The 144,179-nt window shown below is 37.1% G+C and overlaps 1 protein-coding gene across 1 annotated transcript; it reads left to right on the top strand.

Annotated features, from left to right (window-relative positions):
* Window positions 1–40,769: 40,769 nt before the first annotated feature.
* On the top strand, window positions 40,770–102,888 carry IKZF2 (IKAROS family zinc finger 2; the record flags this gene model as incomplete). The annotated part of the gene is made up of 6 exons (XM_081095995.1): window positions 40,770–40,884; window positions 56,009–56,275; window positions 62,387–62,554; window positions 86,978–87,115; window positions 95,487–95,630; window positions 98,319–102,888. 6 exons carry the CDS (start codon window positions 40,770–40,772, stop codon window positions 99,041–99,043), a joined length of 1,557 nt encoding a protein of 518 aa, XP_080952121.1. The 3' UTR covers window positions 99,044–102,888.
* Window positions 102,889–144,179: the final 41,291 nt, after the last annotated feature.

The following is a 144,179-nucleotide window of genomic DNA, read 5'->3' as shown; positions in this document are numbered from 1 at the left end:
TAATAATAATAGTCCAAATAAACAGCAATTTCTAAAAATAACTTAACAATCTGGATTCCATTAAAATAATGATACATTATTAACAAGTGGTGTTTATTTCAGCAGTGCAAAGATGGTTCAATAGTAGGCACCTTCCTAATAGTTATCATACTAACCTAAGTATAAAAATCATAGCATTATTTCTAAGGACATTGAAAAGACATATGATAAAAATTAACAGCCATTCTACACACTCAATAAAATAGTATTTAAAGGAGACTTCTTCAATGGGATAAATATATACTTACATCATCCCAAAGCTATTATGATTGATGGGAAAACACATGAGGCATACTCATTAACATCAGAAATAAGAACAAATTTGGCTTATTTCCTTCACTGTTATTTACTGTTGTGCTGGAGGAAATTGCCAATGTCATTAGATAAAAGGAAGAGAATAGGACAGTGATGGCAAACCTTTTGAGCTCGGTGTTTCAGCATTTTGAAAAACCCTAACTTAACTCTGGTGCCGTGTCACATATAGAAATTTTTTGATACTTGCAACCATAGTAAAACAAAGATTTATATTTTTGATATCTATTTTATATATTTAAATGCCATTTAACAAAGAAAAATCAACCAAAAAAATGAGTTTGCGTGTCACCTCTGACATGTGTGTCATAGGTTCGCCATCACTGGAATAGGGTATAAAAATTAGAAAGGAAGTGGTAAAATAATTGTTATTATTTTATAAGATTTTATATCCACAACCCTCATAGGATCAGTTGAAAAAGGATCACACACAACATATTAGTTCAGTAATAGGGAAGCTCAAAATTAATGTATGTTTTATTTAATTGCATAATATTTGATTAAAGAATATACAGAAGAATACTTAAAATGGGAAGAGATACCATATTCTTTGGCAGGTAGACTCATCATTCCAAAAGTCCATTTAAAATGATTAATGTATTTAAATTTATAAAACTTTAAAACTTTTACATGACAACAAATATGAGCAAAAACAAAATATAAATAGGTTGGCGGTATAAATTACAACTCATTATGAATAAGCTGTATCTCCCTAATACATAGGAACTCCAAGTAATTTATAAAGAAGACCTAATGTAAATCTGGTTATATTAACACATAGGTCACAGAAAATTACCACTGAGTTTTACACATATAAAGAGTTCCTCAACTTCTTTCCAAATAGAAGAAATCCAAGAGTACACAGACAGTATTTTTAAAAAGTGTAGTGCATTAGCCCTGGCTGGTGTGGCTTGGTTGCTTGAATTGTCACTCAGTGCACCGAAAGGTGGTGGGTATTGATTCCTGGACAGGGCACATACCCAGGTTGTGGTTCTGTCCTTTGTTGGGGTGCATGTGAGAGGCAGCCAGTTGATGTTTTCTCTCTCTCTCCCCCCCTTCCTCTCTCTAAAATCAGTTAATTTTTTTTTAATGCAGTACATTAGCAAAAATCAAAATGTGTAATGGCATACTCTGTTGGCAAGGCTACAAGGAAACTAGGATTTTCATACATTGTTGAGGGGAGTAGGAGTTGTTATAAATGTAAATTGGAACAAATGCATATGAGCTTTGATTTAGTAGTCCTATTGCTACAAATTTATTTTACAGTATATTTGTAAAATGTTAAGCATACAAAATTATTCATGACCACATTATTGTTTTTTTAAATTTATCTTTACTGTTTAAAGTATTGCAGATGCCCCCTTTTACTCCCATTGACTCCCTCTACCCTACTCCTGCCCCCTCCCCAGGTCTTCACTGCACTATTTTCTGTCCATGGGTTATACATGTATGTATATAAGTTCTTTGGTTAATCTCTCCCCCCCTGCCCTTCCATCTGAAATTGTCTTCAATAGAAGAACATGGGAAACATTTTAGAAATCTGATGAAATAAATTAGGTACATCGATAATGGAATGTATACAGACATATAAAAAATTGAGGAACCTTATGAATAGGAAAAGATTTCCGAAATATATTGCTAAGTTTAAAAAGGCAAAGGCAGAATAAAATAAGATACATTTGTGCAAAAAAAGGATAAATTATTGGTACTTGTGTTAAAAATATTGGGAAACATACAAGAAAGCAGTAAACTGGTTATTTATTTTGGGGGTATGTAGGTTGAGGGTTCATAGCTGAGCATATAGGGGGTTGGGATACAGGCAAGACTTTTCATTATATACTTTATTAAAGCAAGAATTTTCATTATATACCTTAATTTTTTAAAAACATGTAAATATATATCTATTCAACAGCCCAGAAAGGAAAAAAAAAAGATAGACACTAAAAGTAACAAATGAACCACACCACTCAATGTTAATAAACAGTTGGACAAAAATTAGGATTGGAATTCATTTTAAAAATTACTGGACATTTTTATATAACATGCACCTCTGAAAATTATAATATTAAAAATCTCTGTATTATATTTTATTTTGTTTATGCTAATCTCCTTGTAGTATATAACATTGTCAAATTGCCATGCTATAACACGATGGCAATAGTGGTAGTGTTAGGTGTTTGTTTTCATTAGTGTTAAAATTAGTTAATAAATAGAAATGTATAGTATATGAACACAAATGAGAACATGGGACATCTGTTCATTGTGAGATTCAAGAGTGACATCGTATATTTGGTGGGATTTATTTTTTAGTTGATCTCTTAATTTGTAAAAAAGATACCAATAATTACCTTATAGAGTTGTGGTCAAGATTAGAGTGAAAGTCTTTATAAAACACTTAGCATAGTGAATACTGAATACAAGCATGTATTATGCCAGTGATTATGTTAATTATGATGTGCAACCTTAAAGTTCTAAGGTGAGTGTTGACAAGCCAAAAAGCACAGCTTCCACCTACTTACAATATTTGACATCCTATATAATAAAAGTCTAATATGCAAATAGACCGAATGGTGGAACAACCGAACAGCCAGTCGCTATGACGTGCGCTGACCACCAGGGTGCATGTGCAGAACATGGCGGGCATTGGCCATGGTGGGATGGTGGAGCAGGTGAGCAGAGGCACCAGACCAAGGTGGGGCCCCAGTCGCTGCCATTGGGGTGAGCCTCTGGTGGTTACTGAAAATTCTTTGCTCCCGCTCACACCTGCAGCTGGCGCCAGAGCTGGTGCTGTCAGTGGGTATGAGTGGTGGCTGCTGGCCCCAATCGCCCCTCAGGGCTTCTCCACCTCCTCCTGCTTCTGAGGGGCGATTGGGGCAGCAGCCGCTACTCGCACCCGCTGCTGGCACCGGCCCCAATCGCTCCGCGCCGTCAGCAGGTGCTAGAGGGGCTGGCACCATCAGTGCATGGGAGCAGCGGTGGCAGACAGGGTTCCGGGGGGGCCACGGCGGGAGGGGCCTGGCAGGGGTGCAGAAGGATGGGCTGAGACCCGCCTCTGTACCCACCGCAGCCTCGCAGCCCACAGTTCCTTTCAAGGTGCACAAATTTGTGCACTGGGCCCCTAGTATTTGAATAAAATAAAGGGGGAGTTGATCACAAAATTTTCAGTGGTGTAAGTTTGGGTCTGCTTGTATTTTTTGTTTACTAAGAGCCTGATAAATCAACTGTTAAAATCACTTTTTGCCAGACCTGCATGGCTCAACGGTTGAGCATTGACCTATGAACCAGGAGGTCAAGGCCACATGTCCAGGTTGCAGGCTCCTTCCCCGTGGGGGTGTTCAGGAGGCAGCCAATCAATGATTCTCTCTCATCATTGATTTTTCTATCTCTCTCTCCCTCTTCCTTCCTCTCTGAAATCAATAAAAATATATTTTTAAAAATCACCTTTAAAATAATCTCGGCTTGAATATTTGATACAGAAAATTAATTTTCACATTTAAGTTTTTAAAAATGCTTTAGAGTATGGCTGATTGTTTTTTGTTGTTTTTTTTAAATGGCATGCCCACTGGAAGAAATAAGATGCAGTTATTAAAAATTAGGTGCACAAACGTTATGATGGCATAGGAATTTTACAAAATAAATTTAAAAGGCTGCACAATTTCATTTGGTAGAATCTCAAATTGGTAAATAAAAACTCACTACTGTATGAGTATTTCATAGAGAAAAGATAGGAAGAATATACATCAAATGCAGTGGTCATCTTTGAGTGTTGGAATTATAATATGGGTCCTATGTTATTTTCTAGATTTCCAAATTTTCTACAATGAGCATGTAATGCAGTGCGTTTATACTTTGAAAATGGATTTTAGGATGAGTAGAATCTAAATATATGTACCTACTACAGAAAAACAGTTCAAAGTCCTACTAACTTTGCTAGTAGAATCTTCTTCCAGAAGAGTAGAAGTTGGCACCTGGGAGTGCTCTTGGCACTCTTGCGCGTTGAGGAGGGGTTTATTTTGGTAAAGTAACACTACCACTGGAGCCTGATGGCTACTGCAGTGGGATCAGATCTCAGGTCACATCAGTTCATTAGCTCAGCCCGGAGCTCAGCTCTCTGAGGTTGTGGGCCACACTAAGGTGTGTGTTTTTTTAAATTTTTATTTTATTGACTTCATTGGGGTGACATTGGCTAATAAAATTATATAGGTTTTGGGTGTACAGTTCTATAATACATCATGTGTATATTGTATTGTATGTTAACCCCCTCCCCAAGTCAACACACTTGGGGTTTTTAGAAGAGGGTCCCTCTTTCTTTCATGCATGACATTGTGCTTATTGAGATCAAATACAGATCACAGGGTATTGGTGAAAGTAGCCCATTAGGCTACTGTAAGGAAGTTTCTTTGTGCTATGTAAATGGAAGAAAAATGTAAAAGAAATGTGTAAAGTTCTTCTATACGTCTGTTTACTTTAAGAAAAATCCCCTATGAAATAATTGTACATCTTATAGTCTTCATTTTTTCGTTTCTTAGCAGCTGGTGATATGTTCTAGTTGACATCAAGCATAACACCCATTTTAAATACTTCGGAGAATAGTCAGTGACCTAAATACTGAAAATGATGTCTTGTTGGTTTCTACTTAGTAATTTCAATAATTTTTCCTTGATTTATAGTCAGTCCATCCTCCTGAAAATTCAATTTAGTGTCTCTGTTGTTTTTATGCTACCTTTTGTCAAATTTAGGCGTGTGCCCCTGATTCCTTTCATTTCATTTAATCAGAGCTTTTAAGAGATATTTCAGCCCCTTTTATCTTAGAGGTGTGAAACAAACAAAGAAAAGTTAAGGAATTGTCCAAGGCCACACAGGTAATAGATAGATTAACTTCGAGTCTTTTCACTTCCAATTTAGGATGTCGCAGTTATTTTTAAAAAATTCTCTAATATATTGTCAAGAAAGGTGTAGGACATATCCATTCTTTACCATATGATGAGCTGATAGGTGCAATGATAGGTACTTGGAATAGGAATTACATTAAAAATTTTAAAATCTTTTACTTCGAAAGCATTTAAATTGGAGAGACACTTTTTAGTACTGTTGTCTAAGTATTACATAAGAATTACATCTTAAATACATGAATTATTTAATATGTTCATCATAGTACTAAATATGAACAAGATATATGAAAGTGAGACTTGATGTACTTCACTTTTAGATTTTTCTTAGTGTCAAAGGGCTGTTAGATACTTTGCATCAAATGGAAAATCTACAAAGAACAGATTTTTTTTTTTCTTAAAAGTTGTTAGACCCTCTTTTCATTTAGAAAAACAAGGGTGTCCTAAGTTAAACAGGAAAAGAGTTTGATTCTCTCTTTTTGTATCTTACTTGTTTAGAAACCACAGAGGAAATAGGGTCAGTGTCAAAAATACTTAAATACTAATTACTTGGTTCATTATTTTCAGTCATTATAATAATGCCTTTGCCGCCCCCCCACCCCAACAGAAATAGCTAATTGTGAAGTTTATCAATTTAAATAAAGTACATTTAGGGATTTTATATCTTAAAAAGAAAAAAAATAATTCTTATAATTGTATTTCTGGTTGTAAAAATATATAGAATGAAGAAAGTGTTATTGAAAATATTATTTGTCGTAACCGGTTTGGCTCAGTGGATAGAGCGTCGGCCTGCAGACTGAAAGGTCCCAAGTTTGATTCCGGTCAAGGGCATGTACCTTGGTTGCGGGCACATCCCTAGCGTGGGGTGTGCAGGAGGCAGCTGATCGATGTTTCTCTCTCATCGATGTTTCTAGCTCTCTGTCCCTCTCCTTTCCTCTCTGTAAAAAATCAATAAAATATATTTTTTAAAAAAGAAAATATTATACATATGTATCTTTTGCGCCAGAGATGTTTTATTATCTGAAGAAGGCGAAAATTAAACAGTGTGAAAGTTGTTTCAAGACTCTTAAATCTTAATACAAACTTTTCAGCAAAATAGTTTCCTGAAATAGAATTTAGTTAAATTGTGAGCAACAGAGTTTTTGAGCATGGTGCCAATCTGTCCACGGTTTGGTTAAAGCTTCCTCCTCCTCCCACTCCCCACCCCAGAATTCTGATTTCCAATGTTTGATTGGAGGTAAAAAAAAGATCTTTGCACTTTATTCTTTGGACTTTGGTTACAGTTTTATAAGTTGGTAAAGCTTTCTGTAAGTTGCGTTGTTGTTTTTGTAGATACAATTATTTCATCAAGGCATTTGGGAAAATTTGAGTCTATTAGAGGTGATAGGATGTAATGTGTATAAACAAAACTTACAGATAACAGACAGTTCAGGAATTAAGTATCATTCCTTCAGTGTGTGTGCGTGTGTGTGTGTGTTGCTACAGCGGTATTCTCTCCTCTCCTTCCCAGACCTCTTCTGTAGTTTCACTCATAGTGATGTCAGGTTCTTTAGGGAACAGCTGGAAAGGAAAATAGCAGGAGAGGAGAGGATTGGATCTTTGGGGAATGTTGGGAGGGAAGGCAGTGGGGGAATTGGTTTCTATGGGTAGCTCAGGGGAGAGATCTCTGCCGTAGGAGAGAAGTCAAATCTTGTGGGAGGTTCAGGAGAATAGAGTGAGGAATTAGACATTTCAGGGAGTCACTGGAATTGAAAGAAAAAGAGCAATGAAGAATGCATTTGGACACCCCTCCAAGGCGACTGGTGACAGGAAGCAATGGGCTCTTCTGAGAAAATTTGAAGCAGGGGTGGGGGAGGGATGGACTCTCTCCACTATTTTTGTTGTTGGATCCTCGTAGGCCCTAGTGTGAGGAAGGATCTCGATAGCCGTAGTTACAAATGGGTTGGCTGTGTGTGTCTACTTGTGTCTGTAAGTCTTGTCCCGATTTCCTCTCCTTTTTACCGTCTTATCTGTGTCTGGGAATGGCTGAAGGCTTCATTGCTGTCTGTATGCTGCATGCTGTGTGGATATTTTAAGGCGTGACTTTATCAGAGTTGGCATCTAAATGCCGAGGAAAATGCAGGGCAAGCTTGCTCTCGTTGGGGTTCCTGTCACCAGACCATGGCAATGTGGGACAATGGAGACATTACCTGAATTCACTGGGTGTGAGCAGAGTCCCTGCTTCCAAGCTTGTCCTCATCGGTGTTTAAAATAGCGCGCCCAGGACTAGGAGTGCTCTCTGTACAGAGAACATCTCCTTCCCATTCTCCTCTTTTCCCTGTCACTTATGAATATTTCAGGGGGGAAGGCTTTTGTTTGAGCAGTTAGAAATGTGGAAAAACAAGATTACAAGGTCGGGGTGAAAGTAGTACAAGATTGGAAGAATGAAAGTCTTTTTCTTTACTCGCCGTAAAATGACACTCTTGGCTTGAGGCCAGAGAAACATAGGCGTTAGGATGGTGCAGACAGGCCTGGCAACAAGTTTGTTAAGGAATGGGCTGCGAGGGCCTGGTCTCTGCCCGGTGGTTTACTGTTGCATTTGAGTTTTAACTCTTTGTTTTTTCGCCCGTGGGAAGCGGCGGTAGAGAGATTGCACTGAGCTTTAAAACCACAGCAAAACAAAACTTTTAAAACACGTGTGGTAGCCGAAGAGACCAACAGGTTCTGTTTTAACAGTAAAATAATATTTTTCTGAGAGTTTGCAGTATCTGTGGAATAGTTCACTCTCTCTTTTTCTCCCCATTTTATCTATATTATAAATGGGATCTGAAGTGTGTGAGCATGAAAATAAAGAAAATAGCATAATTTTTATGCAGAAAATAATATATGCACCTTCTGAATGTGCCGTACATAATTATCATTCATTTTAGTCAGTACATTTCAGAATACTGTAGTCTCAGAAAATTCAAAGTAATTTTAATTTTTTTCCTTATAAATATATTTGTGATGAATAAATAATTATGTAGTATTTTTAAATTTTAAAGTATTTCTGTAATATTTATTGTAATTTATAATAATTAACATTTTTAGAGAATCCATATACATTGTAAAACAGCTTATTATTAAGCTCTCTTCAAAAAGTAATAATAATACAAAAATGTAATATTGTATTACATTTTAATTTTTACTAATTGTCCAGAGTTTACAAAACAAACATTTATTGAAGATCAAGATGTAATTTTATTATAAGAAGAAATTTCCTTTCATGGGATGGATGCAGCAATAAAAAAGGTTAAAGAGATTTCCCATTCTTTCCTTAAAAAAAAAAAAAGCCTATTTATTCTTTGTCATCTTGTACTCATAGTCATTCATTCTTTAAGTCAATGGAGTACATAATATTAAGTGTCCATTAAACTTATATTGTTTCCTTTTTAGTCTGTTGATTTGATAAATCATAAGATTATCTTTTGTAATCATTAATAAAATATTTTTATTAGTAAAGCTGGTACAATATAATTTTTTAAATTATTAGTCAGGCTTTGGAGGCAGTCTTAGGTTAAAACCCCATGAGTTTGGTTAGCTGTGACAAACATGCCTATATGTCTAGCCATCATCATTTAATATGATCTGTTGTTATTTACCCAAAAGAATAACTGCATGCTGAGTGACCTTGTGTGAATAGTCAGTATGTCTGAGCCTCATACCTATATAAACAGAAGTGATAACACTGAGAGTTGTGAAGATTGTTATAATTACATGTATGTTTAAGCCCCCTATGTATTTGGAATATAGAGGGGCTCAGTTTCTTTAAACATTATGATCGCTCAGTTACTTATTGTTATTATTTATATTATCATTATTGTGATCACTATATGGGCTCAAGCCTTCCATGATTCCTTGCCTCCGTGCTGTTTTCTCTGTCTCTGTTTTCACTACTGGCCACCTTACAATATTCTAGAATAAAACATTTTCACACTTGATTCCATCGGGATGCCTTCATGCTCTTGCACAGCAGCGGAGCAATGCTAGGGAGGCGCTGCTGTTCCCCTCCCTTCCTCCTGATGGCTGGGCGTGGGACAGAAAGAGTGAAGGACTCCAATATTTTGTTAGGTTCCGAGACTCAGTTATTGAAATCTTGAGAGATTGACATCTTGTTTATTTTTGCAATCCCTTATTGTTTGTATGTCGGGAACAAAGAAAAGGCGCAAAAAAACAGCTTCCAAACTTGTCCTGGTGAGTTGTGAGCTGCTGTGATTTAGTTATTTTTGTACTGCATTGAATGGTCAAGTGCTGTGCTACCCTGTACATTTTAATTCACTATTGAAAGTTCAGTTCTAAATTTTTGTCCTTTTCCACTTTCCCTTTATGCCTCAAGAGCTGAATACCTTTGCTCCCGCTGGATAAAAGTTGGGTAAACAGACACCTTGACAACTGCTAACAGTACCACACCTTGGCTTTCCGAGGCACAGAAAGTAGTCACTTATTTCTGGGGTGAAACACCTGTCCCATCTGAAAGATGCCACTCACAAATTCCAATAAAATATGTTGTAATTGAAACAATGAAGTTGTCACAACCTTCAAAGTATGTATGTATGTATGCACTGTATATGCTTCTTTCCCAGTTGTGTGCTAAAAAAAGAAAAGAAAAAATCTAGGTAGCAGGTTCAGGTCTAAGCCTGGGAATCACTTCCTGTTGGCTTGCAGGGTGACACTGTTCTTCTAAGTGCCAGTTTGAATACTAGCAACTGGTCATGGATCAGTTATCTGAAATGGCAGGTTTATTTGTTGAAGGAGGAATGACATTATTTCCTGTCCTTTACACAGAGCTGAAGTGAGAATAAAGTGGTACGAATGTTCCTCTGCACCTTAGGTGTGAATGTACTACCATTTGTGCTACTGATTTGATTGCAACAGCTACTATCATTAGCATCTTGGACCAAACATGGAACACACTGTGCTGAATTTCATGTATGTTGGAATACAGAGACTGTTTAAAATACTGTGAAAGGCACCAGATTATTCATTTGATAGCTGACTACAGCCTTACTAAATATGGGGGTCTTATAGTTATTTTCATTTGTGGCCATTAAAAATTTTTAGTCCTTGCCTTTGAAATGAAATATAAATTTAATTTGGGCCTGGGAAAGACTTTTCTCCATTTGAAACTAATTTGTTTTTGTAATCTCAGAATAATTTCTATAGTAGGTTGTGCCTATCACCAGAAAAACCTCAATGTGAAGAGAGCTTATTTATATATTGTAAGTCCTTTTCCTAGTGCATTTTTAAGGCAGATTGGAGTGAAGGAATCCACTCATTTCATTTCTAGTGCCTTTCCTAGACTACCTTGGGTAAAGACACTTTTAATTTGACATCTGGAAGAAAAAAACACACAAAACTCTTTTAGATTGGAGGAATCCTATATAATAAAAGCCTAATATGCAAATTGTCCCCTCAGTTGGTGGCTTGATTGCTTGCTATGATATGCGATGCTATGATGTATGCTGACCACCAGGGGATGGTGCAGAACATGGTGGGCGTTGGTGATGTACTGTGACCTCTCGCCAGGCTACTTGGGAGCAGGGGCCGGGGGGTGATGGGGATGGAGGTGCAGTGAGAATGTGGGGTGTCCACCAAGCTTGCTCTAACTTTCCCTGCTACCCTCCCCCGGGACGCCAGGGCTCACCTGTGGGGGGAAGCCACCCTCCCCCCACCCATGCTCAGGTGCCAGGTGTCCGCGAGGAGCCCACCCCACACCCGTGCGCAGTGGCTTCTTGTTGAGCTGGGCCGCAGCCGCTGGAACCTCTGGGGCTAGTCTGACTACCCCTGGGTTCGCGCAGGAGCCAGTCTGCAAGGCCAGTCAGGAGAGAGCGCACTGCCCGTCCTGCTCGTGTGCAGTGCCTCTGGGTGGCCCAGAGACCCACGCTGTGCCCCAGCCCACGGCATCTGGCTGCACTCACCACATCTCTGCTGGGGACCCAGGCACCGTGACTCAGGCGAAGGGGAGCATGTGGGGGCCCAGGTGCTGCCCAGGGCCCAGAGGTCAGCTGGGACCTGCCCTTCCATGCCAGATGCTCACACTTCAATTGCCAGCCAGGCCTAGGGACCATACCCATGCACAAATTTCATGCACCAGGCCTCTAGTAATGAATAATGCTACTTTAGAGACTGCCTCTTACCTTTCTCTCCATTTCAGTCACTATATGGTGTTATAAATAACCAATGAAAACATTTCATGGTTTCTGAGATTTCTTTAAGGGAGTCTTGAAAGGTATGAAATGATTTACTGATATTCCAAACTTTATCACTATAGACACAGGAATGTTTTTGTTCCATCTCACTTTTTTTTTTTATTGTAGTACTCTCTTCTTATTCTTCTTTACACTAGTAAATGCATTATTAGGGAGATATATATATCCCCAATAAAGTTCAACTGTGTAGGTAGGGTCTGTATTGTTGAATTATTGCATTAATGCCAAAACTGATAAGAAGTTGTGTTGAAACCATAAAAGAAAATGCATAATAAGCATTTTTATTCTTTGTTGGCTTTATGCTATTGAGGTTTCTCTTTAATAACTCTATACAGGAACATAGAAGTGTTTTTAATACTACCTGAAGTAGCAAAAAGGTTCTGTTAAAGTAGCCAAGTGTTCCAAAATAGTTTGTTAGTGTAACAAACTTCATTAATAATTTAAATGTAAACCTGGGAGGTTACTTTTATTGTTTGGTTTTTATAGTTTATTTAGTGACTGCTCTACAGTATAGAAGTTATTCTGTACTAAATCAGTATTAAGTTAAAATCCAGTCACTTCATTCAATAACCTTTTAACATAGTGTATCAAATATGTGGCTTTTATGAGGGGTTAATATGGTATACTGGCTATTTTCCTGTCTATATTTTTATCCTCACCAAAAGGGGAGAGAGAGAGAGAGAGAGAGAGAGAGAGAGAGAGAGAGAGAGAGAGAGAGAGATTGTCTCCCATATATATCCTCACTGGAGATTGAACCTGCAACCTAGTTAGGTGCCCTGACCAAGAATCAAACCTGCAACCTTTTGGTGTAAGGGATAATGCTCCCACCAACTGAGCCACCTGGCAGGACTCCTGGTATTTTTAAATTAATATCTAATTTGAGTTGAGATCAATGTAAGTGGAACATCATTAGTAAGAGAATGATTTTTAGTTTTTAATTTCAGTTTTTTATTACAAAACAGCCACTCTCCATTCATTTCTAAAATCAAGCATTCTTTGTAACAGTGTTAAAAATGTCTGTGGACTGCGTAGTGTTTTATTACCTGTCTGCCTTGAGATAAAGATAGAAATTTAGGAAGTATTTAAAACTTTAAAAAATGTGTTGTTGTTTTTTTAATTTCAGAGAGGGGAAGGGAGAGTGAGAGAGAGAGAAAGAAACATCAATGATGAGAGAGAATAGTTGATCTGCTGACTCCTGCACACCCCCTACTGGGGATCAAGCCTGCAACCTGGGCTTGTGCCCTGAGCAGGACTCGAACGAGTGACCTCTTGGTTCCTGGATTGATGGTCAACCACTGAACCACACCGGCCAGGCACATATTTAAAACTTTTATAAAAATTTAACAGTAATGAAAATTGGGAGCTTGTGTTTTATGTTTTTCAAAGTTCACTTTTATTGTATTGTACAAAGGTTATTTTTTTTAACAAATTGGAAATTAGACTAAAATGTGATTTTTTTTCACAGATTGTTTTTCACAGTTGACAAGCACTGCTTTAGAAGACCTAAAAAGAGTCAGCTATGTGCTCAGTGTCTTAACTGCTACACCTTATAATATAAACATATCCCGAGCCAACTTACATTACTACCCAACTTATATTTACATAAATAACCATATGATTTTTATAAAGGAAACTAAAGTGAAAATGAAAGCCAACTCTTCATATTCTCTAAAGCAGCAGAGCTTTTACTCCTATGCGTAAATGTCATTTACTAAGTGCCAGGTACAACGGGTTGGCTTTATCTCACTTATTGCTATAAAAGTGCAAGGGGGTTGGATTGGTTCTGTCTTAGCCTTTTTTAAAGATGAGATGGGGAGGGGTTGTTATACTTGTACATTTTTTTTAATTTTTATTTTCGAAAGTATTACATAGGTCCTCTTTTTACCCCCATTGACCTCTCCTAGCCTGTCCTTTTATGTTAGGATAGGAGATGGTGTTTTCTAATTTTCATTCTAGATTTTTTAGGAGTTTATTTTGTTTTAGTAATAGAAGGAGGGAAAATATTATATTTGAGTAGATTTTAGTAGTTTTATATGTACTAAAATCAGGAGCTAGTTGGAGGTAGAAGAGGAAGATTGAAGTATTTGCAAATCTTCAGTGGGAAGTTGGTAGAGAGATTAAGGTGACACTTCATCACACATGTTGATTTTGACCTCAGAGTCTGTTACACATCGCTTCTCGGCCTTTTGGCTAAGATCAAGTGTAGAGTCTGTTACAGAGTCTGTTGCATTTATGGATAAATGCAAACTTTTAGGAATAATACGCTCAAGTTATAGTTGATACTGTTTGTAAGGTGGAATCCTTCTTTCCAAAAAGGAGAAGATATTTGATTTTTGAATGCATTCCTTCTCTGTATTCCTACTCAACTCTTAGGAATCATGTATATAATATTTGCAGCTAATAAAGTAATACTTATGATATTTTTCTCCTCAAGCTTCTTTGATAATCTGTTTTCTTTTTATATTGGCAAATGAGAAAAAGGAAGAAAGGAAGGAAGGGAAGGTGGGAGGAATGGTGGTAAAGAGAGGAAGGGTGACTTCCCTTACTTATGTAGAGTCCACAACCAAGTAAGCCTTCAGATCTTCATTAGTTGTTGAGTACACTCAGTTGTTTTACTTGATTTTTTTTCCTTCCCTAAAATACTATAATTCAACCAGCTGATATTCATTCGGGTTTATATCTTGTTTGTCTTCGTTTAGTCAGGTCTCCCACTGATCATTGATGTGTCCATCGGCCTGATAGCCTTTAGACAGTGTTGAAAGATTAAGGATAAAACTATCAAGGGCAAGACTAGATGAGGTGACTGACTCTGATTCTCTGCTGCCCTCGAAGGCACTGGATAAAGGAGAAACAAGTGCCTGCATGTGTCGGATTTTGTTCATTGGATCCAGCTCCAGCAAAGAGACAACTGAGGTCATGTCAACACCTTGGAAGGCTGGGAAGCTGGAACTGGAGCAGCTGAGCCAATCCCCAGACAAACAGGTTTTAACCAGGACACAGAGAGCGCTTTGCTTTAGGGACTTTGCACATCACCTGAGGCCGTGATTCTGTTCACCTCTTTTTCTGCTTCTGTTCATTTATACATCAAATAGATTAGTTACGAAGACTTATTTCTCTTTATGTAGCAAAAGTAATTGCTCATTTTCACGTTAGACTTTGAGGTCTTTTTATTTTCTTCAGAGGAAGAAGCAAGGGAAATACTAGTTTTGTCATTAGGAATGATGATGGAAAGGCCATTTGTGGCAGTAGGAAGGGCGACCTTTTGTTGACTATCAGCATTTGGTGGAAGGTTGAATGCAGATTAAATGTGCTCAATATTGTGTTTAAATATTTCCAGGTTATCTAATATCATACACTGAAACCTCTGTTGACTCTAGAGTCTTATCTTTTCTAAAAGTGGAGATTTGGATTCTAGTCTCAGCTTCGTCACTGGCTTCCACCTCAGACCAAATTAATCAAAATCTTCAGGAGTGGGGCTCAGGCATCTGTAATGATTCTTTAATTCCCCTAAGTAAATTTGCTGCACAGTGAAGGTATAGAACCACAGATATAGAATGATATAGCTGACCTATCTTTTAGGATTTTCTGAAGTTAATGAATACATATTAACTGTGCCTTTGCAAAAAGAACTCTGTAAAATATAGTGTCTTTTGTTTTTCAATATTGAATTGGAAAAGAGTCTTTTGATATGGTCCTATATTTGGGCAGATTACATTTAACCAAAAGAAGGTGTAAACATGTTTTGTGATGGGTATCATAAATATGTAATTATATATATTTTTTTCCTTTTAAAAAAATCCTCACTGGAGGACATTTTTATTGATTTGTTTAGAGAGGGAAAAGGAGAGAGACAGAGACAGAGAAATGAACATCAGTGCGAAAGAGAAACATTGATCAGCTGCCTCCTGCACACACCCTGATTGGGTTGGGGATATACGGTAACCACAACCTAGGTATGTGCCCTGACCAGGAAACCAACCCACGACCTCTCGGTGTATGGAATAATACTCCTACCAACCAAGCCACACTAGCCAGGGCTCTTTTTTCCTTTTTCATTTTTATTGAATTTATTGGGCTGACACTGGTTAACAAAATTATACAGGTTTCAGGGGCATAATTTCACCCACATCACTGACCACCCCAAATCAAGCCTCTTTCTATCACCATGTATCCCTCCTATATTCTCCTCCAACCCCATCACCTAGGCACTCAACGCCCTTCCACATCTGTCAGCCTGCTCTCTACCTATGAGTCTGTCTCTGTTTTGCTTGTTAGTGCACTTTGTTAAAAATTTTTATCATATTGTATCACGTTTAATTACAAATAAATAATTGATTTTCCAGCAGCTATATACTGATAGAGGGAAGGATGGGAAAGCAAGTGAAGGGAGAGGGAATAATGTTAACTGAGCATATCTGTGTGCTCTGTGCCATGTTCTATAATATAATAACCCACTTATACGTGAAGAAATCAGGACTTAAAGCGTTTGCTAGTTAGATTTAATTATGGTTCATTAACTCATAGAATATCATTGATATGATTGATACAAATGTAATCTAAGTAAGTCATTTATTGTATGTAAAGGCTAAATATGGAAGTTTCATAAAAATATGAAATCAGGGATGAACCTTGCGATTTAAAACATTTTCTGTAGGCAAAAGTAAACATAGTAAAAGAAAAAAAAATGTCTTGAGAAAGGATTGGTACCATTCAGCTTATTTGGTGTAACTATTTGCTTAATTGTAGAGTTTGTTTGTTTTAGTTGTGGTCTTTTTTAGAGTTTATTTGGTAATTATAGCAGAGATGGAATTTTACTTTAACTCTTTAGATATGATTATTCACCACTATTAAGATGTTTTAAAACATTGTGTATCAATTTTATAAATCTGATTATTTTGAACTATTGCATAGTTTTAGAACTACCATAGTTAACTTGAATATCTAAAATGATTCCACAGTTGCCCTGGTCAGGGTGGCTCAGTTGCTTAGTCCTGTGTCCCAAAGGGTCTCAGGTTTGATTCCTGGTCAGGGTGCCTATCAACCGATCAGTGTTTCTCACAACGATCTCTCTCTCTCTCTCTCTCTCTCTCTCTCTCTCTCTCTCTCTCTCTCCCAGGGCAAAGACTTAAAAAAAAAAAAGGTTCCACAGATATATAATAGTTTTATTTAATAAGGAATTATTGCTTTGATAATCATGAGAAAAATGTTAAAGTTTACATATAATTTTCAGCTGTTTTATTTAGGGGGGGGGGCGCAAGCTTGATTTGCTCTTGTTTGTGAAATTTTGTCAAGTATAGAGTATGATTACCCACCCTCAGAGAACGGATTCTGTTTTTTGGAGATTTCAGCTATACATTCCTCTCCAATACATCTTCTAGACTATTTTCGGCCTGTTTTTCAGATTATCTTCTCATAAACTGTCTAATATTTCATTGTAACCCAGAGATGGGTTCCTTACAAATATCAGCTAATTATTAAGAAAACTGCAAATGGTATTCTTTTAATCTAATTTGCATTTTACTTTAAAATCTATAATTTTCTCTTTAGTAAATAGAAACAATATCTTTAGATGAGCTAGACATACTAAATTAGGATTTTTTCCTGAGTTTTGCTTCTCCTGAAATACATGCAATAACTTATTTTTCTTTAGATTTGGTGAAATAACAAAATATACTTTGTTCTTCCCCTTTCATAAACATATTTTTATCATAAGACAATTCAGTAAAACTAGATAAAAAGCAGTTTCTATGTTGTATTAATTTTTATTAAAAGATGTTTAAAGATTTAATGTTTGAAGGGTTTATTGTACACCATTTAACAGCTAAAGAGTTCATTGTATAATGGAAATAAGTAATATAAGCATGGTTTAGCATTTTTGACTCTTCATTGTTTAAAGTATATTTATTATCTAGATAAATCTTTATTGAAGAATACTTAAGTTTTTATATTTTCTCAGCTTGTTCTGTTGACTTTATATGTTCTCTGACAAAATTTCATTCAGTCAGATATGCATGCATTTTTCATTCACATGTTTGTTCATGCAACAACATTTATAGGGTGTTTACTATATAAAGGACTTAGGACACAAATCTTTCTGGTAGAATATTTCAGTGAAATTAGTTGGGTGACTAAATTGGATATAGTTATTTTTGCAAAAATAGATTATGTTTAGTCCATTGCTAATCATTTAATTGATGAAGCATCAATGTATTAGTCTGCTCGGGCTGCCATAACAAAACACCATAAGCTGGTTGACTTGAATAACAGTAAATTATTTTCTCAAAATTCTGGAGGTTGGAAGTTTGTGGTCATGCTGCCAGCATGGTTGGGTCTGCTGAGGACTCTTTAAGCTGCACACAGCCACCTTCTCACCATGCCCTCACAATGGAGGAAAGGAGCAGGTAGGGGTGGGGAGGTGAATTGTGAGGCCGGACACACAAGCTAGCTAGCTGTGCATGTGAACTCCTTGGTGTCCCTTCTTTTTTTTTTTTTTAAATATATTTTATTGATTTTTTACAGAGAGGAAGGGAGAGAGATAGAGAGTTAGAAACATCGATGAGAGAGAAACATCGATCAGCTGCCTCCTGCACATCTCCTACTGGGGATATGCCTGCAACCCAGGTACATGCCCTTGACCGGAATCGAACCCGGGACCCTTCAGTCCGCAGGCCGATGCTCTATCCACTGAGCCAAACCGGTTTCGGCATGGTGTCCCTTCTTAAGAGGACACTTAACCTCAATATGAGGGCCCTACCCTCATGACCTCATCTAATCCTAATGCTCTTCAGTAGGCCCCATCTTCAAATACCATTACATTGGGGGTTAAGACTTTGACCAAAAAAATTGGGGGCAGATGCAAGTCAGTCCATAGCAATCACTGTACGTTTTTAAATTACCCAAATGATTCTACTGTGCATCCTGGATTGAGGATCACTGTTCTAAGCAAATCTTGGGTTTATTGAATGTTTTGTGTATTGCAGTATTATATAACATTCTACTTTTTAAGCTAATGGTATAATTTGGTCAATTTTAATTTATCCTAAAAACAAACTCTATCAGTCATTTATTATAATGTTCACTTACTTAAAGAGCTTATTTACAGTAATCACATTTATATGATTTTCCCCAAAGTCTGCAACTTAGAGTTCAGTTCTAAATTTAAAATGTATATTTGTAGCTGCCTTTAGAATGTTCAGAAATGATTATAACTACACATTTTAGGCTCAGCAGATTAAAAATTCAGAATTCTCACATGCCACTTCGCTCAAACTTATTCTGGTTCCAAAATATCTTATCTTTGTTATTAATATAACTCTACTCCTATGGCTCTTCAAGCTTGAAATCTTGACATCATTGCTTACTTACTATTCTTTGTTTCTCATATGTAGTCACTTCTCTGGTTTCTTGTATTTTTTTTCCCGTAAGATTTCTTTCAATTAGATCTGTTCTCTTCCATCTGACTGCTCCTTGTCTCATCTCGGCTTCCTTTACCTTGGGCTGATATCCACCCAGCACTCACAGGTATAGTTGTACTGGTTACTAAAATACTTAAAATGCCTTTTTTTTATTTTTTTTTAAAAAAGGGTCAAGAAATAGCCTTTCCCCAAGACCCTTGAGTAACCCTTCTTCACCAGCAAACACGGAGTACCCATCTGGGCTCCTGAAACAATGGGCTTCCTTTGCCAGCCCTCCCCTGTTGTTGCCCATGGGAGCTGTAGCCTCTCTGTAGTGCAACAATTTATGTAATAATTAAATATGTAGAATATCTCTCCTGTCTTGACTTCAAGCTTCATAATTATTATGGTAGATTAGTAAAGTAACCTCCTACTGACCTTTTAAGCTCCCTTTTCCTCTAACATATTCATCATATCTAGATGACCCTTCCTAATGCCATTATGCCTCTGACTAAGAGATGGATCTCAATTCAGATCCTTTATCACTCACCTTACCATTGCTGCTTCATCTGTTGTTCCATGCCTCTCTCAAGGAAAGTCAGATTGATCTTCTCATACAAGATGTTCTCCTTTCCATTTTTAAGTTTACCTTTGCTCATTTTCACGCCTTTGGATTCTCTGTCTTGTGCCATTCCAAGTCAAACATTTCTTTTAAGGTCTGTCAGTTCTATCTTGAGATAATTCCTCATGAACGTCTGCCAACATCCCACATTATAATGACCTTTTCTTCTTAGAATCCAAATAGCAACCTATCTCTTATGAAGTATTCCAGAAAGAGAAAGTTAAGGTAATTGATGTTTCTTTCTAACTCAGGAATGTGTAGTAATGACTTATGGTAAGTGCTCTGAAGAAAAAGAACAGAGGACAAAGCAAAAGAACATTAGGGCCTTAGTATATAGTGACTATTTAGAAGAGGTAATGTTTAATCTGAAGAGTAAGGAAGGAGGTGAAACTCACAGAGCCCTGGTGTATGAGAGACTAATATATGTATCTGCTCAAGGGCCCTAAGTTAGGACAATGTTTTCTTTCTTAAAGTGAAAGAAGGCAGGTGGGCCTTGTATATGAGAAAAAGATGAAGGTTTGGACATGTGACTGAAAATGTCGGAAGGAGCCATATGATATATATTTTCTTGTAGATCATAGAAGGAAGTTTGACTTTTTATCTCAATGCATTGAGCAGCTATTGGAAAATTTTGAACACTGACTTGGCTGAATTTATTTTTTCCTGGTGGGGGGCAGGTCATTAAATACAGAAAGGCTGATTTTCTGTACTTCTTGAATGACTTTCTTAGCTGTGGAAATGTAGAGCAAGTACACAGCCTTTTTTTTTCAGTAGAAAGTTTTCTGACTTCATTAATAAAAGGCTGCCACTCCCTGAGAATGCAGGTGTGTTCCACTCAGGGAAGCTGGTTCCTGGGGAGGAGGAGGCCACACCTTACATAAGATGCCCAGGGTTTTTGGGGAGAGAAGAAACTAATACCCGTTGTGTTTTTCTTTTTGTTTGTTATTGTGCTTGTTTTTGTTTTGTTTTGATGGAGCCGTGTGGCCCTGACCAAAAAATCCCCACAAAAACAGTCTTGGAAAAAAGCAATGAGAGTGCTGAAAAAAAAATAACTTAGGAAAAATGTCCTTGAGGACGAAAGGGGGGACCTCAGGGCAGGACCAACATTCAGAAAAGTTTTTGAGCGCTTGGGGCTGATGCTGGAAAGTTGTATAGATATCATCAGGGTAGTTTGTGTGCTGGGGAAGAGCGTCTGGAAATAGTGCAAACTGTAGAGTTAGAGAACCCATGCCTGAGCGAGGCACCAAGTGAAACCAGATCATCAAGCTTGTGTGGCTTGAACAGGGAGCCAAATAGGACAACATTGATGGGTGGTAAGGGACCAGTAGCCTTGGGAGTAGCATACTAATTAGTGCTTCCTACTCCTTCTTGAAGTATGGCACGTAGAATGTACTTCTAGGGCAAATGAGGGCTGCAACCAGTTATATTTAAAGTAAACATTTAAATATGACCACAATTGCACCTTGAAATGATGGATCATGTCATGAAGGTTATAGTTTATAGAAGATGGCTCGACCTGCTGTTTTAGAAAATAGATTAGAAATGCAAGGGAAAAAATGGGGAAACTAGTGGACATGAGGAAGACAGTATTAGTTAAGTAAAACAGATTGATTCGAACTAGAGTGATAGTGATAGATATAAATGAAGTATTGTTTCTTTTGTTAAGATCTCAGGTCTTTTCAGCAAGACCTTCATTGATTTGACATCTTCCACAGATCTAGCCTTGAGCTTCCATGTCTACTTTCCTGTTCTTTCTCTCCAAGTTAAACATCTGTAATTTCTCCATTGATTCCTCAGATGATTTCTAGAATCCAGACTCAGCTATTTAAAGGATCAGGTTTCCTTATCAGCTATGTGTCATCCACAGGTTTGATAAATGTGCCTTGCATGCTTTTTTCCCCAATCTTGTTAAAGTAGTCCTATGGTTTACAACTTGAGACCTCTCTTATAAGTTAATATCTTCTCATGAATCAACACTCTTTGGGTGTGGTTGTTCAACTTGTTATGAATGTACCTAATTCATATTATTTCCTGCATATTTCACCATTTTGACCTCAGGAATATCATGAGAGGTGTCTTCAAATGTGTAATTAAGTTCAGGATGAACAATGTTCACATTTTCTTTATCTCCCAATCTAATAGTTGAATCAACAATAATAATATTCTTAGTGAACCCCTATTGGAACCTTTATTAAAGTTGTTGCACAAACATTTGCATACTAATTTTAAGGGGTTCATATTAGCTTACTTATCTGAGATTTGCAGAGTTCACACCCTTTGCCTTTAAAAATTATAACATTAATCCACCTCTGGCACCTTTCTTCATCTCTGAAGTATTTCAACGGGTTCTTAAAGTAGTTTCTTGATCATTTCTACATATCCTTTTAAGCCAATGGGATATATGTCATCTGAGCTGGAGTACCACATACTGGGATGATTAAACCCTGAGAGTTTATTGTTTCACAGTCTGGAGGCTAGAACTCTCGGGTCAAGGTGTAAGCAGTGTTGCTTCCTTCTGAGGCCTGTCAGGAGACTGTCCCATGCCTCCTCACTAGCTGCTGGTGGTTTGCTGGTCATCTTTGCCATCCTTTGGCTTGTAGGTGCATCACCCTGATCTTTGCCTTCATGTTCACATCTTTCTTCCTATGTGCATATCTGCATTCAAGTCTCCCCTCTATCCCCTCTTTAGACGGATACCATTCGTACCTTATATAAACTGATTGCATCTGCAATTTTAAAGAATATTTAATTTTTAAATTAGTTTGTTTCTTGGTATAAATGAAGTATGATATAAAACTATTTCATTGTAAAATTCTCTCTGTGTGTGGCCAGAGCATCAAATAAAAGTATGAATGTCAAAGCAAATTAGCCTAGGGCTGGTGACACAGTAGGTCATGCTTGTTTAGAAAGCTTCGAATAAATGAGAAAGATGGACTTCACCTCTAGGCAGACCCTAAATGACTATAAGTGAACTCATGTACTTTTACCTCACAAGCCTGTGACTTCCATATACAGACATGTGTATTCTAGTGAGCAGATGAAGGTAGTTCATGATCCCTAATAGCAGCCCTACAAGGAAATTAGCTCTCTTAGTTTTCACGGTTTCTAGTTGTCCCTGGAAGTCTGTATCACCTCACATACGTCTGGAAGTCATTCTCTCAGGTGACACTGTGACAAACTGCCTGCCATTCCTCCTCTTACTCCCAGATTCTCACATCTACAGATCAAGAAGGTCCTTGACAAAGACCCTCTGTTATCATTACCTGTAAGGAGAAAGCCAGTGCTCATGTCAAGGATGCCATATGTGGCTTCTGAGACTTTTCTGTGCCATGCCATATCATCTGGGTCTTTTTTAAAAATCCTCACCTGAGGATATTTCCACTGATTTTAGAGAAAGTGGAAGGGCCCAGGCTGGGGAGGAACCTGCAACTGAACTACTTGCCCTTGACCGGAATCAAACCTGGGACCCTTTGGTCCACAGGCTGACGCTCTACCCACTGAGTCAACTGGCTAGGGCTCATCTGGGTCTTAACGAAACTCTGATAGCGCCAGAATGCCATTTCAGACCATAATCGCTTTTCCAGAATTTCATTTCTTGTGAAACACAGTTCCATCTTGTGAAACACAATTCCACCCATACGTTGTGTACCAAGACCTTTTATTTGCTCAGGTTTTCCGTTGATTTCACTTCCCTTACCCTTTGTTTTAAAACCTAAGATTACTACTTTAAGTGTACTAGTATTATGAAGTTGTTTTTGAAAAAAAAATAAGTGCATACTGGAAAATATTACGTTTAGACTCTTCCTATTGCATTAACAGAGACATCTTTAAGGAGCAAAGGCTAGATCACTTAATAAACTAGTCTCTTCTCATATTTCGACCCTGTATTATAAGCATTTAATCTCAGGTAAGTTGTCCCATGACAAACAGATACCAGATTGTCCTTTCACCTCTATAATTATGTTACTTTAGTTCATTTTCCTACCTCGTCTGCCCTTTACAGAATAAAGGTTCTCATGAATGTGTACAGTTACAAACAGATTTGGAGCTGAAGAGTGGAGATTACTTTTGGGCCCCATATCTGTTAGCCAAAAATGTTCTGTTACATAAAGCACTAGATTTACTAAATTAAGATGAGTTAGCATCATTCTTGAGAATTGTAAAACTTTGCAAATTTGGTGTATTTGAGAAACAGCAAGTGTGATTATAGTGGTGTGAATGAGAATAGTAGGAGTGAGATATATTGAAACAGGCCACTCTGAATACTCTGGCGTGTAGACAAAGGGAGCCGTAGTAGAAGCAAAGTGATGTTAAGGAAGCCTTTGTAGACGTGATCTATGTGAAGGATGGTGGTGGATCCAACCAGAGCAGGAGCCGTGGAGGTGGTGGGAAGGCTCAGATGTGTTGTGTAAGTAGAACCTGTTGGATTTGCTGATGGATTAGAAGTGGCATGTGAGGGGAAAAAGAGGTGTCAAGAATGCTTACTGGTTTTTGGCATAAGCAACACAGTGAATAAGCGTGTCATTTACTGACATAGGAAGGCTTGGGGGAAGAGTGGATTTGGGGATTGAAGTGAAGAGCTCTCTTTTGAACAGCTGAAGTTTGAGATTCTTTTCTATGACATGCAGATAGAGATCTTGACTCTTAACCAAAAGGACTGGAGAGCCAGAAGGCTCGGGTAGTGCAATTATGAACCTCGTTACAGTGTAATCGAGGTCCAAGCTGCCAGACATTTGAACAGCATGTATGAACTTTCCTGCTGACATATATGGCAGATCTTTTATGTGTGATACTCTCCCCCCTTCCCCCATCTTTATGTTTTTCTTCTTTCCAAATCTTTACTCTCCAAGAGTTGGCTACTTACTAATTATAAAAATTGCCTAAGTTACTTAATTTTTTAAGACTTAAGTGTCTTTATCTGTAAATGGAGATAATGTTACATATTACAGTGGGTTGTTTGCTGATTACATTATATAATGTTTGTGAACTCTTACAACAGTGCCTGGCATGTAATTAGATACTATTAAATATCTTCAGTTATTGTTTTGTTTCTGTTTTTTTGCAAAATGAATATTATTATTAAAGCCAATTTTAACTAATTTCGAATGAGGTAGCATATCCTATATAATATAAGGCTAATATGCATACAACCGAATGGTGGAACAACCGGTCACTATGACACACACTGATCACCAGGGGGCAGACGCTCAACACAGGAGCTTCCCCCTGGTGGTCAGTGCACTCCCACAGGGAGAGTACTGCTCAGCCAGAAGCCCTGAGCTGGGCTCACAGCTGGAGAGCACAACGGCAGTGGTGGGAGCCTCTTCCCCAAAGGCTCCCGGACTGCAAGAGGGCTCAGGCTGGGCTGAGGGACACCCCCCCCACACCCCCCAAGTGCACAAATTTCTTGCACTGGGCCTCTAGTGGATCATCATTTTACACACACATAGTAATTTTTTTCTTATTTAAATGAGTTGTATTTTTAATAAAATGTTAAATTCAGTATCTTGAATTTTATAAGCACATGTAGGGGATTGTCTGAATTATAAATAATGTTTAGTGATGTAAGTTAGTATTTGGTGCCTCATAAGAACTGCCATAATTTTATGCAAATCAAAATTCACACAGAAGAATGAGTCACAGGCAGTGTTTAGATCACATTTTCTCTCTGTTCTGCTCGTATTAACGTTATCACACGTTGTGTACCAAAGCCTTCTATTTGCTCAGGTTTTCTGTTGATTTCACCTCCCCTACTCTTTGTTTTAAAACCTAAGATTACTATTTTAAGTGTCCTGGTGTTATGAAATTTTTTTTTAAAGAGTAAATGCATACTGGCGAATATTACCTTTAGACTCTTCCTATTGTGCTAACAAAGCCATCCTTAAGGAGCAAAGGCTAGACCACTTAATACAACTAGTCTCTTCTTTGGCTATCCTGTTGAACCTGGAAGAAACCCAGGCGTTGCTAGACTAAGCTTAGATTCCATTCCATCAGCATAATAGTTAATAATAGTTGACTGACAGGGATGTGAAGGGTGCCCTCTTTTCCTCCCCCTCCATCCCCATTCCAGCCTAACCTCTCTAGGGAATATGCCATTCCTTTCCCCATTCCTAAAATTCCTTGCTTGAGCACAGCCAGGGGCTGCTGGACTGGTGCCTTATTGTATAAGGGGTGGGGGTGTCTCTCTGAAAGAATCCTTAGTCTCAGTGGTTTCTGCTGAGGAAGTCCAGAAATCTCTCAACATCTATAGGGACATGGAAGAAAGGGGAGCTGCCCCCGCTGTGGCTAGTGTTTATGTGTGAAAAATAACTGCACTCCTGTCAGTCACCTGGACTAACTTAATACCACATCAAGATCATTCCTGCCCCCCGCAGTCTCAGGTGACATTCTTGTCTATGGAAATTTAGAGCTATTTTCATCCGTTTTTTGGTGAATCACACCTCGGGTCATATATTATTTTAGTTTGTTAAAACTATATATTCGAGGAGCTTAGTGCCTCGAGTAGGTTAGTAACATTTGCAGCTTTCTTCCAGCCTTTATTTTTTTTTTCTGGACGCAGGTATTTGCAGGATAGAAGCTATTCAAACAGTTACAGCATTCCAGAGATTCTTTCCCTGGATTCAACATGCTTACGTTTCAGAGTTATATTTAAGCACTGAGTATTGCCGAATACCGAAGCAGGCAAGATTCATTAGACTAGTGTTTAAGTAAAAGTTCAAAAGTTTCCCTAAGTCCAAGTAATTCCCGTGCTTAGCGGGCAATGATTCCTATACTGAGCATCTTGCGTTCTATAATTCAGTGAAGTTCATATTTGGTGTTGCCTGCAGTTTGGGTTAGCAATTATTCTTCACCTCACATCTCACCACTACAGAGCCACTTGCTAACTTTTAATCACCACCTTCTCAAGTTTAAGAACTTGGCCAGCGCGATCCCGGAAAGTCTCAACATTTTCCAGTGAGTAAAGTCCATCTCTTTTGGAGATCTTGACACCTATCATTAACAAGATGGCAACCTCCTTCAGGATATCAAGAACTGAGACCTGCTCTTCTGTATATTTCACAAAACATAAAGTTATACCTCGGGGTAATTCTTAAACAGAGTGCACAGCATTAATGGGCAGGCTGACCCAGCATCATGTCACCTCCTTCATTCTACGATTATGTTGTGGGTTTCAGGTGTTTTTCTCAGGTCGGTTTCCCTGTCATTAATGCTGCAACACCTTTGCGAGCAGATATCCACTCTCTCATTCTTTCATTACACCTCAGTGAAACCAGCACGCGGACTCCCATGGGCTGATGAATAAACTCCAGTTTTACTGGCTTTTGTAAATAAGCTTAAGAAGAGTTTCTGGAATCAGAATTTGATGAAAAAATTTCTAAACCAGATTTTTAAAACAAAGCCCCATTTCAATGAAATCACATGGAAGTGTGTGAATATTTAATGTTGATATGCTCATATGCATGCCATTTATCCTCTAAGATGTCAAACTTGTCACTACACTGACTGGCGAATTTGGCTGGTAACATGAGCATGTGTCCAAAAGCCTTTCTATTTGATAACACATAATCTGGAAAATATTTAGTTGCTCTTTAACACCTTTTAATAATATAAAAGGAGCTCACTTATTTTTAATTTTTCAGATGCTTACTAAAAATTGCTTTTAACATCACCTGCTTTTAAATGTTCTTATAACAAATCAGAAAGATAATGTTGGAAGGAATTCAGTGAACATTTTCTGAATATTATGTGCCTGCGACTGTGTTAAGTGCTTGGGCTGCAGAAATGAATGAGTTTGTTCTGAGGGCACAGTACACAGTTTAATAGAACAGACAGGGTGTAGATTCACTATGCTGATAGCAGCCAATAATTTTGTCAGAACTGCTCCAGAAAGGGGTTTCTTTCAGGAAATAATATTCGGGTTGGACCTGGAATGATGAAAACAGGAAAATGAGGACAACAAGGACATTCAAGGAAAAGCAATATGTACCCCATGAGCAAACAATGCTGTCACAGTGTGTGGTGGGGGAACTGGGAAGAGCTGCAAAGATTGCAAGAGACGACTCGCCAAAGTTTAATGTGTATACTTTGAAATTATGGAAGTCACATAATATTTTTCTCGTGCGAAATGCCTTCTAATAATGTCCATCCCAACAAGATCTTGGGAGTTTGTAGCACCTTAGAAAATACTTAAAGAGACATTTGAGGGTACTTGTTTTACTTTGAAAGATATAAATGGCAGAGGTTTTAAATGAGTAGCAAAGAGAATTTCCTGAGATTGAAGCCTCTCAATTTTTGATGGGAAAGTGTATTATAATGTCATTTGCCCATTCATTTAGTCATTTCTCTAGGCCAGTGATGGCGAACCTCTGACATGCGAACTCATTTTTTTGGTTGATTTTTATTTGTTAAATGGCATTTAAATATATAAAATAAATATCAAAAATATAAATTTTTGTTTTACTATGGTTGCAAATATCAAAAAATTTCTATATGTAACACGGCACCAGAGTTAAGTTAAGCTTTTTCAAAATGCTGACACTCCCGAGTTCAAAAGGCTCGCCATCATTGCTAGGCTTACGTCTTACTATGAGCCTAGCACAGTCCATGGTGTTAGGAAGATACCAGGTGACTGAGATAGACCTGTTACCTGCTATCCTAGAACTTTAAGGTTTGGGAAATGTCATGATTTTTCTCTGCTCAATTATATCCCTGGTTTAGTGTGACCTAAATTATTTTTTTATTCATCCATTTTATCATTTTATGATTGTTTCAGAAAACATTTTTCATATACTTTGTTACTTCTATAAGATCTCATATATATTCACTTCCTTGTCCCAAGCTATAATAAGATGAATTACAAAACATTTTCCTAACACTGACCAAAGGAACTAAACTAATATTGTGTGAGCAAACTGTAGTTTAGGAGAAACCTTTGGAGGAAGAGTGAGGAACAGAATTAACATTTATTGAGGACCACTGTGTGCTAGACCCTATATGAGAAAATGTCATATAGTTTATGCCATTTAATGCTTAAAGTACCTCTGGGAAGCAGCTGTTATGTCAATTTTTCAAACAAGGAAAACTGTCTGGAAGAGGGAAACTGAGGCCAACTAATTTGCTCTATGATACATAACTGATAAGTGGCCTTTGGATTTGAAATCAAGATGGTTGGGTTCCACAGCTGGTTCTCACTTTGTTATGGCTTAGACAGACTTGTATAATTAGTAAATGATAAGTATCCATTTGGGTATTTAAACCAAAGCCTAACTTACTCCAAAACTTAATCTTTCCACTACAGTTTATACAAGTTATTTAAACTTCAAACATTGTAAAAGCAGAACGTTTTCATTACTTAATTTTACTGTGTTTTGCCTTCTATGCCATAGTTTTTAATCATTTCTCACCTATATGACTCATTTTAACCAAAGTAGAAAATTCCTTGTCTTGTATCAAAGGTATAAAATTATTATGCTATAAGCAGATACATGAAAGAAAATGTAAAACGCTTTTCTGGGACTTTAAATGAATTGCTAAAAACCTTACAAAACAAAACAAAATCTCTCCTTTCAAATTGTATTTTGCAAACATATTTTAGAATGAAAATGGAAAACTTGAATAATCAAAGGTAGCGAAAATGTCCCCAGCTTTTATGGACATATTAACTTAATTTGCTGAAAATCTCATCCAAAACAATTGTCACTAAAATTTATGATTCCTTTTAGTATTAGTGCAGAATTTACAGCAGATATTTCTTATTCACGTATTCACCCTACTTTGAAGGACATTTTTAACTTTTGCTTCATAATAGGTAAATTCAAGTGGTCTAAATATTCCTTCACATCTCATATACTGAGGGCTTTGAGTAATTTGAATTACCTTGGGATGTTGACCAAATGTGTATAAGAGCCAACCCTATAGACTTACAGTTTTAGAACTGACTGGTCAAAGGATTTGCTTCATCGCCATCATTACCAAGATTCGAATCCTTTTTTTCAATATTGTTATTATAAATCTTATCATTTATCACATGGATATAACATTATAGGATAAGCTGTTAAAAAGTACACTGGCAAATAAAAGAAGTGTGTGTGTGTGTGTGTGTGTGTGTGTGTGTGTGTTCATATGTTTAGGCAGCTGCTTTATTTCTTTAATTTGGCTATAAAATTTTTGAGTGTAAGGATCATTCATTATCATTTCTTTTATTCTCTAAACTTAGCACAATAATTTTTATATAGTAAGCCTTTAGTCTATAGTTATTTTTCCTGGAGCTCATGGTAAATTGTTTCAATATAGTGCACAACAATGAGTAGAATAAAACTAGAAAAGTTAATTCCCATTTGACATGTTGCCCAAAATCCTACATTTCTCATAATTACTGGGTAACTTGTAATCAGCTTCATTTACCTGTTACCTTATCATGTGTTTCACTGGTTCTTTGTAGACCTTTACTATCTCTCTAATTTAGTTTTGCTTTAGTTCTTTTTAAAAATATATTTAGTGATCTGCCTAACTTGGCATCCTGGCCTCTGACCTCAACAGCTGAATATCCTTAATGGACTTAGATTCCTGACTCTAAGCCAGCGGTTCTCAACCTGTTGGTTGCGACCCCTTTGGCGGTCAAAAGACCCTTTCACAGGGGTCGCCTAAGACCATCCTGCATATCAGATATTTACATTACGATTCATAACAGCAGCAACATTTACAGTTATGAAGTAGCAACGAAAATAATTTTATGGTTGGGTCACAACATGAGGAACTGTATCTAAAGGGCCAGAAGGTTGAGAACCACTGCAGCAGAGAGAATTTAGAAGCTGTGTAGTCAGGGCCTTAGTTTGTGGTTTGCTGCTAGGGTTTGAGTTTGTTGCCCTTAAACCCCACTTTCCCTATGACTAGTTCCTGACCACCACTGTTTGCACTCCTTTTTTTCATAGTCACTGCTCTTAGAGATGTTATTCCCTGTGCCTGGGTGTCTTCCACCCAGTTTACTGGCCAACTTAAGTTGAAGTTTGGGCTCTGGCTGGGTGGAAGTATAAACTGGTAGAAGCTTTTTGGAGGGCATTTTAAAATAGCTGTTGAAAGGAAAAATGCTTCCTGGCTGGGTAGCTTGGTTAGTTAGAACATCATCCGGATATGCCATGGTTGTGGGTTCCATCCCCAGTCTGGACACATACAAGAACCAACACTGAGTGCACAAATAAGTGGAACAACGAATCGATGTTTCTCTCTCTCTGCCTCCCTCCTTCTCTCTCAAATCAATTTTTTTTTAAAAGTTAGAGTTTGAAGCCTTCCTTAATCCACCTAAACTTCTTTAGTCATCCCCTCCTTTATACTTCTTCCTATACCTACACCCATGCCTCTCTTAATGTCCTAATCCCTCCATAGTCTCATTATTTGTTCACTTTCTGTCTCTACTGGACTTTGTAGTTCAATAAATATGTAAAAGAATGAATGACTTCAATTACTTCATTTTGGAACCTTGCCAGTCTCCTGTCTTGCATCTGTTTTGAGGGTAGCATGGATACTAGCTGAGTTGAATCTAATAATGACATGCTCATACACCTGTCCTTTTTTCCTTCCATTCTGGAGACTATCTTGAATTCAGTGTACCTTTGGGCCATGTTGCAGTTTGTTGATTGCTAGGACAACCACTGGACAGCGAGCTCCCTGGGCTGGGTGTCTTTCTGAACTACCCCTTGTGCTCTTCCCAGGCCTGATATGTCTCTACTTGAGTTTTATGGGCAGTGGTTCTCTTTATACCTCTTTCTAGCTTATGGGATTATGAATCTGCCTTACTCAATAAATGTTGGGCAAATCAACAAAACTCTAATTGCTTTTTATCAGCTTTAATAGATTTAAACTAAAACAAATCCCATTCTAACACTAAAATCATTGTTTATAAAAAGGATTTTTAATGATTAGAACTAATTTAAGAATAAGTCAAGACTGTGCCAAACATCCCATCTCTTATTTAAATAGATTTGGAGAGAACTTAGTAAGTGGCCTTTCCACCCCCTATGTGTTGCAATTAGTAAGGCTTTTTATTAGAGTTAGGATTTTGAGTCATTGATATGTTTGCTACAATATAGTTTCAAACCATTTCTTTTCATCCCTAATGCATATATTTCATCTTGAATGTGTCACTGTTTTGAAAATTAATTCTGTTTAAAAAGTATTCATCAGATCTATGAAAATTTACTAGCTTTAAGAAATTCTTTGAAAACATTTTCTAAACATTGAGTTCTCTTAGATTTTATGTATAGCCTTAATTACTTGAATTTTACCCCATAATACTTTTTTATCACTTTTTTGTATTTCAACAATTTGTAAGGTTCTTTTCATAACTGTTATATCTGGACTGATAGATCAATTGATTGAATTTTTCTTTTTTTTTACTTTTAGTGGGAAAAATTTGAATATGTGAAGAAGTAGATGTTTAGTGAACTCTCATGTAGCCATCACACAGATTTAGTACTTACTAATTCATTGTTAGTCTTCTTTTAGCTATACCCCAAGCCACTTTCCCTCACAGATTATTTTAAAGCAAATCTCCAACTTCTTTGGAAGTTCACTAATATAAAGTTTATAAGTCACTGGGTGAGCAAAAGACTTTCTGTTCCATGTCAGAACTGAATATACCATATATATTTATGTTTGTGTGTGCATATATGTACACACACATACACACACATCACATACTTGAGGGTATATAGTAGCCCAAGCTTGATGCTTATTACCTTTTTCTCCTATTTTTATTTCCTTTTGTTCCTTTGAACTTTTTATTTGTAAGTTATATGATGTGGAATTGGTGTGCACATGCTTTATAAGTGTTAATTAAGTTTTATGTTAGAAATAGCTCATCAGTTTATCAAATTAGGTAATTGGTTTCTCAAGAGCTTTTGGAAGGGTTCCAAAGAATAGGGAAAATGATAGGTGAATTTTGATTTTCACTGCTCATAGGAAAGCATATACAGAGAGTTCTTTCAGAATATGTTATGGAAAGGACAGACTAGAGAGTGGAAAAACATATGGACACTAATTAGATGCCTTAAAGGTGTTAGAACTTTGGGAAAAATGGAAGTGGCTGCAAAAATAAAAATGGAGGAAATGACATAACTTTGCCTTTTTTATTCACACTTTACACAGTTTTACGTGGACAGGCAAACATATTCTGCCCAATTCTGGTGAGGCAATATAAGATTCCTCCATTGGTAATGTGCAAGAAAGTTAGGATGGTGGTTTATCGATAGACATTTTTACCCTCAAAATAAAGAAAATTATAGGAAACAAACACAACAAATGCAGTATTTTCAGTTTTTTAATAGAGTTAAACCTTATTATGGTGGGCTAGTCATTTCATGCCAGCTGATATTTCAGAAATTAGTACCCTCCATGCAGCTGTGTCCTCATAGATCTGGAAACAGAAAACTCTCAGAGAAGACTCTTTGGCTGTGAGGTTGACATAAGAGAGAAGAATGAACTTGGTGTCTCTGAATTCCTTCTGTTTGGCAGATTGTTTGTCTGTTCCATGTTTAAGAGGCAGATAATTGAGAATTTAATGGTCAAAATTAGGTAGCCACTCACTTTATTTCACCAAAATGTAAAATTCCTTCTCTGGCCTCACATTTCAAAGGGAAGAAAAAGTACAGCATTTGCACTAAAAACAAAAACACCAAACTAACAAAATCAAAGCCCAGTTCTTCGACTTACTATTTATGCGTTTTTAAGCATGTCAGTTGAGTGTTTCGGGGTTCACTCTTTTTATATGTACAGGAAATACATATAGTACCTTATATTGTAGTGTGAAGAGCTAATGCGATGACAGATTTGACAATGCTTGGGAACTATATGGAACTCCTAAGTATGAGTTACATCATAATATAAACTCAGACATAGTAGACTCATTCTCTGTAAGCCAAATTTGTTTCTGAAAAGAACATAATAGTTGTTGCTGTGGATCAATGAACTAATGTAACATAAAGGGGGGGGGGGGCAGAAATCTTCTGTGTGTGTTTTTTTAAAGTGTATTTTTCTTTTAATGTTTTAACATTGTAAAATATTGCTATCCATATATTCAAATTTCCTTAGCAATTTCTAAAATTCAAACAACTAAACATAAATTCATGTATTCATGAATTACTTTTTTAAAGGACACATGGGTAGTCTGTTTACAGTTAAAGATTTGAGGATACAAGAATATGTAGATGTACCAGTGGGATTCCTCCTGGGATCAGAAAGCTTTTAAGCTAAAACAGAATATTAGATGTCCTCCTCCAGCACACAGTATAGATAAAAACAAAAACAAACTAGATTTCAGAAAAAAATAAGGAATAACTCTATCATTCAAAGTAGCTGTGGACATGACTTTTTTTTTCTATAAATACAAAGGAGGAAATTGCAAGCAGAAACCCACAGGTCAGTTAAAACAACAACAACAACAACAACAACAAAACCCTGACAATCTAAAGATGCTAGACATTGTCACATTTTGTCATTCATTGTTGTTTTCACATATTTTGTGTTTACTACATTCACTTTAGATAAAAGGTAGTTAATAGCAGTGGTTTAATATAAATTCTTATAAAAATTTAAAATTGTAAAGTTCTAGAAATTGACTTTCTATGATAGGAAAGACCAATATTACTTTACTTTAGTTGTGGAATACTTCGACTTAGCATATGATGGAAACTGTGCTTTTCAGTACTTCATAAGAAATTAATATCAACAAATGACAAATTAGTATACATATTTTTCCTCCATTATGATATTCATCTGATGTTAGAAATCTGATATTGGAAAATTAAGTCACTAGGAAATCATTAAAACAAGACTTTTGTACATGAGATTTGGTGACTTTAAATATGTAAGATGGACATTTCTGTCATTCTTAAGCAACCTTATCTAAAGATGTTTCAGAGACCTTTTGGTAAATTCCTACCCATGTATAACAATATTTTATTTTAAGGTAACCATATTTTCCTTGAGACAAGCTATACTAATAATAGAGGAATATGCAAATTGTCCAGGATGCTATAACAGTAATGACCTAACAGCAGGCTGTGTGGGGCGACCAGGCCGGCAGGGGAGTTAGTGAGGGATGACCAAATGACTGAACAGCAGGCTGCATGGGGTGACCAGGCTGGCAGGGGAATTAGTGAAGGACGACCAAACGACTGAACAGCAGGCTGTGTGGGGCAACCAGACTGGCACGGGAGTCAGTAAGGGGCGACCATGCCGGTTGGAGGGGGCAATTGGGGCAACCAGACTGGCAGGGGGGCAGTTAGGGGTGATCAGGCAGGCAGGTGAGCAGTTAGAAGCCAGCGGTCCAGGATTGTGAGAGGGATGTCCAACTGCCGGTTTAGGCCCAATCCCCGGGATCTGGCCTAAACTGGCAGTTGGACATCCCCAAGGGGTCCCGGATTGGAGAGGGTACAAGCCAGTCTGAAGACACGCCCCCCCCTCCTGTGCATGAATTTCATGCATTGGGCCTTTAGTATTTTATATTAACTTTATACTTTCTGATTTTCTAAGTTCATATGCTTTGATTTTTCATAGTAAATTGCAGAATTTGGATGTAAAAGTCTCTCAGGCTTCTTCTAATTTAAGATAACATATAGAAAACTTCCTGAACAATTGAAAATGAATTATTATTCCATAGTGTTGAATACAAGCAAATGGATATCCAGTTTACTCTCACTTACATATTAAATATTTAATTCTAAAACATAATAATTGTAGTTAACACAGGCATTTAACTTTAGAGTTAAAAATCACCACATACACATTATTTCATTTAACTTAATTATGGGAGAAAGTACAAATGCCTGATCCATAGGTGGATGCTATGACAGTATAATTACATTGCAAACCATTATATTTAATTTCCATATTAGCATTATGTGCCTGATACACATTATTTGCCTTCAAGTAGTTCTCTGTCTTATTTGTATCTTAGTTATATCTTCTATTTAGAGTAAATATTATTTTTAGAAATAACTTTATACAGTGGGAACTATATACTGTTTCAATGTTTTGGAAGAACTAGAATATCTGCAAGGAGGTTTTTTCCTATATAAGTGATAAACTGTGCCGTAATCATTTTGACAACTTCATCCTTGGAAATATTTTAAGTTTAGTAATGGGGCTTTATGAGGCTTCATTGATTTTTTTTCCTGACTGTTTACAAAAGTCTAGTTTTAGTTTAAATGATTTCATGCGTAGAAAAGTCTTGGGAAAAAGAAAACCTATATCGATTTTTACAAATAATGATTTAAAAATGTAATTATTAGTGTGTCTATGTGTTTTAAAATCTGTTGTATGGAATGACTGTCTATATCATGTTAATGACAAGGTATCTGTACGGTAAATGACTGAGAAACAGTTAATTTGTATGCCATTTTAGAATTGTTCCCTAGAAAAGTATACACATAGTTAAATCTCAAATCACTAAAAGTTAGTTTTAAGAAAACAAACTGCTGTTTTATGATCCGGACTCATGCCTGGCAATCTGGACTGAGTAAATTAGTGTTAAACTTGTGAGCCTTTAAATAAAGTTATAAAAATAGTTTTCTATATCACTCTATTAATAGGCTAAAACTTTTGATGAGTGAAAATTTACCAACTATCTAAGGGAATTTTTTTTTCTAGTTGGAATAGTTTCATAAAATTTGTTCTATTTCTCTAGCGAAACTTAGTAGATATTGAAGTATAGCACAGAATCAAGATTCCAGGTGAAGTTTAATGTTAGCTTACGTGGTGATGAATGCTGTGGTAGTCTTTCAAAAAACAAGGTTTGTTGTGCTTTTGCCAATTCTAAGCAGTGTTCAGTCTGAATTTTAATGTTTTACATAAATACTTGTTTATAAGACTTACAAGCATGTCAGAATAAATGTATTTCTTTTTATTTAGTTTTCTATTTCATTGCTAGGGAAGAAACCATGAGAAATAATTATTGCTCTCCTGTTTTTAATTCGAGATGGATCTGTCTCATTAAAGTTATATTTTTAATCACTTTTTGCTATTGTCATAATTAGTCTGATATTTAGATCCATGCTCTAGACACCTGCAACAAAGTAATAAAAACTGTTATTTTATCAAGTTTGAGAGGGTGTTAAAACACGTACATTCAAAAAACTGAAGAAATATGATTATAGAAATTGAATTAAATAGGTACAAGTTTCAGATCCCCTAGAATTAATAAATGAAATTGAAGTTCGCTTTTCCTCAACCTTTAGATTTTGTTTGTTTTAGAGATAGTTTATATCATTCTGAATTTCTGTAATTTATGTTATTTATAAGTTTGTACCTACCTCTGGTTCTTTAGAAGCTAATGTGGTTTTCACTTCCCTGATTTGAATTTTATATATTTAATTTGACCTTTGCAGTTTGGAAAGATAAAAGAGTAAGTTGATTTTCTGCTGCTTTTTTTGTGGTATAAGAGGTACATCCTTCAAGGGTGTAACATGCTCTCTATCAATTGCCCATCCAGTGTTGAATAATGAATTCTTTGTCATAACTCAAAAGCACTTTATGGTTATGAGAAAACATTTATATAATACTTCCCTAGAATTGTTTTCAGCTTGACTTCTGTAAAGTTCTTCTATGGTAAATATGGAGTTACTTTATTTCCATTTACTCATTGGGAAACTGAGATACATAATGTTTACCTTCATTTTTACTCATTTAAATCATTAGTAACTAGCAGTAAAGTTTAGGCATCTTGCCTCTATTTCTGTGGTTGGTTTATTGTGTATCACTTCCTACTATTACATTAGTTTCCTTTATTAACCTTTATTTGTGATGTTTCTCAAGAAATGGAAAAAAATGGTTTTCACTTTCCTCATCCCTCAAATCATGAAAAGTATGGACTTATGACATATTATTGTTTAAGTAGGTTTTAACGTTTTTAAGGAAATTATTTATATCCAACTCTTTAAATCTTCTGCCTTCTTGCACAAGGGTAATACTGTACTTGTACTCAATGATAAGTGTTCTAGTATTTGTTAAATTTATCCATTATTAAATGAATGAATAAGTGAAACATTGACTGGACATCATTTGAGAGGATAGAAGACCATTAAGTAGAATAAAATGTATAGAATACAGCATAAATTCAGGATCCAACTGCATGATTTAGTATGATAGACTTTATCAGGTTCATATGTCATTTCAGTTGAATTTTCTTATCTTCTAGACCACATTTAATTTTCATTGATTTGCTGTGTTTAACACTTTTCAGCAAAGGTTTAAAATAAGAATACTAGGAAATATAAAGTGTAATGTGCCTAATATACTGGGCTTGCAAAGGTACCCTATAAATGGGATAGAAAATAAATAAATATGACCCCTCTCTCACTGGGCTTTCTTTAAGAGTGTTGAAATTCACTGAGGCTTATAGAAGTTCAGAATTAAAGTTAAGATATTTAAACAGGCATATTTGCCTTCTGCATTTCAGAATGAGCTGCTTGGTGACATATTCCACAATAGGTCAGATTCAATAACGAATGAATTATAATGAAATAAAACCTGCATCTGGGGTAGAAACAAATTTTAGACTATCTACTGCATTATTCCTTGAGATTATATAGTTCAACATATTTCAGCCAGTTTTGCTGGGGGCGAATGAGTTAAAAAAAAAAAAAGCAGCAGCTCACTGGTAATATTTTAAGAGGTCACCTGTGATAACAGGAAAAATAAAAAAGCAAAGGAAAGGAATCTAAAACTAATTTTTTCATCAATCAGTGACAGAAGTTTCTTTTGTATTTTTTTATCATTATTTGATTTGATTAGGAAAAGAAAGGAAATTTTAATTTTACCCTCTTCATGCAGAGCAAGAATTCACTGTTTCAAAATGGAAATGACAAGTGAATTTCATTAAGACTAATAATATGGCAGCACAGTGAAAGCTTGCAATGTTACCAGCCTGTAGAAATTTTAAACAAGCTATTACTTTTTGACCAAATATTCTATTACTTGTCAGAGTAATCTTGTATGTAATGATGGTGAATAGAATGGATTGAAGAGGTTTCATTTGAAGTTCTCTTTCAAATTTTGTGTGTGTGTATGTTTTATTTTAGTTTGGGGGTGTTTGCTCACATTGTAGGGTTACCTTCATGGTGAAAAAAAAGACAATAGGATAATTTGTTTATATCTGTGGTGGAGACAGTGCAGGAATTAGTGAAAAATGTCAATTGCTGTGTTAGGTTTTTACATACTCGAACAAAAATTCACATCAGTAAAGCAGTAATGAAACCAAGTTATTTCTGATAAAAGGATATGTGGTAGGGCTATCAGTCCTTAGTTCCAGGAACTTTAGTGAATTGCTCTGAGCCGTTCTTGTTCCAAATTCACTACCTCCTCTCTCCACAAAACAACAACAACAACAAAAAACAGGCTCTTGTAGGATTGCTGTCTCTCCTTGTCGTCTCCTTGATTGCTCCTGATATGAGCAGAATAATGAGCAAAGACTATGTCTGATTTGATTCCCATGTGTCTTTAGTGTGTAGCAGAATATCTGGTACAAAAGGGTACTCCAGATGTATTTGCAGTCTGAATGAACACTCACACTTTTGCCACATTAAAAGCAGGCATAAAAAAGGAGACATATGTAATACTCTTTGTAATACTTTAAGCAATAAAACAAAATTAAAAAAAGAAAGTAACAATAAAAAAATGGACCCACTCATTTCATTCAGTTCCTTTTCTCTGCACATTTTTTGCACTTTCATCTTTATTATGTTGCATTTCATTTATTTGCATGTTACTGAGTTACTAATAACTGTTTGTTTGGTACCTAGTAATATATGAATATCTTACGATGGCACCATCAATAGGAAATGAATGTTGAATTCTCCTGTTTGTGGAAATTGGGTCCCACCCCCATTTGGTTCTCTTTGTAAGCAACTATTTACATTATGAGGGTATTTGGCTGGTTCAGAGGCACAGTATTATTCAGCATTATGATGAAGAAAAGATTTGTTTGGAAATTAAATGACTAATATTGAAGAACACCAACAAAATGAGCTTCACTCAATGTTAGCTCTTCTCCCTGTCTTTCATCTACTCCTTCCATTTCTAGTCATTTCAAACTGGCCCACATGAATGAATGAGTCCCTGTCCCACATGAATGAATGAATCCCTGTGGCCCCAGGGGCACTGGATTTAACCTTAAAACCATTATTTTCCAGTGTTCCTATTTTGAGAGGACTGGACACCATCATTGGCTCTTTTGTCTTTCCTTCCTCTGGAGCTCCATATATTTTGTCACTGTTACCTGTGTTCCCCCGCCACTCTATTTCTGCCAGAGAACTACTTCCATTGCTGAGATCCTCTGTCTCCAACCAGACTAGAAGCCAAGCTTGTCTTGTTAACCCTTGTATCACCAGTACTCAGCAGTCTAGTGTATAGATTGTACGCTGTAAATACATACTGAGGGAACCAATACATTTGTTTATTTGTCTCTCAATTTTCATGGGAAATGGAGGATGTGGAGGAGGCATCATGAAAGCCAGTGAATTCCCTGATCTTGAGTACAACCCAGTGCGATCCCAAGCACACCCTGTGTATTTGAAAGCAATACCAAGAGTTTTAGTATCTGAAGAAAGAAGCTACCTTTTCTGTCTGTAAAATCTACTCATCAGGACCTTGTGTCTTAATTTGTTTTTTGCTTTGTACGGTTGAAGATATGCAATTCAAACTTTACCTGATCTATACACATCTCTTTTTTTTAATGTGTCTCTTTGCCAGAATTGGGCATAGTTAAAATTATAAGTCATATGCTGTCTATATTATCTGAAAAACTCTATCAAGATTTTTATCATGTTCTTATTGGCCTGTAAATCTGCGATTCTGGGGTCAGCTAGGAGTGTATAGCTTTATGAGTTTAAGGTAGTTCAAATTTTGGAGACGTATTTTATTTTTCTCTCAGAATATAAGAGTTGAACCAGACATTTGAAAGTAAATTTATCCCGAAATGTGTGAAAATAATAGAATGTTCTGGGCATATAATTTAAAAAATCTTGTTGCACAATTAAAGGAAGGCTCCCTGGCCATTAGGTAAATTAGTCATGCAACGTGTTTAAACTACTTACAAATGGCACCACAAGGAAAAAAAATAAAATTAATTCAAATGATAGTTTCAGATTTAAAAAAATATGTATTTACGGCTAATGCTTCCCAGGCAGATATTGTTAACTGTTTTCAGGTGGTAGTTTTTTGTGGTTTGTTTTAGCTTTAGCTTGTGCCAGAAGGTGTTGCTACCCTGTGAAGGTGTTAGGCAGCCAGCGTAGTAATGGGACAGGAGCTAAAACGGAAGGCTCATCAAATGTCTTATCATTTGGGCCTTCCTGCAGAAACCTCGTTTGAATTTCGGAGTGGTCAGCTTGACATTTTAAAGCAGGAAGAAGGTGTGTCATTATTTCTAGAATACCACAGTAGTTAGAGAAAAAAGATTTGAGTTCATTGCAGTAATTGCTGACAGCTTCCACAGAATGAGGAGCCTTTAGTAACCAGGTGCTGCCTTGAAGAAAGGCAGTCTTCCAGGAGCCTGGACAAGGACAGTGAGCTTCCTGAGACGAATGTGACAAAAGTGTAGATTGGGGCATTCTGGTGCCCCTGAGATAATTGAATTAATTTTGAAAGTGGAAAAGAAGTAAAATGACTCTTATTGGTTCATGTATTTATTGTCTTCAAACAAAGGAAATTCTGGGCTTCTGAGATGTACAACTTATACATTTTCAGTCACTTAAAGTACAAAACCTGGCGGCCGGTTGTCACAGCAGCGAGGTAGCTGGTATCCCTGGGCTTGGAATAATCCATGTGAGGAGCTGAGACAATCTCTACTATCACAGGACCTTTTAGTCCCAGATGGGGAGGAAACTGGCAAGCATCACAATCCATACAAACGCCAGGGTGCACATCCTTACAGGGGAAGCATAGAAAAAAGGTAAAATTCAAGAGTCTTCATAATATTAATTGAGTTACTTTATAGTTTTTGTGAAGATTGTTCTAGCACTCGTTCTGTTTGTTTGATTTTTAAAGTTTTGAGATTGTTGTGTTTGCTTTGCTTCCTCCTCCCCCACCCCACCCCCCCACTTAGGAGGGAGGTGTTATCATTATCTTGATTTTATAGGAGAAAAATGAGGCTTAGAGAGGTTTTGTAAGATCAGGTGGCTAATGAATGAAAGAACCTGGCCTTAAACATTATTCTTAACCGTGAGCTACCCTGCCAGTGCTAAGTGACTGCATGCTTTCCCAACCTTAAGATTGCTATGAAAAAAATATTATCCTCACTTTACCTAGTAGGAATCAGGTAGATATTAAGTGACTTCTTAATACTTGCACATGGAAAGAACTTAAACACAGGTATTCTAACCCACTGTTTCTATTTTTCATCTAGGTGCTTTGTAATTTTTTTCTACCATTTATTTATTTTTTTTTAAGTATATTTTTATTGATTTCAGAGAGAAAGGAAGAGGGAGAGAGAGATAGAAACATCAATGATGAGAGAGAATCATGGATCGGCTGCCTCCTGCAAGCCCCCCACTGGGGATCAAGCCCACAACCCAGGCATGTGCCCTTGACCGGACTCAAACCTGGGACCTTTCAGTTCGCAGGCCAACGCTCTAGCCACTGAGCCAGTGGTTCTCAACCTCCCTAATGCCGCGACCCTTTCATACAGCTCCTCATGTTGTGGTGACCCCCAATTTCATTGTTACAAATTGAACATAATTAAAGCATAGTGATTAATCACAAAAACAATATGTAATTATATATGTGTTTTCTGATGGTCTTAGGCGACCCCTGTGAAAGGGGCGTTCGACCCCCAAAGGGGTCGCGACCCACAGGTTTGAGAACCACTGCACTAAGCCAAACCGAACAAGGCTATTTTCCCCCATTTAATACAGGGGTGGGCAAACATTTTGACTCGAGGGCCACAATGGGTTCTTAAACTGGACCGGAGGGCCGGAACAAAAGCATGGATGGAGTGTTTGTGTGAACTAATATAAATTCAAAGTAAACATCATTACGTAAAAGGGTACGGTCTTTTTTTTTTTAGTTTTATTCATTTCAAACGGGCCGGATCCGGCCCATGGGCCGTAGTTTGCCCACGGCTGATTTAATATGTGTTCTAAATGACACTCTGTGAAGTGTCTATTCAGTAGTGGTAGGAAACTAGATATGAGCATTGAAATAAAAAATGCAGCTACTACATTGTGGGAAAGAAATATCTGGCACTGATCTCTTAAAATTTACTGGGTGATTGTCCAGATTTATTTTCCTTAATTTTCACCAAAAGTTTTTTCTTCTTTGTTACTACTTCATATATTTTATTGGTTATACATTTTTAAAATATATATTGTATTGATATCAGAGAGGAAAGGAAAGGGAGAGAGATAGAAACATTAATGATGAGAGAGAATCATTGACTGTCTGCCTCCTGTACACCCAACACTGGGGATCAAACCAGCAACCCAGGCATATGCCGGACTGGGCATTGAACCTTGACCTCCTATTTCTTTTTTTAAAAAATATTTTATTGATTTTTTACAGAGAAGAAGGGAGAGGGATAGAGAGTTAGAAACATCGATGAGAGAGAAACATCAATCAGCTGCCTCCTGCACGCGCCCTACTGGGGGTGTGCCCGCAACCAAGGTACATGCCCTTGACCAGAATCAAACCTGGGACCCTTCAGTCCACAGGCTGATGCTCTATCCACTGAGCCAAACCGGTCAGAGTTGACCTCCTGTTTCATAGGTCCATGCTCAATCACTGAGCTACGCTGGCTGGGCTATTGGTTATACATTTTTAACTGACCAATCCTGCATCCTGGGGCCAGATGTTGACTGTTTCATACAATCAGTGAAGCATGGGAGAACACCAGGGAAGGAAGGTCTGTAGACTTGATTGTCAGGGAGCATGGACCAGATTTGGCAACCAGCATTGCCACATTTGAACCCAGGGTATGGGAAGCTGTTGAGTTCCCTGTCACTTTAGCTCAGAGACTCAGTAAAGCTGCTGAGATGCTTCTCAGGGCTTCAGTTCTTCCCTCCGTTGCTGTTGCTGTTGCCTGATAATAGAAACCCTGCTCTATTTCTTATCTCTTTCTCTTCAGCGTGCCGGCAGCACTGCCTTCTGACCTGGTTTGAGCGTCCTTAGTGACCTCTGGCAATGCAGTGTGTGGGTCCCTTTGGGAGTATGCCCACTCAGCTGGATTGTATAGTAATGATTTTACTTCTTAGAGAAGTTTGGTTAACATTTTTACACTTCCCGTATTAAAGAGATAATTTCACAATGTAATCTGCTTCATAAACTTCCCACAGTGATATTAAGGAGATGGTTTCCAAACACCAGTTCAAAGTAGATTGCTCTTATATGAAATAAAATCCATGCGCAGAAAACCTGGCAGTGTAAGCTGGTCTTCTTCCAAGACAGGCTCTCAGACAAATTTCTCTTTACTCAAAGCTGGCACACTACTACACCTGTATTAGCCACGCAATAAAACACATGTCGGATGACACACATTGATTCAAAGTTATTTTTCTTTAGCATATTATTTTTTTTTCTTTATTTGTACCTTAAGAAGTGCTTTTGGTGACAAAGAGCGAGTAGCAATAATTTGGTCATAGGTTACTTCTGGGTTCCAGTCTCAGATCTGGCTCGGAACAGATGTGTGACTTGGACATGTAACTGGTGTCGCCCATTCTGAGCTTTAGTCTTCTCATCTGTAAACTGAGGATAGTATTTTCCTCACAGAGTGGCCGTCATTATTATGTCAGGCAACACAGAAAATGTGCCTAATAATGTGTCATCTAGTAGTCCTTTACTTGGCATTATGTTGATGATGTTTTGTGATTAAAATCTAACTCTGTGTTGTTACATTTATTTGTCACCTGTTGTTATTTTATGCACAGTCTCTGTAACCTAAAAGGAGAAGTGTAATAGAAAATTAGTGACAGAAGTTCAACAAACACATATTGAGCACCCAGGTGAGATGTAAAGGTGAGATGCTTTTACAGCAGTGAATAAAGATATTTCCTTTCCAGGATCTTACACTCTAGGGAGTAAGGGCCTTATACTGTAGGGAGTCATGTGTTAAGGCAAATATACTAATAAAATCACTGTAATGCATCTATGCTCAGGAAACACTTCCTGAAAAAAGGGAGCAGATAAGTGAGCCTTGAATAATATGCTAATGGTGATAGAAACAGGAAGGATTCCAGTAAATAATAATAAGAGCCAAGGATAAAGAGTAAGTAGAGATGTACAGGATGAGTTCCAGGAAGGATGACTAGAAAAAGTGACTGGAAAAGGTATGAATAACGAAGGGACTGGTAGGACATATGGCCAGGGGATATGACGGAGCTGCACTGTGGATGACCCTAAATTCCACACCAAGACCTTCGGATTTAATTTGTTGATAGCAGGCAGTCATTCAGGATTTAAAAAAAAAAAAAGTAATAGCTTTGCTTTAGGAATAGTAATCTAACACCTGAACATAGGATGGTTTGAGGGAGTGGAATGTGGCCAAAGACCAAAGAAAGGGACTAGTTAGAAAGCCGTTAGGATTGTTCCAGGTAAGAGGTCATGAGGAATCTTAAAGGTCTGTGTTGCCCATGAAGGTGCAAAAAGGAGTTGGATATTCAAGAGTTACTGAATCTTTAGTACTCGGCAAATAAAATCATTCATTTAAAGGATGAAAAAAGGGATAGCCTATTTTTTGCCTGTGGCATTTCTATTTAAACTAGGCTTCTTTTCTACAAATTGTACATTTCTCATGAAGTAGTTGTCTGCCAAAATAATAGAAACTTCATTCTTGGGCTGCTCTGTGTTTGTGTCTGCTGATGAGCATGCTGTATACGGTTTCATATATTGTGGGAGACCACCAGGAAATCGGATGTTATGCCCTTCTTTATTCCACTTTCATTTAAGGAGATGGAAAGGACAATTTTTTGGATTTATTTTGTTGTGAAGATCTCTTTAAATGCAAATGAAATGCTACATGAGCTGCTCATAGGTATGATTTTTATACCTATGTTATAAAGATTTTATCTTTCTAAAAATAATTGACATAAGACTGTCAATCTTGACCACAAAGGAAGTCCTAAAATGTCATACTTCATATACTGTTGGTTTAGAGATTAAAATGGATAATATTGACGTATTCTTCATATAGCTGTCTTAACCTACCATGGATAAGTCATAGTCTGACAAAAGAATATAAAAAAAGTGGCGGGGGGGGGGGGCAGGGAGAGGATTGACTATTGACTAATTCATCAGGAACTAGTCGTGCTACATGGACCTATTGCTTCCTTAAGACCAAAGCAGATTTTCAAACTAAGAGGTGGTTACTTTGAGTGGGTATATGTACTTCAGACTTAATATAAAGTATTAATTCAGTAGGTCAGTTTATGGAAACTTTCAGTATCTTTATTCTTTGTGACCCCTGTGGACTGGAACCCCTATTATCCTCTTCAACTGATGGACATAGTTTTATAGCACCTGAAAGATGTATTCGCCCATGACTGATATTTATCCTAACTATATTACTAATATTAATTACTTGTTTAATTGGAGAGCCATTATCATGTCATAGAAAGATGGTTAGGCTAAGAGGCAGATCTTGAGTTGATATCAGGCACATTTACTAACTTTGTGTACTTGGGAAAGTCACTTAACAACCATGACTCTATTTATTTGTGCCAGCCCTACCTACAATTCACTGTAATTTGATTATCAAATAAGACAGAATATGTATTTTTTAAATTATAAAATCTATATATAGAAAAGCCTAAGTGACCATTACAACCCATCGACCCAACAACCTGTAGTCGCTCATTGCAGGAGCTGCCCCCTGGTGGTCAGTGCACTCCCACAGCCAACCTCCCGCTGTCCCTCCCCCTAGCCAGCCGGCCCTGATCTGCCCTGGTCGGGACTGGGCCTCCAATCGCTAGCCAGGCCGAGGGACCACACCCATGCACAAATTCGTGCACCAGGCCTCTAGTATATCCTATATAATAAAAGAGAAACATGGTAATTAGCGTACATCCGCTACCCTTCCCATTGGCTAATCAGGGCGATATGCAAATTAACTGCCAGCCAAGATGGCGGCCGGCAGCCAGGCAGCTTGAAACTAACATGAGGCTTGCTTGCTTCGGTGACGGAGGACTCCACGTTCCCCGCCTGCCTTGCCAGCCTCTGAGCCTGCAGTTTGAAACATAGTTACAAATATAGAAGCTAAACAAAACCCCAGAAACCTGCTTTCAGAGAGCCTGGATCTCAGAGCTGGAATTGATACAGTGTTTCGATTATAGAACCTAAACAAACCACATACCTGCTTTCAGCAGCAGAGGCCTCAGAGCTGGAGTCAGAGCTAAAGCTGGCCCAGAATAAAAAAAAGAAAAAAAGGAGCCGTTCGGAGCTTCAGTCACCTGCCAGCCTAAAAACAGCCTTCAGCCCCTCACCCAGGCTGGCCAGGCACCCCAGTGGGGACCCCCACCCTGAAGGGTGTGTGACCAGCTGCAAACAGCCATCATACCCTCACCCAGGCTGTCCAGGCACCCCAGTGGGGACCCCCACCCTGATCCAGGACACCCTTCAGGGCAAACCAGCCAGCCCCCACACATGCACCAGGCCTCTATCCTATATAGTAAAAGGGTAATATGCCTCCCAGCACCAGGATTAGCGGAGCCACGAGGCCTCCTGGCACCGGGATCAGCATGACAGGGGCAGCGCCCAAACCCTCTGATCGGCCTGCGGCTCTGTGTGTGACAGGGGGCGGGGCCACAACCTCCCTATCCACCCTGCTCTGTTCGTGACAGGGGAAGGCACCCCAACCCCCTGATCAGCCCTGCTCTGTGCCTGATAGGGGGGAGCTCCCCAACACCCTGATCACCCTGCGGCTCTTTGTGTGACAGCTTGCGGCCCCCCAACCCCCTGATCGGACCTGCTCTGTGTGTGACTGGGGGCAGTGCCCCAACTCCCCTATCGGCACTACTGTGTGAGTGACAGGGGGGACCTCCCCAACCCGCTGATTGACCCTGCCTGTGTGTGACAGGGTACGGAGCTCCAACCCCCCTGATGGGCCCTGCTCTGTGTGTGACAGGGGGCAGCGCCCCAACCCCCTGATCCTCCCTGCTCTGTGCGTGACAGGGGGTGGCGCCGCAACCTCCCCATCGACCCTGCCTTGAGTGGGACAGGGGCGGTGCCCCAACCCCCCAATCGGCCCTACCCTGAGCATGACTGAGGGTGGCATTGCAACCTCCCAATCCGCCCTCCTCTGTGCATGACAGGGCCCTGCTCTGAGCCGGACCAGGGCTGCACCAAGGGATTGGGCCTGCCCTCTGATACCCGGGAGCAGGCCTAAGCCAGCAGGTCGTTATCTCCTGAGTGGTCCCAGACTGTGAGAGGGCACAGGCCGGGCTGAGGAACCCTCCCTCCCCCCGAGTGCACAAATTTTTGTGCACCGGGCCTCTAGTAATAATACAATTTGCTATATTCTATTATCACTGTTATTATTATTAGGATTCTAAATCCTTAGTGTAAAAAGACTATTTTATCTAACCTAATATTTTTAGGAACATCAATTGTTATTTTTTATATATTTGATGATGCAGCTAAGTCAAAATAAATTTCCCAAGTTCCTTACTGAGTTAAGTGGTAGAATAAGAGGTCAAGACCCTGGTATCCTGCCTTTAGGTGCAGGACAACTTTTTACACTGTTCTCAGAATAATGATAGTATTTCAGAAATCAGCACTCTCTTAATCTAGCTTTTCTAATGGGTTTTAAAAATACATGATCTAACTATACTGGAGAGAGAAGAGAGTGGAGAGGAAATAGATGAGGTGAGGCGAGGTGATGCACAGATGTAGAATGCTACCCACAAGTGGCTCAACTGCAGTTCAGTAACAGTCAGTGTCTGGACTTGTGCAACCATTTATAAAAATGAAAATGTCAAGGATGTTGTGCTAGAGCCATTTTGTGAGACTTACCCATTTATTTCCTTATTCACAGTTAAATAAAGGTTTTATATTGTGTGAAATTTGAGGAAATTAAAAAAACTGCACATATCTTAAAATAGTTCTGGTTGTGGCGATTTTGTTTTAATTGTTTAGACTGTCCATAAGTTCTTAGTAAATGTGTTTTCCGTAAGAGTTTTGAAGGCAGTTTGTTTTTCTAACACATTATTTAAACAGCTGCTGGCTGTTAACATGGATTTCATCATGTTTAGTGTTTCTGTTTTGAAAGTTTAAATGAGAGAAAGATATATTAGCTTAGAAGCAACTTCAACAGATTATTAGATAGACATATTGATTCAATTAGTGTGTATAAAACCATTTCAAGTATCTGACATAGACAGGGAGAAATTGATGCTGGTAAGTAATAACTACCCGTAAGTGTCCTCTTGAATTCTCACACAACAGAAACCAAGCAAATAAAAGTCCACTTAAACATCACACCTGAAAGATCCCCTTCCCCCCATCCCACCCCCCCCCCCCCACACACACAATTTGGTAAGTAAAGAATGGTATTTCAGTTATCTTTTATTCAGTACTGTGAAACCAATATTTTATTAATTCCCTTTAAAAATTAAAAAATAAACTATTTTGGAAACTACACAGAAATAAATCACTAAATTGATAATAATTAATCTAGAAAGCCTTTTTTATATTCTATAAGATTAATCAGTATTGCATCCTTTTAATATAACAAACAAATCATAATACTTTTGTATTATTCTCTTGGCTAGGAAATTTGAATAGTCTGTTTAAGGGTTAAAAGAATCAAGTCATACTAAAAATAAAATTTCAAGTTGTAGAAAGTTTAGTTTAGATATTAAAAATATTTTAATAATGATATTTTAGGATCTGGTTACTATGATATTTCTAAAACTTGACATTTAGAAATGATAAGGTTATCTATGAAAACCAAATGCTAAGGATGAGGCTAGAATTTATTCCTTCAGTTTGATCACTTAGAATTAATTGACTATATTTTATCATGCATATAAAAATTACCTTTTCCTCCCAAATCATAGAAGTTAAGACTTTCATTATTTGATGACATCATTTGACAGACATTGCAAAATCTTTGCTGTAGCACATAGATAGATAAACTTAGTGAAGGTATAGAGTAAAAGGAGTAAATGCCAAATTTCTAAGGAAAAATCGTTTTACTTTTAAGTACTGTTCAGGTCAATAAATTTATGATGTAACCAAATTATATATGTTATTGAAATATTTCCTGTACTCTTCTTATTCATGAATTGTGTTATGACCTTTACCTGCGTATATTCTATCCTGTTAATATGGATTCCTTATTTAATGTAATCTTCAGCTTTTTGCCTTAAACCTTCTTAATCACAGCAAAGTATTACAGGAGCAGCAGGGGCTTTAAAAATCACCGAGCCAGCCGATATTTATTAAGCAAATTCAGTTTGGGTCTTTGTTGCTTATTGGTTGAGGTAGACGACTTTTACAAGTGTGAGGTCTATGACTGTATTCAACAACATTATATATTTTATTTTTCGTTTTATTTTAAAATGGTATACATTTGGGTTTTAAATTATTTTTCCAAGTATAATAATAATAAATACAATTTTCATTAAAATGTAATCTGAATTAGCCCTAGCTGGTTTGGTTCAGTGGGTAGAGCGTCGGGCTGCGGACCAAAGGGTCCAGGGTTCGATTCTGGTCAAGGACACATACCTCGGTTGCAGGCTCCTCCCCAGCCTGGGCCCTGGTCTGGGCTCCTGCAGGAGGCAACCAATCAATGTGTCTCTCTTACATATATGTTTCTCTCTGTCTTTCCCTCTCTTTTCCACTCTTTCTAAAAATCAATGGAAAAATATCCTTGGGTGAGGATTAAGAATGACAACAATAAAAATAGACTGAATTAAAATAATTTGTTTTTAACAGCTTCACAAAAGAAAATTTTTTCACCATTTGGTTTCCACACCCTTAGCTCATTTTTTTACAGTGATGTATATCTGTTTGCCTGTTTAAATACCTTTATTGCGTTATCTCTTTATTTAATACCATAATAGTGAATTAAAGGCAAGTCTAGTGTAACTTTACCCATTCAGTATCATGTATCTCGAAACTATGATTATTGTGAAGCCTTTGAGTCTGAGAACCCACTATGGCTACTGAGGAAACTTTTAAATTGAAAATAGTTTGATGTGAGAGTCACTCAAAACAAGAGCTTCTAAGTTTCTTTTTACTTCTCAGCATTGGTAATGCTCATTTGTAAATGGAAATAACTAAACTACATGTTTCTATGGCATCTATATGCTATTTCTAATGTTTACGAGTAGTATTTTGAAAGCATAAACAGAGGCGGGAGGAAACTTTAATTCATAAAAGTTTTTTCATTAAGAAGAAATTTTTTGTACTAATATGTATGTAAAACTTTTTATCCTGAAATATATTCAAAGCTTGTTCTATGAAAAATTGATCATAACATCTTTCTATTCACTATTATTCTTTCCACTTGTTCACAAACCTCTTAAATCTACTAAAAAATCAATATAACAATTACTTAACATTTTCTTGATTATAAATGCTATAAAATTAATGATCCTTTGTTTTAAAAGAACTTTTGTTTCAAACTGTAAGCCATATCTCCTTTAAGTTAAGGGAAAAGATACCTATATTAACAATTTTTACTTTATTTTGAAAATATTTAAATATTGATATACTATGGATAACAAATTGATTAATTAATTAAAATCTTACTTATTTTCTTTTCACTCTAATAATTTGTTGTTACAAAACATTGTTTTTATTAAACACTATACAGCTTGATAGTACAAAATAATTGTAAATTCCCACAGATATACCTGAATTTTACATTTTTCATTTCATATTAAGGAAACAAACTTAAAAATAAATCTTAGGATGGAGATTTGTAATAACATTTCACTCACACTAATAAGTTTTAATCTTTATAGACATTAGCCCAGTTATGAAAATGTCTTCCTTTTTTACCAAATTATAAAAGAAATACCATATAATGAAGAGTGAGAATTTAATTTCAAAGGTTTCATAGTTAATGTACTTAATGATTACATAATGACTAATTATTATAACAGGTTTATATATTATAGCTATAAAAATCATAATAAAACTCTTGTATGAATATATAAATTATAGTTTAGAGTATACTTAAGTTTACCAAGCACTTTAATCTAATCATTAGTTAAAATATAGGTGCTCTGCTTTAATCAGAAACATCTTAAGTATTGAAAATAAATTGTGCCAAAATTTCTTTTATATTCTTTGCATAGGGAACGTTTCTTTCTATTTCATTGTTAAAATTGAAAGACTACTTTAATTAATTCTTTTTTATCCTAGAATTTCAACCTAATTTTAGAGAGATGGGTTGAAATTTAATTAGGATGGGATTTTGTTTGTACATAGGCCACCATATCTATGCAAACTTTAATATATGAGATGCATATATAAAAATATGTTGCAGTCCTGCCCTGGCCAGTGTGCTCAGTGGTTTGAACGTCAGCCTATCCACCAAAAAGTTGTGGGTCTGATTCCCTGTCCGGGCACATACCTAGGTGGAGGGTTCAGGGTGCTTAGAGGCAATTGATCAATGTTCTCCTCTCTCTCTCTCTCTCTCTCTCTCTCTCTCTCTCTCTCTCTCTCTCCCCCCCTTCCTCACTCTCTAAAATCAATAGAAAATAATGTTTCAGTTTATTGATTTACGATATAATACAGCAATAGTGTGTACATTCATACTTGATAAATGTATAGTTTTTTAGAGTATAACATTGTTAAAGATGACTATAGCTTCCCATTTCCTCTATTTCAGTTCCAGCAAATATATACTTTTTTGAATATTCATTTCAAGTTTATTCTGTTGATAAAAAAAAAAATCCTAAGTATAATATCCAATAATTTTTAAAATGACATTTTTACTTAGGTTTGATATTATATAATGGTGTTCATATTTTAGTATTCTCATTAGGGAAAATACGATAATTTAATGTAAGATCAAGTCATATATTTTCATTTTTTATCTGAGAGAGAAACAGAGATAGACAGACAGATATTGATTTGTTGTTCCACTTATTTATGCATTAATTGGTTGATTCTGTATGTGCCCTAACTGGAGCTCGAACCTACAACTTTGGTGTATCCAAATGATACTCTAATCAACTGAGTTATCTGGCCAGGGCCTCAAGTCATATTCTTAATAATTATATGTTGTTTTGAAATTTAAGAGGCCCATAGTTTTAGATTCAAAAGCTATTCCTTAAGATATACATTTCTTCAGTTTGTGAACTGGAATACTGATAGACTTTATACTCATTAAATACATCTTATCAGATGTTGACTAGTTCAGAAATATAAATGATGACAATTCTGTGACATTTGTAATCTTTAATATATCACTTAAAATGAATTATGGGAAGTTTGTTCATAGATTGGTATATGAAGTAAGGCTATATAAACTCATACTCTTCATTTGTTTTCTTCTGTTTTTTCTTTAAATGACAATTATGAGTAAAATATGGGATTACATATGGTAACCAAATAATGTTTTGCACTAATCAGAAAAAGGTATCATAGAAGAATTTATTGGAGTATGAAAAAACCTATTAAAGCAGGATATAGAATCCAGAAGCCATAATTGAAACCCTAAAAATTCAAAATTTACAATTAGCATACATGCTAAAATATACCCTTGAGTAAAAAGATGAGCCAAAATATTTTCAAGACATATCAAACAGAGCTAAGTTCTTAGTATATATAGCATTTAAATACAGTCAGATAAGGCTGACAACCTAGAAAAATGGGCCAAGAACTTTAATAGTTCTAAAAACAATGACACCAAAATTTAAACATAGGAAAAGTTGCACAACTCATAATAAAAAATGCAGATTAACTACTAGAGTAAAAATGCCAATGGTTATTTATCAGATTGCTAGATCCTATAGGTATTATACAATAATATCTATAATAGTAATTAATAAGCAATAATCTTACATTTCTATTGATAGAATGCAGATGAATAAATTGCATTTGTAACTAATAAATGCAGGTATTGAAAAAGAATAGTGTAGGTTTCTGAGTACTAATATGGGGAATATTAAACAGATATTGTTAAATGAAAAAAGTAAACTTAAAATGACGTGAATTATACATTCTGATTTTTTACGAAAGAGACTGTACATTCACACATGTATACATAATACTGAATCAGAAAATGAGGATAATGGTTGCATTTAGACTGGAACTAAGGGATGGGTAAAAAAGGACTTCATTTTTTATTCTTTATGTTTACATTTTCTTCCTATGTTCATGGTTTCTATAAACATATAAAACAAGTAAAAAGAAAGACATTTTTAATCAAATTAAGTAAAACATCTAACTGAATACTGTCTGAAATACCTCCTCTATGCCACAACTTTCTTGATTTTGTTGGGGATATTAAGGTGGATAAAATATTGTCCCTATTCTTCTGAAAAATCAGTAAAGTAGAACTAATTTGAAAATAGGGTAAAAGTCAACATAGTAGATTTTCTATTAGACATGGGCCAGAAAGGCTATATATATATATATAGCCTATATATATATATATATCCCTTTTAGACCTCAGTGTAGTTTTACATCCTATAAGTTAATTAATCTGCACAAAACCTCTTGGAATAGAACACTGTCCAGAGAAAAACAGCAGCCAAGCCCATTTTTACTAGTATATTTACTCATTGAATGCTCATATCAGTACTAGGAAGTGAGTACCACTATCATCCCAGCTTAACAGAGGACGGAGAGAACTAAGTAACTTGCAAAAGTTGTCACTCCTTGAACTAAGTGACATTGCTAGTGTTCAAATCCAGGTTACAGGACCCAGAGTCTGAATAGCTCAACCATTCTGTTCAAACTTTATTCTGTAGTCTGAATTTATCTTGTCTTTGCAAACAAAAGACATAAGATTCAAAGGTTAAATAACTAATTCAAGATTACACTGCTACTAAATGTCAAAGCCAGTGCTAGAGCGTCGTTTTCCTGACTAAACCCAGTGATCTCCTGGGTGTGCCAGGCCACCTCTAGTTGTAGGGGAGTCCTGAGTAGAGAACAGGGGAGGAGCCATTTGATAGCACTACCCATCATCAGTACTAATGACAAATCACAGAATGTATGGTTTCTCTAAGAAAATAATTACAGTGCAGAAAACTTCCTTTTTGTGAAAAGATTTCCTCTATTCAAGTAATACCAAATGATTTGTTTTGCTCAGTAACTTGGATATGATTTCTTAAGAAATGTTCAAGATTACTAGATAAATAACTGGTATTTATTTAAATCTTGCTTCTGCTCTGTGAAAAGACTCTGTCAGCATTCCAGAATGAGGGCCATGCTAACAAAATTCCAACTTTTCTGTGGGGTGATCCAAACCCAGCAAACAGAAGGCATTGCATTTCTTAACAGTCACAAGTGTGTACATGCAGGCGATGCCATTTCTGTCATTTATTGCTTTTCAGTGTGCACATTTTCAAGTTGAAACACTTTGATTTGCAGGCTAATGTGTTCCATGGAGAAATTTTTTCATATAGGAAAAAAAAAGCAGAGTAGCCTAAGAGCATGTGAGGTCTGTGTACTCTACACCACATTTATACAGGTCTTAACTGAATGTATGTGTTTAGTCTGATTTTAGGGTATTGGCCTTGACAGTGTGCCTTCATATGTCTAAGACATTTGCTGGATTAATATCCTGAGTTGTTTCTCTTGCTCAGTTCACAAGCAGATTTACACAAGTACTCAGATGTGAAACACAGATCATGAAGATTGTGTGTGTGTGTGTGTGTGTGTGTGTGTGTAATGATTGTTAAATTAAGAAGAGGTATGTCTCAGTGGATGAAACAGTATCTAATCTTTTCCATTATCCTACCTCAGTCTCAGGAGCCTTAATGACATACTCAACAGCCAATATCAGAATTATTTAGAAACTTGCTTTAAAAGTATAAAACTTATTTCATTCATATGTGGAATCTAAAACTGAAAGCAACAAATAAACAAGAAAAACAAACAAATGAAAACTTATAGACACAAACAATAATATGGTGGTTCTAAGAGGAAAGAAGAATTAGGGATACAAAAGGGTAACGGGGTCAAATGTATGGTGACGGAAAAAGGTTAGACTTTGGGTGGTAGGCACAAAATGCGATGTACAGATTATGTATCAGAGAATTATATATTTGAAACCTATGTAATCTTATTAACCAGTGTCACCCCAATACACTTAAATTTTTTAAAAAGAGAAAGAAATGTGTGCAGAAATAAAGTGACATTCTGGACTCTTAGAGCTTTCCTGAGCCATCTTCACTTTCATGCCAAAGCTTTATGAAAATATCATAGAGTACGGTGTGTGCTAACATTGCATTGGTGATGGATTGTATTCTACTTAATACAGCATTTCCAACCATGGTAATAGAATGGAAGTAGGTAGGAGAGAAAAGTAGGTGACAACACATAACATGTATCTAAAATATCTTCTTGCTTCTCTTTAAATTACAGCAAATTCAGTAAAGCTAGAAATGCAGAGTGATGAAGAATGTGACAGGAAACCCCTGAGCCGCGAAGACGAGATCAGGGGCCATGATGAGGGTAGCAGCCTAGAAGAACCCCTAATTGAGAGCAGCGAGGTGGCCGACAACAGGAAAGTCCAGGAGCTTCAAGGCGAGGGAGGAATCCGGCTTCCGAATGGTAAACTGAAATGTGACGTCTGTGGCATGGTTTGCATTGGGCCCAATGTGCTTATGGTACATAAAAGGAGTCACACTGGTAAGCAGCTGAAAGAATACCCTGATGACTGCCTGTGACATCTGATGTTGATATTACCTGACATCTATTCTCTTTCCTTTTTATTCAGGGGTGGCAATGGTGAAACTACCTTTTCAGAATTCCGCTAGTATTGGATTGCTGAAAAGCAGCAGAGAGTAGCCTGGGTCTTGACTTCCAGCCTTCAAATCTGAATAGCATATCAGAAAAGAAGTTTGGGATTCAGTTTCCACAGTTCTTAATATAGCAATAATATGATAAGGGTTCAAAAGGTAGAGGAGAATTTCATTGTGTAACTTAATCTTTTTGTATTTCTATACATTTTTGCCATACCCATGGGCAGGTAATACAGTTTGCTAGCAAAGAGTTGATACTCTAAAATGGTATTCATGCATTTATATAGGGGCAGATCATTTTCACATGATCTAATTAATTTCTTGGAATACAATTTCCAATCAATCTTTGCATACCATGGGTCACTATAGTAGGCAGATATTTATTTTCCCCAGTTTGAGGATTTTACCAACTTCATGTTATTTTTTTTTTACCATAAATCCTACAAGGAAATATGTAGGGTGAGTATAGTTAAGGGTGGTGGGTGTGGAGGTAGGAATCTGTAATTGTGAAATAGGATGAGGAAAAAGACCTTAGATTAATTTAATATATACTTTTAGAGTTTTGAGTATTGTGAAACACCAGCCAAATGAAAAGGCCTTATTGAAATTTCTTCAAATCTTTTGGCAAGAATACAACAAAAACAAAAACAACAAAAAACACAGAAATGTGATTGTGGCAGATAGTTGACTCTTAAGAAAAGTTTCCAATTCACATAAAAATTTACTTAAAGGTAATGATAGCTTTAACTATAAGGCAAACTAGTATTATTTAATAAAATACCAATAACTAATATAATCAGAACTTTAAATATGACAGTCTTCTAGAAGAGAGATAAATTATAATAAAAAAGTTGATTTAAAATATTGATTTGTAAATCACGTGTAGGTGCTTAAAACATGATAGATACAAGGTACATTGAAGTTTTTAGTCTAAACCTCTCATTTACACAGGAAGAAACTGAAGCCCCAAACAGTCGTGACTTATCCATTATCCCTCACGTAGTTACCGGCATTATGAGGCCAGAGCCAAGGTTTCGTGATGCCCAGAGTGATTTTGTTCAAATATACAATGCTTGGTATATCAGGATGCCTACATTTTATGTTAAAATACTACTATAATATGTCTGATATTTTTTTTAATTATAGTGAGAAGTTAATATGTTAAAATCAGTGTTAGGTTAATATCATCAACTTTATAAGGATTTAAGATTATTCCAAACATACAGACAGTAACATTTTTACATTATGTTTTGTTTTGAATTTTCCTTCAAATATCATTATATTTTAAATATTTATCTTTAAAATTTTATAGTAATATTTATATTATTAGGGCACATGTTTTTTTTTCCCTTTAATTAAAAAAAAATCTCATGGAAAAATTAAAAGATCAAGCTTGGATTCCATATTTGATAAGATAAAAAAGGGAAAGACTATAAAATAATGGGTCTACTTACCTTCTATGCTCATGAAATAATTCTAACTGCAGTTCTAAAAGACGAGTTGCACAAAGTTATAATGGATTCATTATCTCAGATTGATCATGTTTAAGAACATGACACTCATTCAAATTTCTAGCAATATAGAAACAAAACAAAACCCCACATAAGGAATTTTCAGTTAAATTGCCTATAGTGTTCATTTTAAGACTGAAAAGGATACTAAAATCATTTTTTTGGAAAGTTTTAATCTTTTATGGTCTGAGTTAAAATTCGCAGACTATGCTCTCTTGAAAATGTAGGTTAATCAATGTTTCACTTCTGCAGTGATTTTCATGATGATTGTTGGGTTTGTTAACAGTAATAATTACATACCTATTCTGTCCATTTGATATTTACTGCTGTAGTAGAGTTGAGTTATTTTGATTCTGAAATCTTCTAATTGACTTGAATAATGTTTCTAAATAGTTATGTAGATTTCCACAAGTCCCAGAAATAGGAGATTCACTCAGCTAGAAAAGGCAAGGAGAATGGGCTAAATAAACCGTTTAAAGTACTCTGCAATTGTATGAACTTTCACTGTTAATGAATGTTTATCAGAGTACTGTAAAACTTCTTACACTCTCCTGAGACAGGGAAGGTTTTGTTAAAGTAATAGTCATTCACGGAGTAGCCTGGGATACCTGCCCCATTGTTGACCTTGAAATTATGATATATTTGTAAAATAGTTATTTTTGTTTGTATTTCTGCTGACCCGGTTTATGCATCCGAGTGGGTCATGACATTTTCTATTCCATTTTAGTACTAGAATAGAATGTCTACTTAAATGTCTTTAATTTAAGTTTGATTGAAAAAAATGCAGTCAAAATCTAGCAATTCACCAAAGGTTTTCCCCTTGATACTACGAACTACTATGTTCATTTTAGAACGTCTACCTCTCACCAATAATTTGGCGCTAGTGTAACATGTACTGCCTTAAATCTTTATACAGCTTTTGGGAAACATATGTTTCTGTGTTTTAGCTTATAAAATATCTAATACAAAATTGATAGTGAAAAAAGATACAACCACCCAACTCAGTAAATGACATGAAGCACCAGATCAAATTCACTTCTTTCTCTTTCATGTTCTATTAAAGTGCCAATTCCAATATCTTATTAATTGGTTGGTGTTATTTCTTTGGCATTTCTACTGTAGTAGGTAACCAGGTAATATTGTCATCGGATACACCAGGCACTCTTCATTGGGAATATAAGGAGAAGAAAAGAAGTAGGGGCAGTAAATAAATTCATGCATAAACATGTACTCATGTAAGCATTATAAATACAGAATATCTTTCATCTTGCCCCTCTTTGGGGGAAAGTACTCTCATCTTTGTACCTTCAAGTTTTCTGCACAATATTTTGTGCATTGCAGCTTCATGGAGCCCTTCTCCTGCTCTAAGGCCCTGTCTCCAGGTGCTGATTTTTCATATTCATGGGTTATTGTGCCATACAACATAGGAACACCCTCTGTTTTTGATGCACCAAAGCAAATCGATGCATGTACACTTGCAGTTTAATTGAATATTTAAACAGAGAACTAGAAATATATTTATGAAAGTACATAAAATATTGAAATATAATTTATTCCATAAGAATGATAACTTCATCCAGTGAATAACTAAATATGGTCCTTGAATAGATTAGTAGATTAAAAACAAAAACAAAACATAATGAGAATGGACCCAGAATGGATCCCGAGTTGTTCATCCAGACTTTTTTAACCACATGCAGGATGATTAGTATCAGATAATTAAAAAGAAAATCAAGATAATTCATGTAAAACAGATCTGTATTCCTCAAAGGTTCATGTGATTGAAATCAGTGTGCATTATTGACATTGCCTCTACCCTCTTATCCCAAATGGGAGCATGACTACTCACTTTCATGATGCCTCTTTCTTCGCTTCTCATGGCTGTGGGAGCATAGCAAACACCTCCACACTAAGCCTTACGCACTCAGCAATATGGCGGTATTTCCCGGTATGCCCAGGTCGCTTTTTGTTTCTCCTACTCCTTTAAGGCTGGTGTGGCTCAGTTGGTTGGGCACTGTCCCGTGAACCAAAGTTTCTGGTTCAATTCCCACTCAGGGTACATGCCTGGGTTGCAGACTGGATCCCTAGTAGGGATTGTGCCGGAGGCAACCAATGGATGTTTTGCTCTCATATCAGTATTTCTCTCTCTCTCTTCCTCTCCCTCTCCCCACCTCTCTCTCTAAAAATAAATTTTAAAATCTTAAAAAAAAACAACTAAATAACCCTGCTTTAAGACCCATGAACTCAATTAGATGAATTTAAAAATTATTTTGAAAACAGTTACCATATTATTTTTAGTTTTTCAATAAGCATGATAGTAAATGATCAATTTAGATCTCTAAAATCAGGATTTAAAAATACTTCAATTGTAGGTGGCTTTAAGAAAAATTTAATTAACATGCTAGTGGAGTGTTGTCCAAAGGCAAACATGATTTCTGATGTTTTTGTTCACCACCCTAATTTAATTAATTTTAAAGTTATCGCATACTGATTTGTTACTTGCTTGGGAAATTCTACATAGACAGCTTTCAAATGTAAAAATGAAATATTTGGAGTAAAAAATATGATTTAAAATAATTTGCTATTTTCCTACTGTCTGAAAAGTTAACTTCATGAAGCAAGTGCCTCCTTCTCCCTTTTTATTATGATTCCATGGTAGGGGTGGGTAATAGAAAACCCTGGTTTTAAAAAATTGTAGAATGCCATTCCATTGAAAAAAATATCAAGGAATCAAGTTAAGTTTATATGTGTGTGTGCAAGTGTGTGCATGTGTGTGTGTAAAATAAACAAGTATTACCAAATTAGATTTAAATTGTTGACTATTTTTTAAGACTGCATATGAGAGGGTTTAGGTCAAGTATTTCTCTTTTAAACTGTATTTAGTGTTGATTTAATTTTTTAGTTTTAGCAAATGGATAAAAAAGGTAACTAAAATTAAATATAAGGCAACTTTAGCTTTTTTAACCTAATACAGCAGTATAGGACATTTTGTAAACATAGCTCATCAGATCTCCAGAATTCTTAAGAAAAAACCTTAACCCTTGCTACACACAGCCACAGATTACACATTTTTGGTATAAATTTTATTAAATTTCAAAATGAGCAGGTACTATGAATTCAAGATAGACTTGATCTATCAATTTCTCAGTATCTTTAGCATTTATATAAAATCTGTATGATAGAATGTTCAGTGGCAGCTGCTAGAAAGGGCCAGTTTATTTTTTATGCTTTCTAGATGATTTAAATTAAAAGAATCACAATTTGCATTATGTTAAAGGCATCCCCAAATGTTGAGGTTTTATTATTATGAATGTTTCAGTTAAAGTTATGAAACATGATGATTCAGTTCAAAAAATTTTTTAACTATTAAAATTTTAATTATTATCTAACTTCAACCACAGAAATGGCCCAGTTTATCCAAAAGGAATTTTTTTAAAATTTTATTCTAAACTTTGAGCTTTAATATGATGTAGTTATACTTTTATGTATTAATGTGTATGTTTTATGTATATCTTTAGAAAATAGACAAGCTTAAAATAATGGTATTAAAATAACATTTTCTTCATGGTTTAATTAATGATACGAGTTTGATCCACTTGCCCCTTTTACTTCATCAACTTTATGTCTTTATGTTTGATGACATTGATGACAGCCAGTTGATGGTAACAGACTGAACTGATAATTACGGCTTAAACGGTCTTATAGCAATATCAGTAATAGAATAAAAGACTCCTATCAAACAAATGATTTTCATAATAAAAAGAGAATAGATAAGAAATGTCTGAATGAATAATTTTCTTGGACTTGCTCTCATTATGTGAGGAAGTTTTGCCAAAGCTTTTACTGTTAGTGAGTAGGAGAATTGAGAGACCTGAGCTATATTTGGAGATTTTGTGGTAATGAGCTTCGTAACCTGGTTCATTCACTGCAAGTCTCTTGTCCCCCGTTAAGAAAATTATCAGCTAAAGGAGAGAGTTAGACTAAAGATGGCTTGCAATTCAAAATCGATGTGATTTTTAAAGAAAGCATGGTACAGTAAAGAGAGCAAGATATAGTCACACTGACCGAGATTCTGTTATCAGCTGGAGTACTTATTAGCTCTGTGACTCTCATCAGATACTTTGATACTTGCACTTTAATTTCTTCATTTGTAAATTTTAAAATGCCTGGTTATGTCATTATGAGGACTAACATAGTCTATGTAAAACGACCAGTAACATCAATAAAGTGATGACACCTAGTTGTTCAACCAGTTGTCAATCTCATGACTGTTATTCTTTTGAGTCAATGACAGAAATCCTGTAAAGGTTATATGAAGGGGGACACTTGACCTAAAGTTTGAGACTTTAGGGAGGTAAGAGTTTAGAAGGCTCAGAAGGGAGATGAATATTCTCTGCATGGGGACTGGCTCTAGCTAACAGTATATGGCGAATTAGTCACCTGCACATAACCTGCCTGACCTTTCTCTTCTCTTTTCCTTCCCGCAGGTGAACGGCCCTTCCACTGTAACCAGTGTGGAGCTTCTTTTACTCAGAAGGGCAATCTTCTGAGACACATAAAGCTACACTCTGGAGAGAAGCCCTTCAAATGTCCTTTCTGTAGCTATGCGTGTAGAAGAAGGGACGCCCTCACAGGACACCTCAGGACCCACTCTGGTAAGTGTCAGCAGCTCTTTGAGAAGAAAGCAAAAACAGACTTCAGGAGAGGGCCATAAATAATGCAGAGTAACTTACAGCTTTGGTCCATAGCTAGCAATGACCCAGACAGTATTGTTATTAGTGTGCATTGAATAACTGATAAATCTTGCCCTTCTTATATAATTGGCTAAAAGGAGCACTGTTAACTGAAGTCTCTTATTTTAAGTCGCCAAAGTAAGAAAACAGCTGTTACACAAGTTTTCAATAATTTTTCAATTTTATAATTATTAACACAATAATTATGGTTAATCCAGGATAATGTGAAATGTTATAGTTACATGCTGATGTTATCATAAAAGAGATGAAAGTTCTGATTTTTTTTTTTTTCTGATTACAACACCCAGGCTGAGGGGCCTCAGTGGGAAGTCAAATATTGCTATTTTTAAACTTGAAACTGTGCTCATTAGAAAATTGGCTATTGGAGTATATTTTATTTCCTGTTAGCTCCTGTTTATCTCTCAAACTATAGTCATTGGATGTTCTCTAGAACTTTTCTTGACTTTATAAATCATCATTAAAAATCTTGAAGAAATTTTATTTTTTTTAAATGCTAGAATGTAGTTCTGAAAAGAAAAGGAATGCTTAGAAATCTGAATGAATCTCATTTGACTATTGGCATGAATTGCCATAACCAAGAAGTTAAAGGTGAAAAATTAGTATAGATACTCTCAAGTAAGTTTTAGATGCTCCTTCTATCCTTAGTGATATATTAAAATTTAATTTTAATATAAAGATAAGATGGAAGTGATATTTTCATCTACTTTGACAAATTGTATTAGAGAGTGCTGTGGATTGTGAGGTAATGTTTGTATTATCTTTCTTTACATTTTTTTCTGTTAAGTCTTCAGGCTTTACCTAGTTTTTTAACATGTGTCTGAAATATGTAAAACTATTTAGATATTAACTCAAAGTTGGGCAGCTATAGAAAAATTAAATTAATGCAAACATTAAAACAACATACTTTGCATATTTTAGTTTCCTCCTGACTCAAAGTAAATCACTTATTTCCACTATGACACTTTTATTTTATTTTGAAATTATGCTATGAAAACTATATCTTAAAGTGGTATTTTTATTATAAATGTTCTTTATGGAAATATTTTTAAGACTTGAGTTATTTTCTTAAGCTAGCCACATATTCTGGCTTATTAAACTGTTGTTAAGTTGACCAAGGGTTATATAAGACATAGCTTTTCATGAACATATAAATTGCATGAATTTGAAGCAAAAATAATTTTAAACACCTGTTTTATTCTTTATAAAATTGTGTTGCTTTTAATACTGTGGTTTAGTGTACACATGTTTCTTTACCTGGCATGTGCTATATTCTCAGAGGTTTGATGCCTGGAGACACCTCTGGAAGACATTCAATATTCATCTCAATTCCTGTTTCCTTGATTTCATGTTTGTTCTATTAACAACTCTATCCCTGTGGCTGGTGTCTCACAACTCAAGTCGTCTTGTTTTTTGTGTTAGACTGAGCTGGGCATCTGCACTTAGCTTCTTTATGCAAATTAGGCATGGTCCATCTGATGCACCTGGTTGGTGGGTGATAAAGTGAGGGGAGGGAAAGATGTCACTCCAGAAATAGGCCACTCATTAGCTTTGGCCAGGCCAGACCCTTAACATTATTTACATGGTTCTGTGTAATTGTAAAGTTTGTGTGTATAAATTGAAGCTGTTTCTGTGAAACTGTATATTTACAAATAAATATATTGCTACTTTGAGGTTCCAAAGAAACCAGAACTGTGGTTTCACTAACTACAATCATGTTGATGTTGCTATATCAAGGCATCATTTTTGCAGCTATACTTATACCATACTCCAACTGGCTAATAAAAGAGAGTATAATGGAGTGATGTTACTGCATCATCAAGGGGTATTATAATTCAGTCATCTTCCGACTGGACTCTAAAATATTAGTCATCACCAATGCTCTTCATAATAGAGGAAACTTGAAGCAAAACTGCTACAGTCCATGCTTCTAAATAGTCAGAAAGCTCAAGTTGATCATCATCGTGTTCTTCCAGTACCAATTCTATCTTTTCCTCACCCTTTTTTAGCACCTGGGCTGGACAGGTTTCATTATCTGATGGGTGACCCAAACCTTGTTTCTAGAAGTTCACAACACTGATGGTCCTGCCACTTTGTACAGGCACAAGAGTAGCTAGGTAAAGGATCTGATCGACATTCACAAAATAGATTGTCTGATTGGTTTGGGTCACCCATCAGATACTCTTGTCAAGATTACTAAGAGCCTTCTGCACAGTGGATACCTTCTAGAGAGAATTCACATAGGGCAGGTCGTCCCACTTTGTACCAATTCTGAGAGGTTTATTCACACAACTCTCCCCCAGACCTTCTATCACCAATTTTCCAGTCTTGTTCTTCCAAGTCCGTGACCATACCATGTATCATTACCTCTGATTTATCTCCTTCCATGCAAAGTGCACAGTCTGAAATTCTGCTAGGGAAATATCCTGTCACTATGCTATTTCAGGGCTAGCCCCCTTTAGTGGGCCTGTGATACAGTGGTCACAACTCATACCAAATACCATGAAATCCATTCACAAACTAGATTCACAGTATCATCCTCCATTTTTACTTGGCTCTAAAGACACCCCATGAAGCCATACATGTGGCTTGAGGAGAGATTGTGAAGCAGTAATAGCAGGTATCAGGGACGCCTGAGCTATTGCTCATGAAATACACCTGGCTTCCCAAACCTGCATGGTCCCAGTTTCATTTAACAACAAAATGCTCTTATGTACCTCCGATTCAATGTTATATTGAGTCAGATAACACCTAGTTCATTTTGTGTAGTTTGGGCCACATAGTCATTTAGAGTCTAGTGGCCCAGTACTCTCAGTCTTAAACAGAGTCCAGTACTAAGATAGGAGGAGTTCTTAAAATAAGAATAGTTATTAATTCAAGATTCCATGTCTTTACTTTTTAAAAAAAACTCTGTACTTTCATACTCCTAATGACAGAGATGTTTTAAAGCCACAGCCATTTCCAAAAAGTCATTGCATTGCTGGAGCTTAGAGCCAAAGGTATAGGACAGCTTTCATCACAGCAGAGGTATGCTGCAGATCCTTTTCCTGCCCCAGTCCTCTCTCAACACCAACAGCCCCGTGAATTCCTGGTACATGCCTCAGAGCAGCGTATCCAATGTGGAATTTATTTTTCCAAAATCCAAGAGAGTGCCAAGTTTGTGCCTTCTTCATGATGACACATGCGAGATGCCGCAATTTGTCATTTGCTATAGAGGATCCATTCCAACACGTCCAGACCACCGGGCCCATACCATTTCACCAAGGCGACAAGTCTCTGAACTTTTAACGGAGATTATCTCCTACCCTCTAGCATATATCTCATTCAGGTATCTTAGGTATTTACTACTTCCTGCTCATCAAGTCCAATCAGTATAATACCATGAATGTAATGTTCCAGCTTGATGTTCTGTGGGATGTCAAGATGAACAAGATTTCTGTGGACTATATTATGACAAAAAGAGGAGAGTTGACCTGACCTTCAGGTAAGATAGTGAAAGTATGCTGCTCCTGCAATGTGAAGGCAAACTGCTTCCGATTATCTTTGTTGATAAGGAATTATTTTTTTGAAAAATTGTTCATACCTTCATACCTGGTGTCAGGGGCTATTTTAATATGATCCAGTGAAGATACTACACCTAGAAATGCACTTGCAGTTGGCATTCGTGAGGTGATTAAGTCTGCATCCACCCACAGAACCATCTAGGTCTCACATTAGCCTAAAAACACAGCTTCCATGGGTATATGGTAGGGATCGCCACCCCAACCTTTCAGTTTTAGTGACTTCCTTGGGAGATGTGGTAGTTCTCGGGCTATGCTCTCCGATGTGTTAGCCACCAGCCACACATGGCTATTACACACCTAAATATACTGGTGCCACATGCTGAAATCGCTTTGCTTAAATTAAATACAGGGGTTGCCAAAAGTAGGTTTACAGTTGTGAGTATGGGAAACAGTTAATAAAGCTGTTGTAATAATCAGAGCCTGGGTGCCTTTTTCCATCTGGACAACTGAAAACCTACATTTGCCCACCCCTGCACATTTAAATCAGGGTGCCCAGATCTATTTGCACATCTATTGCTGTTCTCTCTAGCCAGAGAAGACGGTTACCATCCAGCTTTTCAAGCATGCAGGTTCTTTCCTCACCCAGGTAATTATTTGGTGAAGGGAGTGTCCCACATGCCCTTCCAGGGATATGGTAAAGGACAGGCTGAGCAGGATGATTCATAATAGATCCTTTTCAATATTCTTACTTACTTGAGCTTTTGGACTTCTTCCAGTTTGGTCTGCCAGGAAAATTTTGGCATTTCAACATTTTTCTATGTAAGCCATCATTGAATCAAGGATCAATTAATCAGTCACTCCCACCTGCTCAAGGCAATATGCTGAATCCCAAATCCCAGATGAATGCTCATCTTTTGATTGGTTTGGCCTGATCTAGCATCTTAGTTCACCTTCTTGGTATAAAACCCTTAGAATCAATCCATGACATTCCCTTACATGCTAGCTAGACTCCTGCTGATACAAATCAGAGGAGTTTCCTAAATCTTCAGTGTATAGGCCATCACCTTATGGATCATGCTTCAGTTTTTGGCTATATTAGGATCTGACTTGTTGTGAGCCTGGGGTCAAGAGAGGTAATAGGAGTAAGTCCCTCAGTATTTGATCAGATGGTACCATCCCCTGTTCCACCCTTTCCCTGTCAGTACCTCATTACCAAGACCAGTGGTATTGGTTCTATCCATTTTATTTAGCATGGCAATTCCATAAGCTTTCAAATCAGATTCTGGAGTTGACCTGCAGCTTTATTTGCCCTGAGGCTTAAGTAAATAGGGGCTTAGAGCTGACTGAGAAACTTTCTGATATTTTACCTCTGGTCTGACTTGAGCATTGAAGGCCTTCGTTTTGTTCTTTTCTCCTCTGTATTTCTCTTAGGGTCATCGTAGTTATGCCACACTACAATCTCCACACTTCAGCAAGTGAAGGCTACAGCACCCAATGCCTTGCCTTGCCCCTGCACTGCATGCCATGCCACCACCAGTGGTAATCTGAGTAATCATGCTGCCAACACATGCCTAGACTTATGTACCAGGATTCTATTATTTCCCTGGTAAGGAGACCATCGTGTTCTCTTCAAACCTAAACCACCCACTGGCAGACTGTCATTTTGATGGACTTTGGCCTTGGGCCACTCCTGCTACCCAAAGCTATCAATCAGGGTTCTGACAGCAAAGCAGCCAGACACTCAAATGGGAAAAATTTGAAGACATCCTTGAAAGGACTAATATTTACAAGAGAATGGTGAGGCATAAAGGAAACCAACAAGGGCTGGTTGAAGCGCTCTGAGACTCGCAATAGCAGGAAGTAAATAGCAGCCCCATGTCTGAAAAGGCAAGGGAATAGAGAGGTCCCTGGAATTAAGCGAGGTAGGACACGTCCTGAACACTGACCTTCAATAGGGGAGTGCACATCTGTTAACCTGTGACTGAGGAATAAACACCTTAGCCTCACTCTTTCCACATTAACGCTTGCTGATGCCTCACATTAACTGACCCTAAACAAAAGCCAGAGGGCAAAGGATGCCATTGAAGGATCCAATAGAAATGAGCTTTCTGCAGGAGCAGAGCAGAGCAAAGAAGAGTGAAAATCGCTATGGAGGCAAGACAGAGAATATGCCACAGGTTTACTCAACTTTAAGAACTAGTGCTTAAAATAGCTAGTATTAGAGTACTAAGTGTAATGTAATGATTTTAACTTTTTGTGAATATTATTATTAGTAGAAGGTATTTTTCTCTACCCCCCTTACTATGGGTAATGACTGTTCACTGGTTCATTATTTCGTTTTATTTAGCTACGGTGTTGTATAGTATTATTACTGCATCTCTGTAACCTGTATTTTAGATTTGAAAATTTTACATCTGGTAGGTTGGTATCAATTAGCCCAGAGTTGATGTGCACTTAAGTTTCTATAAGATTTTATACTTACCAGTTTAACAATAAGAAGACACTTAGAAAAAAAAATATATGGCATTCTATATAATTTTTTTATTATCTTTGCCCACCTCCAAGTCTTTTAGTACTTGTTTTTATCAACTCACCTTTATTGAATCTTTCTAAAGTGATAAAATTAGTTTTTATAGAAATAACTTTCTTTTTATACTTATTTTATCAGAATATGGATATTTTAATAATTAACATAATTGTAATAACAGATTCAGCTGGCATGAATAGGTGTGGGTAGAATCATGACCGACCCTTAGTATCCAGTTCAACTGCCTGAAGTATTTATGTGGGCACAAACACAGAGGCACCTCTGAGCATCAGGAAATCAGTGTCTCAGGCCCCCCATCTTTGTGCTTCTCAAAGGGAATGGAGAGACATCTGTCAAGAGAGATTCTCGCTATCACTACTCCTGTTTCATAGGTCATGCAGGCAGAGCCTGGATTCACACTCCAAATTCTGAACTTTATGCTACAGGATAAATAACAGCTCCATGTTTATTCTATAAAACTCTAACTCAATTTAATCAACTCAAATGGTAAAGAAACAAAAAGTACTGTCTGGAAGTCAAGATGTTGACTTCTAGGTTGTAGAATGGGCTCACTGCAAATGAGCTCTGTGACTTTGAGAAATCACTTAATTTAATCTTTAATTTCCCTGTGCAACTAATATTATATGACGCTAATACAATGTATTATCTTTTCCCCCATGACTTTGCTGATCAGTCTCTGTGAGCAAACCTTAAAGAGAGTAGTCCCCATGCCCCACTTTTTTATTCGCTGTAGTTTGTTTTAGCTTTTAAAATAGATTTGCTCTACACATAATATGTCGATGTTTTCAGATGATCTTCCCAGGGCCAATATGATTTCTCCACTACTATCTGCTAACCTAAATCTAAGAGATTCCTTGATACAGAGAGTTTCTGATTTTCCACTTGTGGTTCCAGGCATAGTTTGTTCACTCAAAATATATTCCCTTTTAATAAATGGTTAAAGCTCCCTTTGTCTTGTTGAAAACCAACAGAAGTATAAAACAGTGTTGAATTTTCCTTCTCTCACAGAAAATGGGTTTAAGTGTACAAATCTTGATTACTTGATTTGTTTGCATGTTTTAGATTTTCATTGATAACATTTTTAAATTTTGAAAGGATGCCCAATTTTACAAATAATAAAGCAGAGGCCTTTAAAGAGCAAAAAATCTTTGATAGTATGTACCAGTATTTGCCATGGAAAAGTTTGTTTTCTGGCAATAATTTTTAAGAGTATAATTTTCTTATTTCTGGAAATATATCAAACCAATAGCAGATGATTTTTTTCAGTAGCAGATAATTCCTGACAACAACTCCTATATTTTATTCCCCATTTCTTTACTATCATGACGGAAGATATCGTAACCTTTCCAGCTTTGGTTATGGCATGGCTGTATCTTAATTCTGTAATATTTTCCCTTCAGGAAATAAAAAATATAAAATGATACAATCTGTTTTATTTGTACAATGATCATCAGTATTTTATTTTTAAAGTATTTTCATTTCTTATAGGTTATTTAGAGCTATTTATTTGTCTTGATGCTTGGCATTTTATTAGAATTCCTTTATTTTATTGCAATTGTGTTGGCTAAATTTAAACATACCTAGAAATTGCAACCTTCTTTCTCCTTTGCAACACTCAGAACAAAATAAATGGCTGAGAAAGAGGGAAAAAAGATTTTTTTATATGTGAAATTTAAATGACATTTTAAGAGAGAGTGGGAGGAGAGGGAAAGGCAAGAGAAATAAAGAATTGAAATGTATCATCAACAGTATATCTGCTGGAGAATTTTAGTCTGGTGAGAAAACAAACTACACTTTTATAAACATGTCCCAACTTTGTACATTATATAAGGCTGTGAGAAAGTAAAATGTACTGGTGTCTATTTTAAACTCTCTGTTCCTTAATCTTAAGATTTACAACACAAATCATCTAATTTGCTTTATATAAATTTATAACCTAGCATAGTATTTTAGAGGTTTTAATGATGAATCATTGAATCAGTGTGCTTGCTAAAAATGATTTTCAATAAGTTTTGTCTCTTAGATTTTTAGTTTAACAAGTAACTATAGTTTTTTCATTCCTAAAAGTTGGATTAGTTTGCTTCATATGATATGGTATTCCTTTTGTCTTCATTTTACGCAATGCACTGGGGACATGGTTTTTCCATGCAGCCCTGGACTCCTATTAATCAAAGTAATATTAACACACTCCTTATCTTTTAAATCTAGGAAGAACTAGAATTGAATATTTCTTCCTAATTAGCATTTCAGGTTTTTCTCACATATACTAATGCTGTGCCCAAATTCAATATTTAAAACAGCATAGATGAGTATGTATTTTTAATATATGAAAATTTACATAATATACATGTGTTATAAATTCCTTTGTGTACATTATAAAAAGAAACAGTAAGTATGCTTCTCACACAGTCTCAAATGTTGTTATGCCATATCTAAAATTCAGTTGTGGTCATTGAATTGTACTGGATTCAGATTATTATAAAAAAAACAGTATTGCATAAAAATGAAATCTTTTAGAAACATTTAAAAATGAAAAGTCCTAATGCTTCAGAGAAATTTGTTCATTGTCTCATATTCAACAAAAACCAAATATTCCTTAACACTGGCATATTTTTAAGATGCTTGTTTGTTTTATCACTAATATATTGTACTAAGATCCTATCTATATAATAAAAGGCTAATATGCAAATTGACCAAATAGCAGAACAACCGGTCCCTATGATGCACACTGACCACCAGGGCACAGACGAACAAAGCAGGAGCTGCCCCCTGGTGGTCAGTGTGCTCCCAAGGGGGAGCGCCACTCAGCCAGAAGCCCTGAGCCAGGCTCACAGCTGGCGAGCACAGAGCCATCAATCGGACATTCCCCTGAGGGCTCCCGGACTGGGAGAGTGTGCAGGCCGGGCTGAGGGACCCCCTCGAATGCACGAATTTTGTGCACTGGGCCTCTAGTATATAAATAAAATATCCTTGCGTAGGCAGTTCAGTTCAGGAATTTTTTTCATATATATTTTTTTGTTTATCTCATTTTAAGAAAATAAGAATTGCTTCCTGTTTTTAATAAGATTTGCTATAAAATTCAAAGTAAAACCTTTACTTTCCATGAAACTCTGGTACATGATGTAATTTTTTATTTGGATGTCACTTAAAAATAAATACTTTGTAAAAATAGTTTATCTTATACAGTCTTGTGCTGCTTAACAACAAGGGATGCGTCCTGAGAAATGTGTCATTAGGCCATTGAGGAGTTGTGCGAACATCACAGAGTGCACTCCCACAAACCTAGAAGGTATCGCCTACCTCTAAATTTATGTCCATCCTTTTAGACCACTGGCAGCACAGGCTCATTTACACCACATCAAACCTGTGAGGAATGCATTGCGCTGCAAAATGACGGTCGCTGCATCACTAGGTGGTTGGAATTTTTCAGCTCCATTATAATCTTAAGTCATACATGTAGCCCATCATTGACTGGAACATCATGGTGTGCAGGACTCTGTGTCTGTATCAGAAAACCCTGGAGTATACTTGAGGAACTTTCTTGACTTAGGGTCACTAAGTCTACATTTCTGAACAAATATCTAGTTTATTTTCAAACACCTCAGGAATGTTGAATTTTACAACACTGCTTTATAACCTGTGCAGTGTTTGATAGCTCTCAGCGTAAGAAGTTTGTTCTATATGTCTGATTGTTGGTTTAAAGCTATTTTGTCCTATAAAAAGGGACTGGGCCAGATGTACCACGTAAAAGTCCATCTGTTAAAACAACAACTCTCTCCTCGTTGTACATTTGTAGTTCTCTTGATAAGGACTGCCTTTTTATTTTTCAAGACCCTATAATTCCAAGGACTTTATTTTATCCATAAAAAAAGAGCTCAGAAATATTGATTGCTTGTATTTGTTGCTAATATTGATTCTTTAAAAAATGTGTCAGTTAAATAGTGCACTGCTGCAAACTCACTTAAAAGTTCCCATTTTATTTTAAACCCTAGTTTGTCTTGTTCACTTATGCCCTTAACCATAAAATAAAATATTATGACTCACCTCCTCTGGAGTGGATGTTCACTTTTAGTAGAATGTTCAACCAACAGGCATTTTAAAAGTATAAACTACATGCTCTTAAGGAAGCCAGTAAGAAGAGATAGCTTTCACCTCATATTCAAATTTCTTGAAAATAAAGTTAAAAGTAGCATCTAACTTGGATTGAGAAAGGACCAATCTTTGACTACATTGTTAAAGAAGCAATTTCATGGCAAATGTTTTAGTTTTAAGTCTCATGTGGGCAAGTCTGTTAATTCCTCATGAGAATGAAGTGCCCTCAAATATCCTGTGGCTTCTTACTAGAGCTTCACTATCACAGCCACTTCGCTTCCTTAAGTTGCTGACTGATGCTGATCAGGAATTCCATTAAACTAAAAGGTGTTCTGAAGTGCATGGAGCATTTGTAATCACTCACTCTTCTTTCCTAACACCCCCTCTTTCCATCTTGTTTTATTTAAATTATCTTCCTTCTTGTCTCTACGTTTGCCTTCTACTCTTTCATCTTTCTCATAGATTTTTTCCCCCCTTCCTTCAAGGTTCACTTCACTTTATTTTTTAAGGAGATGGCCAGAATAAAAGTACATTAAAAAGTACCTTTAGTTTATATTACATACAAAATTATTTGTATAACATGAAATTACTACAGGTTCTAGATACTAGCAGTACTGATTATTTTGTGAAATGAGTGGGGAGCAAAAAAAAAAAAAAAAATGTCTGAAAATTAGGTATTTGGCCAAAAGATTATCATCAGTTTATTCATACTGATAGTATTTTAAAACCTGATCACCTTGACTTTTCTACCAGATTTGCCAAAGAGATCCACTTAAAAAATAACTAATTCATGGGCCAGTGTATAGTGATAGACATACTGGATTATATGATGCAGGTTCAGAAACTGAATCTAGTGCAAGTCATTCACGATAGTGATGGTGCATTAAGTGCAGGCTTCCCAGGGGAAGGAACTGTTCTCACCTGATTGTAGACCTGGCACCTGGCCCACTTTCTGGATGATCTCCCAAGTGTGAACTTGCCCCACCCTCTACCCTCTCCTTTGCTTCCTGGAAGTGGATTACACTGATAATTACACAAGCTGTGTCAGTTGCACACATGATTTACATAACTGTGCTATGCCGATTTCACCCTTTGAGTCCCAATAGATGCCCATGGTGCCTTCTCTATATGCTTTGCAATAAATACCGAAGAGAGGAGATGGAATTAGTATCTTCATTCCTGACTCTTAAAGCTCACACTTAAGGCCCTGCCATTGGACTGTGATCAGAAGGGAAGAGCCACTGTCAGTCAGGTCAACAGGTAAAACAACCCATGGGATTTGCACCCAGTAGAACACTTTATTTTTTTCCCAAACAAATAATCATTTTACAGTCTACCCTATGTTCCTTATTTAAAAAATTAAAACTTTAAAATAACATATGGTAGTATATTTTAAATGGAATTTTTTTCAATAACAGTAGTCAAACTCCTTCAAATTTCAGACACTTATTTCTATAAGGAGTTACTGAAGGTAAGCCTTTCTTCTGTAACATGTATTCATCTGAGGTAGCTCTTCACTTTGGCGCAACAACATTCATTAGATCAGGTTACTGCTGGAAACTTTCGTCCTTACCTTTTCCTGTTCTCAGGAGTTCTAAAGAAAAGGGCAAGAATCATGGCCCTATTTCTCCTCCTCCTCAGTCTTCTGCAGACATGGTTCTCATTCCCAAGTTGGCTGTCACTGTTTTACACCCTACGTGGGTGTTGGGGTGGACAGTCTGAACTTGTGGCCAGTTCACATTTTCCCTTTCACATCGCTGAGCCTGCGGGCCTGGCTTCTTTGAAACTGTAGGTCAGAAGTGGAAGGGCAGCATGCCAACTTCATTACTCACTCAGTGTCCAAAAGGGCACATCACACTGGTTTTTGTGGTGGGGGATGGGGGTGAGCTAACCTCCACCCTCCTGTTTCCCTACTTGATCCTTCTATGTGAGTCAAGGAAACCTGTTCATCCACAACCTGTACTATCTTGCCAGATCTTGTAAGTAAACTCCCAAGTGTTAGAAAGTCATACAAAGGAGGTACATAAAAACCCATATCATTCATTATAAGAATATAAAATATATTGAGAGAAAATTAAATTTTTATTTAAGGTGTATATATCATCTATCAGAGTGGTATCCCTTTACATTGTGCAGAAATATTATGATAATAAGCAAATAGATAATGAAAGATCCTAAATCCAGCATTTTGAAATAAGAGATCTTATTATATTTTGCATCAACATCCCTTATGCTGTATCAGTTGAATGAATGATGAATCTGTGGATGCTTTCAGTTGAACATGTTTGCATTAACTAGAAAATTAGTTTTTTAATATTAGTGGAGGTCAGTGGTGGTTATATGTATTTTCTAGTAGATGATAAATTTCAATTCATTATAAAAATAAAAGTTAATGGCTAACACTTAATAGTCCCTTGTTCTGTGACAAGCACTATTTTTAAAGCAGATTTAAAGAGGAAAGTGGTACCTAACATATCCACAACCTAGAGTTTTAAATATTATGTGTATGGTCCTGTATTTAAATCTTTATCTTATTAAGGTTACTAGGGGCCCAGTGCATGAATTTGTGCACCTTGAAAGGAACTGTGGATTGCGAGGCTGTAGTGGGCACAGGGGCAGATCTCGGCCCATCCTCTGCACCCCTGCCCAGCCCCTCCCGCGGAGGCCCTCAGTCCCCTGTCTGCTGGCAGCCCCCACCTCAGCCGCTGCTCCCACACACTGAAGGTGCAGAGCGATTGGGGCCAGCACCAGCAGCAGGTGCAAGCAGGGCCTGCGCTGTCAGCAGGTGCAAGTGGTGGCTGCTGCCCTGATCACCCCTCAGGAGCAGGGACAGGTGGAAAAGCCCTCAGAGATGATCGGGGCCGGCAGCCGCTTGCACCCACTGAAGGCACTGAGTGATCAGGACCAGCACCAGGCACCAGCAGTGGGTGCGAGCAGCTCTGGCACCAGCTACAAGCAGGGTCGGCACCAGCAGTGGATGCAAGCGGTGGCTGACAGCTCTGATCGCCCCTCAGGAGCAGGGGGAGGTGGAGAAGCCCTAAGGGACAATCGGGGCCAGTAGCCACAGCTTGCACCCACTGACAGCGCTGAGCAGTCGGGGCCAGCACTGGGCACCAGCAGTGGGTGCAAGCTGTGGCTCCAGCACCTGCAGCGGGTGTGAGCCCTGGCAGTAGGTGCAAGCGCCAGGTGGGACCATGGTATGTGGGAGAAAAGAATTTTCAGTAACCACCAGAGGCTTGGCTCAATGACAGCAACTGGCGCCCTGCCTTGGTCTGGTGCCCCCCTCACCTGCTCCACCATCCTGCCACAGCCAGTGCCCACCATATTCCATGCTCTGCCACCTACTGCTGACGCCCACCATGTTCCATGCACACTCTCTGGTGGTCAGCGCATGTCATAGTGACCGGTTCGGTTGTTCGGTTGTTTTGCTGTTTGGTCTATTTGCATATTAGGGTTTTATATATATATTGATTATATTTTCACCTCATTTCTTCGTTTATATTGTTCCAACAATGTATTATTTGGATTAGATTTTAAACACATGCGCGTGCGCACATACACACACACACACAAGTGCTCAGAATAATAAAACTAAAGATCATATCATGCTCAAATATACAAATGTGCCATAATGCTTGATCACATATAGAAATTTAGAATAAAATAAAAACTAAAAAGAGTATAAATTATCCTTGTGAGAGTACTTTTTAAAAATTATGCTCTGATAGAGTAAAACTTTCTATTATAACCATATATGTGTATTATATACAATTTCCAATATACTCAGGAAAAGCTGTGATATAAACTCCACTTTGCCTGACTCTATAGCCTGTGCTGTCAGTCACCATACTCTTATTTTCCAATTTATTCATTATATAGCTGCCAGAACGTTATTTAAAAACCCATTTTAAAACATGTGGTTCTACCCTAGCTGGTTTGGCTCAGTGAATAGAGCGTCAGCCTGCAGATGGAAGGGTCCTGGGTTCGACTCTGGTCAAGGACATGCAGGTTCCTCCCTGGCCTGGGTCCTAGTCAGGGCTCATGAAGGAGGCAACCAATCAATGTGTTTCTCTCACATCCGTATTTCTCTCTGCCTTTCTCTCTCTCTTCCACTCTCTCTAAAAATCAATGGAAAAATATCCTTAGGTGAGGATAAATAAATAAAATGTGGTTCCTCCACTGAAAATACCTTAATGGCTTTCCATCACTCTCATGAAAAAAAATCGAACTGTTTATCATGGCTAATGGAAGTTCTGCCCACCTGTCCAGTCATATACCACTCTACCCTCACTCTGCTTTCTTTGCCACCCAGGTTCTTTTATTCTTTGCCAACCCTTGGGATCTTGCACTCATGATCCTAGAAGTATTTCCCTTCAGCTCTTTCCCCAGTGTTTGTCATGATTGCCTCCTTATCCTTCAGATATTTACTTTAAATACCATCTCCTTGGAGATAGTGTCCTTGTATAAACCATTCTCTAAGTTACTATTTTCCTGACTCTTTTTTTTTTTTATCCTCACCAGAGGATATTTTCCATTGATGTTTTTAGAGAGAGTGGAAGGGAAGGGAGAGACACAGAGAGAAACATCCATGTAAGAGAGAGACACATCAATCGGTTGCCTTCTGCATACTCCTGCATGCACCCCGACCAGGGCTGGGGATTGAGCCTGCAACTGAGCTTTATGCCCTTGACCAAAATCAAACCTGGGACCCTTAATTCATAGGCTGATGCTCTATCCACTGAGCCAAATTGGCTAGGGCTTTCTGGTCCTATCATAAGATCTTGTAAAGCTTCCATCCCAATCTGCGGTTATCATGGCTCCTTGTCCATGCATCTGTTGCTTGTCTCTACCCTGTCACCCCTAACCCCTACCATTCTAATGTAGGCTCCATGAAATGTGGGTCTCCTCTGTATTATTAATGTATTCCCCAACTCCTTGAATGGTGCTTGGCACATATTCGGTAATAAAAAAAAAAAGTTGATTAATTGAATGACGCAAGTCTTACGGTATAATGTACTTGTTCTAAAAAAATTCCATAGTAGGAAAGGGAAGAAAATCACTGAACTGTTCTCATTTCTATAAGGTCAGCTCATGCATATTTTCCAAGTTTGTGAATCAAAAAAAATAAATAATACATTTGGGTATTTTTTGTGTGAAATTAGATGTAACTCCAGGTGCTCTTTTCACTCACTCCTGGAAAGTAGGCATAGCATACATGGGTGATGGCCTCTTCCAGTTGAAAATTCTTGGTACCAGGTGGAGAAGCCTGAAAAAGCTCTGGTAATGAAGTGACATTTATTCATTCAACACATATTTCTTGAGTATCTTCATGCCAGGCATTTTTCTAGGCACTTGAGATATAGCAGTGAGGGGGAAAAAGATCCTGCTCTATAGAACTTACATTCTAATGAAGGGAGATAGGCAATCAACAGCAAACATAATAAGTAAGTAAATTGTGTAGTATGTTAGAAGGTGGTGAATGCTAATGGGGTGAATATGAATTGGCAAAACCTTTTTTGAGGCAGCAGTATAACAATAGTGATCCAGAACATCAAAATTATATAGTGGGTTCATACAATAAAACAACAGATCACTAACTCAGACAAAGTATGACTTATGGGCCCTAAAAACAGCAAAAAGTTAAATGTCGTTTACACATTTCAGTGCTCATCTTTCTTAAGATTAATTTATAATTCTGTAAGCAACTGCCAAGTACTATCAGATATCCAAGTTTCCATTTTTTGCATTATCCTATATAATAAAAGCATAATATGCAAATCAACCAAATGGTGGAACGACCAGTTGGCAGGGGCAGGGCTGGCAAGCAGGTGGCACCAGGCCAGCCAAGGCACATGCCAGTGGGCATAGGGAGGGGATGGCAATCGGGGCGGTGGTGACCAGCTGGCGACCAGCAGTGGAGGGGTCTTGGGGGGGTGGGCGGGGCTGGCCACTCACTAGCCAGCACCATCCCCAGATCAGTCCGCCAGGGTCACTTCCCTCAGAGGGAGGCCACCAGTGTTGGTGGTCAGGGAGGAGGGGCGGCCACTTGCAGGGGCTCAGGCCTGCCCGGTCGCCGGTTGCCTCCCCACAGAGGGAGGCCAGACTGCAGCTTAGGCCCATTCCCCGAGAGGGTGCAGGCCGGGCTGAGGGACCTGCACTGTGCCCCCCCCCACCCACCCAGTGCATGAATTTTCATGCACTGGGCTTCTAGTAAGTATATAAAGGAAAGTGAGTGCATTTAATGGTATTAAAGGAAAATGAATGTGATATATGTCTGCTCTGTTGCTGATTCTGTATGTGTTACAGTAAATATGTAAATGGTAAATATATTGTCTTTATATAGATGTGCTTTATATATCTATATAAAGGATAAAATATTTACCACCGATATTAGTGCAATTGTAATTTGTTTTGTAGGTTTCACTAGGATAACTCTTGAAGTCAAATATTTCAAGAAAATATAAGTGAACAAGACATGGTTGTGCTCTTTATCTTCATAACTCCCTATGAATTTATGGTAAACATTCCTACTTTAAAATTCTTTATGGCTTTTTAAATATATTTTTCCTCTTGGGTAGGCATATGGAGTTCTTAGGCGTATAGGGGCAGGTATTTCTTATTTTTTAATTCCTTATAATGACGGATGGAGATAATCCTAGTTAATGCTAGCAAATCTTTTTAATTGAATAGTCTTCAGGATTGTCACATTTTCTTTATGTCATCTTCAATGTACAATTCATTACTCAGGTCAGCAATCTGCAACTACATCTCTGACAGATTATGCTGGTAGTTCTTCCTTTTTTAGTGGGGTTCAGATGTTGGATTTTCTGAGGTACAATATGTCAAAGAAGAGACTGTAAGTTAACTTTGAGATAATTGGGAACACTGACCCTGTTATCTTCTATGTCTTAGAATCTTTAGTGTTACATATTCTTAGAATTATATTTTTAAGAAACTTTATTTCAGTTACCTGAACTGTGTGGATAACTTACAAATTTAGTGTGACTTTCTTGGTATTAAATAATTAAACAATGTAGCTTTTGCTTCCAATCATAAGGAAATATTTGGGATCAGATTAACCCTCCTGCCTTGAACAACTAGAATACCAGACAAAGTATATTCAGTGTCATTTAGACATCGAACAATAGCCACTGTGGGACTGTGACCCAGGAGAGAAGAAAGCAAAGCTGGTGAGTTCTATGATTACCCCCAGCTTCCTTCTGGGAGGCAGTTTCCAGGCCACAGTTCAGGACCAGCAAACCCAAACAGAGGAGGCAGTCTTGCTGACTTGAGGAATCCAGGGAGACTTATATGCTTAGAGAGTGGGAGGCAGAGTATCAGACAGGAAGTAGCTGCACAGAAAAAGCTCTGGAGTTTTGCAGAGTGCCCCTTAAATCTTTCGCAAGGCAGTTATGTACTTACATGTATGAGGAAACTGCTTAGGAAAAGAAACACCAGAAAGCATAAGGTCAAACAATTCCTGGAGTTTGTGCAGGACTAGGAATAGTTAATTATCACCAGCCAGTATGGAAAGATTTTGTAACATGTAGGGCATCGAGTAAAGTCTTCAGAAGTTATAATCTTAGTACTGGGGCTAAATTAACCTTCATATTAAAGCATGCTCTGGATCTGTCTTAAAGCATAAAAGCAAATATCAAAAGGATCAAGATGATTGCAAGAAATGTAACAGCATAGCAGAAAAAATACACTTTAAAGAGATACAACAAATTAAAGAAATTTAGAACCCACTGAAGTAAAATTCACAATATCCAGAATCTCATTTAAAAATTAACAAATATGGAAAGAAGATGGAAAATATTACCCATAATCAGCAAAAAAAAATGTCAATAGAAACAGACCTAGAAATTACCAAATGATGAAAATAGCACACAAAGTTGATAAAACAGCTATTGTAAATATACTCCAGATGTTTAAGAATATAAAGGAAAACATGAACATGAAAATAGAAGTGGTATTTGGATGGAAATGTATAGTATTAAGTGTTTAATTAGAAAAACAGATCTCAAACTAACTAAGCCCTCTTCTTAAGAAATTACAAAAGGAAAGCAAATTTAATCTAGAGTGTGTAAAATAAGAATGATAAAGGCTGAGGTCAATGAAAGAGAGGACAAAATAATAGAAAAAAAACAATGAAATCAAAAACAATCTGTGAAAAGTTCAATAAAATGGATAAACCTCTAGACAGGATTAATCAATACTAATAAGGAACACTCAGTTTACCAATATCAGAAATGAAAATGGGGCATCACTGAAGCACCTATTACCATTGGAAGTATACTATAGGAATTCATTGGACCATAGAAATCATTGATGCTTCCGCAAATAGAAATACCTGAATAGCTTTATATTTATTTCTGTATATGCAAGAAAAAATTTTAAACTGCTGAGAAAAATTAAAGAAGGCCTAAATGAATGTTGTAATAATGGCATGATCATTGTTTAAACAATTCAGTACTATTCAGATGTTCATTCTCCTGAATTTTGGCCTATTGGTTCAGTGTAATCCCAATAAAAATCCTAGCAGCCAGCCATTTTTGTAGAAATTGACAGATTCAAAAAACTTTTTGGCAGTACAAAAGACCTAAAATAGCCAAAATAATTTTGGAAAAAAAAACAAAGTTGGATGACTACATTACTTACGAGGACTAACTGTAAGACTACTTTGTGGTAAAGAATACACATAGAGATTAATGAAGTGGGATGGAGAGTCCAGAAATATATGCAAAAATATATGATCAATTGATTTTCAACAAAGGCACTGAGATAATTTAAAGAAAAAAAGATAATTTCTATAAAAGGAGCTAGAACAATCGACTTTACCTTACATAATATACAAAAATTAAGTTGAAATGAGTCAGAGACCTAAATATAAGAGCTAAACATACAACTTCTAGAAGAAAACAAAGGAGGAAAATATCCTGACATTTGGTTAGTCAAAGGTCTCTTGCATAGAGCACAAAGAAAGACAAAACACTGAAGAAAATATTGGTAAATTGGACTTATTCAAAATTAAAATAGAAACTCAAAAATAAAAAAGCAAAACACACTTATAGAAAGTATTTGCAAAGTATATACCTAATGAAAGACTTGTATGTAGAATAAGTAAAGAACTCTTGAAACTTAATAATAAAATTAGAAATATCATAGTAAAAAAGGCAAAAGATTTGAACAGATAATTCACCAAATAAAATACGTGAAATGTGAATGGCAAACGATTAGTCTCATGAGATATTAGGACAACACAAAAACACCATTTTGTATTACTATATACCTGCTGGAACAGGTAAAATAAAATACAAAGGTTGGCAATGCCATGTTGGAATATTGTTAACTCTAATATACATATTGCTTGAGGAGATGCACAGTGATATAGCCATTTTGGAAAACAGGCAGTTTGTTATGAAGTTAATCAGATACCTACCATATGACCCCGCAATTGAAAGAAATGAAAACACAGGCTTGCCTGCAAATGTTAATAGAAGCTTTATTCCTAATAGCCATAAACAAGAATCAACCCACGCTAATGAATAAATAAGCAAACTGTGGTATATCTGTATGATGAAATACTGCTCAGCAATAAAAGAGTAACCAACTATCAATACGTGCAACACCATGGATGAATCTCAAAATCATTATGTTGAGCGAAGCAAGGCAGACATAAAATACTACATACTGCCTGATTCAGTTTATGTGAAATCCTTAAAAGGCAAAACTGTAGTGACAGAAGCAGAACTGTGGTTGCCATGGACTGAGTGTGGGGAAGGGAATTGGTGCAAAGGAGCGAGAGAGATTTTTTTATAGAGTGATAGAAAGGTTCTATATTTTAGTTGTGGTGGTGGTTACACAACTATACACTCTAAACTCCTTGAACATACACTTCAAGTGGGTGGATTTTATTTTATGTAAATTATACATCAATAAAGACAATTTTAAAATGGATATGTGGAATTTGAGATTTCAGAGGAATATTTATGAGGCAGTACTTAGAAGGTATTTGGAGTTTCAAGTTCAGTCATTCAGCAAATACATATTGAGTATCTCCTATGTTTAATAACTGTCATAAGCACTATCAATTCCCAGTTGGATAAAACATGACCCATGTGCCTATGAGAGCTCATTGTTTGGATCAGGGAAATAAATAGTTGCCCAATGGATAATTACAAAGCAATTAGCATATGTATCAACAGAGCATGAACAGAATGCTGTGAAAACACAGAGGAGAGAACTATGTCTTTGGGGTCACCAGGATCATTTTTAAAAAGGTTTAAATGACAAGTGGGAGCTTACAACTATGGGAAATTATTCCAGGCATAATGTGGATGTTTCACAGTAACAAGGGTTGATCTCCAGGGAAAAGAGACTACTGGAAACAAAATCTAGAGATTCATATCCAGGGTGTCCCCCAAATATGTATACACACTTTAACAGCTGATAGCTCAGTGTTGAAAATGAAAGGTACTTTAATAAACACTGCCTTTATAATTATTCAAAGTGTGTGTATGCATTTTTGGGGACACCCAGAAGGAAGAGGTTGAGAAGCCCATAACATCTGATCCCAGACACTAAATAAAACGAGATTCAAGACACACACGAGTTTATAAGGACCAAGAAATTAGGCAGACTTAGAATTGATTCAAGTCCACTCTACTTAGTGATTCGGGCTATTGATGACTTTTTAAAATGCTTCGGTAATATCTGAATGAAGATGTTACAGATGGGGAGAATGTATAATAATATTTATAAAAATGAAAGTAGCAAAATACTGGTTCTCTTCAATTAGTATACATGTTTACATGTTAATTCATAAGTTTATAAGTAAGCATTGCACTGATAAACTCATCATATGTAGAGAATAAACACTAAACATATTTTCATGGACATGATTTTTAAGAAATATCAAAGAGATGACAGGAAATGGTCTTGTGGAGGTAGTAGTGCCATTAGATTTGGCCGGGATCCTTAATGATGTTTGAAAATAGTGTTCAAAAGACCTGTCAGGGCATGATCTACACTTTGAAGGCGCTAAAAATGTGAGAGCAAATAGAAAGAGATGAAGGCAGTTCCGGGAAATTCTGAAACACGGCCTCTCCTCCACTCCACCCTCTTCCCCCCACTATCTCGCTTCTGCTTGTTCTTCAGTTATCAGCCTAAATGCTCCTACCTCAGGAAGACCTCCCTGCGCAGCCTTCGCAGACTAAATTAAGTTCCTGATGTTAGACCAGCACAGCATTCTCTTGTTCTGCAGAATCTACCGCAATTTGTCATATATTGTGTATTTTCTAAATGCCCGCCTCCCTCAGCCAGCTGTCAGTTGCATGAGGATAGCCACCTTGAGATTTGTTCTCCATTTTACAACCCAGCCTCATCACAGTGTTGGTGCACAGTAAGCTCTTCAGCAATGCATAGCAAATGAGAGGGGAGAGGTGGAGCATTTCCAAAGCAAATCTGCAGGTAAAATAGTTATGGGCTGTCAGAGTCCAACATGTCACCCGGTACGGGGATTGCTGGAGTGGGGTGCAGTTGAAGAATTAGGAAACGTGGGGTTACTGTTTTTAGAAAAGTTTGCTCTCATTCCTTGGCCTCAACAAGAACAAAGATGGGATGAAGAGGAATGAGAGATGTTTGATTTATTTTTAAATATACCTCTATTGATTTCAGTGAAGAAAGGAGAGGGGGAGAGAGAGAGAGAAACAACAATGGTTAAAGAGGATCATTGATCGGCTGCCTCCGGTACGTCTCATACCGGGGATCGAACTCGCAACCTGGGCATGTACCCTGACCAGGAATGGAACCATGACCTCCTGGTTCATCAGTCCATGCTCAACCACTGAACCATGCTGGCCAGACAAGAGTGATGTTTTAGTTTGTGTGTTTTGGTTTTTTTAATCCTCACCTGAGGATGTTTTCCCATTGATTTTTAGGGAGAGAGGGAAAGACAGAGAGAAATATCCATGTGAGAGAAACACATCAATTGGTTGCCTCCTGCACACACTCTGACCAAGGCCTGGACCAGGGAGGAGCCTGCAACCAATGTATGTGCCCTTGACTGAAATTGAACCCTGGACCCTTTGGTCCACAGGCTGACACTCTATCCACTGAGCCAAACCGGCTAGCACAAGAGTGACATTTTAAAGCCCAAGACAAAATGGGAGGAGCTGAAGTAAAGCAAACGGGTAGACCTCAGACATGAGGGGAGTAATAAAGTGAGTCTTGAGAGCAGTATAAAGTGTCATCTTTTTCTCCTTGTCGGGTGTATTGGGAGTTTATAGAGGATTGTGAGCCAGGGGGAGTAAAAAGGAAGTACATTCTAGTTAAGTTGAGAAGGTATCAAGTTTGCTTATATAAATAAGGGGAAGCATAGAAGGTTATGTTCACAGGAGCACAGGTGTCATAGGATGCAGTGCGATAGGAATAATGAAGAGGAAGAATAAGATGCCAGAACTAGTTTATAGTGGACAACTAATTTCAGTGCATATGCTTAATAAATATTAATTACTTGATAGACTTTCTCCATACAAATCCCTCACTTATTTCTAAAGAAACAGCACTAAAGAACCCAAAGCTGAGTATTAGTTACAGCAAACAAAGGCAATTTGTTATGTGTAGCCCCTTGTCTTGGAATATAATTACATGTAGATATATTTGTATTATTTGCATGAAATATTTTTTTACTGAAAGCGTTTTCTAGTATTTTTTAATAGCTCTTACACAGTGATACCAATTCTTCACGATATACACAGCTACCTGGTTTCCACTTCTCAGAAATCCTCGGTTCTGAATAATAGAAGTTACTTTGGCTAGTCTTTTTAGAAATGAGTAATCATGCCTTAGAAACTCTTGTTTATTTCAGATAGTTTACCAAAAAAGTATAATAATGAAACAACTTAGTTTAGTTTATGTGTATCTCAAATGCAATCTAAAGGCTTTGTTTAAAACAAAAATCAGCACAGTGCAACTTCTATCTACCTATGAATATCTTGCCTTGTTACAGTATCTTAACCCCACTTATAGCCAGTGTCTAGCGTTGGTGCGTTAAGGTGACTGGACCCAGGAATGCTCTATTTGGCCATGAAAAGGAGTGTCGTGTGGGCAAAACAAAGAAACTGCTATGGGAGTCAAAGGGCGCTCCTGACCTGACTCAGCCTGTACTACGGAAGGCCGAGGCACAGACCACCCGGGGGCATATGTTTCCCGCCCCCCCCCCCCCCCCCCCCCCGCTTACTATTCAAAACCGAAAATCAAAGTGCTCTGTGACATCCAGGTGAATAGTCATACATTAAAACATGCCTCTTTCCATAAATGTGTTTTTTTCTTCTTAATCAATATTGTAAAGTGTTTTTGTTTATTTTTAAGTGGGCATCACAGTATTTTACCAGGTATACTGAAATACTGCTCTCCGGCTATTAGGAAATAAGTTACTTCCTGAATGTGAAGTGTGTTGGAAAACATTACTTACTATCATTGTATAACCAACCGTGTGAGGGCTTCCGTGCTTATTGTTAATCCCGACCGAAAGCGCCTAGTAGGTTAATTCTTGGTAACATAAGAACAGTGGTGATGTGGGAGAATATGCTTTATCTGCTGAAGTTTTGCATGTGTGAATAGCTATTACCAAGGTGGAAAGAAAAGAGAAACCTTGCTTTTATCTGTACTTTTTCTCATCACTTGAATTCCTTTTAGTCTTCTTGGTACCCATGAATAATTTTCTCATTAAACAATGACATTTTGAGTTGTCACATTCTAGTTTTCTTCAGTAAGATTCTCTGTCCTTACCACCACCACCCCCAAAAAAAATAAAATAAAAGATAATTCTTGTCATGTATCTAGGGCATTCCTGATTTGTCTTGTGAATGAGTCAAAGCTGAGAGAATTGTGTAAGAGTCACTGTTAGTGTTAGAGTCAGATAATTTGAAGACTGATCATGTAGCATACAGTCAGAGCATGAATTTGATTCAGTCTTTCCCCTATCGCCGAAGGCACGATCCGCCTTATCTTCTTTCTGTCTTTTAGTCTTGGTGGAGATTTTATTATCTAAGAGTGTGGAGGAGGAAGAGATTTAAGTCTGAAAAGCCTCTAAATGCTCCCTCCACACCACCAGAAGTTAGCTATTAATTTTGCTTTGGAGGAGACCGGCCACCCACTAATCTCGTCGTCTCTTCGCAGTGGGTAAACCTCACAAGTGCAACTACTGTGGACGAAGCTACAAGCAGCGCAGTTCACTGGAGGAGCACAAGGAACGCTGCCACAACTATCTCCAGAATGTCAGCATGGAGGCTGCGGGCCAGGTCATGAGTCACCACGGTGGGTAGAACTGGCATTCGCAATGCTCATACTCCTCTCTACTGCTCTTAGAGTTTTGTATGGGTTAAAGAGTTGTCTACCCTTCAGCATGAAGGAAACAAACCTTACTTTGTTTAAAACAATTTTAGATCACATTAGCTTTGTATGGCGTTCTCTTCTTAAGCATTTGAAAAGACTTGAGCTTTGGGACAGAGGCTTTGCAAACAAACTCTATTGAATTTTTGTCATACTCCCCAATTAGTTCTCATAACCAGTGTTTGAATGAACATAATAATGGCAGGTGACCTTGAAGACACCAAAGGAAGGTATTATTTATTCAAATAGCTAGAGATGGTCCCCCATAAGTCTACGGGCTTCCTGAAAGATGTAATTAGCTATGTGCACATTTCTCTTAGGTAAGTGATTGTTGATATAATTGGAATTTTCTCCAAAATGTCTCGTGAATTATCTTGGAAATTATTGATTTTCTTTCTGCAAGTGTGGGGCACAGACTAGATCAAAATTAGGCACCACTTCCATGCACAGAAATCAAAACCCAAGCAAGTCATCCTGGTCTCCAGAATACACAGTGGCAGATGGAAGGCAGTCTCTAAGATTTATCAGTTAATAACTCTAAAATTCATGTGAGTAAATCAGCCTTACACAAGGAAGTTATTAAGTTCACTTCTTTAGATTTGGAGGCATCTTGTTTTGTCCTATTAATTATATTTTTTATCCTATTATCCATACAGGAACATATACAAATCTTAACTTATTGGTATTTTTATATCTGTTATATAAAAAGATTTGGCCAATATTAAACAGAATAATTGGAGATTACTATAGTCACCTTTGAAGTATAAATATTTATTGAGTGATTTATAGATAGCCCTAAGGTTATTTGTGTGTTTTTTGTTTGTTTTATATGGTGAATACTATGAAACTGTTTATTGGATAGTTAGTGATTATATGTTGTTGGGAATTCTTTTTAGTTAAAACGTTTTGTTATCGTGAATAATTGAAGCATGTCTTTGCACTGAGGCTAGTTTATATAATATAAAGGATCAGATTTAGGTCTGTGCATGGTTGCCAGTCCATTTTTTATTATATTGTTATCATTATTAACTAAAACAATTTAAAACCTCTCTGTTTTAAGTCTTGTCAAATTTGATATTGTAAGCTTGGATTACCTGGGCTTATGAGGGTAGCATAGGTTCCAGAGCAAAGAGGTTAAAGAGGTGTGAGTCCAGCAAACCTGGTCTGGCTATGTGGTGTCTGAGTGTGTTACTCATCGGATTGGCATGAGAATTAAATGTTATTGGGTGTGAAATAAACACCCAATAAATAGTTCTTTTTACTAGTACATTTCTGAGCATTAAATATTAAGAAGTAGTAAATGTTCAATCCCCTTTAAAGTTATGTTACTTACTGGCATTAATTTTGGCATTGGAGGTTTCATTTGCCTACGAAGCACGCTATTTCTGTTTGAAGTATTGGTTATAGAGGTGGCTTGAGGCAGGATAGCTTATAGAGGCTTGGCCGTGCCAAAGCTTGCCACAGATTTCCAAAGACACCTTATGCTCTACTACTTTCGCCATTTAATGGTCTCTTATTTCAGTTTTGACATTTGATTGGATTAGTGATTCTATTAATTCACTTTTCTGATCATAGTTATTTATGCAACTCAAGGTCGCATGCACATCTGAATGAGAGGGGATCTCTCCAGAAGACTTTATATTGTTATAGGGAGATCGGTATACATAAATATAGTCGGCATTTAACTATCTGTTGGCCGATTAACCAGTTACAGAGTGAGTGCTGATGAGCAGTTTGAGCAGGTGTGTTTTGGGAAGGGGAAAGACTTTTTTCTAAGCAGCTGCAGCCTCAGCATCAGCCCCACTTTCCAGCTTGCTTATGTCTTCACGGCAAAGGCCCTTTGCAGGTGGCTCTGAAACTGACTGGGGAAGGGAGGGAGGGGTGAGGGAGACCCTCAGGTACTGGGAAGACCAGGAGCAAAGCCAAGGAGGAGGGGGGAGGGAGAGGTGTCGATATCATTTATAGACCCAAATATTTGTTCAATATTGGATATTGACTTCACCACCTAAGGTTACACTAATGACATTTACTGTGGTACTTTTTCTAGGTGTATTGTAATAATAATTGTTAGCATACTTGGTGGAGAATTGAATGTATGAAGTAGGAATTAATAAATGCCATAGGAGAGAAAAATACGGGTGAATGCTGCTAGAGTTCATCATGAACCTTGTCTCATAGGCATTGCTTGGCATGTGTCTCCTTTTAAACAGAGCCACAATGAAATCATTTGTACACCCTTCCCTCTCTTACTATCTTGTTACATCTTCTCTATTTTTTTGTCTTCTTGTGGCATATATGGCAGTTGCTATACTTATGGTTGCCATTAGCTCCTTGAAATTAATTACTATTCTTTTATTTTCATATCTGGCATAGTTATATTTCCTAGCCTCTCTTTCCCAGAACATGTTCTTCCCATGTTGGCTCTTCTAGCGAGAAAGTGTCTGAAATCAGAGCAGCATTCTTTAACTTCATTTGTGTCTTCTAAAGAAAAACGGCACCCAGGTCGCATATAGGATGGATGCCTTGCTGGCATGTTAGGAGAGACGGGAAGTGAGAATGCGACAGAGAGGAGGACTAGGCAGTAGCAGGAGATGAGGACAGGGCGGAACGCTGAATGCATATTCAGCAGGTAGAATAAAAAAGTTATTTAGTTTGATGGAAAGGGAAAAATAATAACATAATTTTTAAAATAAAGATAATAATTTGGTTTTATGGCACATTATCTTATTTGAAAGTTATTTTATGCTCATTTTGCAAGTCTATTCAGCTTGAATGAAAAGCTTTAAAAATCAAAGTATATAATTTAGTGTTCCCCTTGCCCAAAGACAAAAATGGAAGTGTAAACTGGAAAGATAGTTGACTTTAAAGAAAAACATATAGCTTTGTAAATGTATGGTTTGGATGATTTGGTAAAGAGAATTTCTTTATTGCAAGTGTAGAGACATACTTGGAACCTGTAAACCTTCTAGTATATTTTTTCACCCTATTTTCATTGGGTAACATTTCCTTCATTAAGTCACTTAGGAAACATCCATTGACTAGTATATTTGTCTCACATCATAAAAGGTACTACAGATACAAAGTCATATAAAAAGCAGTTTCTACCCTAAGGTCATTTACAAACACTTGGAAGGATTTGACCTGTAAACCTACAGTGAGGACACTGTGATAAGCATTATGAGGGCACACCTCTGGGTATCTAAGAGGAATTTCTAGGGAAAGTTATGTTCGAGTGGACTTTTGAAAGGAGATATAGACAGCTGAATAAGTGGAGGAGGGTGTTTCATGCAGAAAGAACAGCATGTGTGAAGACATAGAAATGTAGAACAGCAGGGTAGGTTACGGACCTAGAAGCAGCCATGTATAATCAGAGCCTAGTTTGTAAGGGCAAGAAGCATTGGAGGGTGGTAAGGCTAAGAGATTGAGGCTATGAACAGGGAATCAAGGGCCTCTGTACTAAGTGAAGAATTGTAATTTATCCTAAAAAAAACATTATTACATTAAAATTTTATTGCTGGAAATATGGGAGATAGATCAGAAGAGTTGACATAGAAGCAAGTGGGCCATTGCAACAATCTACTGATTAGTTGTGCTTAGAGGCCTGCAATATCCAGAAAATTCAGGTAATTGGGAGCAACTGTAGATGTTCAATCTAAAACACTTGGTGTTCTCTCTCTCTCTCTCTCTCTCTCTCTCTCTCTCTCTCTCTCTCTCTCTCTCTCTCTCTCTCTCCCCCCTCTCCCTCTCCCTCTCCCTCTCCCTCTCCCTCTCCCTCTCCCTCCCCTTCCCCCCTCTCTCTCTCCCTCTCCTCTTTCTCCATATTTATGGAGAGCTGGTAGGGAAGAGGAGACTGGGTGAAAGGAAGAAATCTAGAATCTGCCACAATTATCTAGCATGGATGATCAGGTAGGTAGCAGTGCGATTCACAGAGTTGAAAATTAGAGAAATAAGAGAAAGTTTGGGGATGGAAATGGAGATTTCAGTTTTTCAACACATTATCCTTTAAGTACCTATTAGAGATAGCCAAGTGAATCTAAGAAGAAGTCAAATATTGTATGTATAGATATATATATATATTAGATATAGGTATATGTATATGTATATATATTCTTGATATATGCATGTATATCAAGATCTGGAGAAAGCCCTAGCTGGTTTGGCTCAGTGGATAGAGCCTTGGCCTGTGGACCGAAGGGTCCCAGGTTCAATTCCAGTCAAGGGCACGTGCTTGGGTTGCGGGCTCGATCCCCAGTAGGGGATGTGCAGGAGGCAGTCATTCAGTGATTTTCTCTCATCGTTGATGTGGGTGGGTAGGAAATAAAGTTGTGGGAGCCATCATTATATAGACAGTAGCCTAAAGTAACAAGTTTTATAAATTATATAGCTAAGAATATAGTGAGACATCTAGAAGGCCAAGAACACATCAGGAATAAAAAAATTAAAAAAAATAAAAGGCATGAAGATGAGTAAGAGCAGAAGGCTTGAAAACGGAAAGAGTGATTTGACAGAAGCCAAAGCAAGTATTAGCACTGTCCAGTGTTCTCAAGAAAATAACTCAGATGACTGAAAAGTTTGTGTTAGCTTCAACAACATGGAGAAAATATGTGAGAATATAGAAGACATCTGTTGTTTTTGCCTGCCCTACATACCTTCCTTCTTCTTTTGATAACAAGACTTTCATTTCCCTTTAGAGAACTGTCTCTCATTTTAAGAAGCCATGGCAGGACTGTCGGTCTGGGGGCCGGGCCTGCTTCTGGTCACGGGATGGACACATGACCTAATCTAGGTCTCTCAGATTGTGTATTCTTGGAGTTTGAAATTTAAGTGGATGGTTCAATACAGTAGGTCTATGTTGGGAATACCATGGTTCTATCTTTATGATTCATCAATGAGATGAGATAATAAAATAATGCAAGTATAAATCTACTTTTTTCCTGGTTATATCTTTAAAAATAACTCTAAAGAAGATATTTGGTTATGAAGTTTGCTCCAACAAGTGAAGTTAGCATATTAGTATTTTCATAGCCTAGATGAATGTCTCATTATGGGAGTAACACATCATTGAGTTAACTAAACATACTCACAAGTGTAAACCTACTTTTGCCCACCACCCTGTGTACCCAGAAACATTTTGATGAGTTGCACAGATTCGTGAAAGCAAAAAGTTCAGGTTAGTTACATAATTGAGAAAATGTATCAGATATTTCCCCAATGGCAGACCATAAAAATATGTCAATCTTGTTTATATAAAGTCAAAGTTCAAATTATGCCTAAAAAGAATACTACAGCATAGTGGCTAAGAGCCCAATCCCTGGAACTAGACCATTTAGGTTCAACTCATATACTGTATTCCTTACTAACTAGATGTAGACCCTGAGGGAATAACATCATATCTGGGTCTTTGTTTTCCCACCTGTGAAATGGAGAAGGCAGTTGTATCTCAGGGGGTTATTGAAAGCACTAAATGAATTATTAAATGCAAATCCTTGACACGTCAGCTCTTGTTGTTATTGTTGTTGTTAATATGGTAGAATCAGGATCAACATCTGATCTGTACAGGACTTTTGCAACGCACAATTTAGACCAGAGCTCTGCCAAAGTCATTGTTTTCAGTTCACATGAGCTTCATTGAACTTGGGACAAATCATCTGAATTGAGGTGGATGTGGTGGGGGACAGTTCCCACACCCAGGTTTCGTTTTGAATGTTAAATGTGTGCAAATATGAAAATTCAAGGTGAGACTTAGAGCAAAACTGCTAAGTTTTAGACTACTCATTTCAAAACTAATTAGTATATTCAATTTTGGGACAATCCCTGTTAACCAGTTTTGCCGTTTTTTAGCAAAATTTACAACAAACTTTTTTTTTTCCTTTTCTTATTTAATTTGGGATCTTGGACTGTGACATATTTTAATCTTTGATTTATAGTTATTTGGTCTATAGGTACTTTTTAAATAATATAGTAAGTGCCTGAGAATCCACCCAAAACAAGTTAAGATTTTGACAATAATCTGCATCTAATTGCATGGTTCCCCACTACATCACCACTGCCATTCCATCCTCCTGTACCCCCTTATTTGAATCCTCTCTTTGCTTTACTTTTTAAGTTCTTTTTTTCTTTTTTAATTTTAGTTTTTTCTAAGATAGGACATACATAATGTAGGACATACTTTTTCCACCTGGTAATATTATTAATTATACCAGTATAACAAATGATCAAAGCATTTCCTTGTTTCTGAATCTGTTCTTGGAATATTTTTTTCCAAATTAACATCCAATAATTCTAGAATCCCTTGTCATCAGTAATGGAGGATCTGTTATGAAACAGAGAATTAAGATTAAAATTTTCTGGCCCATCTACCAGACTACATTAGGTTAATCCCAAACTTTAGATTGAATGTCGATCTCTTTAAACATATCCAATTTAGGAAAACAATTTTATGATGCTGTTTTTCATTTTTTTTCAAAATATGCAACCTATATTGCTTATTAACTAGGTCACCTGAATTGTGCACTGGATTTTTCTTAACTTTCATCTCTTGCTTTCTCACTTTATTTTAGCTTCCGCCCTTATAAATGAGAATGCATTGTGTTTCGCACAGTGAACTATCCTTGACAAATGCAAGGAGCAGAATAAATCACTATACAGAGCATGCTGAACAAGTAATGATATCCTAATATATGAAACCCTGTGGTTTCCAAACAGTATTGGCACAGATACAATTGGAGAAATCAACAATAATCAAGAAGCAATAAGTTATGGTCTTTCCTATGAACATCATTTTAATCAGCTGATCTCAGTCTGTCCTCAGATGTTACCTAGTTATATCTGTCCTTGGTTAAATGTTTTTTGACAATATTTTTATTCAAAAACAACTTTTACAAGTTCTTTGTCTACACCAGTGGTTCTCAATCCTTGGGTCGCGGCCCCTTTGGTGGTCGAACGTCCCTTTCACAGGGGTTGCCTAAGACCATCCTGCATATCAGATATTTACATTACAATTCATAACAGTAGCAACATTACAGTTATGAAGTAGCAACGAAAATAATTTTATGGTTGGGTCACAACATGAGGAACTGTATTTAAAGGGCCAGAAGGTTGAGAACCACTGGTCTACACTATGCATGTCAATGTATAACCTATGAGCTAGACCAGGGGTGGGCAAACTTTTTGACTCGAGGGCCACATGGGTTCTTAAACTGGACCGGAGGGCCGGAACAAAAGCATGGATGGAGTGTTTGTGTGAACTAATATAAATTCAAAGTAAACATCATTACATAAAAGGGTACGGTCTTTTTTTTCAATAGTTTTATTCATTTCAAACGGGCCGGAGTTTGCCCACGGCTGGGCTGGACAGTGGTCGGCAAACTCGTTAGTCAACAGAGCCAAATATCAACAGTACAACGATTGAAATTTCTTTTGAGAGCCAAATTTTTTAAACTTAAACTACATAGGTAGGTACATTGTTATTCACTTAATTAGGGTCCTCCTAAGGCTTTGGAAGAGCCACACTCAAGGGGCCAAAGAGCCGCATGTGGCTCGCGAGCCGCAGTTTGCCGACCACGGAGCTAGTATATTAGCCCATAGCAACTAACGAAATGGGATGAAGAGGGAGCAGCATTGGAAAGTTTATGCCAAATACATTAGAGCAGTTCAGTGAGCAGATATGCCAGTTTGGAAATAGATTCTTTTATCCTGCTGAAGAGCTCTTGATAAAATAAATTACAATCATGAAGCAGCCAGCTTAGTCGGCATGTTCAGAATGGAATCTCCTTCAGGAGGCTCAATGGGGCCACCAGCTCACTCGGCTCATCAAATAGAAAAATTGTTACAAGAAAATACATGGATGAAAAACAAAACACCTGGTCAAATATTGTGCTGTTATTCTGTGTGTCTGTTGAAGTCTTTCTGCAAACGAGTGGACTTAAATTGTTTTACAAAAATAAACTCCAAAAGCCTTGAGACTAGTGCAGTCTTAAAGTAGTATTGATTTTAATCACTGTTAAAAACACTTTCAGGGGCATAAGATGAGAAGCAAGATGAACATGTTTGCCACCCATAAAAGTGGCAACAGTTTATGCTATTGATCTGAGAGAGACTCAGATAAAAAGAAATCCTCTGTGTGTGAGAGTAAAACTGCCGGGGACTTGAACACTGGAGGTTACCTTTCTACTTGCTTCTGCTCAAGCCTACCAGCTTATGTTTGTATAACACATGGTGAGATGGCAAATTCAGCTTTGTACCTTTAAAGTGTTGAAGAAATTATGAGATTGCATTTTTGTATGGTTTTATATAGTACCTCCTATAGAAGATTGTAAGGAACAAGAGCCTATTATGGACAACAATATTTCTCTGGTGCCTTTTGAGAGACCTGCTGTCATAGAGAAGCTCACGGGGAATATGGGAAAACGTAAAAGCTCCACTCCACAAAAGTTTGTGGGTAAGCATTACAAATGCTTTTCTTTCTTTACAAAGGTGATTTTTAATGGGCAAAGACACGTTCCCATGTATTGGAAGTATATATGCTGTATTTCCGTTCATGAAATAAACATTAGTCTCTTTTCTCCATTATTCTTTTCTACTTTATGCCACTCCATGTGTATCATACTTGTGTGTGCACACACACACACACACACACAAACACACACATACACACTCACACTTAAACTTAAGTGTATGAGCTGAAGAAAGAGAAACAAAGGAAAGACTGATAGTAGTAAATTGCTGTCTCAAAATGAAATGATATATAAATTGACACAGCATGTAAAAATAAAATGTTCATTTAAATTAAAAATAATGTTTCAGGGAAATGATGTAGGCTGTTAGCCAGTTTTGCATTGCATTTTAAAATTTTCTTTAGCACCAGGTCTTTAAACTGTTTTCTGTACATGTGTTTAGTATTTGATCTAGGATAAAAAGAAACCTCTCTTGTTATTTTAATTTTGCACTAGAAAAATAATGCAGCAACCTACGTTCAAGATGTTTCATATTTGGATCTTTCTTTTCACCCAGCCTATGATTTTGAACTGAAAAGATTAAATGATGTATTAGGCTTCCCTTTACATTTCCATGCCCATAAATATTCTTCGATGTACTCAGAGTTGGCATCATTCCGCATATTGTAAGTCATAAAGTATCTCTGAGGATACAAAAAGCATCTAATTTTTAAAGACCGTGTAAATAATAGAGATTCAAAGTGAAGAATTGTCATTGATTGTATATGTAATATCTATTTTTATAAACCTTATTTGGGGTAGAAATTAGAAGAAATAAAAAATACTCTAATGGATTCTCACATTGTATTGTAAAAATCATTGTGGAATATCTTATGTGAGTTGAATGGCGATTGGCAGAAAATCTTGGTTATTTCAGGGAGGAAAGGGTAATAAAATTCTGTGACTCCAATAAGAACAGTGAAGGTTTCCTTTCACTCCAAAACTGAAGAACTAACAAATCACCAAAATATCGCCTTAAGGAAGCTGGAGAGATTAATGATAAAGCTTATTGAGAGAAGGCTGAGGGTAGCCCTAAGTACCATGGTTCATAGTAGGTCGATGTGAAGCCCTTGAGAGTATATTCAGAGGCCTGCCATGGGCTCTCAGGGACTTTCCTTTCTGTCTCTTTCTCTTTATTTAAATGGAAGTTCATCTATTTTTAAAATTGACTGATTTGATGGATGTCCATTAAAAGCCTGTATCTCAACTAGACACTAGTGTAGTTGGTAAAATATGAAATACGTTACTACTTTTTCTGTCTTCTGAATTTATTTAGCTCTGCTTTTTAAAACATTTTCTTTTTTTATGACTTAGAAATGCTAGTCTCAATTTGATTTTATTACATTCCTTAGAAAAGAGGGACAGGTTTTTTAATTTACATTTTGATTCTAAAGTAATGACTTCAGATTTTTATTAGGAATTTGATGGGCTTTTTTTCTTTATTTAGAGTCTGCCTTAGTAGCAATAGATAGCAATTGCCTACTAACTGTTTCCATATCTGAAATGAAGCTTTCATCATTCCACACTTAATGTAGATTCCTTTCTACTATGTCCCTCAGTTCAATACTGTTCTTTGACCTTGCCAAGCCCTCTCAGCCAGAGACCCCTGAGCTTTCTGCATATATGTTAGTCTCCTCTCTTATCCAAATTCAATTCCATGGCTCATCGCTTTTTCTCCTCTTTTGCCAATATTCTTGACTCTCCTGATGTGTTGTTCTTCTATCTCCTCCTCCTGGTAAAATCACACTGTCTAGTGAAGCCATATCTACATAACTGCTAGTACTTTTGGGGAAAATCTCACAGCTTTACAAATTGGTGTCACAATAAATATATGAATAACTGATCTCATGCCCTAGCCAGTTTGGCTCAGTGGATAGAGCATTGGCCTGCAGACGAAAGGGTCCCGAGTTCAATTCTGGTCAAGGGCATGTACCTTGGTTGCAGGCCTTTACCTGGCCTGGGCCCTGGTCAGGGCTCATGAAGGAGGCAACCAATTGATGTGTTTCCCTCACATCAGTGTTTCTCTCTGTCTTTCCCTTTCTCTTCCACTTTCCCTAAAAATCATTGAAAAAAATATTCTCAAGTGAGGATTAACAAAAAAAAAAAATTGTTTTTTTAACATATAGCTAAATCAACCAAATTAACCCTATACAGTAGTGAGGTGACAGATTTTATAACCAGTTCAGTCTAGGTTTTTTTTATCTTTGTGATTTGGTCACTGATGTTTAAAATATGCAAAAACAAGCATAGTCTCCAACTTATTTTCACCTGGTATTTTTTCTTTCTCCTATATTTGCTGAGCTCTTGACAAGTGGAAATTTTAATACTGGATTAAAATAAGATTAAACACTCAATTATACTTCTCAGGCTGGACACATTTTCATGATGGCATTAGAACAAATACAAATGGCTTGTGAGATTTTTATTACTACTCCCCTTTGCAGGTTTAGAATGTCTTTGAATCTCAGCAGAATTAAAGAGCCTACACACTTGGTCTAAAGAATAAGATATACCATATTGTGGAACACGGATTTGATTAATTAGTTTTGTACTTTTATATTTTTAACCCAACCACTAATTTTATTGTGTCCCCTTTTTTTTCCTTGTTGCTTTTCTTCCCCTCCCTCTTTCAGGGGAAAAGCTCATGCGATTCAGCTACCCAGACATTCACTTTGATATGAACTTAACGTATGAGAAGGAGGCTGAGCTGATGCAGTCTCATATGATGGACCAAGCCATCAACAATGCAATCACCTACCTTGGAGCCGAGGCCCTTCACCCGCTGATGCAGCACCCGCCAAGCACAATCGCTGAGGTGGCCCCAGTGATGAGCTCAGCTTATTCTCAGGTCTATCATCCAAACAGGATAGAAAGACCCATTAGCAGGGAAACCTCCGACAGTCACGAGAACAACATGGATGGCCCCATCTCTCTCATCAGACCAAAGAGTCGACCCCAGGAAAGAGAGGCCTCCCCCAGCAATAGCTGCCTGGATTCTACTGACTCAGAAAGCAGCCACGATGACCACCAGTCCTACCAAGGAAACCCTGCCTTAAATCCCAAGAGGAAACAAAGCCCAGCCTACATGAAGGAGGATGTCAAGGCTTTGGATACCACCAAGGCCCCCAAGGGCTCTCTGAAGGACATCTACAAAGTCTTCAATGGAGAAGGAGAACAGATTAGGGCCTTCAAGTGTGAGCACTGCCGCGTCCTTTTCCTAGACCATGTCATGTACACCATTCACATGGGTTGCCATGGCTACCGGGACCCACTGGAATGCAACATCTGTGGCTACAGGAGCCAGGACCGTTACGAGTTTTCATCACACATTGTTCGAGGGGAGCACACATTCCACTAGGCCTTTTCATTCCAGAGGGGACCCCTATGAAGTAACAAACTGCACATGAAGAAATACTGCACTTACAGTCCCACCTTCCCTAAGATGTTGACATACCTTTTTTTTTTTTAATATTATTGCTGTCATTAATTCTTATTTTGTGGACGCAGTGTCTTTGCTCTGCCTAATTACAATTAGGAAGAAACAGAAGGGACAGGGACAGGGGATCTTGATTACTTGGCTTGTTTTGTGGGATTTTAAGAGCAGTTCTTTTCTGCCATGCATAGATATAAGGCATATCGTGCTTTGAAAAAAAAATCGATTGATTCCTATAGATTCACCTAAGAGATTCTGATTTGCCACTGATGTTCAGGATTGTGATTGAAGGCAGGAAAGTTTAGTTTTCTGGGTGGGACTTTCACAGTTTAAAATGGTATGAGTAATTTAATGCTTCAAAGAAAAAATTGTTTTAAATTGTAAACTGTTTTGTTTTTCCTTTAGAGATCATGGAACAGAAACACATTGTTACTTTCAGTGATAACTCCTTGGGTGGGTTGTTGTGGTGGGTTCTATGTTTACTTCCCCTATGGAATTTATAACACAGTATGTTACACTGTACCACATAGCAAAACTTTTAAACTACAGCTAGTTAAGGACACCTCCAATACATCCGAGGTCCTAGGATCTTATTTTTCTAAACTTAAGCACTGTTTTTCCATAGTTTTGATGACTGGCATTTTATAGACACCCTGGCAGCCTTACTTTTAACACCTTTAATGAATAGTATTTTTATCTAGTTTTCAGAATAACATATGGTCTAAGAGTGGCTAAGAGGCAGTCTGTAGTTTCCAGAAGGGACCTCTACTTTCATAAATTTGTTTGGGGAGTTTTCTTTTAACGTTGTAATGTGATGGCCACATAGTATACATATTTGTTGCTAAAAGTGTGCTTACGATTGTCACTTTATCAGCATTTAATCAGTGTTAACCAGCCAGCAGAAAAAAATATAATTAGGCTAACAGTAGGGGGAAAAAACCCACTCAGAAATCCCTTTTCTGGTATATTTCTCTTTTCACTTGTGTTTTTCAAGCTGTGACCACCCAGTGTTCTGTCCATAGTCCATTCATCTTTTACTCCTCCAGCAGCAAACCTTATATACCTTACTATAGGCTGTGTCTTTCAAACTCTCCTTGGAGCAATGCCCGATTTGATCTGAATGTGTAACTTGAAACCCCAAAGGTTATGGAACTAGGGCTATTTATTCTAGTATTTCTTCAATAATAACATCTACCACTTTTGATGCAGGGAAAGGGAACTTCTGTGTCTCTTATACATTGAACTATAGATCAAACAAACAAACAAAAAGCTTATTTTTACAAACTAAAAGCTTTATTCTTAGAGCATAGGTTGTGACAGCACCTCCAAATGAAAGTGACTGTGTCCAGCACTTTTTCGGTCTCAAAAATTTTCAACTCTGTCTAAGTCCTTGTCAGAAATGCATCTCAGCTCCTTAGTACAGAATTTCTCTTCCTTTAATCAATACAGGTCACCATAGTCCACGCGCAGACTTTAATGTCACGTGTGTGGGTGCTCTGTCTGTTCTTTGCAGTCCTACAGCATTCGAGGGAAGCAGCCTGGTGAGGTTGCTTCAGGTCATCTGGGGGGCACACTTGAGGCAGAACTCGCTGCTTGTGTTCAGAGAGGGCAAGCCTGCAGGTGACTGCATCCTCTGAGAACCATTTATGAAGACTGGCATTCAGTTAGCAGTCCCTGATAGCTGCTTTAAAAAAACACCATTAAATAGGATGCAGAAACGATGTTTCTTAATACAGAATGATGTGAGAATTAGCAAGACTAGAGAGCGATGGACAGATAAGCACCTCTGGTCTCGATGCAGCTCTTTGCTCATTTGCTGGTTTACCATCTGCTTATTTAAGCAACTTCTGAGCACCGACAGCCAGAGCCAAGCAAAATGGTCCCCACTCGGCTCTCTTTTACTAGCCCCTGCTGTAATTATTCTTGGAGAAATGTCCAAACTGTTTCCTTAAATCTAAGAAAGGCACCAAAACAGAGATGTGAAATGTTTTAAATAGGATGTCAACTGTCATTTTATTTTCTCTTGCATGCTTTGGTACATTGGTGCATTGATATACAGCTCATTCAAAGCGAACGCATGTCTTTGAGACCCTCCCCCCTCCACCCTAACTAATCATAAGTAATTGAGATTTTGTTTTTGCCTTTCGGTGGTAGGTAAATCATTTAAATTAGTGATTTTGTGTTTCACCGCAATTTAAAGAAACATTTGGACGGCAGTCAGTATGTTCATAACTTTGGCTGTGTGTGAATTTCTGCTGGCATTGGCTCAATTTTCTTCCTGCTTCCGATTTAAAAAAAAAAAAAAAAGTGTGAACAATGATGTACCTGCCCTGGGCTGAAACTGAATTTAGGAGGATCTAAAGAGTTGTGTAGTGCCCCATGAAGACAGGACTCATGCACTCTCCTTTTCTGATTTTATCTTTTTAGGGATCTATTTTATCGAAGGGACTTGGTACTTATGCAAGTGCATTTGCTACAAGTGTGTGCTTGTACTTTCTTAGCCTCATGATCTGAGGAACAGAAAGAGGTAAAGATGGCTCAGGGTGTGGCCGGGACAAATGAGGACAAGGTCGATTCCAGTGTGTAGGTTTAGAAGGAATTTCTGTGGACACGGTACTTTCTGGGAAATCTGGATGGCTATATTTGCATGCCTCTTCTTCACTAAAGGAAATAAGCAAGGTGGTAGCACCTAAAAATAAGTATGGGGGTCAGACACCAAATAAGTCAAGTTTTATAGAACAGTTTTATGCCCAGTTTATTCAGCTGAGATTTTACAATACAGAGTATTTAAGGGGCATAAAAATGGGTTAGTTTCTGTGTTTCCCATGTTGGCAAAAAAAATCAGAAATTCATCATACTGCATTGCCCTAATTTTGCCCAGAATTTTCTCTCCAACTCTTGCTGGAGAAATCTGCAGCCTCTCTCTATTGGTGGTCAATCACTTAAAAAGCTATTCTACCCTGGCTTTTTACAACAGTGGAAGTGACCAATCAGCAGATCGGAAGCGATTTCGAGTTGCTGAAACATTCCGTTGAGGATATTCTAGAGGGACAAAATGGGAGAATAAGAGAGCAGGATTTAGATTTGGCTACAAAGTGGAGGTTATCTCCTACATACATACAAACAATTATGTGTACACACATACAGTCTTTCAAAGAAAATGCATAAAAAGAAGCAATTAGAGTGGTCAGCTGTGTTGCAAAAGCATATAGAGAGCTAACTACTGTTAATGCCTGAGCTTTCTTCTTACCAGATTGTATTAAGAAATATTAAAGAAGTAACTAGTGTGTCGCTAGGACTATTTGGCAACTATTGAAAGTTGCAACTATCTACTTCAGAAGAAATCAAAACAGTCAAAAAAAAGTAGAGAATTTAAGCTGATTTTATATAATCTCCAAAGAGAAGGAAACAGATTACTTTTGGATAGGAAGATACAAAAAAAAAAAAAAAAAAAACCACCCCAACTGCTATGTAAATGACAGATGGACAAAAACAAGAGAATTTTAGTGATTTTGGTATTGTTTTGTGTGTGTTGTACACCTCACACAACCACCCTGAAGTCTTTATGATATTTTAATATGTCACAAGTTTTATACCAGTGAAGGCATTTCAGTGAAAATTGGTTTATTTATTTTCCACTGTTAACTCATTTTATCTCCAAAATCATTCATTAAAGTAGAAAAAGAAAAGGCTGCAAAAATACAAACAAAAATCTGTATGGCCTTAGTTTCAAGACAGAACTCAGATTATAAGGTACTGGCTGTGTTATTTTTCAACTTTAAATTGTTCATTTTTACAAAAAGGGATGTTACGTTTGTGATCATCTTTACTTACATTCGATATATTATTGTAGCAAATACTATTTTATTAAGACTATTCTAAAACAGGAATTCCCCAAATGCACAGGAAAAAAAAGAGTGGCGGAGAAATTATAGTTTGTATATAGGAAAGTTATCTTAGAAATGTTTTTAAACCTCCAGTTTCTGCAAAATAATTAAAATATACAGTAACTGGTCTCTTAACATCCTTAATTTAATGTATTAAATACTTACAAAATTTTTTATATTGGTGCCTTTTTAAAATGCATTGAGAGAGTGTTGATTAGCTGTTGTACCTCTACAACACTTTTACTATGTATTTTTAAAAATCACTTAAAATTGAGCACTATATAATTTATCTTCACGTTTTTAGGCCAACACTGTTAGAAGAATTTTCAATACAGAGACTTTCAGCTCATCTGTGCAAAGTCAAAGAAAATTTTGAAACCAGATTTTGTCTTTTTAGTTAAATAGTATTTCTGAATGCCATTACAAGGCTATGCTGGTAAAATATAAGGTAGATGGAAGTTTTAGCTGTGAATTGCATTATGGTATGTGTTTTGTTTTGTTTAAGGAAAAAAAATAAGTTCTGATATTATGCAAGGCATTATTAGTGGGATTTTTGCTCAATAAAACAGAGTATTGTTTGGAATTTCATCTAAGGACTAGCATTGTGGTAGTCTTAGAACCTCAGTCTTCTAATCTGTTAATGTTTAATGAAATAATGTAAAGACGCAGGTAATTAATTCTCCTTGAACAAAACAAAACTGAACAGTCAGATCACACTGCTTGCTATTCTCCAAAGCATAATCTCAAATGGTTTCCTACCATGGTTGTGTATTACTTGCAAGGAATGCAAGGATATGACAGCTTTTAAAAAATAATAAAAATAGTAATAATAAACTGCTTGTTATACAAAGCAAATGTCATATGACCAAGAAGCTGTGATATGCTAGTGTTTCTTTTCTCATGGTGTATTGCTAGGCCAAATAATGACACCTTAATTATTTTTACATTTTTTGCAGAAACCTAAAATTTTGAAATTTCCACAAGGTTTTCATGTAACATTCTATTTCTGGCTTTTTAGTTTTTTCTTGCTGTACTGTAAGTTTGTGGATATTTTTCACATGCCCTCTTAGAAATAAGTTCTTAATTCTGTTTATGGGGTTTTTCTTCCGTAACATTGCATTTGTATATTTTCTGTATAAATGTGTTGTGAAATAACCTTTATCCCATACAGAGAATAGTATGTGAATGACTAGTTTTCTATGATGTCCTTTTTATTGTGAATAACATATAAAATGTAGGGGCCCTCTGCTAAACCATGGAAAGTATGGCATATAATTTCATATAGGTACAGACAAGCCAGTTTGCAGTCAATTGGGCCTTCAAATTACCTCAAGTGACACCTAGTAAGAAAAGCTTCTCTGATGGGTGGCGGTCACTGAATCCCCTTCTATGCACTTATCAGGATTCTACTTAATTTAATTTACTGGAAATGAATTTAAAACGTTGAATACACTGTAATAAGGGAAGGATTCTGGGTTTTGTTTTTGTTGTTTTATTCTTTTGTGTTTATTTTTTTAAGTAGTTCCATTTCTGAAACTGTGATTTAAAAAAAAAATGACTGCCAAGCACCCTCAGATTTTGAACATAAATCATGTCCCCTTCCTGTGTAACAAATTCTCTTCGTTGTCTCTTCTTAAATTTCGTCTGCTGTCCTCCACCCTTTTTCTTCTCTGTCCATATCGCTTCCATCATTGTCTTTGGATGTCTCTGCCTCTCTTTTCTTTTCCCCCTACTAGTTTGAAGATTAGCTCAAATCCTATTTCTAATTCATGGGTCTCTTAAGTCTTAATTCTTTTGTGCGTGATTTCTGTTGGCTGTATAATCTGCTGACATATTTTTATACTCAAGTGTAGTTTTATATTTTAAAAAAGTAGTTGAGATAAAAATGGTAAGATATATAATCTTTGTGTTACTTTCCCTTTCAAATATTGGATACCTAAAATATGACTTCAGAGATTATGTAATCATCATATAGTATGTTTGCCTTCCTTTTTTTGTTGAATTTTGTGTTCTAATTTGGTTTTTCTTCGAAAGTGTGTATTATGAGAGGTGAAACAATTTTTGCAAATATTTAGGAAGATGTTAAAAATTTAAAGCAAAAGTCTTAACTCTTTCCCAGTTGGGAGAAAATGCTTTAACAGTACTCTAATGTTATTCCAGGTTTAGAGGGGACACTCCAGGCTCCACATTTGCTCTTACTAGTCAGACCTTTTAGACCATGTGTTATTTGCAATTCTAGGATGATTGCTTCTGCTTTTAGTTTAAAAGATATTTTTCTTTTCTTTCTGTACAAGTGCAATACTCTCCTTAAAGTCTTAAAAACTATGGTTATTTTTTTGTTTGTTTTCTGAACTATTCTTTCTTTAGTTAATGAAAAAAGAAACCCTTGAAAATCATGGTATGTTAGTCAAAGGACACAAAAAGCAAAGAGAAAAACACTCCTCAGTCAAAAAAAAAATCAGAGAATGTACAAACCATTGATCTAATCTCATGGCACGTAATTTAGGCTAAATTCCCATTGAAATTAGAACTCTTTTGCCTGAGAAGTGTGTCCTCAAGTTGACTGAACTTTCTTCTTAGGCCCTTGCTTGATGTTTTAAATTAAAAACCTAATATTTTTTTATTTCGATTTTCTCCTTTTGAAAATGAACTTAAAAATAAAAGCAAAGCACTTCGCTCCATTTTAAACACTTGCCTATCACTTATTGGAGAAAATTTTTAAGAAATATTTGGAGCACTCCTGTTTTCATACAAATTTAAGTAAGAAGTATTTTTCATATCATACATATTTATATGCCATTTGTTGGTTTTCTTTTTTTACACCTGTGTCCCTGTAGTAAAACTGCTGTAATGTAAATACATATTTTGTTAAAAGATGACATTTCTTTGGCATTTCTCTTAAAGGCAGTTACTGCATTTGTACAGTATATGTCTTGGCCATTTTAGATTTTTTTTCTTTAACAATACCAAAGCTAATTAGACTACTTTAAAAACTAATTGCTTGACAGTTTCTAGGATATTTTGAGTTGTAGAGGCAAAAAAAAAAAAATACAAATAAAAATAGGTCAAACCAGTAAACCTCATTTTTTTTCAAACTAATAATTTGGGAAAATAAAGCTATTGTTTAAAAAAGAAATATATATAAATATATATGTAAAATTGAAATTCCAGACCTTGTATGTCAGGTTTGCTCAGTGTAATGTAGTTTTTTTAAGGCTCAATTACCATACCTCAGAAAATGAGGTTTACTATGGAAATACTGAGACAGGCTTTGCAGCTGTGTGACAAGGCAGTCTGCTACACACGAATTTGGAGACCTCCAACATCACTGCAGATTAAATTATGGGACTTGTATTTTCTTTGTTTTTAATGCACACACATACATGTTCTGCACATGTATGTGGGTACCGTGTATATGTGTATGAGTGTTGTATATGCATGTGTGAGTGTGTGTCTGTATGTGTGTACCACTAAAAAGCTGCAGAAACTTTGTAATACTTTGTGAAAAGGATTATATTATAAAGGTTTGTACTGTCTGAGTGCACAGCTACTGGAATAAATTTAGGGAATCTCAGGAACAAGCATATAATTTGTCCAAGATTTATTTCTTCTCAGAAGTGTAAGTGCAGTTTTTAATTCTGTATATTATTTAATATTTTACCAATAAAATAAACTTCTGGCATAAAAGTTTGCTATAAAAACTTTCTGGTGAAAATTCTATTCACAAACATCTTGATATGCAGAAGATTAAAATGTTCACTGGCATCTGGCTTGTTGGTGTTATCATGGCCATTGTGAGTGTGTGTGTCACATAGCCTGACTCAGAGATTTGGATACGTGTGATCTCAGCAGCCCCCATCATTACTATGCAGCCCACCACAGCAGAGAACCAAGTGGTTCTGCCCATATGGGTGTTCAGTTGTTGGTTCCATGATTTGTTAAGGATGACATCTCTCACCTCTTCAGAAAGTTTGTATCTTATTTTACCCTTAAACAAATCTAACAGGTCCATCCCTTACTTATAGAAGAAAAAAGTGAGACCTGAGGGAAGATAGTTGTGACTTGCTCCAAAGTACACAGTGAATTACACAAGCAGTCCACATAACATTCACTATCCATATTAGAAACCAGCATTTCTTAGGTTCAGACCAAGATTAAAGTGTAAGTCACAGAGATTGTTGAATCATACTGGCAAAAAGGTGGTTGTCTGTTCTGCTTCGTTATAGGACAATTATGCGAGTCATGATATTCACTTCAGATTTTACAAAGGAAATTTGTTTTAACATGAAAAGTTTGTGAAAGGGCACTTAGGATTTGCAAACTCACTTCCTTTAGCTTTAGCTATTTGCTTATCCCATGCCAATTTTACGTAAGTCTACCATCACATTTGAGAAAGCTGTTAGAATTTTTCTTCATCAATAAGTATTCACAGAATTTCTTGGATCTTTATTACATTTTCTAATAATTTCACTTCTACAAGCCACACAGAATAAAAATACTACAAATTCAAATGAAATTTTACTTCACTGACCATCTTTAATTCAAAATATTAACATGAGGGGGGAAACTGCAAACAAAGGAACTAACAAAACCAAAAAAAAAGAGATGAGCTTAGTAAATTACTCTCTAGTATTAAGTTTATGAGGGATCTTTTCAAGATCAGCAAGAAATATTTATCAAACTTTCTTGGTTTATAATATTGACAAGAGCAAAATAAAGTTGTTAAAAAAAAAACATGCCATATGTTCTTGACTCTTCTATTGTAGTAGGGTCAGAGAAATGGGATAATTGAAATCTTGATATGATTGTTAGACTTTTTATCAATGTGCTCAAGTCACAGGGCTGTCCTTGGTATGTGAGACACCTGGTGAAGGCATTCATTTAATATTTTAGCAACTCTACCTCTTACTATAGGGGTTTCTAAGACGGACCTATTAAACGTCCAACAAAACCTCATGTTTTGTTAATATCCCTACTAATAGTTCCCAGTATGATTTTTTAGCTTCTCACTAAAGTACAAATTAGGATACAACTGATGAAACTTAATGTTGCTGCTTTTCTCCTATTGGACACAAAAACTGAGGGGGGCAGGGACAGTTCTTCCATAAACAAGCCTAAGGGAAATAGGAGGAATTAACAAAGAAGATAGAGTGTCCATAATCCACACATAAAAAAAAAACGGGCAAAAGTAGGGGGAGATCTTAGTAAAAATAAGCCCAGTCTGAGAAAAGGAAACATTAGCTTTTTTCTTTTTGTCCTTACTATTGCTCTGTCGTCCTAGAATATTCTTGGATCAGACCCGCTGCCTCTAACTTAAAATTTTGTCAGGCACAGGACAGATCCCTCAAAAAACAACAGCCCTGCAGGCATGGCTCAGTGGTTGAACATCGATCTCTGAACCAGGAGGTCATGGTTAGATTCCCAGTTAAAGCACATGCCCAAGGTTGCTGGTTCCATCCCCATTGTGGGGGGCATGCAGGAGGCAGCCGATTAATTCTCTCGGTAGTGATGTTTCTATCTCTTGCTCCTTCTCCCTTCCTCTCTGAAATCAATAAAAATATTTTAAAAACAAATAGTAAAAATAGGTTCTGCCCATATTGGTGTTCATTTGTTCTAATCTAAAATCCCTTAAAAGAGCTGTAGGACTCTGATCATCTGACCAAATGAAGCATATGCAAAGAAGCAAGATTTTTAAGTGCTTCAGGAAGAACGGAGGGTTAAAAAGGAAGTAAGGTAAGGGTGTGTGTGTTGGGCTCTCCTGGGTCCTCGATGAGCTTATAACTAAAGAGCCATTCAGTGTTATCTTTTTACCTTAACTCATGGAGACTGGGACAGAATCAGCTGTGTGCACTGGGAGTGCTTCATGGAATACCTTGATGGTGGAGTAGGAGTTTAAAAATTCATAGTATGTCAGTGCCCTGGGTTGGTAGATTTAAAAACTTAAAAGGCTATGTATGGCCAAAATAGCTCTTGTAAATGTGGAGAAGTTTCCAACGCTAACATCCCCCATTCAAAAATAGGGAAGAGGACCTAGGGTGGTTGGCTACTTAAGCAGTAAAAGTGGGTCCATGTCTTGGAAGTGAAATATCCCAGTCTCAGAATGAGTGGCATTCTTTTCTTCCCTATTTTTCCTTCTCTTTTTTTTTCTCATATCATGTAACTCATCTACATTTCTTTCCATCTCCCTTCTCACCCCCTCCTCATCTGTGTCCACATCAACCTTTTTTACTCCTCCCCCTCCCCTTTTCTACATACCTGTTGTACCACTCGCTATCTGTTCTTCTTCACCCTGTCACAATTCTGATGGACTGATTTGAAATCCAGTCTCTTTCAATACAAGCAATTTAATGCAACCAAAACATAAATGTGAGTTTCAACTCTGCCCTTTTTCACGGGTACTGTACAAGTCAGCACAATTGTTACTGGCTTTATCTAATTCACTCTCAAAATTCTCATGGGATGTGTAGCATATCTGATACTTTATTTTATTGATAAGGAAACAGGTTCAGGCTGGTTGTGATTTTGTTCAGGAACACCACAAGTAAGCGAAAAGGCTAGGACTAGAATCTAAGTCCAAATATGCTTAGCCCAGTGTTTTATTGTCTAAAGGCGTGTATTCAGCATTTGATTGACACGCCACATTATTACAGGGGAACAGCAAATCTCTTGTCTGAATGTTTGCATCCCCCACACCCAAATTCTGGATGCCAATTTGATGATCTTGGGTGGCGGGGCCTTCGGTGGTGCGTAGGTTGTGAGCATGGAGCCCTCATAAATGGGATTAACGCCTTTATAAAACAGACCCCACAGAGCCGCCTGGTTCCCTCCACCTTTGACAGGGAGAAGACAGCAGCTACTAGTATGAACCAGCATGAGGACCTTCACCAGAACATGACCCTGATGGCCTCTTGAACTTGGACTTCCAGCCTCCAGAACTGTGAGAAATAAATTCCTGTTCTTTACAAGCTGCCTAGCCTGTGGTATTTTGTTATAGTAGCTGAACACACTGAGACAGCAAACATTATAAAGCAGTGGATAACAAAAAATAATGTTTCAGAGACATAACTTATAAGTAATGTTTTGCTTATTCTAATTTTTAAGCAGAGTGATCCCAAATCAACAAACGAATTTACATAATCAGGAAGGATGAGAAATATAACATTAAGTAGCAAGGCAAAAATCACCTGGAATTAAAGTTTTTCTTTTTTTTAAATTTTGTTTTATTGCTTAAAGTATTACAAAGAGTATTTCATATGTCTCCTTTTTTTCCCCCTTGACATTCCCCCAGCCTCCCCTACCCCACAGTGTCTTATGTCCATTGGTTATGCTTATGTGCATGCATACAAGTCCTTCGGTTGATCTCTTACCCCCCCCCCCTTACTCCCCAAACCTCCTCAGCCTTCCCGCTGTAAGTTTTTCTACAGAAATTTTAAGAAATAGATAAGTTATTCTAGCTAGATCTTCTAAAGACTCCTTTTTTATACTTGATTTAACTAAGTGTGGACTTCAGATTATTCAAAATACTTCCTTCAGAATTGATGGAATTCTTTACTCGTTTCTAAAACACTTTATCTGTATTCCCATATCCATTTCTTTTCTTACTGAAGAATGTAATTTCCAGGATTTATACTTTTTTTTCTGATTCCTTTCTATTGAAAAACCTTGAGCTGACTGACTCATCATGAGTAATATGAAGTTATCAGTACTGGAAGCTCTGGACATGATATCCCAAATGTTCACAATGATAAGTTGTCATTTTATTATATCTTCCAAATTCAGTGAGCGGCCTGGACAGTACGCTTATTCTTCTTACGTGCTTAAACCAGGACTAACTTACCTTTTTACTGTTATTTCTGTATCATAAGGGCATTTTCAAGTTTAACCCACAGTCCCAACTCTATCCATTGTGAAGTGATATGTTTATAATGAACTCTGACCTCATGTTGTCTACCCTTAGGACTGAGACATGTACAGCTATTTGGAATTTCTTGGCTTTGACCTGACGAGTCCCCCCAGTCTTCAGTGATGGGTGCTGTAGTTACGCCGGCCATCATATTCTCCTTGCCTTACTTCAACAATGTAAGTAACCTGGTATTTTGGCCTTCACACAGTCTATTCTTTGGAACCCTGCCCCACCTTCCTTCACTGTTTGTTTGTTTATTTATTTATTTATTTATTTATTTATTTATTTATTTACATCAGATTGTAACATGCGTAGATATTACTATCATTTGATAACACTCAAGGGAAAAAAGAAAAACTGGGACAGCAAATGACTCATGTTTTTCCAAACTCTTAGCCAAATCACTTTGTAGTCATCCTAACAAAAGGTAGTTTGGCTATACTGTACTGCTGATGCCTTTTCCAGGCTACCAGAGTCTTCTGCTTTCTTCTTCAGTGTTTTGACAAGTCTGATTATAGCTAAGAACCGTGGTCACTTGATCACATAATGAGCATGGAACAGCTCTGCTTCAGGCCTGGGGGAAGGGACAACATCACTTCATTCGCCAAGAAGAATTCTAGTAGCTTTCCTGGGTCTTTGAGATATGAAGTGGGTCATGGCCTAATTCTTTTGAAACAAAGATAACTGTATGGTATAATGTCTCTTAACAGAAACTCTAAAATGGACACAATGTTATCTATTTAAATAATAGTATGCTTAAAACATGTTCTGCCTTAATTATAAAAATGTGTTTGGCTTTTTAAAAAAAATATTAATCATCATCATGAGAGACTAGCTGTCATACTCAATATGGTATCTCTTTGCTTTAATAAAATGCTCATTTATGCTAATGTATTTTGAATTCTTCCTAGAGCATTTTCAACTGGTGAGAATTTTTAAACATGCAATACATGGCTATTTAGTCAGGGGTACTGACCTCTTTCTCTTAGATTGTCAAGTAAAAAGTGCCAACAACCAGCACAGCAATAGTCCTCTGGTGTGAATGAATCAAAATTATACCTCATTTTTTTTTATTACATTGGCAAAAAATATATTTTTGGTGTGCAGCAGCATTTTTGTAATTAGTTTATGTGTGCCATGAGATGAAAAAGGTTCAAAATCACTGTCTTAGAGTAATTTATCGTGGCTCACAATTTCTAACCTACAGAAAATTTACTATTGAAGAACTTGATATGGTGTCGTGGCTTTGGGGCTATGAGAAAATTTACTAACATATCATTCCATCAATGTGAAATATCTTAATGCTGTGGTTTCTTTTTTTAAGATGAAGTATGTTTTTTTAAAAAAATCTTTATTGTTAAAAGTATTACAGATGTCCCCCTTTTTCTCCCATGGACCCCTTCTAACATGCCCCCTACCCCCACACCAGGCCTTCACCTCCCTATTGTCTGTGTCCATGGCTTATGCATATATGCATACAAGTTCTTTGGTTGCAATATGCTTGGGATTAGTTATGTTATTCTCTTGTATCAGACTCAGAAAACATGGCACAATCAGACCAATTCAAAAATATAGGCAGCAAAAATGACCAACATAATGAGGGATATGTGTTTTCCTTTCTGTGATATATGGCTCATTAATATCAGTAGGCTTTGCCAGCCATGTTTCCAATGTGTGTATAACCCAACTACAATTATGAGTCACCACATAGAAGTTTATATATAAGTAGCTTTGGGCAATCTTAGTGCCCCATGGAAACTCAGTGCACTGAAGCCATCACATGTCAGCAATGGCGGTCGGTCAACCTGCTATTGGACAGTGAGTATGACCTACACCAGCACAGGGTTAAAGTGCAACTAATAAAATGTAATCACTTACTACATTTTAAATCTGTAGTCTCTGTTCCTGTTTATCTGCTATTTATTCTTTAGTTCCCTGAATGTGGAGTTATAAATATCCCTTGTATTTTTCAGAAGCAAAAACTTTTTCTACTTTTCTTATTTTTTAAAAACTATGTTTTATTGATTTTTTACAGAGAGGAAGGGAGAAGGATAGAGAATTAGAAACGTCGATCTGCCTCCTGCACACTCCACACTGGGGATGTGCCTGCAACCAAGGTACATGCCCTTGACTATAATCAAACCTGGGACCCTTGAGTCCGCAGGCCAACGCTATCCACTGAGCCAAACCGGTTAGGGCTACTTTTCTTATTTTTTTTTTAATATACTTTATACAGAGAGGAAGGGAGAGAGAGAGTTAGAAACATTGATGAGAGAGAAACATCGATCAGCTGCCTCCTGCACATCTCCTACTGGGGATGTGCCCGCAACCCAGGTACATGCCCTTGACCGGAATTGAACCTAGGACCTTTCAGTCCGCAGGCCGACGCTCTATCCACTGAGCCAAACCGGTTTCGGCAACTTTTCTTATTTTTAAGTTAGACTTATTTTCACTAGTTGAGACCATGTAAATTATAAATGCAATAGTCTGGGAAGAGAAGAGAGCTTTAGCTTCTGAATTTGTTTTATTCTATGAGATCTGAATTCATCCCATTTGTCCAGCTATTATTGGCAGAACTCCATAATACAACTAATTTGGAGAACAAGGACAGCTACATCACTGGCTGTCTGAATGACAGTATGAATGAATGACTTATCCCACCCCATTTATCACAATGCACAAAGCAGGTCTGATTTATATGCAGGAACACCTAATTTATGACACAGCAAGTAAAATAAGCCGACATATGAGTCTGAGCCTGAAAAATATCGTTGATCATTTTATTGAATAATATTAAAGAGAGTTTTAGAAGATTTAGTTATGAAAGAACATATACAATTTAAAACCTAAATTTAAGCCTGATTCTGTCTAGCTAAGTGGAGTAAATTGTTATCATTTGAAGGGTGAACATGTATATTTGTGTTTTCTATTAAGGGCCCTGGAGAAATTACTTGGTAAATAATACTAGAAGAATAAAAAAAAAACAAGTATGAAACAACATATCCACATTTTCATTCTAGGATTCTGGCTCAGTGAACATTAATTTATTCTGGGATTCTTGGCAATGCCACTTTGTATCCTTGGAGAAGTTTAAGCAAATGTCTATAGAATTAGCCTATAGGATGAGACTTTAAGAGGATAGAATGTGCAGATTATTTAGTTTCCAAAATTAAAAATTGGTCCACTTTCCATACTATCTCTTTCTACATGATTGGTTCCTGTGCCAGTATTCACTGGAAAAATAATCCATAGTTTAAGGGACAACAATGCCGAGTACATGCAGCCACTTTGCTAAGTACTATGGAATTGATTTGGTGGGATGCAGACTGGAGGTAGAAGCTGCTTCAGTAAATACAGGAAAAAGATAAGGGTGAATCGTGCTATGGTAGTGGGTCTGGAAATGGAGAGAAGTGCTTAGATTCCAAAGGTATTTAAAAGGTAGAATATGCTGGACTGTCAATTGGTTGTAGATAGGTAGTAAGGGAGAGGTATATAGAAGGGTGATATCCTAGTTTCTGAGTTGGAAAAGTAGATGTATGATGCTGCCATTTACTGACCTCAGGGGGTGAAATAGATTTGAGGGGTACAGAGATGAGGAATATATTGAACATGTTGAGTGTGAAATACCAGTATGGCATTCAAGTGGAGATGTCTGATAGGAAATTGGAGACACTGGGTTAATATCAGGAGAGGGATATAAACTTACATTTCATTTTAAAAATATATATACACACACTCATATACAGTGGGTAAAGTGTAAAGTATAAAAAGAACTCTATCAAGGAAAGCACAAAACAGTAGAAGAAATAAAACTGTATAAAAGTATAAAAGTGCCTATAAAGAAAAGCCATCACCAAGCGTCAAAACAAAGGTACAGATAACCTGGGGGATCGCAGTGGGAGATGGTTTAGGGACCAAGAATGACCTCATAGTAAAGGTGGTATTTGCAAGAGTTTTTGGAAATTTTATTGGGAAGTTTTTAAAAGGCAACTATAAAGTTAGGTTGAAATTGTGTGACAGGGATTTCAAGGGAAATGAACTTCAATTTTCAGTTCCTCTGAATTTGAATGTGTCTAAGAAAGAGAAACAGAGAGCAGAGAGCACTGCTTGGCCAGAGAGTGAGGCCCCATGTACCGCCGCTGAGCTGGGGGATGGTGGTTTAGTCTTCTGTCTCTTCTCTCATGGGCATTTGAAGAGCTTCTTGATTCTCTTTGTGATCTATAAGGCAGGGTAATATTTAAAATTATTCTTTAAAAATTTGTGGCATACATATGTGAAAGTAGGTGTCTATTCACACTCATTTGAATATTCCATGTAGTATCATCTTATTTTGAGCTAGAGGATGTTGGGGAGCACCTCTATGTACAGAAACTGAGGCCTGCACTACAATCTTCTTATGAATTTATTTATATGAGCCTTTTTTCTTCACAACTAGTTAATCACATGACAGGACTGGGGCCTCATCATAGTCAGATGAAGCTCAAGGTCACACAAAGAGGCAGGATGTACAGTCATAGGACAGCCCTATATCTCGACACGGCTTTTAGACAATCTCTTTTACTTACAGAGGCTTCCCTGGGACCACATTTTAACCACAAGTTTAATTACTGGTCTTCTGGTAACCTGCATGCCTTGTCATAAAATAAACTAAGTTTTCCCATTTATTATTATGCAGATTTCAGTTAGCCACAATTTATTGGATATATAAATATATATGATGACCAAGTAAATCTTAAATGTTATTTTCATAGGCTATATAAGGAGGGCATTTGATAAATATGATATCAGAAGAATTTCAAATTATAGTTTATTGATCAGTCATTTAAAATCTATAATCCTAAGATATAATCTTCTATATATCTTATAAGGTTTCAAAAACATTTTAAAGGTATATACATTGTAAATAATAATAAAAGTTCAGGACAAAACGGCCCCGGTGAGGTCGAAACAGCCCCGGTGAGGTTGAAACAGATAATGAAGACCAATATATACTGAACAAAAATAGATGCAGAGGCAGAGCAGCATTGAACAGACTGTCAAACTACAGTGGGAAGCCTGGGGAGGGTTTTGTTTTTTTTTCGGAGGGGGGGTGTTAAGAGATCAACTGAAGGACTTATATGCATGCATATAAGAATAACCAATGGACACAAGACACTGGGGGGTAGGGGAGGCCGAGGGAATGTTAAGGGGGGGATAAAAGGAGACATATGTAATACTCTTTGTAATACTTTAAGAAATAAAAATTATTTAAAAAAAAAAGTTCATTGTGAGTGACATTTCACCTGAGATAGAAAGGGTAGGACAGGACTTTTAAGTAAAATTAAACCCATTTATGAGTTTGCGATTATCATTATAGCAATAGAAATGTCATATATGCCACAAATTCAAGCTACAAATGTAATTAATTAATAGCCACATTTAAAAAGTGAAATTAATTTGAATGTATTTTATTTAATCCAGTATATCTAAACTATTATCATTTCAACATGTAAGCATATAATATTTTATGATACATTTCACCTTCATTTTTCATAAAGTCTTTGAAATCCAGTTTGTATTTTATATTTATAGTGCACCTCAGTTTTTATAGGTACATTATGGGCTCAGTAGCAGATTTATGATCCATCAACTATATAATTATGACCACTGCTACCCTTTTATATTCATAAACAGCATATAACAGTCACTGAGGTGATTTCCATGTTTTCCTTATGTCATCTTCAAAACAGTCACATGATATAGTTGCCATTGTCAACCCCATTTACTAAAAATGGGTAACAAGAGACTTAAAAAGATATAGTCGCTTGCTTAAATCTACAAAGTTAACAAATGACAGACCAGTATTCAAACATGAAGATTTTTAAAAGTATATTGAAATAATAGTTATATTTAGTGTTTTCAGATGATTTTGTATTTTTATTTGTAAGTGAAGACAGCCAATTTTGTTTTAGGAGGAGAAAATTTGTGGTAAAATGATTTAAGTGAATCAGGAGTTGGTAAAGTGAGAGACCACTCACCTATCTTGCTTGTAGGTTAAGGGAATTTTGACTAGTCAAGAGCAATAAAAGAGATGATGCTATGGAGATGATATTAAATACAGTGACCACAGGGACATATATCTTTGCCAGACAAAACTAAAGATAAGTATAAGCAGGAAGGATAATAGTATATCCTGGTTGTGTGTTCATCAGATGGAACAGAATTAATTTGTGGTGAAACCTAAAAAGTTGAACCTCTACATTATTAAGCATGCAGAAAGAAAATCAGTTATAGAAATGTTAAAAAAAAATTGGGAAATTGATTTTTAAGTCTGAATTTTCTAAAATATGAAGTTATTAGTTTGGGATCAAACACATTTGCATGAGATACAGTTTATGTAGAACTAATATGTGTAATAAATAAGTCTTATTTGGACAAAATCAAAGATGATTGTAAGGGCCTGTGGGATGGAGTTGGATGTCAAGGAAAAACATTCATAAAAAGATGTTCTGTTCTTCTCTTGACTCTACGGAGGTTCTCCACTGCTCACTACAATATGTCAATGGCTCTTTCTACACTCTGCCCACCCTCACAATTTACCTAGTTTTTATTTGTGTCAGGTCCTTCAATATCACTGGCCATTCAGCCTGCAGATTAAATTCCTTTTTGCAAACACTGTGCTAAATTTTTCCCTACCATTTGGGATGCCACTTGGAACCAATCCACTTGAGGAAGCCTTCCCAAACCACATATGGGAAATACTGTATCCTCCGCTGAGAGGAACAGCATGGCATGGCAATTTATACAAATGTTCTCATTCTACGAGTTAAGTATTGCCATAGGGCAAATCTATACACTTGGGTCTGGTATGCTTTATACAATCTCTGTCCCACCTCAGCCTCCTCATTCCTCTAATTCAAACCACAGACTCTTCCTTATTACTCAGGTTTGTATCCTTTTTCCTAAGCATTCTTCATCTGCCCTTCCTTCTTGCTGTTTACTTGAGTCTATGAAACATCAAGCAGAGAAAATATTAGTATTCACAAATGGCTGGCAAGTAAGAATTGATTGGAGCCAGGAAATGCTTTAGTTCCATTACTCAAAGAGGTTTTATCTTACCAGATGATTGAAGGAGACATAATGTAGTTGGGCCCACAGACCACGGAGACCCCAGGATTTATTTGCTATGTAATATTACTTAAGATACTTAGACTTGCTGGCCTCAGTTTCCTCATCTACATGGTGACAAGAATATCTACATGGAAGAGCTATTTTATTTATTCATTATTTATTAATTCATTTCCTTGGACAAATAGCATGTGCCATTCATATGTTAAACACAAACTATACAAATAAAAATGATTTCCTGCCTTCATTCATTCATATGCAATGGATTAAAGAGAAACAGAAAGGAGTGTTAGTAGGAGCACTTTAAAGTGGTATACTGGGAGCAGGTGTAGAGTACAGTGCGGCAGAAAAAGGGAAGTTAAGCATTTTCCTTTGGAGGATGGAGAGATCCCTCAGGAGAGTCAGGCTGTTTATAGTAGTTGACACTAAAGCTGTCATGGTGGAAGAACAGAGTAGGAGGGGTAGACTGTCTACATATTTAAGAATATGTTCAGTCCTTCAGCAAATATTTATTGTGTACCTAACACATGGTGGAGAATGCAGTGGTGAATAAAAAGAGAGATGGTCCTTTTTTAAGACATGCATGCTTCTTTTGTCTTCAATGGTGAGAATCAATGTGAAAGAGAGAGAACAAAGTTAACAGAATACCCTTAACAGTTCTCCACTTAACTAACTTGGCAAATTAACCAATACTACCGATTTCCTCTGCAAAACAAACTGATTACTATTCAGAGCTCAGCCCTGGCCAGTGTAGTAAGCGGTCAGAGCTCGGGCCCCAAGCACCAACAGGTCTCATGGGTGATTCCAAGTCAGGGACACATACCTGGGTTACAGTTTCATCCCCAGCCCCAGACAGGAGGCAACCAATCAACGCGTCTCTCTCACATTGATGATGTTTTTTTCTCTCTCCCCCTTCTCCCTCCTTCTCTTGTACCCGCTGTCTTAAAAAAAAAAAAAAAAAAAAAAAAAAAAAATATTTTCTGGTGAAAATTAACCAAAAGAAAGAAAGAAAGAAAGAAAGAAAGAAAGAAAGAAAGAAAGAGAGAGAGAGAGAGAGAGAGAGAGAGAGAGAGAGAGAGAGAGAGAAAGAAAGAAAGAAAGAAAGAAAGAAAGAAAGAAAGAAAGAAAGAAAGAAAGAAAGAAATATTCAGAGCTGAGTGAAACCTCACAGCCAGTAGGCTACACTTCAGTAAGCCTACACACTTCTCCTCTCACTGGGTGAGTTGCACGCTTGCCAAGAATTAGTTGTGTTTATGCCCAAACTTATGACAGTTAAGTTATTACTATAACCATATAATAATTAAATATTGCTTATATAATTTAATAAAATAGAGTACAAAATGAAAGGGTTGTTTCTTTGAAAATTAAGTTAAATATATTAGAAAGACTTAGTAAGGAGAGTCTTTAAAAATGTTTCTATCAAAATTACATATAGGAGCTACTACCAGAAATGTCCCAGAAAAAAATTCTTAATAATCCAGAAAATTCTACATGCAGATGGTTTGCATTTTTTATTTTTAGTTTTCATTCTACTTTAAATAAAGTGAAACTAGAATTTACACACAGTGCATTATGGTAAAGAAAGACTGATGGATCTTCAATGAACCCATCTCCAAATTTAAGGCCATAGCCATACATTTTTTAAAAAAAGCGAACAATTGTGTATTTAAATATATTGGGGTTTTGTTATTTGAACCAAAGACTTAGAAGCACTGAACAGACTGTCAAACCTCAGAGGAAAGGCAGAGGAGGGTGAGTGGGTAGGAAGAATTCAACCAATGAACTTGTATGCATATATACATAACCCAGACAATAGGACGGTGAAGGCCTGGGGCAGGGGCAGGCTGGGAGAGGTCAATGGGGGGAAAGGGGACATATGTAATACTTTCAACAATAAATATTTAAAAATATAAATAAATGTATTGGATTAAAATTAATGTTTAAGGAATGTAGGTAACATTTTTATATCAATTTTAATGTACTCTAATTATTATGATCATATAAGTAAGAGTTTCTAATAAAGAAGTTAGATGTAATGATATGGAAAGTACTGGGATCTTAGAAATCTATAGTAGGAAGACTAATCAATCTTAGAGAATAGGAACTCTAAAGTGGGAGTAAGCCTAGGAAAGAAAGGGAATAGGGACAGAAGAACATGCGATGCAGGCAAAACAGGGACAAGAGAGACCTGAGGTCCTGGATAAAGTCCAATGTAGCTGGATCATAGGGTGGTGAGAATGGACATGGCAAGCAGTCTGGACTGGTAGATGGGACCAGACCCATGTATTGGAGAGCCTTATAAATCATGGTAAGTCAGAACTTTACCTTGAAGGCTTTTTTAAATTAGGGGCTATCTTAACAGATTTGGATTAAGGTAAAATAACTCATTGCCGGTGGAGAATGGATTGGTGAGGAGCAAAGTTAGAGGAAGGAGATAAATTACTCTTAAGTAAAATAATGGCAACCTGGATTAAGGTGGTAGTAATGGATCTGGAGATGTGGCAGATTTTAGAGATGTTTGTGAGGTATAATAAGCAAGATAGGCTACCTGGTTGAAATTTAGGGGTCAAAAATAGTAAAGGCGGTCAAATATAGATTCTCCTAGATTTCTGGTTTAAGATATTGGGTGGGTGGTGCCCTTTGTAGAAATGTGCGACTTTAATAAGAAAAAGCTTGGTTGGGGAGGATGGGGGAGGATGAAGTCCCTTCTGAAAACACTGTGCAGATGTCACAACACCATCAGGTGGGAAAAGTTCTGTGAGCAATTGGATAGATAGGGCTCAGGAAAGAGGCAAGGCTTAGACATTGAGGCTTTGTTGGCATTGCATACAGATAGTAATTGGAACCATAAAGCAGAGAGATAATCTCCCCAAGCTAGTAAAATATAAAGAAAGAACAGAAGAACAAGAGAAGAAAAGAAACTGCATAGGAGAGAGTGCTGGAGGAAGATATTGAAGTATGGGTAGGAAACAAGAAGCCAAAAGTGTGTTTTAAAAAGATGCAACTAAAGAATTAGGAGGAAGGAGAGTGTTCAAATTATCCATTACTGCTGAGTGAAGAATGTGCAGTAGATTTAGCAGAATGTAGGTCATGGGTCCCAGGATGAAGGGCACACTTAGGGGTGCGTCTGGAGCCAAAGGGCAGACTATAGTGGGATGAAGATGGAGAGGGAGATGGAAAAGGGGAAATGAAAATTACATTATCATGCTGTTTTAAGGTGAAGTATAGAAAGAAAAATGCCTGAAGAAGGCCTTGGATGCCATACTAAAAGAGGTTGAACTTTGTCCCATCAAAGATACTGGGCAAGTGGTAAAAATCTCCATAATAGAAACAAGCTCACTTTGCCAATAGTGAGGAAGATTGGATTAGCGTGGAGTGAGACAACTGGCAATGGATGCTGGTTAACACAAACCTTTCGACCAGGATGCAGTGGCACACAGATGTACTCCAAGCAGTGTGCTACTAAAAATAAGGAACCAAATTTACATGAGACTTAAAAACATAAGTTGGAGCAGATTCAAGTTTACCTCTTCAATGTCACTCTTTCTTTTATTCCAGTGTGTTTTCTAGCGGCATGGGAAAGAAAGAGGCGGAGTTATTAAACCTCTGGAATTTTACTTAACATTGACTATGCCTGAGGGAGTGACTCACATGTGAACATCCTCCATCCTGATGATGTCAGGGGGAAAAGCTGAGGATCATGAAGTTGGAGAAAATTGCAACCATGGAAGCAGAGATGACTGGACCCTAATTAGGCATGATCAGTAGGGATGGTAAAGAGAGCAAGGACATTGGGGCAACCTTGCAGAGTTAGAAGCAACAGGATTCAGAAACTGATTGAGGTGAGGGATGAGACATGATCCCCCAAACTAGCAATCCTCTGCATTAAATGCTTTGAGAATATCAGGAACTCCAATGAGAACACTACATCATCCCCTTTACTCTTCTCAACAACCTGGCAAAGCAGGTATTTTCACCCCCATTTTGTAAACAATGAAACTGGAGATTAGAGTGTTCAAGCCATTTCCCAAGCTCACCCACATTTTAAGGTGCATTGGTAAGGTTCAAACCCAGAGTTACCTGATTCACAGTCATTACTATTCATCATCACCCTTTACTGCAGCCAAGTCTAGAATGGATCTTACCTTAGTTGTTAGGTTGTATATGATGGTAAAAATAAAATTATGGTGGTAAATATAAAATGAGCACATTTAGGGGGGAATAGTGAGTTCCATTTTAAACGTTTTCTGTTTTTAAAAGCCTGGAGAATATCCGTGGTGAAGATGTCTAATAGTTACATATATAAGTCTAGAATTTAGGGGAGGTGCCTGGGAGGGGATAGTTTTTTGAGGCATTAGCATTTAAATAGTTCAAGTCATGGGAATAGAGGAAACTGTAACATGAGAGGGGAAACAAGTGGAGAGCAAAGAAACACTAAATTAAAAAGGAGGTCAGAGAGGTATCAGTGCAATACAAGTTAGAAGGCAAGAGGTCAGAGTGAATCCCACTGAATCAGGAGAGAGTTGGGAAGTATGAGAAGGAAGTGATCAAAAGTACCAAATGCTCTGGCGTACTCAAGTCATCTCTGCTTCCATGGTTGCAAGGAAGATGGCTGAAAAAGTCCACTAGGTTAAGAGGACTGTGAATAAGAAATACAAGTTAATGCTGAAACTGGTTTGGCTCAGTGGATAGAGCGTCGGCCTGCGGACTGAAAGGTCCCAGGTTCGATTCCGGTCAAGGGCATGTACCTGGGTTGCGGGCATATCCCCAGTGGGAGATGTGCAGGAGGCAGCTGATGGATGTTTCTCTCTCATCGATGTTTCTAACTCTCTATCCCTCTCCCTTCCTCTCTGTAAAATATCAATAAAATATATTTTAAAAAAAAAGAAAGAAATACAAGTTAAAACAGCATGAAATTTAATTTTAAATTTTAACACCGGTATTGCCTATGGCAGGGGTGGGGAACCTTTCTTCTGCCAAGGGACATTTAGATATTTATAACATCATTTGCAGGCCATACAGAATTATCAACTTAAAAATCAGCCTGCTATATTTGGTCAAACATTTAATTAACTTACCCTTAATGCCTTGGCAGGGCCAGCCCAAATGAGTTCTCAGGTCTGATATGGCCCCCAGGCTGGGCATTCCCACCCCTGCTCTGTGGCCTGGAAATACACAACTTGTGGGAAAGGAAAGTATCAGTGCTTTGATGGTCAATTGGCAAGGCATTTGAGAAGCCAGCATTTTCATCCCAGGAATTTTTCTAAGGAAAAATGAGAAATGGAGGCATTCATGGCAGCATTGCTTATGATAGCAACCATATCTCAGTAGCTAAGAGCACTCACTCCAGAGTCAGACAACCTGAGTTGCAATCTGCCATTTACTAGCTCTGTGACCTTAAGCAAGGTACTTAACTTCTCTGTGCCTCAGTTTCTTTAGCTATAAAATAGTAAAACAATTTACTATTATCAATAATGTTATGACAGCCTAATTATGTTTTATAAGAATTAAGTGAGCTAATGCTATAAAGTATTTATATTGAGAATTTGTGAAATACAGACAAAAATAATCAATATTCAGTGGTAAGATTGATTAAAACAACTTATGCATTCATGCCTTGTGATAGCATGCAACCAAGAAAAATTGTGTAGTTAACTATTTAACATTATGGAAAGATAGTAACAGATTTTCATTAGAAAAAAGTTATAAACCAGCTGAATGGAATGACTCTCTAGAAGAAGGGTGGGGATCATTTGGTCTGGCCCTGCCAAGGCATTAGGAGTGAGTTAATTAAAAATTTGACCAAATATAGCAGGCTAATTTTTAGGTTGATAGTTTTGTATGGCTCCCATATATTATAAATATCCAAATGGCCCTTGGCAGAAAAGAAGTTCCCACCCCTGCTAAAGAGAGAGGGAGAAAGGAGAGAGAGAGAGAGAGAGAGAGAGAGAGAGAGAGAGAGAGAGAGAGAGATTATTTTTAAGAAAAATAATTGAAAGCATGCTAGAGGTCAGGATATAGAATAGCAAGTGATAATTATTCTTTGGTAAATCTTGTCTATGAAAGGAAGTAGAGTAGGGGCTTAGTAGCTAAAGTATATTAGAACCAATGTAGAAACAGCATATATAAAATGCTTACCAGAGTCCTGCAACACCCGGGAGGCTTCCTATAAATGAGGCCTGTTATTATTACTACTGCTATTATTACTACTACTGTTATTATCACCATCAAAATTGTTTCCAGCCTCAGACTTGACTACCAACTCAACTCTACAGAGTCACCAAGGTCAAGAACTAAAAGAAAAAATTTAAATAGCAAGCATTCTAGGAAAAAGTCTTTAGTAGAGCATTCTGGACAATGTTCCTGGTGGTCAGGGCAGTGTCCAGAGCTAATTATATATAGGGACTGCCTCAGGACCAGAGAAGATAAGACCCAAGTTACCAGACGATCTGTAAAGTAGCTTAGATAAGAAAGGAAAAATTGCTTTAAGATCCTTCTTCCCACCTGTCATTTATAAAAACTTGTTTTTGCATCTAACCACTTGGGCTACAAATGTTCTGCTTTATCTCTCAGAGAGTATAGATTCTAAACAGGTTTATAAATTATATCCGTCCTATAATGCATCCTCCTGTGCTAACCATCTTACATAGTCAGGAAACTCATCTTAAGCAATTAATGTCATGAGCACAATAAACCTAATACAATTAAAATCATTTCAATTAGCCACTAAAATACTTCTGAAGGCCTATTTTTTTAAATTATATAATTTTGAATTTCTGATTTCTTGGTTTGTATGCTGGACTGAGATATTAAAAGTAATAATAAAATCTCAGAAAAACCTGCAGCCATGGTTCTCATCCAAGAATACCAAGAACAAAACTTGGTGACCTTAGAACTTTGTCAATTTTAAAAATTATACTTAATTTTTTGTTTTTTTAATTGATTGATGAGAGAGAGAAACATTGATTGCTTGTTTCATTTATTCATTAGTTGATTCTTGTATGTGCCCTGACCAGAGATGGAACCTGCAACCTTGACATATCAGGACGACACTCTAACCAATGGAACTACCCAGCCAGGGCCTTCATAATTATATTTTTTAAAAATTGTGTCTGAACCATTTATATCATCAAATTAGAGCAGTATGAAAGTAGAATTTCCTATAATTATAATTTGTTTAAATAAAAAAGGACTTGAAGTGGAATGAAAACAACTTTAAAAAGAAACTCAGAATATAGTGTGCTTCAGAATATAAGTTCAAGGTAGCATTTAAAGAGGAGTTAAGTTCAGATGTAACTTGCTTCAAGTTTTGAGTCAGTGACCCAACCAGTTAGTCACTGTGTTAAAATTTTAGCCCAAGATAATAAGCCTTTCAAGATAATAAGCCTTTCCAGGTCACCTAAACTCTCTAGATATCTGTCTCCATATTTGAAAGAAACACAGCCATGTTATCTAAACAGTCAAGTCTAACAATTTCAAAGTTCAGGTGGATATTTAACACACACGAGGGATTTATCACTACATTAGTGGTTTGCCACAACTCCATAACTAAGCCCCCCACCTTCCCTGTCCCCTTTATTCAGCTCGGTCACCCCATCCTAGTCTATAGACAAACAAGCTCTCCAATCTAATTCTTATCAAGATGGAAACAAGGCCAGACCTGCTCTTCTAGATAAAATGCTTTGGCTTCTAACTGCCTGGCTGCTTATCTCTCATCTTGCAGTGTTAACCATAACCCCTTTCCTGACCTGCTCTACTTCTTGTTTTCAGATGAGCAATACGGACTGGGGGAAAAACATGCTTAAATGGACAATTTCTCTCTCTTATGTCCCCTCTGTTCCTTTTAAAGTCTGTTCAAACCTCTTCATGTTCAAATTCTCTTTCTAAAATGACCAGAAATTAGGTTGCATAGACAACATATAATTTAATTTATCTCCAAGTCTCTCTTTTTCAACCTTTACTCTTCCTACTCTACATCATCTCATCTATATTTCAGTTAACATTTCCTGTTGATTTTTTGGCAAAGGGGGGTTGGATTGTCAGAGGAATAGCAGAGTTGGTGGGGGTATTTTTCTACTTTCCTTTTTCCCCCATTTGTCTGCCCGAGTCTTACCTATTAAGCTGAATCATCTTGGCTAAGCTGTTTGGTTTGGCTTACCTGAATTCCTGTGTTTTCATCCAAACAAAGCATTGCACTTCCCTGCTCTTTCCTGAGCAGGTGAAAGTTAATGCGGTATAGATCTGGAGTAGTCAGGTGATGTTTGGGCTAGCTTGCTAGGTGAATTGAACTGGGCACTACCCTTCTTGACCTTTATTTTTTTTTTTCTATGCATGAAGTGGAAAGAAGAAAAAAAAGAAAAAAGCTAGTATCCTTCTATTCCTGAGAATTCTAGGAAACTCAGTTCTTCTAGTGTGAAAATATTGTGGAGTTGCACTGTGGGAGGTTGTACAGGGCCTCAATGTTGTAAGCACCGTGTTCTGGTGATGACACCTTTACCCCACACGGACTCAAGTACCTGAACCTGCCTGTCCTTGAAAACTTGGGAGTCTCTCCAAAAGAACTCGCAAATCTTGGAAGAAAGTCATTCTACTACTTCGACTATGCTGATGGTTCCTTTTTCTTAATTTTCACTTTTTAATCTTTATAAAATATCTACATTACACATCAGAAAATTATCTCAAAGGTGAGCTGCTCTGATTTAGGTCTTTCTTAGTTTAGAAAAGATCAGATCTGGAAATATACTGCCTCTTTTCATTTTTCATGTTCTTCAAGCATATTAGGAATCTAATTGATCCTTTAAAGCCAGGTTTTGTGTGTTTTTTTTAGCTGTGTCAATATTATTAATATTGGGAGGGAAGTATCATTGAATTCAAATGTTAAAATACATATTGTATGCTTACCATGTATAAAGTATTTTGTTAGGTGCTAACAGGAAAAAGATAAATACCTCCCTTTAGAGACTTGATAATTTTTTGCCGGAATAACCAACTGTGATATTCTTCCCTAAGCAAGATGGCATTTTGATAACATTAATGATTTCATGGTCAGGATGCTACGTTATTGAAACAAGGAAAGGGTACATTTTTCATTCATGTGCCTCTGTATCCACAAACAAGTTTCTAATGTTTCTTTTATTCTCAAAATAATTGATAATCAAATATTACTTTTCTTAAAGAAGAATCATACTTATGAAAACATTTTATTTCTCAGCACTTCAACAAAATATCAGAAGAAAATAAACTTTTAAGCTTCGTTTCAACTATGATAAATGTTACTCTTCCATGACTTTCCATTAAGGCTGGGAAATCTAAAGAGTAATCGGGCATTTACTAAGTTGAGCTTAACTACATTTGTTGAACTTTTAAATGAAGAAAGGGGATCGTTAGTAACCTTTCACTTCGAAAAGTCTCCTTTAGTTGCTTCCAGTCACAGGAATCTGTCCTCATTGCTACAGAACACTAGTTACCACTTGTCTGCTTCTTGTCTTAGAGACATGAGATGCTTTTTATTAGACCTTTTTTTGTTATTGTTTAACCAATAGTAGGTTCTCATATGACTATAGGGCAAGGGGCATGTTTAAAAAATAAAATTATCCGTGATCAAATGGTCAGGTGTCTTTTAGTCTAATGAAAGACAGTTTATAAATAGAGCAGTAGCACCAGTAATCAAATTCTGTGATAGTTTCTGTTTTTCAAAGCATTTCTACAAAATCTTTAAATGAATGTAACTTAAAATCCCCTTCTACTTAGAAAATACTTTCTAAAAAACTAGCCAATTTTATTTGTAAATGAGAGTACCAAAAAATAAATGAAAAAGAAAAGAAAACCAGTTAGACAGGAATAAGTTAAAAGTAGAAAGTTAAGTGGAAAGAAAGCTAGAAAAGGAAACTTCTGGGTAGGTGTTTGACTCAAGAACAAATTTGCTTTAGAAAGATGAGTCTGAGAAAATGGCTTGGGGCAGGACGAGTCAGCTGGGCTTTCAGTCAGTCATTCAGGCATGAGACAATGGGACTATGCATTAACTGTGAGAACTGAGAAGAGAAACCATGCATGGACCATATATATATAATTTTTATATAGTTTACATTCAATATTATTTTATATTAGTTTCAGGTATTCAGCATAGTGGTTAAATAATCATATTCTTTGCAAGGTGGTCCCCTCAATATTTCAAGTACCCACCTGTCACCATGCATAGTTATTACCATATTATTGACATCACCATGACTGTTTTGTAACTACCAATTTGAACCCCTTAATCCCTTCACCTTTTTCATCCAGTCCCCCAATCCCATCCCCTGTGACTACCATCAGCCTGGTCTCTGTATCTATGAGTTCATTTCTATTTTGTTTGTTCATTTATTTTGCCCTATAGATTATACATATAAGTGAATTTTTTTATTGATTTCAGAGAGGAAGGGAAATGGAGGGAGAGATAGAACATTGATCAACTGCCTTCTGCATGCCCTACACTGGAGATCAAGCACACAACCCGGGCATGTGCCCTGACTGGGAATCAAACCATGACCTCCTGGTTCACAGGTTGATGCTCAACCACTAAGCAGCACCAGCCCAGCTGTAAGTGAAATCTTATTGTATTTTTCTTTCTCTGACTTATTTCACTTAGCATAATAACCTCTAGGTCCATCTATGCTGTTGCAAATGGTAAGATTTCATTGTTTTTATGGCCAAATATGATTCTATTGTATATACTTACTCTGAGCTTTGTTTGTTGTTCTACTTACTCTGTGCTTTGTTTGTTGCTCTTTTTCATAGTTATTTTAAGTGTAAATTAGATTCTTAGACATTTTTCTTGTTTCTTGTTGTAGACTATGAATTTCCCTCTTAGAACTGCTTTTGCTGTGTCCCATAGATTTTACGTTGGTGTGTTTTCATCCTCTTTTGTATCAAGGTATCTTTCAATTTTTTCCTCGCTCTCATTGTTAACCATGCATTCTTTTGTTACATCTTACGTAGCCTCCATGTGTTTGTGCATTTTTTAGTTTTTCTTTCTTGTAATTGATTTCCAGTTTTATACCATTGTGATCTGAGAAGATACTTGATATGATTCATGAAATATATTTTGAATGAAAAAAAAGGCCAGTGTATGGTGATTTATTAGATTAGGAAAGTAGGACAGAGCTAAGTCAAAGATGAAGTTTCATATTTGAGTGACAGGAGAAGAGTCATGGAGGGGCTAACATATGACCCTGGGAGGGATAATTCATGAGGAATGTCAGATGAGAAGTTCAGAGCGTGAAGAAATCAGATTTCTGCTATAGTTGTCTGTAAACTGGAAGAGCTACAGGGCTAGAACTCAAAGGAGAAGCTAGGCCTAGTAGTAGTTCTGCTTTTTTTTAGAGGCTTTAGCAAAAAAAAAAAAAAAAGTGTTTATGGAAATTGTGAGAAAGTTTCCAGAATTCATTAAGGCTAGTCACATTTAGAGATAAAAGTTCAAGCCAACAATAGTACCAACAGGAATAGCCACAGTTGGGGAATTTTAAAAGGAAGGAGAAGAAGAACAAAGTTGGAAGCTAACTGTACCTGATTTCCAGATTTATTATAAAGCTACATTAGCGAAGATGCTGTGGTATTGCTGTAAGAATAGACAAATAAGGCAACGCAATTAAATAGAAAGAAAGCCAAATGCAATTAAATGGAAAGAAACCCATACACATACAGGCAACTGATTTTTACTTAATTACTAGGGCATTTCAATGATGAAAGGATAGTCTTTTTGACAAATGATGCTGGAACAGTTGAAATTCCATATGCCACATATGGAATTGACCATTGACTCATACCTCACATATTAAGTAAAAAATTTAACTAAAAATTGGACCACAGATCTAAGTGTAACATTTAAAATTAAAATTTCCAAAGAGAAACAAAATATTTTTATTTTGGGTCAGGCAAAGATTTCTTAGATACAACACCAAAGCATGACCCAGCAGGAAAAAAAAAAAACACACACAAAAACATTGATAAATTGGAGTTCATCAAAATTAAAAAATTTTTGGAAGAAGTTCTTAAGAAGAAAGTCACAAACTTGAAGAATAGTATTTGAAAATCATATATCTGATAAAGGACATTTATCCAGAATAAATAAAGGATTCTCAAACTCAACATAAGAAAACAAAAACAATTTTAAAAATCTGGTAAAGGTAAAATTGACACATCACCAAAGAAGATATACAGATAGCAAAAGCATGAAAAGATTTTCAACATCATTATTCATTAGAAAGATGCAAATTAAAACTACAATGAGATACTAATTCACATACATTAGAATAGTTACAATTAAAATGCTGACCATAGCAAGTGTTAGGAAGGGTGTGGAGGAGCTGAAACTCATGCACTGCTGGTGGGAATGTAAAATGTACTGCACTTTGGAGGACAGTTTACCAGTTTTCTAAAAGGTAAATATACTACCATGTGATGTATGCACTTCACTCTTAATTATTGCTTAGGGATGAAGTGGGTGGCGATTAGAGGAGAGAGAGAAGAGCGTGATCACAAGGGTCATGAAAGGTCTTTTGGGGATGATGGAAATGTTCACTCTGTTGTGATGATATAATAATAAAAGTGTAATATGCTTATTAGACCAGACATCCTTCCAGACGACCTTCCGGGTGAAGCTGGGGATGCGAGGGAAGCCTGGGTCCTGGGTGCTGGAGGGAAGCTGGTGCTGGCAGCCGGGGGGAAGGAAGGCCTACTCTTGCACAAATTTCGTGCATTGGGCCTCTAGTATACATATATCAAAACATCAAGTTGAACACTTTAAATGTGTTCCATTTATTGCACATCAATTATATCTTAATAAAGCTGCCAAAAAGATTAATAAACTCATTAAGTCACCACTATACAGAAGCTCTAAAATAGAAGAAAATAAATGTAAAAACAAAAAAAACAACACAAGGGAAATAGGACAGATAGCTACTGAAAGCTGTAGGAAGAGACAAGAGGAAACCAAGAATAAAGCCGGTGTTTGAAAGAGGAGTGAGCAGTTAGAACAACATGACACAGCTATAGCAGGGATGAAGACTGTCCAATGAACTTGGCAACGAGGACATCACTGAGCCTCACATGGTAGTGGTGTGGGAGCCAGAATGTCAGAGCCCAAAGGGAGGTTGCATGAAGCAAGGAGGACAGTAGCGCATTGAAACTACTTGTTTTAAAAGCCAGCACATGAGAATGAGAGAAACGAGACAGTAGCTAGAAGGGACAGCAGCACAAACTCAGTTTTTTTGGGTGAAGTTTGAAGGCAGAAAAAAAATAAAAGGGGAATGAAGAAGAAAACTGAAGATTCTAGAGATGAAGGTAAAACATGTGGAAACAAGTTCCTAGAGGAATTTGGAAGTGACTGGATCTAAGGCACAGGTGCCAGAGTGAGCCTTGGAAAGAAATCTGTAATTGTTAACTCCTGACAGCCCTCCACAATGAGGGGTTACAGAGCACCTACGTGCATTATTTTAAGCTTGGAGAGAGAAAATATTTTTTTTTGCTGGCAGATTTCTTAGAAAACATGAATGACTGAACTTTCTGACATTTCTTCAAATTGATCTCAATAAAAGAAGACATTATATTAATCATCACCTCTGACCCCCCAAAATGTGACCTATTCAGGCTGTAATCTACTGACCACAGCCCTTAGGTCACTGTCCCATGTGACATCATAGTGCTTCTACTTCATTAACCTCAGTGCCTTGCTACTTCAGGAAGGTTACTCTGAGTCAGATGGTTTAGAAGGAACAGAGGGCAGGAAAACAGTCTGGGATAAACTGTGGGCGTATGTGTACAAGGTGATGGGGAAATCTCCATGGAGGGAAAACACAGCCATTACTGGATGTCTGAAAGGCATTGCTGCGGCCTACAGAGAGTGGAAGGGATATGAACTTTAGAACTAGACAGACTTGGTCTCCAATCAGCCTCTTCCTCCTAGATATGCTATCACATGGGTACATATTTTTGTTTCCATTATTCTCGTTGCCTCATCTACATCTACATAGTGGCTATACTGTTTACCTTCCGTGGTTGTTCAATGAATGAAATAACCAGTTGGATTTAAATATTCAATAGAAACCAGGCAAGCCATATAGGGTAGTTATATTTCTTATACTATTACACAGTAAGTGTTCTGACCCCATAAAATAATACCCCAAGCTGTCATTTGTCTTCTGTCATTTGTCTTCCATTGAGGGTCAACTAATGCCTGTTGACCTTTACGTGATTAATTTAGCAGGACTCTCCAAACAACAGTGGCAAACTGTCTAAAGGTCAGGCAACACATCGGCACACAAGGATGAAGTGTCAATGCAAACAGTTGGCCTTTCTCCATGTCACCATGTTGCTTTCTCTCTTGATGCATACGAAGACTTACTACAACCATTCTCCCTTCTTATTACAACTGAAGCTCTAGAGGAGGAGATAGTAACTGTGAGGAGTTCTGTGATCCCAGCAGTTGAATCCCTAAGGAGGAGTGGACTCCTCCAGTTCTTGATATTTTGTGAGGGTCTGAAATATGGCTCATGTCCCAGCATATGCTCACACTTTTAAATTTGTGAGTGTAAGAGCCTGAACCAGAGTGAAGGATCGGAACTCAACTGTTCTCTGGGATCAAAGGGAACCTCTCTTTAAAGCAAATTAATCCTTTAAATGCATACCACATAGTACCTTGAAATACTTTAATTATAGCATTAGGCCCACTGCTGAATTATGGCATTTTGATATAATTGAACTGTGCCTTTTTAGAACAACTTGATGTACATTTCAGGCATTTGCTGCCTGGCAAGTTAAAGGATCTAGAATTTGTGGACTATATCTCTTTGCAATTCATCAAGGTAAAAGAAAAAAATGTGTGATAAATCCTTAGAGTGAGAGCACAGACTCGGTAATAAAGCTCTGAGTCATTACTGGAAATGCAAATATGCACCGCGAACACATCACGATAACCTTAATCACTGGTGTTTGAGCGTGGATCAGTTTTATGCTATCATCAAGAATTAGTTCCAGTTTGAAGCTACCATCAAGCATTAGTTCAAGTGCGAAAGGGAATGTGGTCTTGGTGATCAGGATACATCTGCTAAAGATAGCACACCCCTTGCCCATCTGATCCTCCTGGTGGCAGTTAGCTGCATACTGAGTCCTATGACTTCAGAGCTATAAAGGGTCTGGCATGAACCTTTCCTTGCACTCTATCATGGCTAGAATTAGTTGATAACCCAATCCTGGGCTTTGGGTTAGCTCTAGGCACGACTAAATTAAGTCCTATTACTGCTAGAGGACCTGCCACCAAAAACATGTTGTATTCCTTTCCTAGGACTCTAGAGACTATGTGATTGGGCAGAATATCATTGAAGCAAATACTGTCTTTGAGGGAAAAGAGAGGAAAATATCCTACGTGAGTCAAAACCTATAAAAACTGCCTAAACTTGTACTGAGCTAATTGTATAAAATGAACATTACAAAGTTGGTATTTAAAGTTAATTTGACACGTTTTCTTTTTTAAAACCTTTATTGTTGAAAGTATTACACATATCCCCTTTCCCCCCATTGAGCGCGCCTAGCCTGCCCTACCCTCCACACCAGGACCTCACCACTTAATGACACAATTAGGCATAAATGGTAAGCAATTCATATATATGGCTGAAAGTAGAAGTTTTACCCAAACCAAGTTGAAATTGATCTTTTTCCTCGTGCTTCCTTAATTTTCCATTTTCCATAAATAGCATGGATGCTGACAGCTTCTTTGGCACCTTGCCTTAGGAATCTCATTAGAATATTATTGTGCTGTTTTTAAAAAGTGCTTACTCTAAATCGCTCATTCAAGAGTTTGTGCTGCCCACCAACCCATACTGGCTGCATAGATACTTATGGTAAAAAGTATTTCTAATGTAAATTTTATTTTTCAATTAAAGTTTTCATTTGATATTATTTTGTATTGGCTTCAGGGTGCCTAGTGGTTAGACAATTGTATACTTTATACAGCGTTCCCCCTCCCCTGATATTTCCAGTATCCACCTGGCACCATATGGAGTTAATACAATATTATTGACAATATTCCCAATGCTATACTTGACAATCCCCTGACTAATCTGTAACTACCAGTTTGTACTCTTTTTTTAAATATTTGTATTGATTTTTATTAAGAGAGGGAGAGGGGGAGAGAGAAACATTGATGTGAGAGCACATCGATCGGCTGCCTCCTGCACGCCCCCCACCAGGAACTGAGCCAGCAACCAGGGCATGTGCCCTGACAGGGAATCAAACCGGCAACCTTTCGGTGCCTGGGGTGATGCCCAAGCAACTGAGCCACAAGGACTAGGGTAGTTCCTTCCTCTTCACCCTTTGTCCGTTTTATGATAAGGTATTAAAGGAGAACTGAATAACGTCCCCTTGGGGTCTCTGCTCCATTCTCCGCACTGGCTGTGGCTGTGGTGTGTGGGCCCCATCAGTGAGCTGCCTTCTCTGACTTCTCAACAGGAGGGTGAGGGAATGCTGAGAGGGAGGGGATATGGATGACTCAGGTCCCAGCCCCACGGGGTTTCCCAGGTTTCAGCTCTGCCCTGCTGCCTCTTCATGAACACCCTGTTTGTCTCCAGGTTCCAGAACTCCCCCTTTGCCCATTGCCCCTCAGGTTATGGGCTCTGGGACTAGTGCATCACACTGGCCCTGTGTCTCCTTTCTTCCAGCTCATAAAAGGGACATGATACTCTTCTCAAACCTTCCTAGCTCAAATATGCCATCCGTTTTGTGCTTGGACCCTGACTAAATGCCACAGGTATGGTTTTTACCTGTAAGCATTTAGTTTTTCATAGTTAACAAAAAGCAAGGCTCTCACAACACCCCAGTATTTGTTTAGCTCCTGTTGCATTTTTTCCAGTCTTGGTGTGTGGAATGTAGTAGGTACTGAGTATCTACTTGTTGATTGATGGAATGCATCTATGTAATGTCTAATATTTCCTGAATTACAGTTCCTAACATCAGTATAATTCCAGTAACACAATTAATTGTATGTTGTATATAGAATAGTGTAGATAGATAAATAATTATTATTTGGCTGTGAATAAAAAAACATGCTCTACTCTGCAGTCATACTGATGAATTTAGAGCAAACTACATACTTCATACTCAAACCTTGTTTTCCAAATTGAGTTTCTTACTCTTTAAATTGTCAAAGTTTCACCTTCTTATTACAGCATATGATTGATATAACCATTTGAATCACCAAGATATCTGTCTTTCTTTGCATAAAATATACGCTTAATCAATTCGGCAAAACAACTGGTTATTGAGTGCCTAACATAGGTTAAGATCATTTGAACCTTCGTGTGGGGAATGTATTGGACAGGAGAGACTGGAGGTAAAAAGATTAGTTAGGAATCTATTGCAATATTCCAAGACAAGCTTAATATTTACTGAGCTTTGTTATGACTGTGCTTCGGCCATTCCATCCTGCTTAGTTTTGGGGTGGGGCTTGTGGAGCAAAGCTGGTATTTGAGTTGTTCTGGCAAATTCTTCTGAGTGACCTTGTTTACTTTCTTTTTCAGCCTTACCTTTCCTCTTCTTTCTTTGGTCAACTAATTAAAAGAGAAAAACTTAACTCTACTTACAATGTACTTGGGAAACAGAATATTAACATGGGAAACGTAATAGCAACATATTAAAGCGGCAGAGGAGTTCTCAGAATGTAGCCTGGGATTAATGTTCAAACAAATGGAATGACAACAAATGCCAGAACTTTATGAGACTAAGAGGCGACTGTAGGCTGGGACCTTGGGAAATTTTTCTGAAGCCTTGGCACTGAATGATTGTCAGGGACCTAGAAAGAGAAAGGAAGACATTCATGGAAAGACGAATTCTAAGAAAGGCAGGGATTTTAAAAAAAAAAAGAAAAAAAAGTATTTTTTTATCTTTCCTTTTATCCCTTGTCCTCTTCTCCTCAAAGTGCAGAGCTGTCTGAGTTAAGAGCAGGGTGGGGAGGTGTTATCTCTGAATGGGGGAGGCTAACTCATTTCCTTTTTTCCCATTCCTCCAGGCTTAGCCAGAGCTGAAATGCTTGTCCAATATGCTGAGTTACTGCATTTTCAAGTCTAAGTTCATGCTAAAGACCCACTGAAATTTCAAACAAGAACTAATATTATTTGTTTTACATTTTAATTCTAAAATTTATAGCAATGTTCTTTCTTTCAGGAATGTTGTACCCATGGAAGACATCTCTATATTCTTTAAATGATTCTAAAAGACACGAGGAAAAACTAAAATGCCTCTCAAAAAGGAGAGTTGCCCAAAGAGTTTATCTTTTTTTTTTAAGTGCAGATTAGCAGCAAGTACTGATTTCAGTGGTTTGTATATATGAGTGGATTCGTGTATTCCTTGCAACGAATCATCCCAACTCTGTAGGCAGAAAACTATGGCAAAGAGGGGTAAACATGCTTACTGCCCGACCAGTGAAAAATGCTGGAGCCCGTCATCACACTGAGGTTGTCTGACTCCCAGGCACTTGCCAAGAAATGCCTCGAGAAGTTATGTAACCGATCTGGTTCCTTGTCTGTAAAATCTGGGAGGTTGAATGAGATAATCTTGACATCTACCCTCATGTCAGAAACTAAATGTTAGGTTCACATCCTCAATTTCTACTTTTCTCACATGACTCAAGCTTGAAGCACTCTGTCCTCACTTCCAAAGGAATGAGTTCTCCCTTCATAGAAATACTGACATTGATTGTTCTGGGTTTTTGAATGACTTCCTTCAAGAGAATCAGATTGCAGGGCAATAATGAGCAACTCCTGACTCAGGTTTGCAAACTTCCTGACTTTTCCATGTGATCGAGGACCTATTTTCTGTAGGCAATTAGAAAACTGCCCCATATAATGACAAACACTGACATGTTGGTAACTGAAAGTGGCTCCCATTCTTGTTACTGACATTAAATAAGTCATCTAAATTGAGTGACTACACCTACTCTCACAAAAGACCAAATGAAGCGATTCTCATATTGAATTGTTGAAGTGGCCTGTAGAGTTTTTCCTGAATTGGTCTAAAGGAAAAGGCAATTTCTGTTCCTTACACTAGCTCATGACCTCTGCATCACCAGCCTGGTAGGACATACACATATTCCACATCTTTCCCAGCTGCTTCAGAATCTGAATGACCATGGGTACCAGACAGGGAGAAAAGAGAGGCAAGGCCTGGGGCGGGGGTAGTGAGAAGAGGGCAAAAGGATGATAAATGATGACAGAAGGAGAGTAAACTTTGGGTGGTGAACATGAACATGATGTATTATAGAATTGTACGCTTGAAACATATAATTTTAGTAACCAATGTCACCTCAATAAATTCAATAAAAATTTTGGGAAAAGGAGAAGGGTGAGGCCTGCTTTAGAAGCAGAATACAATCCTGCTTGTTCATCATGAGTTCCATGTCTCAGTTTTGACCAGAAGACTTTCAAACCAGCCCCAAGTTCCGTTGTTATCTATACGTCCTGCAGCTGGGTGTGCAGCACGGGCCCTGGGAGCAGCCTCTTGCGTTGCCTCCAATGCAAAAGAGAAGGTGGGGATGAGGGCAAAAATCACCCTCCACCACCACTTCCTCTATCTTAGACTCAGTGAAGGAAGTTGACTGTCAGAGCCAGCCTCTTAAGTTAACATGATGCAATAACTGAAATGTCTTAGGGAAAAGGCTTTACAATGCAGAACTGGATGCAGGGGTTAACATGCAAATGCCCCTGAGGAAAGCAGCACACTGCTAGACATTCCCAGGCAAGTGTAAAGGAGAGAGGAGGAGGCAGAGAGTTTTCTAGCTGAGATCCCAAGAGGAGAAAAGAGGACAGAATTGGGGTTGAGACCTAAAAACAGATGTAGTGTACTCAATTCTTCGTGTTTACCAAACTAAAAAGATCCCATGCATTTAGTATTTTCCATCTTAAATAACAACAAAGAGGCAGCCAACAGAGCCATGGATTGAATCTGTAACAAGCCTAGAGATTATTCTTCACTTCATGTCCAAGTTCCCACAATAAATATGAAGCATCTAAATTTAGAAGAAAAAAAACCACACACATTATGTTCTCCTCTTTATGATACACAATAAATCCTAGGAAAACAGTCTATAGAAAAGAACATTTGAGATGGAGGTGGGTATTTGGGGATAGGAGGGTCTGTTTCAGGATTTAGCCCCTCATTTTGTTTAAGCAAAGGTGCTGACAACACATAGGAAAGACGGGAGGATGGTGAGGACTGTGGCCTTGGAATTCGGGGATGTGCGCCTGAGAGGCGGAAGGATGAACTTGGAAGCTGCATGCTCTCCCCTGCGGTGTGGTTAAATGGCATGGAGATGAGTCCTGAAGTTAGAAGCTTCACAATATCTTGATATCTTCTATGTTAGCCCTTGTCTTTCTTTCTTCCTGTTTTCCTTTTCATTTTTTTCCCCCTAGCAACCTACACAAGGTTTAATTCATTTCTATCACCTTTATACTTTTGTTTCTGTTATGTGTATGAATTAACCTTCAGTATTTAAAGGTAGTTCCTCTCTTCCATTTCCATTATATTAGCTCAAGGAAACACGTATTTGTCCTCCCCAGTTAAAGATCATTCTGGACTTAAGCCCTTTACCACTGGATCTTGGCTACAGTGGCGGGCGGGGGGGGGGGGGGGGGGGGGGGGGCGGGGGTGTTCTTGCCACTGTTTTTTTGTTTCATTTGTTTGTTTTTTAAATGTCAGGGTATTGCTGCTGGTTTGAAAAACTGATGGTTCTTAAATTAAATAGAGTTTGTCTGGGAAAATGTCTATGCTGTGGATGAGCATACTACCTTTTATAGCAGTTTCTGACTTCACCAAAAGTCAAAGTGGAATATATTGACAAAAATGTAAATTACTGCTAAATATGACATATAGAGATGGGATAATGGTTCTGTATGTCTTTGATAATTAAAGAAAGGGGAAGGGAGCAAAGACATATTTAACTTGATTTTTAAAGAGGTAGCAGCTGGAGGAGAATTCAAGTTCCAACATGGTTCATTAACAATGACTACATATATCATTCTAATAATTTTAATCGCAGGTAGACAACTAAAGAATTTAAGAGTTAAATCCCAAATAAAAATACATTTGAGCCCACCTGCTTATTTGGCCTTCTAGCTAATGTTACCTGATGAGTCTCTTCCTGTTCACTTATTAGCATATAAGAAGGTTCCTCTGGGGTCTTTTCTTCACAAGCTTACCTTATAAGGATAAAAGATAAAGAGAGGGCCCTAGCCTGTTGGCTCAGTGGACAGTGTCAGACTGTGGACTGAAGGCTCAATCCTCAATAGGGGACATGCAGGAGGCAACCAATCAATAATTCTCTCTCAGTATTGATGTTTCTATCTCTCTCTCTTCCTCTCCCTTCCTCTCTGAAATCAATAAAAATATATTTAAAACAAAAAATAGCAACCACAAAAAAAAGATAGAGATGTAATATTTGCTTTATTTAGCTTTTTGTTGTATTTTCAAATAGAGGACACCTAGTTCTAATTTTCTAAATATTGAATAGTTAAACTTTAGTTAAAAGTTTGCATTTTATTCCCTAAAGAGACCCAAACAGATAATTGAATATGAATTCCTACTTCACTGATGACAATTAGTTTGGAGTAAATAGATCACTGAAGAGTATTTTGTCTCCTCTGCTAAGACTGGAGAAAATTAGGGTCTCCATATACCACTGTCCAAGCAAAACGAAGCATATTCTCAGTGGTAACATAAACCACAAAAGAAATTCAGTTGTTAACTTATTAAGTGTGACACAGATTAGGACAAACTCAGAGAGGCGAAGAGCAATTCCCGGTTCTTCTATAGAGAACAGACTTCTATCCTATTGTCTTGAAGTTATTGTGGTCAATGTAGGAGGTGCGGTACTGACGTGAGTCAACTTTTTCTAAACCTTGAGTAATGAGGAAAATGAACAAGTTGGGTGGAGCTCAGAAATAAACAGAAAATATTTAGCATGTACAGGCGTGATTGAGACTGGTATCAGCTTTGAGGGAGGAGGGGACATATTTGTAAACAAATTGCAAATTGCTGCAGACAATTTGCAAGCAAAACAGAATGAAAGGAGTACTATACATATACATATAAGCTGCTTGGAATTAACCCTTTTGTCCTAAAGGAAATAGAAAGCAGAATCACTTGATCTCTTGCCTTCGAAGTTCTTTCTTGTCTCTGGAGTAGTTCAAGTTATCTATCCACCCTGGAATTCTGTATACTGAGGGTGGAGTGTAGACTCTGTGCCTTCTACTGGGCTGTCTTCTTGACATGGGATCTTGACTCACTGTGTGAATTCTCACTAATTGCTCAGTACCTCCAGGCCAATGGTTTCCCCCAGCAGCATAGGAAGTGCCTACTTGCAAAAATGTCCAGGCATGAAAATTGTGTGAAAGACCCACTTAAAGGTAATTCATAAACATGTTGTAGAATCACAGGTATTCGTTATATTCAGAAATACATTTAGAAGTTTCAGTTGGTATGTGGACTGTTTTTGTTTGTTTGTTTTTCGAGAACAGACATAAAATAGCCTTTATTGGATTAAACACATTTTACCAGCTTTTCGTCTTACCAGTGGGCCATTCACAATATGCTATTGAAGTACAGTTGTGATTTTCTTCTATGGACAGAATAAACTTCATAAGTAAAAATGAAAACACTACAGCAGAGTTTTTGGCATTTGGACACAAAAATAAACGGGGGGTAGGAAATACCTTCTATTTCAGTGTAAACCTCATCTGCACACTGCTTCGTATGTGTTGTTTTGCTGAATATGGTAGATATATGGCTTTTTCCCCCCTTAAGCCATTCACCTTCTGTCATCCATACCCCCTCCCAAAGTGTCTTCATGCCCCAGCTTTTGTTTCTTCCGCTTCTTCCTAGGGGTTAAATTTATGATATTTATGATAATTACCTGTAGGGTTGCATTCAGAATTTGAATAGGTTTCTGCACACTCTCTAAAGGTTCCTGCAGGGTAGGATAAACTTACTCTCACATACAGCTCTGTGATGTTTTCACTGATCTGTTTGGCGATTCCAGGTTTATTACCCTAATTATGAGCTAATGAGCACACAGCTTTGCAAGGAAATTTGCATTATTTGCTTAAGTAGGACAGATTATCAGCTTAACCAAGATAAAACATCTCATTGTTTGAGACCCTAGAATTCACCAAAAGAGATGCCTAGCATGTAGAAGGATGCTGACTGCGACCTTGAAAGCAATAAGTCCACTGCAATTTTAAGGCGTTTGCTCGGCAGGGTCCAGTCATCTTCAGCATCCCTTTCAATTCCTGTTTTTGTTTTGTTTTAGCTACCTTTACATCCATTTCCTAATACCAAGACAGAAAAATGTCTCCTTACAACCACAACAGAAATGCAGGAGCAAATTTAACATAAAGAAAATATAGCACAAGTGCAGACTTTTTACATCAACTGTTAAGCTTGCTTCTCTCCACAAAGTGCAAATTATTACATTTTAATGTTTTTCCCTCTCGGAGCCAGAAAAATATAGAGCTGGCCGTTTATTTTCATATCTCTTTCCTTCATATTTTCACTTACAGAGAAACAACTTTGGAATTTGTTGTGGCGTTAAATAATCATCACTTTAATAAGTAAGTTAAAGGCCTTGATTTTAACATCCATTTCCTCTTTTCAAGTTTTTCCTTCTTATATTAAAGATTATTTTGAGAATTTTCTGAGAAATGATACAAAGTTTAATACTAGGGGACTGACCGGATATCGCTAAGAGATTAAGCAGAAAAGGTGAGTAGGCAAATCAGCCAGCTAAATTAACTAGTTGTTCTAGAAGACGTGAGCTCTTTAGTGCCATCACATTATGCCTCGTTAGCTCCATTAGCTGCTTGACATTGTCATTATTCTACCTACTTTTCTCTGTGCAGTTTCACTGTGTCAGCTTTGATTTCCCCTGTACTTATTTTTTCCCCCAACTTAAAGCTATTATATCACCTTCCAGGAGCATTGATTTTTAGTCAGGTGTCACAAATTCCCCACTCATCATTTCCTTGCAGGCATAAAACTGACGATTGCAGCTAGCGTTGCACCCTTTCATTATTTCAGAATTAATCGCTTATTCCTATCAGCCAGTGCTGGCATCCTCCTCCCCTATTAAACTCGATGTTTAATTTCTAAATGTGTTCATCGACAAACATTGCAATAACTTCCCATCACTGTGGTTTGGCAAAAATAAATCATTAAGAGGGCAAAGAGGAGGTAGGTGATTTAAACATTTGTTTGAAACAGTCAGGCATCTGTAGAGCTTCCAGTATTTGTCCAGAATGGTAATAGGTGATGTTGGAGGGGTGACAGAAATGGAAGGTGGCATCACTCCTAACCCTGATAGTACTTAAAATCTTGCTGCGTGAAGCAATTTTGAACGGTTTAGAACCTTGACTAGAAAGTTCACAGTCTTTATGCTTCACTTAGTTTTAACTTGCCTGATTACTTGAATCATTGAGAAAACATCAGTAACCAGTGAAGGAGCTTTATTTATTTATTTATTATTTATCTTAACAATGTACGTAGCCATCCTTTTTAGAGCTTCAAACAATAAATTGACATTTTAGACACAGAAATTAAAAGTGTTGCATGTTGAAATTTTAGTACAATTCTCACTAGAGAAATTTATATGCCCATACCAAACCATAACACATCTCTCAAAAATTGCTATATACACCACAGCCTTACCAGTTTTTTAGATTGAAAAATTTTGTAACGAACCAAATATTTTATTTCTCTAGAGAAATAAAAACTAAAATGACCTTTAGCAAAAATTCCTAGAAAAGAACTCTTTCACAATAGTATCTGTTGTAACTGGCCTGGAGACCGTTACTTTTTAAGAAGATGATGTAAATTCACAGGACACAGCCACATAGAAGGCATGGCATATATACACTATTTCTAAGAAGGACATCGACATTATAAATATAGTCACTTCATTTTGTCAAATGTTATATACCTCCAGGCTGGAAATGATAACAATGGTGATTTTAGGGAAAAAGAGTGAGGATCGGGGTCAGGAGGAATTTATATCATGATTCATTGAAATTCAGATATTTTAAACTTCCTTTTGAGTTATGTAGTAAAGAATACTTTTCAAAGCATGTAACATGTGTAAAAAAATACTGTAGGGAAAAATGTTATTTCTCCAAAGTGTAAGGGGATGGATTACGAATGCCAACCAAATCAACCTGAAGTATTATAAAACGGCATAATCTTTACCTGGCAAACCACCTGTCTGTCTCTCTTTTTAAAATAATTTCTTCTTTTCATGGTACTTTCCAATTTTCTGTTGAATTCCGTCCTGCCTCTAATTTTCAAAGGCAAGCAGCGAGTTTTATTGAAAGAACATCCTGGTGGCAGAATGGTTTTCTGAATGCAAATTCCATATTTCTCTCCTCAAGCAGGTAGCAAGCTCATTTTCTACAGTGAAATTTGATTAATTTTCAAGGCCGCATTTACCCATATCATAGGAATGTTGTCAAAATAAAACAAGGTAATGGTTTGCAAGGACACGGAGGGAAAACGCCTTTACACAAATGCCAAGTGATACTCTATTCTCTCCACATTTTGTGAACTTCTGCTTCTCCGCATTTCCAAATCATGAGCTCTGTCCTTAAATGTGGTCTGTTTAAGCTCTATTATACTTGAAAGCACTATGGGAGGTATCATTGAAATGGTACTGGAATGCATTAGAGTAAAAAAAAAAACTTGAAGAAAGGACTTTTCATCTGACTGCTAAGCATTGGTAATGCTGGATCAGATATGCAGAAGTTTTCTGGGTGGCCATTCCTGTTTCAGATGCCATTTATAGTTTTGAGTAGCCTGAGTTCAGGGTTTGACTGAATTTACATTGGTTTTTATGTTTTTATTTTTAACCTTATTATATTGATTGTTATCAATAGGCCTGTAATTCTCAACACAATATATCATTTGATGTTACCAGAAATAATTACAAGGCCTCCTTGTATTTTTGTTCCATTGATTCTGATGCACCATGTAGAGTACTTTGGTGAACACATCTCCCTCTGCAGTCTTCCCTTAGGGAGATTGCCTGCTTACACACCTATTACCATATTATATATTCTGTTAAATGAGCAGCATATAAAACCTGCTCTACAGATAGTAA

This window comes from Myotis nattereri, assembly GCF_964212035.1.
Source record: "Myotis nattereri genome assembly, chromosome: 7".
In the NCBI taxonomy this organism is placed as follows: domain Eukaryota; kingdom Metazoa; phylum Chordata; class Mammalia; order Chiroptera; family Vespertilionidae; genus Myotis; species Myotis nattereri.
The sequence above is the reverse complement of the archived record's forward strand: the minus strand, read 5'-3'. Positions and strand labels throughout refer to the sequence as shown.